The sequence below is a fragment of the Megalopta genalis genome, chromosome 2 (assembly GCF_051020955.1).
Source record: "Megalopta genalis isolate 19385.01 chromosome 2, iyMegGena1_principal, whole genome shotgun sequence".
NCBI lineage: Eukaryota > Metazoa > Arthropoda > Insecta > Hymenoptera > Halictidae > Megalopta > Megalopta genalis.
This window is the reverse complement of record NC_135014.1, coordinates 31,527,225-31,649,826: the sequence shown is the minus strand read 5'-3', so window position 1 is coordinate 31,649,826 and position 122,602 is coordinate 31,527,225. Positions and strand designations below refer to the sequence as shown.

Here is a 122,602-nt window from a genome sequence, read left to right as displayed (position 1 = left end):
CGTTTTTCTCTTATTTCGCTAATTGTGTGTCCTCGTTATTTGTTCCGTGCCATGCGTCTTCCCGGCAAATAAAAATCTGCCGTCCAATTTCTCAGCCTGACGTCCCACATTTTCGACTCGCTGAAATATATTTTTTGTTCTGCTTCCGCCGGCACGTTAATTCATTGTTCGAACATATTTAAAAATGTCCCATTTGCTGCGACGTGTATTCCAACGGGAAAATTAGCGAACATTCGCAGTTTTGAGGTTACGTAGGCCTGTCCCGTGGTAAACGGCACAGTGACTAACGCGTCGGGTGAAAAATTGGTTTAGTTACTGTGCACAGCAGGTAAACCACCGAAATGAAAAATGAAAACCAAAAATATGAATAAATTATCGCTGCTTTGTTTTTCCATAATCTTGACACGTTTTATCAATGAAATTAATATTGTGATATCTTACCTATAACGATTCATTTTACTGAATATTGACCTTGAATTCAAATTGACCTTGAATTCAATACCGAAAAATTCAAATAATTTTTCTAGTATTTTAAGAACTTCTACCTCTTACATATTTAATTTTAACAAACAAATAATAGACTTTATTGTAATAAAAAAAATGTAATGTCTTATTCGATAAATATGAATTCAATTATGCTTGAAAATAAACAAATTGGCTAGCCCACAGTAACTGGCTCCACTACCCTACCCAAACAATTTCAACCGGCTTGAAATCGTAGCTTCGCAGAATAAAATTCGCGAAGTTTATGCCACCGCAGTATTCGGTCCTGCGATTGTGTCATAGTTTCGCCACCCCTGCTGCAGTTCTATGGCAGAAATAAATACCATGGTATCCGACGGGGGTTTCCAGGACCGTCTGAATTTTTAGCCCGCTCCCGACTGCCTTTCAGCGCCTCGTCAATTCGAGGAATGATCAAAGAAAATTCGTTTTTCGCGCGCGCAAGTAATAAGGGGAACCGCGTTACCCCGAATTCGATATTTCTGGCACGCGACCGTTCCGGATGCGTGACGAATACGTAAAAAGCACCCACCGGCCACCCGCCGCCCAAACCTCGATAGGATCGACCCTCGCGAGTCCTCTATTTTTTTTCCCCGTCAGTTTTCGTTTTATTTACCTTCGGCCGATTTTGCCGCCGTCGAGTTCCCGTTCGCTATGAAATTTCATTTTCCCGCCGCGCCGGTTTCGCCGCGCGAACACAGGCCGGCCGAGCGGCGCGAATAAAAATGTACACAGAATTTTGTCACGGGCTCGCCGGATTAACGGGCGAACAAAGCAAACGATTCGGAACGTAAATGAGGGGCCACGGAGCCCGACGCTGCCCGTCGATATTCTTTATCGAGCGCGTTTTTTTCGGAATGCTCGACAAATTACAGCGTTTCCCGAAACAAAACCGCGGACGTACCGGACGAACCGCGCGGTCCCCGTGTGTACACTGCGTTTCGAAAGTGTGTGCCACCCTCTTAGTGATAACAATTGAACGATAAAATGAAAATGTTTACCGGAACATTCATAAATTTCCATGAATTTTTGGATCATCGTTTCGCGCTGCTTTCGCGAACGCATTTCGTTAGCGTCGCGTTTATGTTTGGTAATCGACGATCAGGTGACACTTCGGTCGACAAACTAAAAGAGTTTAATCGCTACTGTCGAGATCATCGAGGTTGGTAATGGAAGAATAAAATTGCCGTCTGCTTTCTTGCAACTGATGCAGCCTGTGATAAGATCGAGATTAAAAGAGCTTAATGCTTAATTTAGCCAATCGCTTAATGCTGCATTCAAGATTATCGAGGTTAATGAAGGGGCAATTAAATTGTCGCTTGTTTCTACATTACGAAATAAGTATGTTATTTTCCATTTACACGGACACAGTTCCGGCTAATAATTTAAGCGCGAAGATCAACAGTGCAACATTAATCATAAATCACTGACCGCGGATTCAATTGTCGCGTCCGATACTATGAAATTACAATGAATTTATCAATAAACGTCGCTCGACGACGACAATTCCTGTCGGTCACCATCGGCCGTGTTAAAAATCGGCGCAACAATGCGTGCACCGTTTGAACGACAGTGTAGAATTCGCGCCGAATATTTGTTCGCGCGTCAAACCGGATCGGCGAAGATAAGCCGCGGCGGAGAAACGCTAGAAATCCGTCGAAAGGAGTTTATAATTCGGCAAAAAAATGCTTCGAGAGATTTTTAATTCGACGACAGTACGATCGATCCGAGCCACCGCTGCGTGCTTTTCATGGACGAGCTGCGACCGGTGCATCGAGCCTCCTCTCCTTGGATCAGGATTGTTTGCGTTGCTCTGGAATCGTTGAACGTAACCGGAAGCTCGTCGTTTTACCAGTTCAGAGTCATCGAGCGCGTAACGTCATTTTCGATCCTCGAATAGAATATAAAATTTTCAATTACCAGTCGTATTCTCGGCGACTTAGCCCCGATTCTTCCGTAAAAGGGCGCAGAAGAAGAATTAATTCATCTTTCCGCGCGGTCTCGGCGAATGGAACGATCGATACCACGAATCTCCGGAACGCGAAAAAAACGAATTTCCCGTCGCGCCTAAGGCGCCACGAAAAATTGTTGCGTCGCAATTCGAAGTGATTTCCAGGTTGTCGGATTTGTTTCTGTTCTGAGAATTTGTTGAATGTTTCATCGATGCTTGCGTGCACCGTAGGTAAGAAAAAAGTTAAAAATCTTACCTGTGACAATTCAGAAACTGGAAATCCTGTTTTGAACTGGTTAGAGAAAATTCGATCCTTAATACGCTGTAAAAACGTGTATATTTCAAGGAGTAATCAAATCGAAACTCTAAGCTGAAAATATTTAAAATATTTAGCAAATAATTCGCGCACTTTATAGCCTGCGTTGACTTTCATACCTGAAATTGTTCAGACGAATGTGACGCCAAATGAGAAAATAGTAAAATTCACGATTTTACGAATCACGAATGCTTTCGAATCACGGTTTTTATTTTCGAAGCAGTAAATTCCCTTGAGAACTGCGATCTAATCAGATCTTTCGTGATCACCGTTCGCAGAAAATTTATGAAGCTCCTCTCGAATATAACGTGACCATTGAAATTCCTGTTAATAGACCTCCGGTAGTTGAAACGTTAATGATAATTTCATATTATATTTTCGCAACGGATCACACGGCGCTGCTTGCAGCGAGATCGTGTAAATCGACGAGATAAATAGAGCCGAAATAAATAAAAGCAACGGGGCGAGACGTTGTACACGCGTAAACGAAATAAACAGAAATAAATTGAGTATATCCGGTGCAATAAATGATATAGTTGATATTAACAAACCCGACTGTATTTATCATAAATAACCGGAGGCAAACGATAAACGAGAAATCGCATGAAATACTTAAAGAGCCGCTTTTCCGAACGTTTCATATCGTCCTCCAATAATCACTGCGCTGATTTCGCGAATGATATAATCGAAACACACCGGACAGAAACGATCTGACTGAAATCGAGAACACCGAGCAAATAAAATAGACGGTCGTAAAACCGAGTGTGTTTAGTGTAAACGAAAGAAGGGAACGGATGAAATGCGTGAAACCAGCAAAGAACGCTTTCACGGTGATTTCATTGCACTGAATCTGCCATAAAGCGATGTCGCGAACGACTATGCTATCGCGAAAACGCTATCGCATTATACTGACGGAATCCTGAATATCGAACGTAGAAATTTAATTAAAAGTGCACGATTACGTAAGCGACATCGTGGACCATCGTTTCCAACAATATTTCTGTCAATAAAATTCATCGAGAATCGAATAAGATTTATCACGGTGTTTTCGTAAACGAAGTCAACGATGAACAAAATTTCTTCTATATTTTCGACTCGTTTTTTGGACGTCGAAACGTGTTCCACCAGTTACATGACACCCAAAATTATTTTACAAACGGGAAATGAGAGATTCCTGAGGTTATTTGAAGTAACTTTTTCCTTAGTGAAAATGCAATCCGCGGCTTCGTTTACGAGTTATTAATGAAAAACACTGACCAATGAGAGATCGCGTTCGACTGACGCCCCGCCCTCGCGGTCACTGCCGCCGCGTCAGACGGCCGGCACGACGCGCCATTGGCCGCGAAGGCGGAGCCACGGCCGTGCTCGCTTTCCAATTGGTAACTGTTTTTCGTTAATAACTCGTAAACGAAGCCTCGGATTGCATTTTCGCTGAGGAAAAAGTTACTTCAAATGACCTCAGGAACCCCTGATTTTTCGCTTGTGCAATAATTTTGGAACATCCTGTATACCTGGATGCGACGATTTCCGCGAGTGAAAAATTGAAGCCGGTCCGAGCGTCACGGAGTGGATATCGCGGGGCGTGAAATCATGATTTGCGCGGCCGCATTTTTATGCTAATAATATTCCCGGTGCGACGGCATGCAGTCCGCGCCGATGCAATAAAGATTTCGGGACGACGCGGCGGAGGCCCGAGCCGCGAAATTCCTGACAATCGCATTACAGATGATAATAAAGATAGACGACAGTCGAAAAATAGGGAATCCTGGTTGCATGGGGGGTGGGTGGGGCCCGGGCTGTTCGTCGGTGTTCGATTCGATGTACCGCAGTCACGTAAATCGAACTTTAACCCCCATCCGCCGTACGATTTATGGAGATTCGAGTCGTCCCTGCTTATCGATTTCCATGAATTTTTAGCCGGAGATATTTTACGGCGGACCATGCTCTCCTCTCTCTACTCAAGGCGGTTTCTCCTTGCCAGAAAAATTATTTTCCCTCCTGCGGAATAGAATTTGGAACGAGGGGAGCTAATAATGCCGATGCGATCGTAGATCATCGGGAACGACGAATTTTCAAAGGATACGCGCAGTTTCTAGATTCGGATACACCTATATCGCGATCCCCCTAGCGTTCACCATGGAATTTACCAGATCGTTGTTTACTTTTAGGCGGTACGTTCTCAGATTTTGTCAATTTGTTGCGGTCATTTTTGCTGTATCTTGCTGGTCGAGGTTAAATTATCGCTTGGATCTTTCAAGGAACAATTAATCGTTCGAGTTGATGTGACCTTAAATGCTAAATTAATGAAACAAACAATTATTCATTTGTATGATTCTCAGCTTGATAAAAGTACAAGCTGTAAATTTAGACTGGACGGTGTGATATTAAGATTTAGGTGACACGTGTGCAACCCGCTAAGAAGAATTTCCTTACCATTCACGTGTTTAAGTCGCATATTTCGAAGTAATTTTACATAATACGCGTATGACTAAATCAAAGTTAAGGAAAATTTCCTTTACTGAGCATTATGTACTTCATAGACAATATCTATAAAGATAATATAAAATATACAAAAATCTGTAGGAGCTCAAATAATAAAAAGAAAACTGTTTAAATAAATGAATCGAATATTGAGTTTACCTCCAAGAGGTCGCATCAACAATTTTCTCAATTTTACATTAGTTCATACAATGAATATTTATCAGTTATTGAATAATATATTGTCACGATTAGACTGCGGATTTTTATGCAAAATACAAATAATCACCATTAATTTCGAGAAATAGAAGCGAAATAAAACGTTCCTTCCTTCTACGATAATTTTAATGGGATAAAAATAGTACATTAACATTTCTAAATTCTTTCAATCTTTCTACTATTTTGAATCGCAACTCATTTTGCGGTAAATCCATAAAATCCGCAATCCCCAGTTATGATAGCTTAAAAAATCCTTAAATACCCACGCGTCTGCAGCGAATAACTGGAAATGATATAAAGGTTACAATAAAATTGTCACCCGTCCAAAAACCGGTGTCTAAAAGGATATATTTTTTTTTTTTGGCGACGAGTAAAAGAGAATAGGTCCGCGGCTCGAATGAAAACGGAGTTCCACCTGTCCTAAAAATACTTGCGACCTCCGGGACGGTGGAAATGTGGGTAGCAATTAGCATTCGCGCATTAAACAGCATAAAGAAACGGTCTCACGCGATCTAGCCTAAAGATCCGCGGCGGCACAATGGCGGAGGGGCCTTCCATCGTCCGGGAACCTCCCAAACGACTAATCTCGCACCTGGCCGCCGGCCTTGACCTCCGGATACGGAAAGGTTGCCAGAGTCAAGGATGCACATGCAACCGAGTCGCGGGTGCTGCTAGTTGGAAATCGATGCCTGTGAACAAGGTTAGACCGCGACTTTCCATTTTGCGTGACCGACAAGGGGTGAAAACGGTCTGCCGTGGCTCGACTTAACGAGCACGGCGGCCGGATGTGCCCGGCAACGTGTACACCGTGATTCGATCCGTGTGCCCGGGAACGTGTCCTCGGCATGATTGAAGTCCTGGCCAACAAGATTCACGGTCCTCGTTTTGCGGCCACCTCGGCGCGTGACGGGAAACGCGGCCGAGGAGTCCTAAATGTCAACAAAACGGTGACGGACGAGGTCGTTGTAACGGGAAAGCATCCCGAGCTTTCCGAGCTTCCCGTTTTCTAGGTATCTTTCGAACGGGGTAGAATCTAAACAGCGTGATTTAACTGGTTCGTCATACTTCACGAAGTGTAGAGTAAATTCTCCGTAATTGACCCTCGGCTTGGAAACGAAATTGGACAATCTGGGAAGAGAAGGTACGATTGTTCGAGCCTTGGAGGTCGTTTTTATAGTTGTTCACAATCGATTTCCAAATCGTTCACTTTTTTGCACAAGCTGAGGGTCAATTAGGGAGAATTTACTGTACTCGTCAACATACCGCGGATTTTCTTATTTCTTTTTATGCGATTTTATTGATGAATTAATTTCGACTTGTTACAATTATTTATAAAAGAAAAAAATCTCTGAATTGGCTCTTATTATAAAGTATACTTTCTATTTTAATTCACACAATCGCAGATCCTAAAAAAAGGTGAGAATTGATCGCCGGATCGATCAGCGATGTTTTTCTGATCGTCGAGCGTTAATTTTACTTAGCATAGAAATCTCAGAATGGAGATTTTAACGTTAAAATATAATTAATCAAATATAATTACTGAAAATTTATGTTCCCCATAACTCGATATTTTAATCACGAATAAGGATAAAGTAGAGGTTGGTGTTCGGCTCGAGAGGGCTCGCGCGAAGAGATCCGCGCTCACGTGCTTGATAAATAAAGAGGACGGAATGGCGAACGGCCAGCAAACGCTCGCATAAGCGTCCCCGTTTAATGCTTCTTCGTAGTCCGATGCCAGCTGGATCGCCGGAATATTCAATTACCTTTAATCTCTGTCCACAGCAGTGGCGTTCCGTTTCGCGAAACCGGTGCGCCGCGGGCCCACGAAGAGGCGTTTCAGTATACCGCGCGGAGCACCACGGTTTTTCCGTCGACGGAAATCGAACGACGTGACGGACGAGGGCGTCGTGTTTCCGTGATGACGATCGGCGAACATCGACGGGATTTAGTTTCAATCGGGGGGGTTGAAAACAGTTCTAATATCGGTTTCGGCGTTTGGTACAGTTATGAGAACCGAAAATATGTTAGGATTGTTGTGGTTGCATGTATCCGTTTATTCGAACCAGATTCGAGCATTATTCGAATTGATTCGAATTCATATTTATCCAATATAATTGTCCGAATGTATTCCTTTTAGTCGAATATTTTATTCGAATAATTCTTTATTCGTCGCAAATTATTTTAGCCGTTTAGTCGAATAAGTCTTTATTCGAACAATTCTTGATACCTATAATTCTTTATTCGAACAATTCTTGAACCCTATAATTCTTTATTCGAATAATTCGAAAAATTCTTTCTACGAATAATTCGAAAATTCAGCATTCGATTATCTCGAATAATTCGAAAATTCAGCATTCGAATATTTCGAATAATTCGAAAAATTCTTTATTCGAATAATTCGAATAATTCGAAAAATTCTTTATTTGAATAATTCGGAAAAGTAAATCGATGAACTACGATAGAACACTTCATATCCTATAATTTTTATTCAAATTATTTTCCATACGTATTCCTGCACGAATAAATTCGCATTCGAATAAAATCATAAACTGACAACTGTTTCCATTTAGGACCGATATACATGTAACCGTTTGAAACAGTTATCTTCGGAATCGTTTCAACGGGGAATCGCGTCATTTGGAAGCACGGTCGGTTAACGGAAACGGACACCATCCCTGGAATTTTATCTTCCGTTTGATTCTTGAGAACCTTTGTCCCATAGTGTGACGCCATGGACGTTTTCAACGAAATAACTGGCCAACATTATTACTCGTCTCCATTATCGATGAATTCGTCGGGCAAATTAACGCGCGAATAATGGTCAAGAGATTTCGGCGAGCAATTTTTATTGGCGCGCCGAATTCACTGTGAAACTAAATGGAGAATTTATGGATCGCGCAGTGATCGACGATGAAATATAGCGACTGGCAAAATGCGACTGACCAAAATGTAATTTTATTGTGGTAGTCAAAGGAAAAGTGGCTGACTGTGAAACCGCGTCACAAAATTGCAGCGTATTTTCTGGCTGAAAAAATACAACATGCCGAACGAACGGATTCGCGATCGAAGAATCCAAAATTTCGGCGAACAGTTTCTCCGTTTCACTGAATTCGAAATTGAATAAGTACCTGAAACAGTTTGTTAGACTTATGATTGAAGAAGTCCGCGGAGGTTTATGAATTATGCATTTGGATTTGCAAAACCAAATTCTGCTGAAGTTGTAACTAATTTCGAAACCGGCTTCGAAATTGATCTCGACGAATCTGCGCCGTGTTTTATTAAAATTTCTGTTTCAAGAATTCCTGGAGACTTCTAATATACTGAAATCCACAATCAGAACTAGAATTTAACTTGTCTAAGTCTATTACGGGAAACAGGAATTAAATGAAACTGTATTTCCACTTCAAATAAATCCAATAAGTCGAAAATAACGCAACGAAATCATTGAACCCTTCTGTCTCTACGGTTTTACGTTCGATCTCTTCAATTTTATCATAAACGCGTTTAAATGGTTATTATATTCCACTCGTTAAAATAATTCAGGAAAGAGGATCAGTCATTTCGTCTCACTTTTGTACAATCGACGATTTTTATTCCACGGTCCAACTGCGTCCGATTATTCGCGAACCTTTTACGCGGAATCTAATCATCATGTCGCGAGCCAAAGTTCTCGCCGATATAAGCTGATCAGGAGTTCGAGCCGGGTTTGTAGCAAATCTGGATTACCGTGGAATAATTCAGGGCCGTTCAGAATTTCGGAAGAGTGTTGAAAAGCGTGCGTCACCTGTCGAAGGGTTTGAGAGCCCCTGGCGGGGAGGCGATGCAGAAGGTCCGCAGGATATAAAATGTAAATTATTCTACGCAGCGTAGAACGCGCAGTGATATTTGAATATACGTCCTCCGGGGACGGGAGAGAAAATCGAAAATCTTTAGCGAGTCAATTTTTGCGACGGGGAGAAGAAAAGTCATTCGGGGAAAGTCACTGTCTGCCGGGGACGGGATCGGCGCGGAACTACGTAAAAGTAACTAGGAGAAGTAAAACGAGGAATTCCGTAAGAAGGTGGAACGATCATTACTCTTCGCCCGGTAACAGGTATCGTTTCTTCCCATCGGATCATCCATCCCGGCCATTTCTCATACTTAAAAGTGTTGGCCAACGACAAAACACTTACTCCGCTGTCCCTCCGTCGCGGTTGCTGATGAAGAATCGCTAGCCGCGCCGGAGAAAGACGAAAAAAGACGGTCCGCGGAACGGAAACTTGCCTACGAAGAAACGGGAAGAGCCGTCGTCGGCAAGGAAACCCCGTGAAATAAACTTGAAAATTCTTCTCCCCTCCCCCCCGGCGAATTAAATGAAACGAGACGCTGCTGGGAGAATGATTCTTCTCGCTAATGCTTCCTCGATTTCGAAACGATAAAAACCGACGCACGTTCCGAAATAAAACGCGAACCGTTCTGGAAGATTCAACCGTCTCGAACTTCTCCAAGATTCCCACGTCGTTCTACCGTCGCGATGTAATTCCGTTACACGGTGTTGCCATCTCGATGCGCCCGCGAATTCGCAGAATGCCGGGGAGTAACGTTTGCGAAACGTTAATGAGCTCCGCACTTTGTTTTCGCCGAAAGGAAAGTTTCGGAGTTGGCGAAATAAATTTGTCCTCGTTCCGGTTCTGCGAAAGTAATCTGCGGGAACGGGTAATGCAGACGCATTCGCGGTACATATCTCGTGCAAAGAACATTGAAGAGAGCCGAATTAAAGTTGCGTTTCCCTGTCCTTGTGTTACTCCGCGCGGAAAATTCGAGCTTTCAACGTGCACGCGTCTCGCAAAGTGAAACCTTTTCGCGTGTCCGGCATTCGTAGCAATTAAAGATCGCAGTATTTCGATAAATATCTGCAATTCGCTCGTCGGGCACAAATTAATTAAACATTGTTCCGCGAAGCAATACAGCTGTAATCCATCGTGATCCATTGTTCAGGTAATCTTTAATTGTAATGATGATAATAATAATAATAATAATAATAATAATAATAATAATAATAATAATCAGCATTTCATTATTCGGTCGAATTCTCGGAAACTCGACAAAGAGAAACAATAACAAATTAATTGCAACTGCAGCCTCGCGCCGTGCCGTTCACGGTAATCTTTCGCAGAAAAATCTGCAGAATCGCCGATAGAAAAAAGAAAAGGCGTGCCGCGAAAAATTCACGAGATCTACCGATCGCGAAATCACGTCATCAACACAGTCCTGCGAGATATATATGCAGGGTGTCCCAAAAATGTCTCGCAATACGGAACTGTGGGGTAGTTGAGGTAATTCTAAGTAACCTTTTCCTTCGCAAAAATGCAATCTGCCGCTTTGTTTACGAGTTATTAACGAAAAACACTGACCAATGAGAGGCGAGCTCGTTTAGCGCTTGGCGGCTCGGCCGCCTTGCGCCAGCATATCTCACCTCTCATTGGTCACTCTTTTTCGTTAATAACTCGTAAACAAAGCCGCGGATTGCATTTTCGCCAAGGACAAACTTACTTCGAATTACCTCGGAAACCTCCCATTCTCGGATTGCGAGACATTTTTCGGACACCCTGTATATATATTCGCAGTCGGCCGGTGTATCGACGCCGGCGATTTTTCAATTAATCTATCGGCCGTTGTCGCGCTGCCTTTTCCCACTGTTCGTTAAACGCTCCTCGTTAATTCCCGGGGAAAAACTTTTCGCCGGTAACTCACGCTTCCTCACGGAAACCCGGCGAAGCTCTGTACCGGAACGTTTCAGAGCGTTCCCGAATCAATTCCGTTGTTGCTCGTTCACGAAACTCGGCCTGTCGCGATTCCGAAACGATAGAGCCGATTTATCACGCGGCAATCCACTGTCCGTCCCATCCTCCATTTTGTTTAAACGGGGCCTGGTTATTCACCGTCCACTTAGCGCGCCACTTTCGCCTCGATCTCTTTTCGCGCGTCGTTCCCGCAGAGTTTCAGCGACGTTCCTGCAATAATTCGCTGTTTTTCATTAACATTGTTATCGCAATCGATTCGTTTGAGATGGAAATTGATTTCTAATCATTCCAGATGATATCATGTTTTTTGATTATTCTGAAAAATTATAATAATATATTCCGGAAATTATGTTATTCTTGATTAACATTACACTTCGATGTATATTCCAGCAATTTCTACGTGTTCGAAGTTCATACGAACGGCTCAGTTTGATAATTACAGTAAGTTCTCCCTAATTGACGCTCGGATTGTGCATAAAAAAGGGACAATTTGGGAAGAGGAGATTCGATTATTCGAGCCTTGCGGCTCGTTTTTATAGTTGTTGACAATCGGTAACCATAAAAACGAGCCCCAAGGCTCGAACAATCGTATCTCCTCTTCCCAAATTTTCCATTTTCCTGTAGAAGCAGAGCGTCAATTAGGGAGAATTTACCGTACTCCAAAATGATATGTGATTATTTTCTCAAATCGTCCTTTTTTATGGAAAATCCGAGCGTAGATTAGAAAGAATTTACTGTACTACGAACCTGGACATCGCGATCGTCGCTTCATCGAGCAACCTCGATCTCGTAGATCGTCTCATTTTGGACGATACTTTATAAGTCACTCCGATCCGGAGCTCCCTTTTCTCCTACAAAGGCGTCTGATCCGTGACTACAGGTTCCAATAAAACTGCTGCAAGAATAAGATCGTCTTCTTCGCGTAGGGTATTCAAAAATCGAATAATCCTCTTGCGATGCAATCGAGAACAGTTTGATTCCATCCACCGCGCCGTGTGTTGCGCGGATCCCGATCGTCGATTCCATAGCATTTCCCGGTCTACGGGGGAAAAAAAGAAGAAGAAATCCTTTCGTCCGTGATCGAGCGAACGCGATGGGAGAAGAGAACGCGAGAGAGAGAGAGTGAGAGAGAGAGGAAGGGAGAGAAAGAGGGAAAGAGAGAGAGAGAATGGTGTTCGATTCCTTTTCTTCGGCGATCGGGTCCGTCCAAGCGCATTTGCATCGGGAAACATACTGAGCGCGGCCTCTCGAGATAAAATGTTTCCATTTTACCAGGGAATTGTAGCGGCTCTTGGAAAAACTCGGGTCCTGCGGCCAGATCGATCCACGGCCAGACAAATTCGTCCGGGAAACGTGGAGGTCAACGTCGAGGACCTACTTCGCCGAACTTATCTGCGGTGCTTCGTCTTCGAAGTTCGATCCGGCACCGGGAAAGGTTCAAAATCGTGAAATATTTTATTCGGAACGAATGACTCCTACGCCGGGGAATTGAATTAAACGGGGAATTCCTCCGGGCTGGAACACCGCCGGATCCTTGGCCGGGAAATGTCGGGAATCGTCTCCGGGCGTAACATAATTCTCGCGAACTTGTGTTTCTCGATTTAGGAGCGGCCCGAGGACTTTTATGCTGATGTTCCTCCGGACGACTCTATTAACCAGACGTGGAAAATGTTTATTATGTCGCCGTGTGTTTGCGTGCTCCTCTCTTTCGATATCTTCTTAAGCGTTCGTTTGCGTATCGAGATCGTAAGTGATCCCAACATCGTGTTACTATAATTCAGTTTTACAGTAAACATTCCGAAATAAAGTGTCACGTTTTAGCTACAATCGGATCGGTCGATTTTATCGCATATCTTTGTAAAAATCATTATACCAGTTTAAAACGATTTTTGTGAAATCGTGTCTGCTCTTCTGATACGTCCATAACACTGTAGCTAAAATGAAAACTGTCCGATTTCCTCTTAAATAGTTACTATAAGGTGAAATTAATATGTCAACATTTCGCTATTTTATCGTTTCAGCTATTCATTTCTGCAACGAAGCCAGAAAATCCGCAGTCTAACGATCGCATAACTTGGGTACGTTAATCACTATTAGACTGCAGAGTTGATGCATTTATGACAAAACTGAGTAGATCAAATACAGCACGTCGAATGCAAGACATAAATTTAATAATACCGTTCGATTATTTTCAACCAAAAATGTTACGAATGAGAATCAATTTCGATTCAACTGCTATTATTTTGCCTAAAGACCCGTGATCCGGTCGTTATACTAACGCAACATTTCGAGAAGTTGGTCGAAAGCGGCGAGAAATCGCGACCGAAAAGTTAGCGATAAGAGAGCGAACGCGCAGGAGAGGGGGTCGAAGGCGAATCAATTCGCGGGCTGATCTGATAAGTCATCAAGGAGGCCGGGCCGGGTGCCGGTAGTCGAAATATCGGTTGCCCTCGCCGGATTATACTACCAAATCTCCAAATATCCATTTTATTTCCGTTCCGTGGGCGATAAAAAAATTCGTGGTACCCTCGGGGCGGGCTCTTGAACCGCGGGACCGGCGCGAAAAAGACCGAGGAAAGGTATTCAAATGAGATCCATTAAAAAGCCAGCGGGTTAAACGAACCCGAGTTAGCAAACTGAATTATTCCCCGACCTAATCCGTCCATAGGAGCCACTTGAACCCTACCGGCAGGGCTGCGGGAGGGTCGCGAGAGAGAGAGAGAGAGAGAGAGAAAGACGAAGGGCGGCATTTATTCAGACGCGACAGATAGAAGCGCTTCTGCCGTGCAAACAGCAGCGCGGATCGTCCGTCAGGAAAATCCCCGACGACGTGGGCCGCGATGCCAAGCTGGCGAGAAAGTCGATCGTTCGACCGATAAGTCATAAGAGCTCTTCGCGGCGTCGTTGAATGGCCACGGTCCACGGGAAACGATCGTTTCCGGGCGAAATATCGGCGAACGCGACCGATCGGCGACGAATACGTTCCGATCCACTGATATTGTCTGTCCAAGGTCGCTCGATAGCTTCTACCACGATTCCACGGTGTTCTTTCGCTTTACAGATATCATTGATACTCATTTTATAATGTGTGTGTGTGTACAATATAATATATATATTATTATAATATATTATGTTATATTATATTATATTATTATATTGTATATTATATTATATTATTATATTATATATTATATATAATTATAAATATTGTTATTAAATATTATATATAAATAATGTATATTGTATATTATATATATACAATATATATATACAATACGTCTGAACTCGTCGGTCGAAGAATGAGAACTTTGATCCCCGTCGGTTTTTACGTTGAAATTCGTCTTTCAGAAATCGACACCTTATATTTTTTTTTTAATTTATTTACTTACTTGTTATCGAATAGTATGGTTGCAACATCATCGTCTAAAATCCACGTTATCGTTCTTTAAGGTACTATACGATTTCGCTTAGCAATCTCGTTTCTTCTAAATCGAGCATAACTTTCGCTGTATGTTTATAATTGTCCAAATATCTTTTTATAGTATTTTGGGTATTTCTACTTGTTTTCTGGTGCTATTAAGTGTTTAACGAAAGCTGCAAGTTGCGATGTAAAAGAGAAACGTAAATACGAAATTTGATTAAAGCAGTCATCTCTAATGGAATATATTATTATTATATTTTATTTATATTATATATATATTTTTTTATTTATTATATTATATATATTTTTTATGGAATATAAAATTTATGAAAGTACGTTAAATACTAAATTTTTATTGTACATACAGTTGTCAACGTTCAGTAATCAGGACGAGAGCACAGTAACCGAGGCACAGTAACTGATTTGCGTAGATCATAGGCACACTGTAACTGGCTCCAGAACATTTCTGCTTCTTATATTCAGAGGAGATTTGATCCTTCTGTCATGGAAAAATATATATCGACGAAAGAAACTTTAAAATTGACCTTCAGTCCTTAAAAAAAATATCATTTCTATTGCTATAGTGTTTCGTAGCGAAGACTCCTGCTAACAGGGCACAGTAATCGGCTCCTCTGCTCTATCGTGCAACGTTTAGATCTGATAAAAGATAATGCCACAGTAAATAAATATTATACCTTGGAGAACGCGTTCCAAACGAGATTAGGCTTCGCGGAGATCATTCTCGCTGGAAAGACCACGTTGGCGAGTGGAACACTGGGCCGCTCATCGAGCCGTCCGGCCCGTGCTTTCGCGAATATCAAGAGAAAGGATCGTCGGGAAATAGAAAAGAAAGTGCACGCGTTTTCGGCCGTCCGCACGGAAGTCCCCGGCACCGTGGTTTATAGTTCAAGGCTGGCTATCTCTATTTTCAGGACGGCGGAGACGTGGTAATTGATGGGTTCGCGTCACGCCAGCCGTGATAATGTGCGTCACGTGAACAAGTTGCATTCTCCTTGGCACCTAGCTTCCTTCTGCTGCCTGCCTGGCTGGAAGACGGATTTCCGGTTCGTCACGCGACCAACCGGCCTGTACACGCTGGCAACCCGGTTCAGCCAGATTTCGATCGGTGCTGATTGTCGGATCTGTATTTGCGAGGCAACGGGAGAACATGCCGGACGACCGCTTCATTTAATCCCGGCGTTATGCTCGTTTTAATAGCGTTGTCCCCGCTTCCCGAGAATTTAAAGCGAATCGAAGGGAAACGATCGTCGAACCGTGAACCTTTATACGTGTTTTTACAGTTCGTAGGATGTTAGAACGAATTCGAAGAAATGACAACAAAGAAATTCGAAAAATAACGAGATAGGAATTTTTTCAGGTCCGCGTTGCTTTTTCAATTGAGCGAATTAGAATCGTTGGTTTCAAGCGACGTTTTCGAACATTCTGACGACTCGTGACTTAAAATGTAATCTGTGCACGGCAATGCGTTTAAAAAAAAGACGAGTGAAATATATGATAAACATGCTACGATACGACTATGAAATAACTCTAAATTATCTATCTATAAATGTCATCTAAATTTTCTGATTTTTCACCGAAACTTCTGACACGATCATTCGATCAAAGAGAGTTTGACGCTTTTATATCCGGCGGAGAGCTTCGAAAAGTTTTAACACTGTGCTTTCGAAGAGTGTATTTTTTCGCACCTCCTACTTTCAGCGGGCCGAAACTACGGATGGCAGGAAAACAGATTTGCATCGTCTCGACTCGGCGATTTTTTACTGGAATGTTTAGCACGCTTTCTCGATTAGCTCGAACATTCTCTCACGCATCTATAGCTAACGAAGACCATAAACAGAGCAAGATAAAAGCTTGACTTCGACGACTTGAATTCGATGTTGCAGTTATCGGCGCGCGCGCGCGCAAGAAAACACTCCGTAAGTCGTTTACAACTTCGATCGCGGAACGCGAACGAGTACCCTAATCGAGGAACGACGCAGCTTTATCTCTGACAATTCGACGCCGAAATAACATAGATCGACGACCGAGGGATTTCACGATCCAATAACGGTTAATAGAGATTCCCCGGGGGATAACGTCTTTAATTCCGTCGATGGCATCTAAAAAAAAAATCCTTTCACGATCGACGTTATCACGGCCAGTCGATTTGATGGGATAACGGGGGAAACATTTTAGGGATCGGTCGGTGTTAAACGCCCCGGCTCGTCTTCAGGAACTAGTAATCGAACGGCGTCTGTTCCCGAACTGATGAAACAGCTTCGGAACCCGACTTGCAAAAGAGCAAGAAACTTCCGCGGCACCAAAAGTTCCGCGGGATCTGCAAACTGCGCGGCCGGAGCCAATTTCGAGTAGAGCCAAGCCAAGCCGAGCCAAAGCAAACCAAAGCGAGCCAAGCCGAGCGGAGCCAAGCCAAGCCAAGCCAAGCCAAGCCAAGCCAAAGCAAGCCGAGCCAAGCCAAAGCAAGCCGAGCGAGCGGAGCCGAGCCAACCGAAACCAAGTCAAGCCGAACGAGCGAAACTAAGCCAAGGCGATCCGAGCGGAGCCGAGCCAAGCCGAGTCAAGCAGAGCCGAGCCAAGCCAAGCCACGCAGAGCCGAGCCAAGTCAAGCCAAGCCAATTTCGCCTTCACAAAGCAAACCCAATATCCAGGGAAAATTGAGATCGCGATTGAGTGTCGCAATCCGACACTTTTCTTTTCAATTTCAATGGCAATCGATTCGAAAAAAGCTACGGTTTTCTAACATCGCGTCGATCTCATCGCAAAATCGAAACTCTCCACGTGTCATTGTTGTCGATAACGATATCTTATTAACGATATGAAATGCGAAATTAAAGTGTTAACAGAAACGTTCGCTAAAGCCGCGAAATTCGACGCTTTCCAGTCATGGATTCGGTCAAAGTGAATGGAAAAGCAGCGTCCGAAAGTTTCGCGGCGCGATTACAATTAAAGTTCGCCGGTGATCGTTATTTGCACGGAAAATATTTTCGGTCCCATTACTTTCTAGAGTAAATTCGGCCGAAGGTGGAATAATATCGTTGCACTGGTAAAATGTTGTTTCTGCGGCAGCCGCGTCGAACTCGAATTCGCCCAAAGATATTTTCGACCGCGTCCGTTTCGCGCGCAACAAAAACCGCTGAAAAAATATTGGCTTCCTCATTTCGGCGTGGAACAACAACAAGTGACCGGTCTCGTCTCTCGCTTCTCCCTGTTGATCGTTACATTTCGCGTTTGAAGTAGAAAGGAGCTTTTATTCCGGCCGAATCGCGTTTCGGTCGAATCGCGCACTGTTTCCCGCTGTTAATTCTGCCTGCGGAATACTCGAACGAATCGAACACCCACTGAAAGAGAAAGAGAAAGAGAAAAAGAGAAAGAGTGAAAGAGAGAAAGAGAGAAAGAGAGAGAGAAATACGAGCGCGGCTATAAAAGGCCGAGCATTCTCCTTTCAATTTTCGTACGCGGGAAAGGCTCCGGGCCGTTTCCCAGTGTAACCGGATAGTCGGGAATTATGGCAGTTTCACGGTAATTATTTCCGGATGAAACGGCCGGCGACCCTGTTATTGCTAACACAGCGACGGTCCAGCGGCCGCTGCGGCTTTAATTTATTTTCCCTTCGTCGATAATTAACGCTATTCGCGATTCGACGGGTTCGCTGGGCTTTCCACACGCCCGAAACCCATTCCCCTCCTTCCCCCTTGCCAATCGTACTTGCCACCCTGCAGCCACCAATTCCGCGAAAATTCGCGCACCGTTTCGATCCTCATCTACACTTTCAACACTAATGACTGGTTGCCGGGTTCGTTCTTTTCCATTAAGCGAAAGCTGTCCAGCGGGGGTGATTTCGAAGGGTGCCGGCAATTCAAATCGACGATTTGCAGTTTCTTATTATTTATTGTATTATTATTAATTATTATTCTCTTTTATTATTCTTCTTCTTTCCTAAACGTCGATGTATATATATACTAGAAATGTATATTTTTCGTATCCGTTCATCATTTATCGAGCAATATATTTCATCTGAACAAAAGAAAATTATGAGAACAAAATGTAAATAATTTACTTTGTTCGTCAACAGACTGCTTCATTGATGTACCAAAAGTGTGGCGGTTTTATATTCTTTTATAAAACGTATCGTTTTCATATTATATTCACAAAATATATTTTTTTATGCAATTACAGAATAGGTCACTTTTGTATTTTATATTTCACTTTTATATTATATGCATCATTTTTCTACTTACTTATAGAACGTATCACTTTAATATTCGCTTATAAATTTATTACTTTTCTATTCACTTAGAAAATGTCTAATTTTTATATTCCCATAAAACCTGAACATAAATGCATTCGAGCATCTATAATCGATTGAAATGTAAATGTTGCACGATATTGTTTGCAAACACAGGACGATTTCTGATGAAAGAATAGAGATCGAGTTTCTTTGTGATCCAAATACTTGCGTACAAAACTATGCACAATGCGCCTCTGCGACGAGATGACGTTCCAGAGAAATCTTTTAATTATCCGAACAGATTTCGAAGCGGCATTCGATATTCATGTGGTACCAGATCTCGTCGGACTGCGTAACAGCGAGACAGATAAGATCGCAGAAGTTCCGGGGTTCTCTTGAGAAGCTTTCAGGTGTCATCAAATATTCATCGTGGTCCCTACTAATATTCTTCAATACCTATCAGTCTGTGCTCTGACTCGGTGAATATTTCATCGATGCATGTACCGTTGTTAAGGACGAATCGCTGCCGTGCACACCGGGTGTGCCAATAAAATTTACCGTTTCGAAATAATTCATTGTATATTTCTTGCTAAAGAAAGAATATTCTGTACATATTATTTAACGGATCAAGATGAATTTTGACACTGATGGCACCGCTTAGTTTGATGATCTGCGAGGCTACCGTGACTTTGATATTGGAAAAAGTTCCATCTTTCACCTACATAATTTTCTCGTTTCAGTTACGCTGTCTCTAATTCCTGCGAAGATTCAGGGATGAATGACTTCTCTTCGAAAAGTTATCCGATAAATCAATTTCTCGATAAATCAATTTTCTAATTTCGTCAAGACGTCATCGACAGCTTCGAGATGGAAAAATAAATGACTGTTCATGACTGTTCAACTGTATTCGGTTCCCAAAACTGCTAATAAATATTCCCGATCGGCTGCAATCAATTCGACGAAAGGCCTCGTCCCTCGAAAATCCGCCCTCCGGTTTCTTAAATCGATCAACACATCGGTTCCCGGCAAACCGCGGACAAAGGATGCTCGCCGCGTCCGAGTGTCAAGTTCCGAGGAACGCAGCCGAGTGTTAGCAATCGATAACGAGGAAAGATGACGGCTAACAAGGCGGAACGACGGAGCAGCGGCCGAGACAGCGCGGAAAACGGCCAGTCGATAAAAAGGAAGAGGAAGCATAAATTGCAGCGGACGTTAGTTAAGGGTGGGCCGGGGGTTGGCGGGGGTCGGCGTGGGTGGGACAGGACGAAATGAAAAGCTACGAGCCGGGGAAGGCTGGCAGGACTAGACAAAAGCGACGGAGTCTATTTCCCGCGTTGAAAGTCTTCCTGTTAGAGCCGGGGTAGCTACGTCGCCGCTCGGGGTGCATCTCCATTGTCAAACCCACGGCCGAGGGCTGCAACAATGGCTCCCTCTCTCTCTCTCTCTTGCTCTCTCTCTCTCCTCTTCTCGCCGCGCGTCTCTGTCGCCGGCGCTTTTCATTACACGTAAACGCTATCGGTGACGCGGACACCAATCTTCGTGTTCCGCGGGACGAGGCTGAGGGAAAACGGATACCGTCTCCGACTTCCTGCGACGAGGGGTGCCGCGAAGCCAGGGGGATGACAAATCGATGGTTGTTTCGCTGATCGCCGAGATTTGCATACGGCCGACACCTCGGCTAATGCGTCGGACAACGGCGGGAAAAGTGCCGTACACGACGGCCAACTTTTCCGGCAGTCGCGGAGGCCGGCGCCCGAACGGAAAGTTCGCTCGCACCCCCCGCTGTATTTAGCTGTTCCGAGAATTTCACTTGGAGATCGGCACGTCTGGGAACTCTCTCAACGCCGGCTCATTACAGTTTTTATAACGGCGGCGATAATTGACAGCTGCGAATTGGTTCTGCGCGCGAGCGGCGGAGTTCCCATTCTTCGCCCTTCGGGAGGGTGTACTTCGGGAATTTTTTTAGAAGAAACTAGACGATGTAGCTTCGTGAAGTTTGAACTAGATTGTTTGTACAAGTTTCTAGTGTGTTGGTGATTTTTTATGCGTCGCTGTCGTTGAAATTGTAGTAGTTGCGCAATTAAGTCGAGGATGAATAGTTGTTACGATAACGATCTCTATTCTCTTGTAACTTGCAATAGTCATAATGCAATAATCGAGTAACTTGCACAGTTTCGATAGAAAAAATCTACAAAAATTCAAGAGCACACTCTAAACATATCGAAATTAGCTCGCTAAGTTCCCGAGAAACGTCTCATTCACTTCCACGGAAACAAATTGCCGAGGTACACCCTCGAATCGAATTAAAAATTTCACTGCCTTTACCGCAGACATCTCCCTCGAAACAATGCACCGGTCAGCGCTATCAAGGAATGTCTGTCTATCACCTGTCGCCAATTACTTCGGAGCTTCTTTCGTCAGTTTTATCACCGCTACTCCGATTCACCGGACCCGGTCCGCCGTGTCACGGAGAATTGAACCGATCCAACGACCGTCGCATAATTCCTTTTTATGTCTGCCGCGGAACGGTTCCTCTCGTAGTTAACCTCGGATTGGTCCGCGTTGGTGCATTTGGTGCACATTCGTGGTCCAGATCCAAGGAACGATCGGCCGATCACGGCCGGACGATTCGAGGGAGTGTCGTTCGTTCCGTCGTGTTGGATGCCCGACAAACAATTTTTGAGCCGGCCTCGTAATTCAAAGGGAACGGCGAGTGGCTCGCGTGCCAACTCGTCCTTCGCGATGGCCCCTCGTTTGGTCGAACGTTTAAGCCGCCGGGATATGCATACACAGGAGCTAACCGAGGCCTTAGCCCAGTTCGCCGGGCGACGGACATCCTTGCGCGGTCGGCCGATGTTGTTTCCTGATAAAGTCGCGATATCGGCAGAGAATCTCTCCCTTGTAACGCGAGCAGCGAAACACGAGACCTTTCTCGAGACGTTTTACCATTACAATGCCATCGATCTACGGGGCCTCGTGGTAATTGTTCTGCATAATTATTTCGATGTAATCACGGTGACGGCGAACGGCTGTCCTCGACCCTCGGTGCTCGGAAGATTTTTCTCAAGATGAGAGAAAAAGATCGAATCGAATAAAAATTTAGTAAGATTTCGTTCGATTGAAAATTCGAATAAGAATACGTTCGAGTAAATGTTTATTCACAGAGGAATTCACGCGAGAAATGAATTAATTGAATAAATGTTGCAGCGGAATGTTTGTTCGTACTTTTGTATTCGTACGAAATTATTGTCGCGTAAGATATTCTTATAAAATTAGTCGCGTTATTATTCGAACAGTTTCACAATCTCTATTCGAACGATTTTATTTTTAACTATTCGAATAATTTTAGAATCTCCGTTCGAATAGAATTATGCGAATAATTCAATCGAATTATTCATTTGAATCAGAAAGAAATTATTCGAATAGAGAATTTATCCTTCGAATAATAAGAAATTACTCGAGAAAATAGAATAACTTACGACGAATAATGAATAATCCCAATTCAAATAAAACACTCGACTATATATATATATAAACAGAATTCATCCGGATAAATTCGAGAAAATAGAATAACTTACGATGAATAATGAATAATCCCAATTCGAATAAAACACTCGACTATATATATAGTCGACTATATATCCGGATAATTATCTGACATAAATACCTGCTCCAAACAATTCAAATAACGCTTAACTGCGTCTTCAACCCTGATCATCGTATTCTCCGAAGGTCATCGAGCGGCAACGGTCATCGAGATGATTTCGAAAGAGAAAAAAAGCGTCGCAGTGCTCTCAGCAGAACGTGTATCGAAAATCTCTACTTACCGCAAGCCGCAAACGGCCGATATTCATTCGAACCGACCGGAAACCCTTGCGGTGGCTCGTCGACCCCCACCCCGTGACCCCCGTGACCCCCGTGACCCGCTGAAAATCGAGGTAAACTTTTCGGTGGCGTAACACGCGTCCCTCTTTCGAATGTGCCTTCTCTGCGAGCGTCGAATCGGGTATTCCGGGTCGCCCTGGGTGCCCTGTGGAGGGGAGAGGGTCGTTCACCTGCATCGCGCCCATCTCCACCAGGTGGTCCCAGCGATGCGACTCGGAGGAACGATACGTAGAAACTGATTAAATTTCACAAAAGCCCCGTCGGGCGCCGATCTCGACTGTCATGGCAACTGCGAGGACAACAAACTTCGTTTCCGGGATTCTGCATCGGTTTCACGGTCGATCGGACGACAATAGCATGGGACGGGACTGCTTTCGGCATACTTTTTAATTTGTTTTGCCCTGGATAACGTTTCCGGGTATGGAGAATGCTGAAACTCTGCTATTTCTTTTTGCTGTAATTAGATCGCGTCGTTGATAATCGTTCGAATTTACGTCGTCAAGTTAGATCGTACTTTTTCCTCTCCATTCTCTGTCAACCAGTCAGCTGTTGCAAGTTAGTTGCAACTTAGTTGCCAGTTAGGTTTTTGAGAAGTGTGTACCTGAAATATGTATCGTAAAATGTGGCGAATAATGAATGTCGGCGATCAAATCATTCGCGACGTTTCTGAAGCTAATGAAATCTTGTGTACGCCGTTCATTCGACGGCGCATCGTGCATTTCTTTTTACGAGACCGATTTTGCTCGCTGCACGACTGCTGCCACGAATGTTTTTATCCCGGAGAATCTGGTGCAATGGATTGTTAAAATCACTTTTTAGCTCGCTCCGGGCGAATTTTGATGCAGAACGAACGTTATCCACTGCTTTGAAAAAGCGACTGCTCAATGAACGCGTGATCAACGTTCCGACGAATTCGAACATGAATGTTTCATGTCGCGCGTCTCTAAGTGGATCGAATTTTTATTAACGTATTATTAAATTCCTATTGTTCCAACCTTCTGAGTAATGTAAAAATGTAAAAATCGAAGTTCAATATCAAGTACATTAATTTTGGCTCGAGTGCAACTGTTCAATTAATCGACGATTAAAACGAATAAATAATAGAATAGAATAGAATAGAATAAATGGAATAAATAATAGAATAATAATAATAAATAATAGAATAAATCTGTGCATAAAATACCAACACTATCGAGCGACAATCCGTCGACGACGTTCAATTAAACGAATTTCTCTATAATTATGACGTAAAATTGGACCGAACGATGAATTCGAACAACGAACTCGCCGTAACCGTGGATGGAAACGCGGCGAAAAAAAGTTCGAATCGGAAGAGTAACGACTCGCGTCGAGCGTGACGACCGAATTCCCTTGATTCCGCGCGTGTCTCGCAGCGGGCGCGCAAATGAGGCGCAGGATTAGAACGGAGTTTCTTTTTCCCTTATTTTTGGTCGACTAAACACCGTGTCCCGCGTGTCTCCTGACCCGATCACCGGTGCAAACGGAACCGGCCGCCGGGCGCGTCCTATTTATTTTTTTTTACGTCCAATCGGTCGGAGCACCGTGAAAGATAAAGTTCATGATTGGCCGCGCGATTTCCGAATAATCACACGGTCGGGCGAGCCGGCGAAATCGCGTGAAAAATCCGCGAGCAGACAGAATCACAAATGAAGGAACAACGGGTAACAGTCCTCATCGTGCGACAAAGAAAGAAAAACGGGCCGGGAGACATACGGATATCGCGTTCCTTTTGTTATCGAATCGATTGCGCTTCATAGCCGTTCCCGGCGAATTAATCGTCGATTCGCACGAGCGGCCACGCGAGATTTGTTGTTTCCACGTACGAATTTCAGGGACGATATGCCCTCCCTCTCTCTCTCTCTCTCTCTCTCTCTCTCTCTCGCTCTCTCTCTCTCTTCCTCTTTTCTTCTCCCAAATCGCTGACCTAGAACACCCCTCGCAATCTCTCTCTCTCTCTCCTTTTTCTCTGTTCTTCTCCCATTGTTCCGCGTCTTATTTTTCTTCTCGGTTTCTTGGCATCCACCAACGGAGTTCACGATTTCGTGTTTAGCATTTCGATTCTCCTTTTAGGTGTAGACATGAATTCGTCCCGATTTCAGAGTAAAATCAAGATTTTATTACGATGAGGTTTGCTAGAGTTCAATTGCCGAAATGATTACTATTAATAATCTTACTCGATTTATGAGACAATTAATAAATAGACCGAATATATAGACCGCGAATTTGTATGCAAACTAAACATGCGATATAATATAGATATTATACACATATTGTTATTTAGTAACTCGAATAAGTCGAAAATAGTGTAACAATGTTCTTAAATTCGTCTATCGACTCTACAGTATTATTCTGTTATTATACTGTATATACAGTACTGTACTATATATACTGTACTATGATGTACCGTACTGTACAGTATTATACTGTATATACAACTGTTCATATTTGTTATAAACGCACAAAATCTGCGGACTAGCGATAAAAGTACAACGATCTCGAACGAATAAACTCGTCGAAGAATCCACGAACATGGTCGATCAATTTACAACATCCGTCTATTAAATAACATCGTAACGACATTATCAGCAGAATCTTTCTACAACAAAAAAAGCGTTGTTCAACAATTATAAATAATACCTAGAAATTTAATTCGTTCATCATTTTAATGGATCAAAAGTTGTACATCGATGTACGTAGACTGCTTTACGAACAGTTTTTATATATTGTATATAAATTGTTCCTCCAATAATTTCTCTCGCAATAGTCATATATTTATCGTACGAAATTAATCGGAAATAATTCATTTCTACACCTTAGATTTCCCGGTTTTTTCTTCATTCCCGTGCCTCGCGCATTACGCATTCCAATCTTGACTTTAATTAAGTTGCTCCCTCATTTTCCCGTTCTCGCGGCCACTTATGAAAGTCCGCCTGTCCGTTCTACACCTAAACCAACGTCCCCGCGGCGTTACTTTATTTCTCCACGCTTAATTGCGCTCCGGACATACAACTTTTCGCCATTGAAACAGTTTTGCTCTCGAACAGGTCGCGGGCGCTGCGGTTTTTACGACGACGGACAGACAGCCTGTAGAAATTCGGGAACGCGGTTCAAACGCGCCGCAATTTAACCTGTCGACTTCCATTAAAATATATAATTTTCGATTCGGTGAAAAAACAAATCCTCCGAAACGCGTGGGAGAACGAAGAAACGATCGACAAGTCGGCAGCCATGTCGGTCCGAGATCGAAACCGATCGATTTATTTCAAATTCCAGGCGCGAATACACCGAACGCTTTTGCGTTTCGCAGACTTCACAATCCTTTCGCAATCCTCTTTCGCGCGTCGACGGATGATCGCGCCCCTGGCAGAACCCGTCAAGGTGTCGGCCATCAATAAGTAACCCACCGGTGGCAGCTTCTCAAAGATTTACGAGCTCGGCTACGCGGATCCCGAACGTCGCGGAACAAAAATTGCCGGGCGTCTCCGAAGGAATCCACTACTTGCGGGCTCGCCGAGCCTCGTCTGGCAAGGCACAAGCTCTTCGTCGGGGAATTAGCGATTGTCATTTTGTACAGGGCAGCAGCGGGGTGGCACGGCCGACACTGTGTCACGTGGCGTTTCGTGACAGTTTGTCGGCGAGCGAGGAACGAGTCTCTCGCGGGCGACGCGTCGGATTAGCCGGTCGGTGATCGAGCGACGCCCACGGAGTTAGGCGAACGGGCTTGCCGGTTGCTAATCCAGATAGGATTCGGGTCAGTGGGCGCGCGAGTATCCCAGGCAATTGCTCCAAAATCGGTCCATGGTGTGGTAAAAGTGAGGAGAGACCCCGGTCAGACCGTGCGCCTCGTCCGTGTAGGACTGCTGCTGGAACATGATGTCCCTCTTGACCAGAGCCTTGTTCAGGGCCAGGGCCTGCTGGTAGTGGACGTTGTCGTCTCCTGTCCCATGTATCAGCATGAACTTTTTGCCCCGTATACCCTCCACCCTTCTGGTCACGTCCGTGTTGTTGTACCCGCCCAGGTTGTCGTCCGGCGTCGGCAGACCCATGAACCTCTCCGTGTAGATCGAGTCTGCGGAGAGAATCGTTACCAAAAACTGGTCGTTCGGCACCGAACTTCGGTCTACTAGGTACAAGCTACTATTATGCGAAGTCGCACTTTGTGCAAAGGTGCTTCAAGCTAATTGGTTAATTGCGATGTCTCGGACGAAGATTTCAGAGGGCGCGTGGCTGGACTTTGGGAATTTTTTGCGGAGAGACTGATCGACGCAGCTTCGTAAAACTAGAACGGTTATGTTCGCAAAAGTTTGAACTATGTTTGGGATTTTTGGTACGTCGATGTCGTTGAAAGTGCGGTAGCTGTTGAATTTATTCGAGACCCTGTTTAAGGAGCATCGTGTGTACGATCTTAAGGTAACGCTATTAAGATAATGTTTGCTCGATTAATAATTATTGTGGTATGCGTGATAACGATTCAGAAAAATTTAACTCTGTAGTCTAGATGTATTAGTCTGCCATGTTTCAGAGACATGTTCTACTCGGTTTCATGAGAACAAATTCCCAAAGTTCACCCTCGAATCTGGAATTTCGTGCTATCTCGATCCACGTTGGAACAATGTTTGATGTCTGAAAACCAGCGAAACGTGAATTACCATAGTAAATCCAGGAGGAGACGGGTGCCACCGATATGCCACACTTGAACACTGAATCATGGTCAGTAGCCAGGGTCATTGCTGTGGCGAATCCGCCGTAACTCCAACCCCATATCGCGGTTCTGTTCGCGTCGATCCAGGAGTATTTTTCTTGCAAGTATCTGAAAATTATGAAACAAAATGACAAGGCCTTAGAAATTATTCAGTACGACGTTTCGAACTAATTATAAAATTTAAACATCGGACGATATGAAATTTATTTTCATTGTATGTTATTTTGATTTATTCGATTTATTTATTTTATTGTACTGGGGGAAAGCATTCTGACTCAATTAGAATCTGATGATAGAAATAATGAAGATAGTTAGTTCAAGAAATGCAAGGTAATTGTTTCAAGAGATCCAAGATAATTATTTCAAGAGATCCAAGATAATTGTTTCAAGAGATCCGAGATAATTGTTTCAAGAGATCCAAGATAATTGTTTCAAGAGATCCAAGATAATATTGTTTCAAGAAATCCAAGACAATTGTTTCAAGTAATCCAAGATAATTGTTTCAAGAGATCCAAGATAATTATTTCAAGAAATCCAAGATAATTGTTTCAAGAGATCCAAGATAATTGTTTCAAGAGATCCAAGATAATTGTTTCAAGAAATCCAAGGCAATTGTTTCAAGTAATCCAAGATAATTGTTTCAAGACATCCAAGATAATTATTTCAAGAAATCCAAGATAATTGTTTCAATAAATCCAAGATAATTGTTTCAAGAAATCCAAGATAATTAATTCAAGAGATCCAAGATAATTATTTCAAGAAATCCAAGACAATTGTTTCAAGAAATCCAAGATAATTGTTTCAAGAGATCCAAGATAATTATTTCAAGAGATCCAAGACAATTGTTTCAAGAAATCCAAGACAATTAATTCAAGAGATCCAAGATAACTATTTCAAGAGATCCAAGACAATTGTTTCAAGAGATCCAAGACAATTATTTCAAGAAATCCAAGATAATTAATTCAAGAGGTCTCCGTCCAACTTATGGCGTCCTCCATCAATTCGGCACGAAAATCTCAGCAAAATAATAATCCCGAAGCACAGATAACGAATGCAAGAAACGGTCGTAGTTGCAAGTACACCGGACCGAGTGCAAAACGATAAACTGGTCGCCCCGACGCACACGTGTCGCGAGTCGGTCAGCTGTCCGAGACCATGAAACTCGATTCGTGCCCACCTGGGGCCGGTCGGCAAAAAGGGGGTGGTCCCTGGTTCGACCAAAAACGGCGGAACCAGCATGACGGATCAACCTGGCAAGAACCAGCGGCTACCTACCGGGTGACATCGATCTGGTCCTGGATCTCCACGGTGCCTAGGCGTCGATAGATCTCGAACAGTATCTTGCTGCCTTTAAAAGCGGACCCGCGGCCATCGATGTGACCATAAATGACGCTCCTGTTGGTCACCATGTACGACTCGAACCCGAACGTGTTCGCATCGGTCACTCTAACGGTGTTCGGACCCGCGTACCTGCAGGAACGTCCGGAAACGTAAAGAACGGGCTGCAAAAATCCGGATCGTTCGGTTGAATCGTCGATATTCACGGCTTTATCGAACTTCTCGCATCGTTTCAGGATCCACTGAAATCCTTGACTGTAATTCTTCTGCTGGCCCGATCCCTTACGGGGGTCGAACGAGTGCTTCGCGCCGAGATGGCGATAGTTTGCACGGGCAATTTTATTGGCTCTTTTATAATCGACGTTCAACAATTACGAGATTTTAGAAAATCGATAATCTAATCTGTTACAATCTTCCAAATCATTTATATCGATGTAATAAGTTCTTTCGAAATTATTGTTTCGAAGAAACTTATTTTAAAATTGATAAAATTTTATTTTAAAATGAATTAACTGTGTACGTTCGTGATCATTTATAATTTCATTTATCTACTTTGATCAACATATTTTTGAAAATAGTTCTTCTACACACCTGAACGAAACACGTGAAACATCAAGATTAATTGTCAGAGTCCATCTAATCATGTAACAACATTCGTACCCCGGGTCCAAACGGACCCGACGCGTGATAATTGAAAAGACTATCCGGCAACGCTCTTCAAACAAGAAAAGTACGATTTTGTTCGCAGTTGAACTAAACCAATCCAGCAAATAAACCTCCGCAAACTTTCGTCGCTCTAGTTCGACTCTCATTTCACGAAATTAAACAGAAAGCTTTATCATCGCAACTGAGCGCAAGTAATTACAATCGCGTTTTAACGCGAAAGGATCCTTGAAAAGATTATTCGTTTGTCTGTCGCAATCCTGATCCAAGAAGGGGAACGAACTGTCCGCCCGATCCAATTACTTGTTAATCCCGAACCCGTCCCTAAGACGATTTTAATGGTCCCCGTCGAAAGCGTCGGCCCCGGGGCGATCGAGCATGATCGGACGAACGCCGCTAATTAATGGTAACTCACACGTTGATGAGCAGCGGGTAGGACTTGCTGTCGTCGAAGTCGGGCGGCAGATACAGTCTAACCTTGTTGTCGTAGCCGTTCACTCTGACGTCGAAATCCTTGATACGTGGCTGCCGACGACTGGTCAATTTTCGTCGGAGAGGTCGGTTCTCCTCCCACAGATGAAGTGGCCTTTCGTCCGAGTCGAAGATCACGACGAACGTGGGGTCGGGTCCGGTGCAAGCCACCGCGTAATAAGTATTGTCAATGGAGAATGAGGGATAGGCATAGGAGCAGACGTGGCCTGTGGACAATACCGAAACGCAACAGTTCATTCCCGGCTATCAGGATCTTGAATAGGGAGGATTCGAAATGAGCACCCAGGGTGGTCCAGGAACATGCCAGTCATATTATTATTTCAAAACGTGTACTTCCCGACGAATCGTTTCGCGGAGTCTCCATTATTATTTAATTATGTCAGCTATCTGATTATTCAGTAACCACCTAATTATAGCTCACTGTAGCTGTGTTTAGAGAGGAAATATATATACTCTAGAAGTCCCGTTCTTTATTGGCAAAATTAAACATTTTGAACTTAAAAGCGAAATTTTTTTGAATAACGAAACGACTTTCCAAGTCTGGAATCTTTTTTTGAAATAAGAACTGCTCACCCTGAGGCGCGATGACGTTGCAAGAAATACATCTTAATGATTCTTAAAATGTTCTATTTTTATCCGGGCGATTCTAGAACTTTCTATTTTCATCCGGAGGGCTTCTAGAATTTTTTATTTTCAGCACAGTTTCTAAAATTTTCTACTTTCACTAGAACGATTTCTAAAATTTTATATTTTCATTCCTTTCGTTAACAATTTCAGTGAATTGAAAATAGTACATAGAAGTCCTTCAATTCTTTAACCATTTCAATTGTCATCAATTTCACCATTTTTATTATCAATATTAACGCCAATTTTATTATAAATATTAACGCCTACGAGAAATCCACGAAACCTGCGTTCCCAATCGAACAGGGTAATCGAGTCCCAAATAAATCGTCAGATCGCATCTGGGATCTTTCGTTTAAACAAGAACTCACCCTCGGGCGTGATGATGTTGCAAGAAATGCATCTTGGCGCCTCGTTACCGTCCAAGGGCACCGAGTACAGGTTCCTCTCGGACGGTCGGTCGACCCCGGTTGCAACATAGTAAAGGATCCCCCTGGTGTGATCCACGGCCACGATGCTGATCACTTCGGAAGAGTTCGGAGTCAAATCCTTCGGCCAGATCAATCGGCCCTCCATGTACCTGTAGCGGATCGCGTGGACGAACCGGCCGACGTTCGGCGAGCTGCCCGTGTGCTGTAGCTCCAAAAGGACCACGTATCGATCGTGGTAAACCGGGGGATGTACTCGCAGCCAGCCCTCGGTCTCCACTTTGAACAGCAGGTTCTCCGGCACGCCATCAGTTTCGTAGCGCACTAAAATCGACCTGTTCTGGGCCCGGTTCGTCCAGGTCGCCATCACGTGCCGGTTCCACCAATTCACCGTGTACAGGATGTAGTCCCTGTCGAAAATCGTTCGTCAACGTCTTCGAGGATGGCAAAGTCCTTTTCAAAGACGACCAGCATCAAGGTTCTCAACAATCGCGAAGAATTTATGGAAGAAGTACATTTCGATGTAACCTCTACTCGTTAAAAATCATTAAGAAAGCTCTTATTCAGCGTAAAGGTCCGCAATTTAGCCGTAACATTGCAACGCGCGATATTAATTCGCGAGGAATTCATTCTTTTCCGGTTCACACGAGTGCCCTAAATCTATCAGAACATCATGCAATTGCTGTATTATATATTATATATTATTATATATATTGCATGATGATATATATATTATATTACACGGTTTCCCAAAAATGTCTCGCAATCCGGAAATGATGGATTCCTTAGGTTATTCGAAGCAACTTTTTCCTTATCGAAAATGCGAACCGCGGCTTCGTTTACGAGTTATTAACGAAAAACGCCAACCAATAAGAAGCGAGCTCTGCTGACGCGGGGCGGCCGAGCCAACGAGCGCGCGAAGCCCAGCTCCGCTCATTGGCTCGGCCGTCTCGCGCCGGCAGAGCTCTCGCCTCTCATTGGTCGCTGATTTTCGTCGATAACTCGCAAACGAAGCCGCGGTTTGCATTTTCGCTGAGGAGAAAGTTGCTTCAAACGATCTCGGGAATCCCTCCGTTTCCGGATTGCGAGACATTTTTAAGACATCCTGTATTATCTCTTATACAGATAATAATGAAACGAATTAAGAAAAATGAGAAGTCATGGCATTACGAGAGAGCGTCGGTGCTAAACTCCGTCGTTAAGAATATCTTGTCAGCGTCGATCACGGCGATAAGATATCGGGGGGAACGAGGCGGCTAGTGTTGCTCACGAGAGCCGGCCTGTTTGTTCGAAATCATGCTAATCTGGCGCGACGGTGATAATGACGACAGGGAAGGCTTCGAGGATACTTACTCGTCGACGACGGGCGGCTGGAGATTAACCAATTCCGAGGACGGATTATCCAAATCAACGACGGTTAGAGCGACGATTGGGTTTGGAGTGCCCGCCTGAAAAGCGACCGTAAACGATTACGACGTATCGTTGTTACATGTACAAGAAAGTATACGGAGAGACGAGAACTGGATTGGTAATTGTGGCGAGCGGAAGAAAGGAAGAGGGAGAATCGCGGAGGAAGTCTCGGCGAACGAGAGAAAGGAAGTTAATTTTCCTTAACGTTCGTTGAGCATGGGATACAGCCGACGGCGCCGAGCTGCTTGGCGAGAAAAACCAGGGGGTTAAATGCGAGATAACCCTTTCATCCCCTTTTAAAGCTGGCAACGAGACCAGTCGGCCGTGTTGAGCTTCCTAATCTGTTCCAGCCGCGACGAATGTCTTCGTCGACCAACAAATTGAATGAACCGAAGGAACGATTATCTGATCCCGTCGATTTTTCTCCGACAAAAATCCGTTTACGACGGATGCAACAACGTGAACGCGATCTCTTTGCCGCACGTAGGCGAGAATTATCATAAATGGGGCGTTTCCCATACTAGAATTATCATATTATCTTATCTATAATCATCTATTATTATTATTATTATTATTATTATTATTATTATTATTATTATTATTATTATTATTATGTGTAAACTATCAGTTGATGCGTAACCATGTCGGACGATTAATTTTTTGTATGCTTAAAAGTAATGTTTTTCCTCTTTTCTTAGTCCTTATTTATTGCGTTCGATCAGATGTTTCTTCGAGAATGTTGATACATAGCTTCGGATAGCCTCTTTTTATCATGGTAATTAAACAAGTTGGATTTTTAATGCGGTTACATCATGTGACGCATAAAAGGGGCCTTCAACTTCTTTCGCTTATTATGTCATTAATTTTTAAGACGTTATTATTTGGAAGTTTTTGTCAATTTTTTATCAAATTTATTTTCATTGGAATGGTTATTTTTCTCACGAAATACTAAAATGCGGTGTTAAGCTCCTTTCATATTTCTTCACCTTTTTTTGATGTGCTACTTGCGTAACATATTGTCATACTATGGTAATTGTATATGCAGGGACTTTATCCCGTTGCTCAAATAAATATTACTATTATTATTATTAAAATTCGTGGGACGAAATTATAACAATCCATTGCCCGACAATCGTTAATAATATTCGAAGAATGCTCCGGAAATGTATTGAAGCAGAAAGGGCAGATTTTGAGCACTCGATATTTTTCTTTTACGGAGCACGCCTAATTAGAATTTCTGCAAAAATTCTTCTCATGGACGTGACCCGACCCGATGTATTTGCCGGCGTTGAATTTTCGAAGTTTCGGCGTTGCGCGATGCAGCGGCAGGACGTTGAAATTTAAAACCGTGAATATCTCACGGAGCAAGAAATATTGGACATGCACCGCTTTCGTGCAAAACGGATCATATATTACATGCCTCTTGTCCAACGAACCGACGATTATAACCGACAGAATTATTGCGTCTGTTCCGCCAGTCAAGTTCGATCGGACTTTTTCAGTAAATCCGACTCGCAGCGTTAAATCTGCTTGAAATTTTAATGATAGATTTCACGGAAGATTAATTGCAAGGATTATTCAACGGGAGATTCTGCGGCTGTCGATTCTCGCTGCTTTGGAACCGAGGATGAATTTTTCACGCGTCAGTTTCGAACAAAAAGCAAAAGTAATGGAACACAGTGAAAACCGGCGATTCTCTCGGCGCGATTTATATTAAGCTCACCTTCGGATACTTGATCTTTACTTCCTTCGGATATTGATCCGCCAGGACACCTGGTCTCCCATAATAGGGTATCACCATATCTCTCACCTCGGTGTCGTTGTAGGTCGCGAAAGCAAGGTGACTGCCGTCAGGGGAGAACCAGAACGCCGTTGCCGAGGCCAGCACTTCCTCTGCAAACGGACACGCGGATATCGATCATTCCGGCGATCTACAACGCCTCCTCTTTCTCATTAACACGTTAACTGCCGTGTCACGCATGCGAGGTCGACGAAATTATTTGTCCCGATTTTAAACGCGAATTTCCATGCTAATAATTATTCTTCCCGACTTTTCGTCACGTTCGACGAACCGCTCTGTTCTCGTAGAATTGTTCTCGAAACGTTAATTCAGTCGTCGTTGACGATTCGTGCTCGTCGTTCGAATCTCTGCTGAAATTTATTATTAAAACTCGGATATTCGACGTGCACGAGATGACGTCGTTAATGATTCAATGATTCGTGCTACATGAAAAAGCGACGTAGCCACGCGGAACGTAAATTCGCCCGGAAACTGTCCGGTAACGAACAGATTAATCTTTAATCGCCCCTGTGCTGTCGCCAATGGGACCCTGAATTTTATGCATTTGCGCCGTCTTTGATCTTCTGAAAATCAGCAGAAAGTAAAACGTTCGAACAGACTCTTTCTCTTACTTTGTTCACGACTTCGACGTTTCAACATTCAGATATATACTCGCGATTGTTCCCATAATTATGTCCTATATTTATATTAACATCCGGAAAGGGGTGATCCCTGAGGTCATTTGGAGTAACTTTTTCCTTTGCGAAAATGCAATACGAGGCTTCGTTTACGAGTTATTAATGAAAAACAGTGACCAATGAGAGGCGGTAGGCGGTGCTAGGCAGCGAGCCAATCAGCGAACCGGAGCTTCGCCCGCTCGTTGGCTCGGCTGCCTAGCGCCAGCCAAGCTCGTCTCTCATTGGTCAGTGTTTCTCGTTAATAACTCGTAAACAAAGCCGCGGATTGCATTTTCGCTAAGGAAAAAGTTACTTCAAATGACCTCAGGGATCACCTCTTTCCGAGTGTTAACATTTATGAGACATAATATATTATATATTATTATAATATATTATAATATATTATGAATATATTATGAGATATTTACCAGATATCCTGTACATTTTAATAATAGAAATATCAGAATCAAAGTTATCGTAGCATGGGGAAGACCGTTTCAACATTCAAAATAAAATTAATTAGTCTAGTTAATTGTCTCACCTTCGTAGACCCAATCGGGCGCACCGTTGAAAACGACATCCGGCACGCCGGTGTACGTCAATCGTCGAACGGGACTGCCATCTTTATCGAACTGCTGATAGTAAATGTCATTGTCCAGAACATAAACAATCGCGTTTTGCTTAGGCGACCATCTCGCGAGCGCTAAGTGTTTTCCATCGCCGATTTTCGTATACGTCCTGCGGATAAGAACTCGATTGAAACGAGGTCGAAGACCCGTCGACATGGAACCGATTTACAGTGAGTGTAAAATGTATTCGAACGCGATTCAAAACGTGTACAAGGCTGTTGTACCAATTTCCGTGCATTTAAGCCAACGTTTGCTTTGCTGAAACTTTCGTTAAATGCTCTAATCTTCATTTGATGCACTAAAACTGTGTTCGATTGAAAGATAATTATTACACTTTGATGTGTAAACAATGTAATATTCTCCACAATGTAATTCTCAGTGTTGTCAGGTAAACGTAACAAGAAAATATAGATTATCAATTAGTATAAGAAACTTTTCTTTTTCTACACGTGTTTATTCCGGAGACGCAGAAATTGGGACACGGGCACAGAAATTGGGACATCCACCCTATGAGATCGTCCTCGATCCCGTGCACTTTGCGCACGGAATGGTCAACGAGCGGACACGGAAAACAGCTTGGCCAGCGTTAATTTTAACGTCGTTACAACGGAAACGATAGACCGTTTCGTAATTTGGTTTATTAGCGCGTCGTTAAAGTTATCGATAACGTGCGAACCGAAGAATGCTCACCTCCGTTTCGTGTTGTACACGTCGAACCGTTGAAACGCCGAGTGCCTGAAGTTCTGGAAAAAATAGTGAACATCGTCTCTGTAGAGTTATTTTGAGCCGTCGTAGTTTCGCGTTGTTTAATCGGCGTGGATTTGCAAGATTTGAACGAGGTGTAACAAACGAATGTGTAGTTTTTGTGTCGTCGAGTACGTTCGAGAGATTAACCGATGAAATGGCAATATTAAAAATGAATGAGAAACGTAATCGTTCTGTTCACAATTTTCTAAATATCTTCTAAAATTGTTGCTCTGCCATTCGAACGATTATTTCATAAAGAAATTTTTAGATCGAGAAATAAAATAATTCCGAGTTTAACCGATGAAATGGCAATATTGAAAATGAATGAATTCTGTTCACAATTTTCTAAATATCTTCTAAAATTGTTGCTCTGCCATTCGCACGATCATTTCATAAAGAAATTTTTAGATCGAGAAATAAAATAATTCCGAGTTTAACATCGTTTTCTCAGAACTCGCGTTGCATTGATTGTTCGATTGAAGACCGCCATGTTGAACACTTACTGCGATCATATCGTAGCTGATGAGGATGTGCGAATTGTCGGTCGAAAAGCTCATCCTAGGATTGTTGTAAGGGCTCTGGAAATTCAATGTGGAATTATTATTAGTTGAGAATTAGGACGCGTTTCTTATTACGACGCGTTTAAACGAGAGAATCGCGATTGCGATGATTTATAAACATTCCTGCATCCAGATGCTATCGGAGCACCGTAGCATAACGATTAACATTGTTGATGAAATCGATTATGAGTTTGGCACTCATGCAGGCGCAATAAATCATCCGGATCGACAGCGGCGATCGATAACGTAATAACTCGTTGATAACCGCGACCGCGGCTCTATTTTTCTACGTCAGTTTCAAAGGTGTAATCCACTGATATCCAATGAATTCGATTCATTGTAGTAGTGAAAAATCTTCTGCGTGCTTCGAGAGATATTGAATCGAAAAATCGACGATCTATGTACATCGTGCAAATGATATTTTTCGTCATTTTGTGACAACGATATACACATATATCCTTCATAAATATATTAATTAGCAAACTGCGGATCTTCGTGCAGAATAAAAAATATTCCTCATCAATTCTAAGAAACAGGAATCTGATAAAAGCATCCTTTCTTCGACAATTTTACTGAGCTTGCTAAAAATAAGTGAAAACTCCTAACATAATCGGTTCACCCATCGTCAGTGTGATATAAAAATGTGACGTGATAAGTATAGTAAAGTATTGCATAGGCCGATCAATTTCTTTAACAAAATGTTAAAAAAAAAAATTTTAATAAGGCAATTTCATGCATTATTATTATCGTCATTTTGTTTAAAGCAGGCTGATAATTTAAATACTGGTGTGATGAGTCGGCTGATCACACTGACACCGGATTAGCATCAATTTATTGTTACATCGTATTTTTGAATGATCCACAATGCTACCAATCAATCTCTATTATCAAAAATAAAAATTCGAGAAGTTTCAAACGCGAAGTAATAAACGCAGAATTGTCGCGAATAATAAGAACTCTAATTGATGCGATTCCAGACGATGCTCCGCGGGCGATTCGCGGCCTGGCAAAATTAAGCGGCGAGCAGTAACGTGTCCCTTGAATCAATATCGTCTGTTGGTTCGCGCCCGAAACTGGACTGCGAAATTCGTCGTCGAGGAGCCAGACAGAACAGAGAGTCGCTGATTAATTAAACACGCCTTCGCTGTTTGTTTCGGGCCGATTCCGGCGGGAAAAGACAGACCGGCCGGCGAGAACTCGGCCGAATTTCTCTGCTCGTCCAAAAACTGGATCGCACCGAAACAAATTAAAACTCGATGTAAGATACTTTGCGAAGCTTCGTATCGGTTCTCCATTTTTTTTTTATTTCACATTTCATACCGAATTTCTGCCGTTGCTGCGCAAGAATAACTTAGCAGCCACGAGAATTCCCGTATTCACCGGCAAACGAACGCTGAAATCTTGCAATTTACGTTCTTTCGGGTCGAGCTATGGAAGAACAAATTGCCTCGACCCATCCCCGATATCGATACATTCCGCGTTCTTCTTTTACCTTAACATGCTAATAAAAATCGAACAGCGCGAACTTCGTATAACCTGCAGCAAACAGCGCTTCGATCACGCGAAACGCTCCGAATTAAATTCGCAACTCTGCTTCGGATATTCGGACGAGCTTCGGTGCGTCCGCGAACGCTCGACCAGCCAGGGAAATTTGATTTTCGTCCTGAAATCATTTTCTTAACGAGAAAACGCGGATATTAGAATTCCGAATTACTTGTTCGGTTTTTCAGCAGGCTACAAGCAGCGATAAAAATGATTTGACACGCGTGAATTTGTACAGTTTTCTACGACTTTCCATCCTTCTTCTGGACGATTCTGAAATTCTCTACTTTTATCTGGACAATCTCTAAAATTCTCTATTTCCATCTGCATGATTTCTATAAAATTTTATATCTTCATCCGAACAATTTGTAACGTTGTCTATTTTCTAAAATTGTCTACTTTCGTCTGGACGACCTCTAAAATTGTCCATCTTCAACCGAGCGATTCCTAAAAATGTTCTACTCTCATCAGGACGATTCCTAAGCGAGCGTCGCCCCGACGTCAAATCGCCACGAGGTTGAAAGCCGATCCACAATTCACTCGCCGCCGATCTGTCTGTTCCTTTTCCCATTCGATTCGGCGCGGATCGATAGCGCAGCCTTTTTCGGGGGCAGCGGTGGACCGGATCCGTTGCCTTACCAGGATCGACGCGTCCACGAAGACTCTGCTGATGCCCGACTTCACGTCGAACATACGTATGTCGCCGGTATAGTTATCGGTGTAAAGGATGCCGGTGTCCGTTTGCCAGGTGCCGTTGAAGCCGTTCGCGCGGAAACTTTGGTCGTAGGTCTCCTCCAGAGTGAACGGCACGGCCAGGTTGCCATGGCTGTCGTCTTCGTATCGACGCTCGTATTGGGAATAGTCTTTGTCGATCACTTGCGGTACTGCAAAGGAAAACCGCCGATTTCGTAAAATCGAACGAACGAATCGAAGGGGAGAAATTGCCGGACAAGTGGAATTCCACGGCGGGATGACAGTCTTCTGGGGGAGGAAGAAGAGGGTGTACCCTAAGCAGGAACTGCAATGGCGGTGGCCATGCTAGTTTTATCGGAAATTTCTGTCCTTTTATTGAATCTAATTTTCCATAACTGATTATGCATTTTATTCTGAATTATTCCGAGTGAACTCCTTTTAGTCGAATATTTTATTTGAATAATTCTTAATTGGACATAAATTAATCTATGTACTTTTTCGAATAATTCTTCACTCGAATGATTCGTTTTTTGGAATAATTCAGTCTTCCAAAGTATTATGGAAGAAATGAATTGATGAATTACGAGATAATACTTGATGCTCGATCATTCTTATTCGAATAAATTATTTTCCGTATGAATTCTTGTACGAATCGAAGGGAAGAAATTGCTGGACAAGTGGAATTCCACGGCGGGATGACAGTCTTCTGAGGGAGGAAAAAGAGGGTGTACCCTAAGCAGGAACTGCAATGGCGGTGGCCATGCTAGTTTTACCGGAAATTTCTGTCCTTTTATTGAATCTAATTTTCCATAACTGATTATGCATTTTATTCTGAATTATTCCGAGTGAACTCCTTTTAGTCGAATATTTTATTTGAATAATTCTTAATTGCTCATAAATTAATCTACCTACTTATTCGAATAATTCTTCACTCGAATGATTCTTTTTTTGGAATAATTCTCTCTCTCTCTCTCTAAGTCTTCCAAAGTATTATGGAAGAAATGAATTGCTGAATTACGAGATAATACTTGATACTCGATCATTATTATTCGAATCAATTATTTTCCGTATGAATTCTCGTACGAATAAATTCTTACGCGAATAAAATAGTGACAAATTTTTATCTAGATCAATTTCTATTCCATCGGATATTTCGACAGCGTCGAATAAAATTTTATTCGTTACTCTTTATCTCTTATCCGTCATCCGAATGAAATTCCGGCGAACGCTGCTCTCGGCTCGGAAACGATTTCCGTAGCAAGAAAAGTTACGCTCGTCTCGTTCTTTATTTTCACGGAAAACCTCAAGATGTTGCAGGCGTCGCCGCACGACCGAACAAGAGCAAACATGATCAATGAAACGTCTCGTGCTCTCCTTTTTTGCTTCAGAGTGGACTCGCTAGGCACAAAGGAATTGTTCAGCTGTGTTCCTTTTTTTTCTCTTTTTCGAGTTCCCGGGGCTTCGGTTTCGGTAATGACGGTGTTTCGCGCGCGCTCCGATGTTATCCCCCGGTTTCGCGTTTATCGCGAACTCGAGTTAGGAGGAAAAAAAAACCGGAGCCCCGGGATACGTATATTCGGTACGTGACGGTGGTTGGGCGCTTTGAAATCGGGGTTTTATGCAAATTAGCTAGACGGGATGCGCCGTGTAAGATTAATTAAGTGTCGTTCCCGCGTGTCGAGGGTGAAAGCCACGAAAGTGCGCGCAAACCACGAAGAAATTTCATAAATTTCGTTAGGACAGCGATGGGCGACTTTACCGGCCGCAACTCTTATCCGTCTTGTTGCGGTGCTTCGCGGCCACTTGCGGCTTTCGGTGTGCCGGTTCCGATCATTCCCCCGACGCGATTAGATTAATATCTCGTTCGACCGCATTCGATGCTCTTTCGTTCCGCGCTTTATCTTTGACGGCGCTCGAGAGAAGGCTGCGAAAATTTCAACTACTCTCCAGCGAAAATCCAATCTTTTCCGAAATTATTTTTAGTCGCTTAACAACGTTTTAACACTTTTCTGGTAACAGTGAAGATCAAATTCTCGTGCTAGTGATTTTTCTAGCGCGACTCAGCATTCTTTAATCGCTTACAAAAATATTTCTCACAGCTGTAATACATTTGCTAGATTTTTAATTGTTATTGTAACGATCGAACTCATGTGCTAGCGATTTCTCTAACGCGACAGCATTTCTTTGATCGTTTCCAAAATGATTTTCTACAAAATGCACCTTCCTGAAAATGTTTAGCTATTCTTTTATAAAAAAATCATCGAGCTAATTGTATTTTCCGCAGTGCTTCGTCGTCGATTCTCCGGATTTTCTTTCTAACACAAGATCGTGCAATGTCCAAGTCAAATATAAATGCAGAACTAAGTATACAGCACGTTGAATTAATACCTTGTTCATAAAAAAAAAAAAACAATTTTAACGAGCAGCGAAGTAAAAGTGACGTGGGACAGTCCGTTGCTTTCAACGAGACGTTCTGCGTAACAATTTTCATTGACTCGCTATCGATCCAATGAGTTCTAGAAAGTCGCCGAGAACGCTGTTCAGAAAACGGCGAATAAAATCGAAGCTAATTAATCCACGTCCAATCAAACCAATACGCCGGTGAAGAGGTTCTCTCTCCGAACGCGTTCTCCGTGGACCACATTACCGAGACCCATTAGTCCGAAGATCATCCAGCGTTCTCGCGTTTTTCGAACAGTGGAAAGCGCGCGTCCTCGACTATCATCGATCTCGAGGATTGTAAGAAAGCCGGCGCTGGAGCAGGTCCCGAGACAAATAACGTGAATCGTCGAAGAGCATTAGCCTGCCCCGCCTCCTCCCGGATCCGAAGGCATCCGAGTGTACTAGACAATGTCCGGTCCCTAAGCAGCTTACGCGAAGCGCGATTATCCCGTGGGAATGTGTCGCAGAAAGAGAGAGAGAGAGAGAGAGAGAGAGAGAGAGAGAGGGTAAAGAGAGAAACGATGGAACAGATAGACGTTGCAGATATATGCACAAGGTGTCCTAAAAATATTCGAATCAAAAGAAATAAGTAATTTCTTAGGTGATTCGAAGAAATTTCTTTTATCTTAATATACAGAGTGTCCCATAATTATGTTAACATCCGGAAAGGAGAGATAATTATAGGATAATTATAGGGATAGTTATGGGACACCCAGTATACTGGGCGACTCATTTAAAGCGAGCCAGTCGAATATCTTGCAAACCGTTGATAATCCTAAGAAATGTGTCGAATAAAAGTTGAATGATATTAGAGGGGTGCATAATTTGATATTGCGCAAAGATACGAAGGTCGATTTCATGATTTTAAATGGAATCGCATATTTTTTGTTGCAGGAATCGATATAGCTCGTTGTTAGCTCGTTGTTTACTGCTCGTTAATGCGGTATTTCTACGAGTGAATTTATATAGAACAATGTTCAAAAATATGGGTTCGATATATATAGAATTGATGTAGAATATATAGAATTGATATAAAATTGATATAAAATTAATATAGAATTCATTTAGAATTGACATAGAATTGACATAGAATTGATATAGAACATATAGAATATATAGAATTTATATAGAATTGATATAGAATATATAGAAGAGAGAGTATATATATATATATATATATATATATATATATATATATATATAGAGAGAGAGAGAGAGAGAGAGAGAGAGGATCGACTTACTGGTCTTCCCAGCGACGAGGACACCCAAGGATCCCTGCAGCACCAGCAGCATTAGCACCTGGAAAAAGATTTCGTTTGCTGTGAGACGACGCCGTGAAAAAATCCTCCCCGTGTCTGGAATTCCTCGCGAGCCCGTCCCCTCTGTCCGCGGGGGGTGTGAGTGGCCGCCGGAGGGTGGGAAAGACGCGTCGGAGACGGGCCCGGACGCGTCCCTCCGGGCGGAAGGACACGTGCCGGGCATAAAAGTTTCTCAAAGGGGGTGCGAGCGTAATTCCGCGAGGCGCAAGCCAGGCGAAATCCGCGGAATTTCGCGAGGAAAACTGCCGGCGACCCGCGACCAGGCTCGTTAAGCTTGCACCAGGCTTGGGAAATCACCGCGTGCCTACTCAAACTTTCCGGCCTGCCTTAATGGCCGGCAACCGAGGGCCAACAAGGGTCTTGGGCAAGTCGTCACCCGGCGGGGGTGCAACGAGTCACTTGTCGGAAGCTCTTTCGCCCTTAAGTTACGAACTCTTCAGCTTCGCAACGGCCGACCGACAACGGCTGGCTTATGAATCTCAGATCGTGGAACACCTGAGGGCTGAAACCCAGATGGCGTCGCGACGCTGTTCGCCGGCATTCACGCGACGATTATGCGGAATGATCTTAGCCTCCTGCCCCGTAGCGTTTTCTTCACGGTTACGTGATCGCAACTTTTTGGTTTCTTAGTCGTATTTGATGCTCATTTAGCTGTGATCACTCTATTATCTTCTTTAATTTTGTAAAAGTCTTCTTTAATTTTGAAAGTACATCTTTTTAGTTTTAATTTGATCAGTATCACGCGTCGATATCCCACGGGGGTTGTTTTTGTGAAATGTTTTCTTTCGCAGTTTTCAATATATTGTTCTTTTTTTAATAATTATATATTTTTTACTGTCGCTTCACGTAGCTCATTACTCCGAATTGGGAGAACAGAATAAAATTCATACTCAATTGTCTATTGCCTGAAATCTTTATGATGAGTCAGAGAACTGTGTGGAAACTGAATGGTAACGGACCAAATTTGTTTTACCGAGGAAACGCTGGAAGAGTCACTTGTTTACTTGTTCTTAACATTATTTAGTATCTCATCATTAATGAAGATCAAATAAACGGTTCTTTTACCGAGCTATTCTTGCGACAAGTCTGTCATTTTATGCATCGAAGAGAAATGCTAAATTATATTTTTTCCATTGGCGACGAAGAGCGAAGAACGTTTAAGCAAAATGTTGTCCTTCCGCATTAACCATAAATTTGTTTAATACAGTCTCTTCGTACTGAATCAATATCGAATAATCATTTTTTATTCGCGATGGAAAATGAAGAACATTTTTCAGCGGGCATTTTTTAATACGTTCTCTTTGTATTTTATTCGTTCTGAGAAAATATTGAACAACAATTTCGCAGTGGTGATACGAAGACAAAGGACTTCTGTTCTCGTGTACTGGCATTTTTAAAATGAATGACTCTTTAAATCAAAGAGTGTTCTCTTCCAGCGAATGTTTGACGTTTAATCAAACAGGATTTTATTTTAAAAAACTGTGAAAGAGGAACGAAGAATTTCAACAGAGAAATTGACGAAAATGAAGCAACGGAGTTGCAAAGTTCGAACTGGATTTATGTATATCTTTTAAACGACGCTGCGACAAGTTTTGCGAACGACGGATCCGATTTGGAGAAACAAGTTCGTCAGCACGAGTGCCTCGGGAATGATACGCGTTAGCAAAATTCGCGAACGGATCAAATTAATGGACGAACGGTCGAACGGCTCTGCTGACAGTCCGTTCAGAACTGTCGAACATTCGTAGTTAACGATGTTTGTTTCTCCTATTGCATTTGGGAACGCGATGAAAATTCCGCTATTTATACAATTTCGCAGTAAGGTAACGGTGTCGACGACGAAGAAATATTGTGCGACAGAAGTAGCCACTTACAAACGAAATAAATGCTCGGAGCAGGAAAGCGAAAACGCAAACGAGAACATTGTTCAAACGCATAATTACTTCACAAGGATTATCGGTTGCTCGAGAAAGCCGGCCAGTCGTTAAAACAATATTCCTCTATGCGCCGAAATTCAACCATAATTACATAATGCAATGAGAAAGTTGTTAAACTTTCGAGAGAAGTTCGTTCCAATTATATGAACAACAATAATTTCCTCAAACTGAAGGTAAAGGCTCGTCTCTCTCTCTCTCTCTCTCTCTCTCTCTCTCTCTCTCTCTCTCTCTCTGTGGCTCTCTGTCGATGGACAATTTATAAAAGTGGTTATTTCTTTAACGAGCCTCGCCTAATGGGACATGCTCCTCGACCGATAAAATGAAGGCTCCGATGAACTTGCGAGTGATAAATAACTTGAAGGTGTCGTTACGAAAAGCAATTATTCTTTCGCGTGAAACGTGATTACTGGATCGCGGATTTTCATGCGAAATAAATATTATCTCGTTCCCGACAAACGGCAAGCTGAAGCGAAATAAAAGTTTGTTTCCTTTCTTGATAGGCACGATAGGTTGAAAGTAACGTAACAGCGTTCTTAATGTCTTTTAATCTATTCACTGTTTTATGCTCCGCCTACGCACTTTTGTCATGAATGCATAAAATCCTAGGATTCCAGGCAGTAACGCATGGTTTATACGACGGCTAATTCTGTCACGAAAGGAACTACATTTTAGTTTTTATTCTACAACGAAGGAGAGAATGCTGGAACGCGCGTCGATCAACAGGAGGTTCGTGAAGAACAAGATTCATTATTTCAGAGATGGAAGACAAAATAATATGAGAGATATTTAAGAGATAAGAGGAAGACAAAAAAATGTATGCATCTTGAAATATTCAAAAATGTGTATAAAAATAGACAAAAAATTTCGTCAATGTTTCACGTTATAAAAATAGTGCCGGAAATCATTCTTATGTCAATGGCTACCCCTTAAATACCATAATGTCTCCCTAACTGACGCTAAGATTGTCCACAAAAATGGACAATTTGGGAAGAGGAGAAGTGCGTCAATCAGAGAGACATTACTGTAGTTTCATTTCACGAAATTTTTCAGATAGTTGGCGCGACAGTCGAAGTGTTAAAAAGCTTCCACTGCGAAATATAGAATCGGAGAATAAAATTGACAAAAAGTAGATTGCAAAATAAACGTATCGCGCCGGAGAAGAAAATCGAAGCGATGAAGGCATTTAATCGCAGAAGCGATGAAATTTTCCAATTTCTGACTACAACATATTTCCAATTCGCTGCTTCGTGAGCTACCCGTAGGTTAGAAACCGGATCGCAGCCATTTCGCAGCAAGCCAGAAAACGCTGCAGTTCAGCCGAGCGTTCTCGACCGGCAGTTTTCGTCGCGCGCCGAGTCCGAAATTTCCGAAAACGTGCCGAAACTTGGCCGGCTCCATTAGAGGGGCCGCGGGAGGGCACGGGAAACTATTTCGGAGGAGCGCGAGCAATTACAACCCACCGTTCTCGATTTACCGGGGCTTTTTCTCTCCGCCGCGTCGTATTTCCGCGCTTCTTCCGGCGGCGGCCGGGGGTTGCATCGTCGACGATAAATCGAGACGGCTCGAGCCTTCGAAAACTTTTCCATTGACGAAACGAAAAGGGCTCGGGGAAAGTTATCGAATCGATACGTCAGAGCACCCCTCGCTTTCCGTGCCCCCCCTAGCCGGCCCCGGGACGGAACGGAACTGCGGCGCGAGAGCCGCAGTCGATCTCTCGAGAGACAAAAACCAAAAGAAAGCCGGCGAGTTTTCAAGCCCGTTCGACGATTATCGTCGCCGTATTTCACGTTTTAACGACACCCGTTCATTTTTGTTGCTGTATCACGCGTGACCGTAAACTCCGCCGTTTACGTGACGGACCTACGTCGCGGCGAGATAAATTATCGGCCGCGTCCCGTTCGCGCGCACCTGCCGGAAAAGTCGCGGCCATTTCTTCGGCCCGGGCGACGCCATTTCTTTCGCGATAATTGAACCACGAAACGGACGATCGGCTTTCGCGAAGTATATTTTCCTGCGGCTATCGCCTTCTTTGCTTCATTCCGTTGCGCTTCCTGCGAAATGTTCGAGCTATGTTGTTGTTAATCGTTTCTTATCGGTAAAAGCAATTTGATGTTGAAATGTTCCACATTGTCAGTACTTCGTGGGCAGGAAAAATGGCTACGATTTTTCCGAAAGCTATTAAACGTTTTAAGATAGACAATTTTCTTTGTGAACGCGTTATTTTTCAAAAGATTTTTAACCGATTTTCGAAACTGCGGTTTTGCCGAGTTGATCGACGTATCAATAATTCCTTATCGGAGGAAGCAATTACGCACGCAGATGTATAAATACTTCGCAAGGTTAATGTTCGTAGGAACAACATTAATTTTCGTTGCGGTCGGCGTGCGGCAAAGAACGTTCGCGTCGCGGAACAATGGAAATGGCTCGTTGCTAAAATCGTCGAACTAATTTCGCGAGAAATTATCCGATTCGACCATTGACACTCGAATCACCACAAAAATAATCTAAATTTCCCGATGTGCAATTACTGAAATCGCGAGAATGATTTATTAGAGAATTATTGAGCGCGTAACGGCAGAAAAACTTCGCCAGACTAATTTCCATAAAGATAACACAGTGTGAACTAAAAACACAATTGCGCAGTAACTAGAGAACTGTAAACATTTCCGTGAAGTTTCAGCAAATAAATTCGCACCGTGCTACGAAAAATAATAATTGCAATGGATCCACAAAATCAATCTAATTCCTCTGAAATCAATCAAAAAAAATGTTTGAAAAGAATGTTCCAACACGATAATAATTTCGTAGAAAAACCATTAAGCAAATTCACACTGTAAGACGTAATAACATAGTCGAATCCCTTCTGCAACCAGTTGACTCGGCCGACGAAATTCGATATAATCGATTATTCGATTGTCCGAAGCACGTGTCCGGAGCCGGTGCGCCAAGACAAAGGGTTAACGTATTAGGCGGCGCCGCACACGCGGCAGAGGGTTACCTACCCCGATCGACTGCATGACGAGCACGTGACAGTTTCCAACGGAGAACGATTACTATGGGCGGATTGTCGCGGCTCAATGGCGATCGAGAGATCGCCGCGGCTCGATGGATCTCACGAGTGCGTCGGACACTGACTGATCCATCGCGTACTTTCCCGACGTGCTGGAAGTGGCAGGTGCTCCCACCTCCTTCGATAAACACCGGGGGATACCCGGTGTCACTGTCTCTTCCTCCTTTTCGGATTCGATAATTCGCGCGCTCGTTGAACGCCGACGAAGACGCTCTCGCTGGAATCTGTCCGTGAAATTCGACGTTCTCGCGTTCGAACTGTTTCACTGAACCGGTTCGCTCGCGACGCGACTGATGAAACACCGTCAGGCCTCGGTTTTCCTTTGCCGGGACTTCGACGTTTCCTCGATCGATAAGCTCGTCCACAACCACGATTACCGGTTCGTTATCCGCTGGTTTTCGACGCTTGTGGGAAAATCGGTACATGAAAATGATAAAACCACAAACTCCGTTCGAAACGGAGTTGTGAATTATTATGGCGAAGCTTCTGGATTTTTCAAGGGGAACCAGTGGAAGAATTTAAAGAGATTTCATTGTGTTCGAGCTTTGGAAATTAGCATAAATTTTAAAATGCTATTAATTAAATTTCTAAATGCTAAAATATTTAGCGTAAATAGAAACAGATTTTAGCAAATGAGGATCTGTAATATTCGAAGATATTGCACGCTGTTCGAACTTCTGAAATTTATAAAGAGAAGCAATGAATTTCAGCGAATAGAAATCTGCAATATTCAAAGCTGTTGTATTATGTTCGATTTTCTGAAATTATCAAGACGAACAATAAATTTCTGCTAAGAAAAATCTGCAACATTCGAAGATCCTGTACGATGTTCGACCTTTTAGAATTATAAGGAGGGACAATACATTTCAGCAAATAAAAATCCGCAATATTTGAAGATATTCTATGATATTAGACCATTTAAAATTACTTGAAAAAATAATAAATTTCAGCAAATAAAAATCCGCATATTTAAAGATATTCTATGATGTTGAACCATTTAAAATTGCTCGAGAAAACAATAAATTTCATCAAATCAAAGTCCGCGATCTTGTTGTCAGACGTAGATCATTTACTCTGAATGAATTTCAAACAGCTCTCAACGTTCTAAGTTGCTTGAAAGCAACGACAACAACAGATAAGAATCTACAGACTAATTATCGTCCTTATTTGTTCCATCGAGAAACCAATTTCCGCAGATAATAATCTGCAGAGTAATTATCAGAAGTGGTATGTCATCGTAAATATGTTCATCTGGCGATCATCTGTGCTTATCGCGAACGTTCGTTACCGATACCAAGAAGATCGAATCTTATCGAGTCTCGCGGAAAGATCGAAAGATATCTGTATTCATTCACGACGCTTCGATCTCAGCTCTCCGAGCGTCATTCTTGCTAAATTCTCGTTACGATAACACGAATCATTTCGCGAAGATTGAAATTCGAGTAAATTTTCCCTTTGTCTGCTGAGCCAGCACTCGTTGTAAAAAAAAAAAGAAAACGATAAAAATGCCATTAGACCTCGTTGATTAACACGTTTTCATGCAGTTTAAAGATCAGCGCGTGCTGCGAATGCATAAAGATACGCAGCCCATTGAGGATAAATATGAAAGCGATGCCGATTAAAAACATTCATGTGATCGGTGTCGTTGTTTTCTTATCCGTTATCGCGCGGCGCGTCTCGTGATTCCCCCCCTTTTTTCATAACAAAACTCTAACCCATCGGGGGCCGAACTCTGACGCGCACTGCCGCCGATCGGATTAAATAATCGGGAAGCTCCCCGTTAGGGGGTCCCCCGGGCAACGTGATCGGCGAAAAGTGATACGAAACGAGACGAGGCGAGGCGAGGCGACAGTTTTCGCGCGGCAGATTTCAAACGCGGAATGACGTCGACGGAGGTTGCGACGCCGAAATTTTCCCGGGGAAAACTGAAACGGATTAACATCGGCCCGAATCCGTTCTATAGCCACGATACCCGTCCAGCCCGACACATTCACATTCTTTTCCCGTCGCCGGCTGTCACTAATAATCCTGATTCACGGGGGCGCGCGCTGTCAATAACTTCGTAAGCCGTCGAAATTCGTCGCTGTAAATCGCGGTTACCGGCCGACAGCGCTTCATCGTTGCAATCGGTGCAGCGCCGCTCGCATCGAGGACGTCCCTCGTGAACATCCTCTGCAGCAGCTTCTACTCGAGAACACTGCCAAATCCGTACGATCGTGCGCTGTCAATTAAATCGGCGTTATTTGCCGTGCGCAACGACAACCGAAGGTAAAAACAGCTGTTGTCTCCGCGCGACTGTCGTCACACAGCAATGTTGTTTGCGGTGATTTTTAGATCGAGCGAGAAAGATCGGGAGCGTCGATGCGATTTCTTATCGGTTGCGCGAGAAGCGGCAATTTTTAGAACATTTAGACACATTTTAGATACATTTTTTTGCACGTTTATCGATGCGCGTTATATTTTTATTTTACTGGCGCGTTGTTTGCAAAGTATGTTATGTTTTCTACCGTTCGTTGCCAAATTTTGCGGTTCCAGGGATATTTAGGACCTCGGAGACGTATCAGAATGATTTGTAATTTTGGTTCGCGAAATTTACTCTTCGGACAGCTTTTTAAATTTAGTGTAATGCAACGGACTTCGTAGTATAATATATGGACTTCGTAATATAACATATGGATCTGTATGAAAAAACTTGCATATTAACAACCACAAATGGTATTTTCACTTCATTTTTCTCACAGAAGATCCTCCGGTTAGAAGCAGAAATTTGTCTGCTGCTTTCACTCTTGTAAAATAATCCTTGAAGACTGAAAGGGTCTGCACGAAGGCTAATAACGTGTAAATAAATTATTGCTTGCGAAACGAAATTCTACCGATTTTGTGGAAAAAATCATACTGCTTTCCCCTACAACAAATCTCCGAAACCTTTTCGTCGGCCTGTGTCGGCGGGTTCGATTTTATCTGCGGAACATAGTACTGTAAATGTTTTAATAAAGTTTAGTATGCTATTATCGGCACGCTAAAGCTGTTAGTTCGGGAAATAAAATTTTACTTTATCTGCTGTATAACGGCGTGTAAAAATGCGAATTTCCATGAACGATCGCTGTCCGCTTATCGTGCATCGTCGACTCGTTACGCAACAGGCGCGAGGCGTCTTAGAACAATTTCTGTGTTACGTTTTATAGGCTATTGCAACCGAGCGAGCTTGATCTGCGTTAATTGTGCTTTATGCGTGCGATATGCCAACGAGGGAAACCCGCGTGACACGTAGACAGCGAATCTTTGTACGGATTTATGTTATTATGCAATCCCATTTTTCTCAATGCTGGTTCAAACGAACTTAAAAACTGAAGAATTCTGTTTCGAGGCGGTGAAAAGTGCATTGTGCAAGACTTCGATGGACTTTTATTCGATGTACGTCATTCGGATTCATATTATGAGGAAAATTTAGTGATATTAGACGTTGACGATCGTCTTCCGATGCTACAAGCAGCAAGCTTGAAATACACAACGTGAAAGCACAAGGAATCTAAACGAGCATAATCTGTTAATAACTTTTCGACCTGGAGATTAATTGAATATAAATTGTACCAGTTAGAAAAATAACACAAAAATGAGGAAGAGATGAAATAAAAGATGTACGTCGACAACGATCCTTGCAAAGTGTATGAATAATTCAATATAAAAACAGAGTATAAAAATAAAGAATGATAATTGGCGATAAGTTTTTCGAAGTGAAAAATTAATTTAATATAAAGTGCGTGTAAAAGAAAGAAAATAAAATAGGTGAAAAAGAAGAAGAAGAAGAAGAAGAAGAGAGAGAGAGAGAGAGAGAGAGAGAGAGTATAAAAATAAGAAATACTAACTAAAAAAATATGAATTAATTCAAATCAAAAGTACACCGAACCAAGAACAGAAAACAGGTAAAAAGGGAAAAGCATAAAAATAAGAAATATCAATTAAAACGATACAACCGTGTCGCATACAACGGAGAAGCGCGGCTCAAACAGAACAGAAAATACGTGGAAAAGGGACGAAAAAAATAAAGGACTAGTGACTGACGGGTTTCTTGAAGAATGTAATCACGACAGGGACAGACGGTCTCGCGACTCGGATTTAAAAACAATTAATCTAAGAAGTTAGCGATGTCACGCCGCGACCGGGCCGGCAGTTTAAGTCTAATTTCGCTACTATTTGCGTGCATCAATTCACGTTAATGAATCCCGCCGATGGGGGGGAGGGGCAGGGGTACTAATCTCCGTGGGCACCGCAAGCTCCGTATTACCTTAATCCGCGTGTACGCCGGTGTCGGGCACGCAGACATGCCTCTCTATCCGCGTCTATGCAGGCCGGTTCGTGTATTTCGGCTGATCTTGACCCGTGAACGGCTGGATGGGATACGCCGGAAAAAATGGGGCGAGCATGAACGAGCTAATCAAGCGGCATTAAGCAAGTTCGAGTAACGCGCGAGGCACGTTTCGCCGGGTGCGATAAACACGGTCTCTCGGCTGGCTTGGCTTGCCTCGAGCCTCTCGCTGCTCGGCCCTTGTCCAATCTTCCAATTGATACGAAAATTATTACGAAAAGGTAATTCGCGCAAAACGGCCGGATTTTACGGCGGCGTAAAACGTGTTACATCGAAGGGTCCGTGGATCGATGGCGTATTTTCTTTCCTTTTTTCGACCACCGCCGCCGAAAGAAGGTTACGGCGGAGATTAACGACGGGGTGCTGCAGATGTTCCGCGTTTATGTAACACGGCGCGACACACGTAGACGCGTAAATGCCGTCTTAAAAAATCGTGTAATATTCCAGGACGGTTGTATTAATCGCGGGTATATCGGAAAGAATACAACGCAAACTCTGTCGGCAGATTTTACGACGAACTTTTTATATTCGTCCCCGAGAAGGATGCGTCCCTTGGAAACTCTGTTTCATGGGCGTACCGAGAAAATAGAGATTCCGTTCGTTCTACAGGTACTTTTCCTATCAGAAGTCGTTGATATTTGCGACCGCTTTTTCTGTCGATCTATTAACTCGATACGCGAAGACAGCTACTCGCAGTCTTTACTCGGAAGCTTATCAGCAGATAGTTGCTGGATAATATAAAAAACTAGCGCGGGAATGTCTTCGTTCTTATCGAAAGCAAACGTTTTCAGTGAATCTACTGAGCCACTTATGTATCGAAATCTGCGATGGTAAAAGTCTCGGCCAAGACAAATATTTATTCGGCCTGTGAAAATGTGTTTATTAGGAACAAGTCGTCGTTATCGATTATCATTATCGAATCAGAACCGGTCGAAGCGACGAGTCACTATTTTGTTTAATTTACGATTATGCAGACTGTGAGGATATATTTATTGCAAACAAGTCGTCGTTATCGATTATCATTATCGAATCAGAACCCGTCGAAACGACGGATCACTATTTCGTTTAATTTACGATTATTCAAATTGTGAGGATATATTTATTGCAAACAAGTCGTCGTTAGCAATTATCACTATCGACGGGTCACTATTTTTTCTTAATTTACGATTATTCAGACGGTGAGGATATATTTATTAGAAACAAGTCATCGTTAGCAATTATCATTGTCGAATCAGAACTCGTCGAAACGACGGGTATCTTTTTTAATTTGCGATTATCCAGACTACGAAAATGCATTTATTAGAAACAAGTCGTCGTTATCAATTATCATTATCGAATCAGAACCCGTCGAAACGACGGGTCACTATTTTTTCTTACTTTACGATTATTCAGACTGTGATGATATATTTATTGTAAATAAATCGTCGTTATCAACTATCATTATCGAATCAGATTAAATGCCCCGTTGTTGCTTTCATAAACTGATACGAAGCAGCTGCTTTTAGCGGTCCGGAAATTTAATGTGAAGCGACAGTTCTAGCGCGCGAACATCGGTGTCACACCGCACAGTCCGGATAATCGAGGTTCTGCTCTATTCGCAAAGAGCGTGCACACACCTGACAGTGGCCCGTCGAATATTCACAGCCGGCTTTCGTGCGCGATCGAACAAAGGAGCCCGGGAACGGTTCCGCATTGTTGCCACCAATTATCAAGGCACTATTTGTGTAACGGATACGCGGAGATAGGAGGAACCGCGCGCGGAGATAGCGTTTAGCCGCGCGCGCGGTCTGCACGGAGGACGCATCCGCGTGACAAGAGTGATAAGTTGCCGGGTCAATGCCGAGCGAATGCGGACCTTTGTCGAGCGAAGCTGAGAGGCGTGAATTGTTTTGCAGTTGCACAACGCGCGCCGCGGAGGCCTCGGTGCACCGCGCGTCGTCTTCCGTGCGACAGCGAGCGCAACGAGTGACGCGACCCGGAAGAGGGCCCGAAACGAGTCGTTTATGCGGTCAGCCTCGACCACGCTGATCCCAATCAGCCAATCGCCATTGAATCCCCAATGTTCTAGCATCCCGAGCATCAACGAGCAGCTGCAGCGCAACGAAGTGTGCTACTGGCACGTACATTCGCTGCCAAAGCGAGCAATTTTTCAGAGTCGATTTAGCTGAATTTTTTAAGTTTTCAAATTAACGCGCGCGACGACCACGATTTCGTATTTCACGCGAACAACGTTACATTCATTTCGTTGCAAAAAGATATAAACGATCCTAAGCTAACATTTTTGTCAAATTCGAGTAAAGTTCGAAACGAATTCGCGTCGCCTCCTAAAATTCTGGAGAACGAATTCGATTCTCGACGAAGTCGACGTTACAAAGCGGCGGATATACTAATGGCAGAAATCGTAAGCCGGCGATTTAGGGCCTGAAAGACGGCGGACGTTTGATGCCAGAGAGACGGAAGCTTAAGCCGCCGGATGACGAAGGTCGAATGTTTGAACTTTGAAAGGTGGAGGCCGAATGAGTGTATTAGTTCGAGAAGTGGAAGATGAGACCCGTAACATTCGAACCCGGGACGCCGTAGTTTGGATGTTGGGAAAGCGAGCACCCGGAAAGTGGATGTACAAGCTCGCGAAACATGAATCCCGAAAGTTCCGCGTTTAAACGTTCTGGGACTTACGCATTCGGCGCGCGGTCGTAATTAGCGGAACTTCGGAATTGGACGTTGGCCGAGCCAGCCATTCGGCCGCGTATTTTTGCAATTGCTTTCGGAATCGATGTTAATGTTTCGGTCGGCTTTACGGCGAGGCCGGACGGGAATTTTAAACGGCTAAATGCCGAGTGCTCAGGATGTGGAGGACGTTCGAACGGGCATGATAACGTTGCCAGATATGCTCGCTGCGGCCGGCGCATACTGAACAGGACGGGCGACAATTCATTTTTGTAATTGGTACCGTCACCTGCCGCTGATAACGCAGGATATAACATTGTCATTGAACGCAATGCTGGAAGGTGCTCGCTCTACGAAACGGTGGTTCCTGGCATCGTTTTATGCGCGGCCTGTGCGACCGTAGGCTCCGTCAATATCACGAGGGGAATTCGGCCTCCAAATTAGGATTGGATAAGCTGTAATTATGGGACGATAATAGATAACGATGATTAGAATCAATAGTGGCTTTCAATGATAGAGCACACTGTTAGCCCCGCATTGTTTGCTATGCGAGGATTACGCCCTAGGGAAACGATAGTTCATGAACTTAAGCGTGTTAGCGAGAACAGAGTATCTTGTATACCACATTAATATTAAATTAACGGTGGAATATTGATTTTTCGATTTGACTTGCAATCGGTCCGTGAGTGTAAATAGACCCATCGTAAAGTGCATTCTTCTAGTTTTCATTCGAGTAAAGTTGTAATTTAATTTAATTTGAGCCTATGAAAGTTGAAAATTCTTAAGGGAACGCATTTTTTAATAATTCAGAAACTTGGTCTTGCGTTTGAAACGGACTCCCAAAGTGATGTCATTGGACCTAAGAGTTTAATTAAATTAGTCAGTCAACAATTATATGATAAGATCGCCGAGCAATACTCATCAACGTCATTAACACACGAGATTATTATAAATGTTGTTAAATGTTTGGAGAATGACCGGAAATCTGTTAATGTACTGGTTAAAAAAATATTCTGAGAGTTTAGAAATGTTCAGCAGATTCTCCTGCATTTAGATCATGCAGAAAAGTTTATTTGTTATTCTAAATACAGGGAGCAAATGATTATTGACGCTTTCGCCATAAGATACAATTTAAAATTCGGCAAGAATCATTTGCTGCATGAAACATCGAAATAACGCCACTGGATTTAGTGACAAAACGTTCAAACTGGTAGACAAATCTGCTAATAATCGAAAGTTAAATAAATAAATTAATTTCATTATGTTATATATGTTCACACTTTTAACTCAATTTAATTTTAATACTTTTCACTCAACTATCTTTAATTTATCTATATTTTATCAAAATTGTTATATCAATAAAATCCCTAAATTCATTAATATTATTTGTAATAAATCAACATTAACGTTCTCGATAAAATAGGAATAAAAATTGACGTTCTCTACATCCACTATAACAATAGCCTGACAGCGACATCTACTTGCGAACCAATATTTATCAGCTGTCGATGTTTTAATATAAACTACGAATCCTAAGTCTGTGCATTGGGTGTCAAGACTGTCAAGTGTCAAGTCCACTTCCATACCTCGTTCGTGGTACCTCCACGTGTTAACGCAAACGAAGTATACAGTATACCCGATTCCCACTAATTCTCTGAAACATCGGTAACGAAGAGTCGTGTCCAGAGTCGCCGGCCACCATTTTATTTACACAGTTCGACAGAATTCCTCGAGCTGTCCCCACGTTTACAAAAACCGGGCACACGAATTCGTCGATAAAATATTCAAAATATTTCTGCTCGTCTCTCTCCCTCTCTCTCTCTCAAATACGCTATTCGTTTCAACCACTCAAGTCAGAAGACTTCTATTTCATTCTCTTCAACGTTATCCAACGATCGTCAAGCACGTCATTCAAAAATGAAAATCCACCATTACGATCCTAATTCCCTCCGCCCGGAATCATCAATTCCTTACATCCGCCAACTCCGCATTCCCTCGGCCAACTGAAAACGATATACCGGGAACTAAAACGAAACGAAGTACCCTAGTAAATCGGACTCCCCGGCGGCGCCACCCCCCGAGGCCACGAATCAGCGGATCGACAAAACAAATATTTTGATATCCTCGAGACGTTCCAGTTCCGCGGCGGCAATCAAGAATGCTTCAGCCCTTCCGTGAGCGCGCTTGCTATCGATCGATCAGGACGCACTCGTTGCCACGAGTCGCGAAATCGCTAGGCAGTCAGCCTAGGAGGGACAGAGAGCGAGACCGTGGCAGCGACTGGGACGCAGAGAGGGTGCAAAAACCCACCCCCGCGCTGCCACAAGCTATAAGTACCGGACACGAACCGAGCACGGGCTTATAGGTCCCGTTGCGGTCTTCCTCGTTCGTTCTTCCCGTTGCCTGGCCGCTCTAGCCCACCTCCGGCGATCTATGAATAGATCCGAAGATCTCCGACTGCCATTTTGACTCGGCCGCGTCAGCCGGAGATCGATCGACCCGACAGCACGTGGAACCTTCGAGAGGCGGGATGACAGGTTCGCCGATCGATCGTGGATTCGGACCGGCTGCGGCTGGATCGCACGCGTCCAAAAGCCGGGGCTGGGATCCATGCTGATCGCGATGCCGGTTGGGATCACCTGATCATCGCCTCCGGATCACGCCCGCGTCGCAGCCGACGAGATGAAGAACAGCAGGTCGATGCTGGATATCGAGGACATCTGCGGATGCTCGATCATCCCCAAGAAAGAGTTGCCTCATCTGAACTCGACTTCCGGTGAGTCTCGACTTTTCCCACTGACTGACACTGCTGTTTGTTTGGCTTCCGCTGCCGATGGCCGCGATCCTCCCATGTCCGTTGCTTCTTTTTTTCCCACCCATTCGCAATTCGTCTCTGATCTCCCCGGACGTTTATTTGGGCTACGGTTCGAAAGACCCTCGCACTTTGTGACTGATCCGGACTGACGTGGACTATACCGTTGAACCGGTGGACAGATCCCGACGACGGTGTCTTTGTCTTTTCGTCGACGGGAATTGACGTTGCAAAGTGGATCATTGAGAACTCGATCGACGTGCTCCGCTGCTCTAGCACGTTATGCAATAACAAACGTATCGCGAGAGTCGGAGTAACTTCGACATCGTGTCGTTACCGTAATAAAGCAACGTAGATCACGATCAGCTGGAAAGTTCAGTCACTCCGCGATCGCGAGGATCGAGACTGCGTTCCTCGGGATCGACATCCGCACACGGTTTCTCTTCTCGGAAACGTTCTTGAACGAAATGTGCGGACACCGGATCCTTGAGAAGCGATCGATAAACTTCTTTACGATGGCACGTTATGTAATAACAATCGTATCGTGCCCGAGTTAAATTCAACATTGCCGTCGTCGTCGTGAAGCGACGCACTCTTCGGCCCTCGGAGCAACCCCTATGCGTTCTTCAGGGTAGATACGTTCTCGTTCTTGTTTATGTTTTATCGATCGCGCAGTTTCTTTTGACAAGTTTTTAGAATTTCGTCCTGAAATGTTTGCAATTTGCGACTACGTTTTGCAACGATCTGATTGAAGCAACGCTTGACGCAAGATGCTTGTAATTTTTGCTTAATTCGCGCTGAGATTGCGCGCTAAAGTGGATGATTTGGGGAGAGGAGATACGATTATTCGAGCCTTTCGGCTCTTTTTTATAGTTACCGATTGTCAACAACCATAAAAACGAGCCGCGAGGCTCGAATAATTGCGTCTCCTCTTCCCACAATCTCAGCGCGAATTAGAGAGAAATTACTGTAAAAATCTATTGAAATTACTGAAATTACTCGTAAAATATTTAAACATTTTGCTTCGAATCATTCTCTAATTGGCCCTTAATTTCCTTCCGCCTATATTATTTCAAGGTTCACTTTTTTAAAGCTCGAATGTGCTCTAGACGAACCACAATTTATTGATTTATACCGTGCAGCAAAGGTGAATCATTGCCCAAGGATCATTCTTGCGACCATTATCGAAGAGCACACAAACTCCCGAGTCTCTCGTTCGTCATTATCGAAGTTATCGACATTTCGAAACCAGAGATCGACTGAATACCGTCTAGACTCGCGCGATTGATGTCTAGCGTTTCGTTTACTCGATCCCGTATATCCAATGATCGATCCGTCAGCTGTTCACGGAGAGGCTCGCAATAGATTCTGCAATTCGTCGCTCGGCTGAATTGTCGATCCTGTCTTCGATTCGAGCGGTTCCGATGCAGTTTATCGAGGATAAACTCCCGACGTTCCGAACGGTTTCACTTCGGCGACGTTCCGCGCTGAGACTTTTGTTTATCGGGATCGAGAGGAACGGGTCGCGCTGCGCCGAGAGGCGGCTCTGATCCTGTTAAAAATTAACGTGATTTCCGCGGAAGCACCTAAGATGCCGGATTACGGCCCGCTTTTCACGTCGCGGCCGGGACACACGTGTCATAACAGGCCTAATGCAATGTGATTATGGCGACACCGTGGCACTGGATGTTCTGCTGGATCGCGAGACCGTGGATCTCTTGCTTTAGAGATCAACCCTGCATCATCCGTCGTTGGAATATTTTTAATAGTTTGCTAGATTGTTGTAAAATTCTGTGATCGAAGCAGTTTTCGGTTGCAAAAATCCGCACAACTGTTGCATTTCGCCTCGTTAAAATGGTCAATCAAAGGTTTTCTGCGCTACATCGATCCTTCGTGCCGTCGATTTTCATCATCCCGACATTTTACATAGTTCGTTGGATTATTGCAAATCTCTCTGTTCATTGCAAAGCTATATTCAACCTCAAAAATTTGCACATAGCTCGCTCCTGGATTTCAGCTCGTGGCAACGGTGCATCAAACGCGATCCACGTTATTTCAATCCTTTTTACCACAAACTCTACGGTCAGAACTGTTTTAACAATTTGTTCGATTATCGCAAAAATTCCGCGTCCATGGGATATTCAATCGCGAAAGCCTACACACGGCTGCCTTTTACGTTCCAGTTCGTACGCACGTTGACAGAAGCGTATATTGTTCTACATCGATCCCTTTCATCGCGATTTCTATACCAACTGATGTTGTCGGAGCTTTTTTTAATAGTTCGTTAGATCAATGCAGAAACAGCGGAGCTCTGCACAATACCCGTTTCCATTCCCGCTGATAAAAATGACGGATCAAGCTCTTCCTGTTTCACATCGGTCCTATCTATCGCGATTTCAATTTCGATTTCAATCGTCCGAACTTTTTTAATAGTTTGTCAAACGAGTGGGTTTAGGGTCATAGCGGCGTAAGTCGCGTTTTCCTGTTTGTGAGAAACGAGAAACGTTATTGTTTACTGACCAGATTTATTGTCAAGATAATTTGTGGTCGATTTAATTCGCAGCGACTTTATATTTTCTTCCACTTGTTCTTTAACAGTTTGATATCTTCGACATTTTGCTATTTTCGACATTTTAACATTTTTAACGTTTCTTATGGATCACATTTTAAGGCATAGATCAACATTTACGTGAATATGACTCAGGTCACTTCGATTCTAAACCATTGTAATGAAAAACTAGCGTTGTGTCTCCGGCAAAACTAGATTCGGCCGCACGTGTTGCCTAAAGAAAAGCCGGAGCGCGGTCGATAAAGCTCATAATGCGCCGGCTATAGCGTTCGCAGCCTTGAGTAAAACTTAATGCCGGTGACAGTTGTAATGTCCCTCGTGTTTATGACCGCAAGTGCTCCACTTGATATCAGTTCCCCGGACTTTTGATCGAACATCGCGACACTTTGTACGGAACTTCTCGAGGAAAAAAGCCCGAGCTCTTTTCTTCCCTTAACTTGGTCGGCGTCGTCCACCCGTTCCCCCTCATCCCTAAATATTCATTCCGCGAACTTCCCCTATTTTTCGCCGAGTTCTGAAATCTTTTAAGTCGACTTCCACGCTCCGGGACCGGGAAGATAGATCAGTAGCGGCGTTCCCCTGATGGATAGCTGAAAGTTCTCGTAGAACTTCTGCTCTGCTCGTGCTCCACTTCGCGTTCTTTTTCCACGCAGCGGCCAGCTACTGTCTGACTTTTACGACCTTTCGGATAAGAAGCAGTTCCGAAAAGGCGAAGGCGGCAAGAGCGATTTTACGGCGTCGTCGCAGCGTTCGCATAATGTTAAACATTAAACAGATTATCCGCTATTAACGCTCGAGAAATATTGACTACGTCCAGGAATTGATTGCCCCGGTCGTTTGTTGATAGGACTGCCCGAAAAATACTTCGCCGAACTATATCGTACAGTCAGATTTTTCCAGATTTTTCCAGATTTTTCGTAAGAACCGTTCCCAGAATTCTCGTCGAATATTCTTTCGCTTTGTTTTCACGGATACATTAAAGCTCACGGGTCTAAGTGCAAAATAGAAAATGTTTTGACTCGATTGTAAACAACAGAAACTGAACAACAACGTATTTCTTTTTTTAACAATTCTAATAAGCTGAGAGAGAGCTAGCGATTCTCTCGAAATTGTTCGACGGCTTCGCGCTTTGTCATTTTATCCAGTCATTTTTGCAATAAATTCATGAAATCCGCAGTCTAATTATGATCGACAGATACAAGAGGATAGTTCGCAACGTGGATCATCGATCATGGACGTCGATCATATGTTCTAGCTTCACACTAATCGCGATTCGAGTCGAACTCTCTGGCTTCTTCAGCTAGAAAGTTCTGTGGTTCTATTATATTGTGCAATTCGAATTAAAGTATTATCCTGGACATTTTATCTCGCGCGAAAGCTTCAAGGTGCCAAGGGCACAGCGACCTAACTCCGTGATCGCATGATGGCATGATGGTGCAGGAAAGACTGGACCTCCAACGCGGAGGAATAGCCTCCGCAGAAAAAGGATTGCAGCATCGGAGGACAAGTCTGACGTCGGCGAAGCGTCACGTCGACGTCGAATCTCGGCGACTGTACTTTTCTTTTCTTCTTCATGGTTCCCCCTCCCCCCCCCCTCCCTCGAACACCAGCTGGTGTTCGTTTCTGGACCCACAGTCGTTAGTCACGTAGACTCTTGCGGCCAGTTTTCAGTCGGTGGTGCTTACGTTTCCTCGTGCGTGTCCTCTTCTCTTTCTCTCTTTCTCTTTCGCTCTCTCTTCTCGCTCTCCCACTCTCCTACGCCCGTACTGTCTCGCCTGGAAAAATAAGAATAGCTCTCCTCCGCCCCTTGATCCCTCGTTCACAGACGAAATCTGTTCGACCGCCAGTTTCGAGCGTTCTTCTGCGACGACGGCACCGCGGTTCGCTCTCGATCCTCAGAGGATCGCTTCGTCTTCTTCCTCGATCGTGGATCAAATCGAGTGGGCCAGACCACGATCGTTAAGTCGGTGCCAGGAGTGATCAGCTGGAAATTATTGTACACGATCGGTCTGACTGCGAAACGATTTTCAATATAAATCGTGTCAGAAAGAGGCTCGACGAGCATCGAGAATGATCGAACGATCTGACTCCAAAAACTGTTTCGAGCAGAGATCGTTCTAAGAAGAAAGAGGCTAGACGAGCATTCGTAATTATTGTAGACGAGTTTGAAGATGATCGAAGTGGTGAAAGTACGTCGGTGATCGATCCCGCTCCAAAATGATTTTCAAAGTACACACATCGGTGATCGATCTCGCTCGAAATTGATTTTTAAAGCACGGACGACGATTGATCTCGCTGCGAGATGATTTTTCAAGCGGAGATCGTCTTGGAAAGAAGCGAAACGAGCGTTAGAAACGATTGTAGATGTGTTTGAACAATGATTGAAGTGGTGAGACAACGTCGGTGATTAATCTCGCTGGAAAATGATGTTTACAGTAGATCGGTGATCGATCTCGTTTCCAAAATGATTATTAAAGCGATGATCGCCTTGGAAAGAAACAAGAAACGAAACGAGCGTTAGAAATGATCGTTTAGTTTGAACGTGACCGAAGCGCTGAAAGTACATCGGTGATTAATCTGACTCCGAAATAATTTTGAACGTATACATCGTTCACGAAGAACATTGGTGGATACTGAGAAATGTTGTACACAAGCCTGAGCATGATTTAGAGGCTGCAGATGCTAGATGCCGTCAGTGACATCGCGAGAAAACGGTCTGATAGATTAAAAATAGCAAACTTTTAACAGTAACGTATCGGGCAGTTGATCTTGAAGGATGCCATAAGGGACACGCAACTGTGACAAAATAGTTCTAATAAGTAATTAGAACTCTACCTGCTGATGATGCGAAAGATTTTAATCCAATTCCAATGTATTTTGAAGGAAAAAGCCGTCTAAGAGATTCGAAAGGCGACGAACGTGAAATCAGCGAACACTGAAACTATTAGACATTGATAATTCGTTGCATGATACGTTTAATTTAATTAAAACCGACACGTTTACAGGCTGAACATAATCGACGCCATCACTGACACTGTCTAACAGGCAAAATACACATTTTTGTAACAGTAAAACGCCGAACAATGGATCCCGAGGAATTCAGTAACGAAGAACGAAAAATTATGAACAATCCGTTCTGAAGGAAACGTTAAAACAATTAACCGTTTACTTGAAAGCTGATTTCGTAGCTGATTTGATAGCAAGCCAGTGATTCGATCAAGAACGCTACAAGATCAACAAACTGCCGACGCTAAAGCAATACAACAAGAAATGAAACACAACAAATAAGACGAAACACTGCGAACGACTGATTTTATGAAGGACGCCGTTAACAAACGCAACAACGTGATTCAAAAGCTGCGACAGCGAACGACTGATTCGACCAGGGACACCGTTAAATCAACATGCTCCGCACAATGAAAAACGCGACGTTCCAGCAACACCGTGTCGAATAAGCACTGCCGGAAGACGACGAAAACTTGCAGGCCGAAACTCGACTTCTGACGAAACTCGAGATTTCTCGAGTTTCGAGTCGAAACCGTTCTTGCTCCATCCGAAGGGTCTTTCGCCACGACGCTCGTGAAACTCGAGCGACGAAGGGTATAAAAAACGCGTTGATTGCCGCGATCGATGATAAACGGTGGCAAATAGAACGTTGCGCTGGCGAGTCAACGCGCGGCGAGTGTGTCCAGTGACGGAAAGTTGTTCGCGACGCGACGTCGTCGACGCAGCCTGACGGAACGAAGACGAACACTTTCGCTGTCCTTCCTTCCGCGATGCCCTTAAAAAGCGGCGCGGATTTCCTCGTGGCCGAGGGTACCGGAGAGATCGTGGCCGCTTGCCTAGCTCCGCAGCACGGCGTAGCTCTCCGCAGCACTCCGTAGTCCCGTCACCTCCACGGGGTGTCGCTTTCAGTCCCCCGAGCGCGTAGGGGCCCGGCAGGTGTAAGACAGCGTTCCCATTCACCGCGACGTAGTGTCGCGAGCCAGTCACGCCGCCACCGTTCTCGAAAGAAAATCGCGCTGGCTCGTGTTTCCATCATCGTAGTTTCTCGTCGCCGGTTCGTCCATCCCGATCGTCCTCGTTCGACGAAACGTGCTCGGATATCGGCGCGCAGCTGGTGAACGCGCATCGAAGAACAGGCGAGAAACACGCCACGAAAATGTTCGACGCGCGCTAACGGTGACCCAGAACGGCGAGAAACTGGTCTGTCGATGGTTCTGCGGAAGAACGAGGGGGCCCGACAGCGGACAGAGTGGACATCTTCGGAGTTCGTGGATTTTTCGACGCGGTCCTCGGCCGGAATCGTTCGGTAACGACGAGAGATGTCGTCGGTTCGGTGACGATGTGAACGTTGATCGCGCATTAGCCGAGCAGACAGGCCGAGATCGTTCGTGAGATAGTTCGTAGTCGAGCCTGGGAGGAATAAAAAATGGTTTTCTTCGGGAGGAAGGAGAAGATCGAGGACCGCCGGCTGTTGGCCAGCATCGACGACGTGAACGGGACCAAATTGTACCAGATCGAAAATGGTAAACACCGAAGTGCTGAACACAGAAGAGAGGGACCCCGCGGGGGTTCGCTATTTTTAATCGGCGTCGCGCGCCGGGAAAAACAGAGAGGAATGCGGGGCGGTTGGCCAGAGCTCCGGCAAACATTTCCGATCCCGGAATCTGGTTTCGCGAAATTAAAGAAAAAATAGTCGGTTGTCTGGGAACGAGCTCCGAATTCCTCGGACGATCCTTTGCGCGGCCTTCGCTCGTATAAACATCATTCCGGAGCGTTTATGCCGGATTCGATCGGCTCGATTTTCAAATTGTTCGCCTGATCGCGGTCAATTAATGATAGCTTATCGCTCGGGGTTGGTGGGCGACGAGGAGACGAGGATTCAGGAGACGGGGGAACGCAATAATTTCTACGAAATATCTGGCTACTTCGCAGATTCGTTTGTTTAACGCTCCGACTTTGGTTCGCGATGTTTATTGCAGCTTCTTATAAAAATGGCGATGATTCTGCTGCTGAAATTTGGTTAACTAAATCGCGAATTTTTGCGCGTTTATGACAGGAATGAAGGCGTCAAATATGGAACAGATAGAACTATTAAACACTATAAAGATACCGTTATATCGTCCGCAGGTAATTAAAATTAATAGGAGATTTAATCACAACTTTTACCTCGATCTATCAACGACAGAATTTATTTCACTCCTCTGCAACTATGTCCTCTGTACTAAGAATTAAATCTAGTACGACAAAGATTTACAAAAACCAGCCAAAGTATATTTGCTAATGTTCAGAACAATCTCTATTTTTGGACGATGCAGGCGAAAGCACTTTTTTACATCATCGATAACAGTAAACTAAAGGATCTGAAGTGGGTCATTAGGATGACTCGCTGACTAAGGGCAGACGATGCAACGGTGATCCTAGCGCGTTTAAAAAAAGCGACGAACTATAATACACCGCGTGGTGAGGAAATAGGTCGAGGTACACGTGACAGATGATACCGTCGTTCGCTATAGTTGGTCCCTGTCTGTTCCACGCGACGATGTTTACCTTCGTGAACGCATTTATCATGCAACCGGTGCGTCGACGACGTCGGTTATCGTCGGTTATGTACAAGTAGCCCCGGCCTGTTATCGAGATCACTCGAGCTGCAAGTGCAGGCTGTCTCTCGAAAATTAAACATCGTAAAGCTTTTCCGAGAGCCCGCACACATCGGCGACGCCAGTCCACACGGACGAGACACGCGCGCGCGCGTTTCTTCGCGGAAGCTTTTTGGAAAATAGATCGCTGGTGAATCGCTGGTGGCAGCAGCCGAAAGATCAATGTCGAAACGGGGGCGAACGAAAGGGAAAGGTCGACGCAAAGTCAGTGGCGCACTCTAATTAACTCTAATTAGACGTTGCGAACGTCGTTAGAGAGAAGGTGCGCTCATTATCTCCGCGATAATTTCTTCATCCTTGAGCTTGCGCTGTACGATGCCCGTTGTTTATCGAGTTCTGATTTAATCCGCTAAGAAATTTTGATACTATGATATTATTTACGGGGATTTGTAGCTTCAGAGTTAATTGCGGCACGAATTTAATCACGAATGCGATCGATATAATCAATGGAATGTACATAATCTATTCAATCTATATAATCTAGTCAATTTGTACAATCTATACGATCTATACGATCATTACTTGTCATCCAGCGGTTATAATTCGTTCATTTTCTAACTTCTCGCAGCAACAAAATTTTTTTAAATTGCATAATATACGTACTTTCGAATAAGTGATCGATTGAAATGAAACGTTGATCAGTGTTTCGAGAAAGAATTCCTAACGATCACGTTTGCCCAGCTGGTAAACTAGTGAAATCTTAAGTGAATACCATTTTTAATTTTTTATACGTTCGGGAGACGTTAATTAAATAAATACAACCGACGAACAAGGGTTACATTTCTTCCAGAAAAAAGTATGCACGAATCGAGGATATAAAATTATTATTCGGATAAAATAGAAATTCGTCAAACTAAACAAAATTTTGAGGACGAAGGTGGCGATGAATATTTGTAAAAAATTGTTAAGGTTGAAGAAAATAGTAAACGTTCGAAAAAAGATTCGGGGATGAAGGAAACAACGAATATTGTAAGGAAATTTGGGGATCACGAAAATGCTGAATCTATGACGATAAAAATTGTATACGTGAACTATGTCCGGGGAACGTTAATTAAATAAATACAACCGACGAACAAGGGTTACATTTCTTCCAGAAAAAAATATACACGGATCGAGGATGTAAAACTATTAGAAATGCGTGCAACTAAACAAAATTTTGATGACGAAGGCAACGACGAATATTTGTAAAAAAATTTGAAGCTTCAAGAAAACAGCGATCGTTCGAACGAAATTTCGGGGATGAAGAAAACGACGAATCTATGGCGAAAAAAAATATCGCGTGGGGGGAAAGGGTTTGGCAGACGTGCGTAGGGCTCGCGGGACCGTCACCTTCGATTTTTGCCGGCGCGAAGAACCGCGTGCCGTGGCTCTCGGCCACCTGTAGCTAGCCGAATATTGATCCAGCCGGAAGATGGCCACACCCGGCCACCCCTCGGCCGATCGTTCCCTCTTTCGCACCCTCGTCTCGACGCTAGCACCGGTAGTGTCGTTGCCCCTCGCCGACGCGTAAGTCGCCGCAGTGTTATGGAAAAGTGCGTGGTCACTGTTCCAGCCGCCTTCATGCACGTCCGCGACAACCTGGAGGAGCTGGGCAAGGTGGCGGACGACACGGACCTGCTCTTCCTCAAGGGTCTCCTGGACAGTCCGGTCGTGAACTCTCTGGTGAAGGTGAGTGAACGTTTCCACTGTGCCCTTTGTCTTACGCCTTCTCGCTGTTACGTCACTGCTCGCCACCGTCATTGAACTCGGGGGAGCTGTACGGGATCGATAAAGACCGTTTCGATTTTAGAGAACGATAGCAGCGTGAACGCTTCTCCTCGATTTAGATTGACAATTCTGCGGCTGCGACGAACAACGCCGCGTGTCTCGCATGTTGTTTTCACTTACGAGATTGTGTCGCTGAACGCGTTCGCTATCGTCGACACACATGTGCGACGACCATGATTTTCTGTTTCACGTAATGAACGTCGAACGAATTTCGTGGATACGGTGATTTTTCTCCCTAATTCGCGCTTAAAAGTGGACAATTTGGGAAGAGGAGACACGATTGTTCGAGCCTCGCGTCTACGAAAACGAGCCTCGGGGCTCGAATCATCGTATCTTCTCTTCCGAAATTGTCCATTTCTGTGCAAAATCAGAGTGCGAATTCGCTGTATAATTATTCGAGATTACTATTCTTAACACATAGCATGATATTTAGAGAATTTATTCTCGTTGGCGACGTTTCGAAAAGATTCATTTACAAAAGATCGTATTCAGCGGACGTGTTAAATGATCACTTAGTGCTTCGTGTTAGCAGTGTTTCAAATTGCATCATTTTTTCCAGTCCATAGAATTTGCTTTCGCGATGTTCTTTACCGATAAATACGTAAATCTTAGATGCCTCGGTTCAATCAGCGCAACGACTAAAATTTTTACAAATTCTGTGACGCGCAGCGTTTCTTCTTATCGTCACGGAATCGATTAATAATTCTGATAATCGAATCGATTATGACTGAAGGCTGATAATGAACGTTCGTCGAAGGGTGGTAAGATGCGTGGGATGGTAATTATCAGCTTGAACAGCATTCTTCATCGAAACGCTTTAATTTTCATTGAAACGCTTGATCGCTGTTCGATGGAGGATAATTTAACTGTTTTGCAGAGAGGATAGCTAATTCAAATCGAACATTGTATCGAAAAGTGACAAGCATAAATACGGTGGAAATTGTAGAACAATTAATTTAAAAGATCATTTTCGATCGGGCGGACGTGTAATCGAATAATTCTGTTCTCGATGGTAGTTTTATCATTTTGCAATATGTTGTACCGACAAGATACACGTTGTGCCGATTAATTAGTTCGAAGTATCGCAATAATAGTTAACTCACGCTTGTTCAACAACAATAATTGGATCCCCCACCGTGATCGATGCAATTAATCGCGAACAAGGGACTCGGCGTGTTGTTTTTGGCACAAACGAATAAACAAATAGTCGCACACTGTCCCGATCATGCGCACGTTGCACGTAGAAGCTGAGACACATGCACGTGCCCACGTGTTTACTACGATCGCTCGGTTTTACGAGAACGAGGAAGAGAAGGAGAGAGAGAGAGAGAGAGAGAGAGAGAGAGAGAGAAACAGGGAGAATTCGTATGAGAGAGATAAGGAAAGAGGAAACGCTCATTTACGGTGAGCTCTGCTTCGGTTCAGTGAAATTTCCGCCATCGTGGAGCGACTACGTCACCGTGAAATCAAAAAGGGACTCGACTCAGTGGTCACAAATTTCTCGTATAGTTCGACCCTTTGTTTCATCCGCTACGACGCACCAGCGTTTATTCCTTTGTTCAGGGAATTAACACTCCGAGAGATAATTGACTCGGTCCATTTAGATCCGCAATCATCGATTCTCTCTTATATTTAATTGTAACTACATAATCATGTTTATAATAATTTATATTTAATCATGACAAATGTGCAAAGTCTAAATATAATTTAATTGGTCGAACGGAAACTGAGCCTCTAATATTTGTTAATCTTGTTGCAATTTCTTGTTGGTTTTAATTAAATTTCGGAGACTCAGTAGCTCTGTGTAAAAATTAATTTTCAGATTGAAACGTTACATAGCGACAGAAGAAAATTAGAAATTAATTTCTGAACGTATTCTGTCAACAATAATTTTGCAATACTACCATAGTTAAACAAGCTTTTATTAAAATCATGATCTAAGAGATGGACGAAACTGACAAGATACCAAAAAATATCCAGAATTGACTTTTTGACATCATTAAAAATTGTTGCACTTTGTGTCACCGCCAAAAATCGTTATATCACGTACCAAAGTAATTTTTGCATTTCGAAATCTGTTTATATTTCTTTTAAAAACTGTTATATGCGTCACAAGACTGACTTTCCTATGCACAAAATGCACTAACAATAGAGTTAAAATAGCTTCGAATGCAAAGAAATAATACTACGTGATCATTTTTCTTCAGTCATCAAAAAGATATTGCTAATTTTCTTCCCATTGTTATTTGAAAATCCAACAAGATCTTCCTTGAAAATCATCTAACTTCTGATATTTTCTGGCAACTTTCGATCTTCAAGCTCCGTCATTGAGTCTCCCGCGGTTTCCAGAGAATTCGGGACCGTTTTCAAAGAAAACTCGATCTCGCGGAGATGCCGAATGCGTGAGATCGATCGAGAAAACAATGCAGATCGCGCGAAGAAACGCAAAACATTCGGACCGCTGGGCGCTCGGCATAGCCGTTTCGGCGCGCGTTATTTTCTTTTCACGCGGGTGCTCGCATCACGGCCGCACTTCGACGCCCACGCCCACGCATTATTTCGGTCACGACACACATTTCTCGGTGTGGAAACCCGAACATCACCGACGCCGATGCCGGCCTTCGGTGAAAATATTAGCGTCGATTGTGTCTGGACACCCGCGGTTCCTCTGTGACGCGACGCTCGCGTCACGTCTCCTTTCGTCATCGTTACATAACGCTGTTTTCACGAACCGAAGAAAAATAACGACGTTGTCTAAACACACGATCGTCTCCGATCGAGGTATTTAACGAGCAGCATCCTCCCGCCGACCCCCCCTTCGAATTGTGTTTGCGATTCTTTCTCCGGCGACGACTCGTTCTTCTTCGACTTCGATTCCGTTGCTTCAGAATTCGTTCCAAGCTTAGTACTGTACGTGAAAGAATTGGTAAAGCGATGCAAGCATTGTTTAAATACAATATGCTATCATTACTTTTTATTTGACATATGTGACTAATACAATTAATACGATTTAATTGCAAACAATTAAATTGACAGCATATTCGCACGTTTCTATATTTTCTTTTATTTTATAGTAAGTTTGTCCTGTTTTGTGCGAAATTATTGTAATCCAGTAACGACTGTGCTGTAAATTATAATTGTGACACCTTCGAGAGAGTCAGTCGAGGATCGATGCTCATTCCGGTCAAATATTTCCGGTTAATTTAAAAGAATTCGATGAGAAAAGTCTTGCAAAAAAATGTACCAGAAATGTGCTCCCAAAATTGTCAAGCCTATAGTACATTCTCCCTAATTGACGCTGAGATCGTGCACAAAAATAGACAATTTGGGAAAAGGAAATGCAATTATAGTTACCGATTGCCAACAACTATGAAAACGAGCCGCGAGGCTCGAACAATCGTGTCTCCTCTTCGGAAATTCTCCACTTTTGTGCACAATCTGAGCGTCGATTAAGGAGTATTCGCTGTTCATTCGCTCGCAGAATCATCAATATTCAACGACGCGCCGAAAGAGAAGCTTCAGAATTCAAAGAAGAAACGTGACTCTGCCGAGATTTTCGAGCGTCCAACCGATGGAAGTCGTCTGCCGATTATCTGAAAGGATGGGCCCCGAGATCTCGGCGTTTTCGAGGTTCGTGGAAGATCGGGGCCTCGAATTATCTTGTCCCGATCGGTTGCACGCGGCCGGACGCTTCCTTCGAGACGTTAGGGACCGTTCGCACGGCGCCCCTCTCACCTGTCCGGCCCACATTCCATCCCGGTATTCGGGGCCTGGCAGGTAGGAGGGCCCGTCTGGTGTCGGAAAGTCGTTAAGAGCCACGGTGTCCGTTTCCGGCCCGATGTTTGGGTAAACCCGACAATGGGGATCGATGACAGAGCCGACGGGGCGCTGCTGGTTTTCACGGGGAAGCCGGTGAAAATCGACCGACGGCCCCGGAAAATTGGCCTGTTGACTCAGGACCCAGAATCTGGTAGTCGTTTTCGTGGCAAAGTGTGAACCTTCACTCGTTCCCGTTCCCGTCTACAAACAAACACTGCGGTGCTCCCTTTGGGAACTTTAATGGGAGCCATCGATCATCCGCTGTGTGGGGAGGGGGTTGAAATTAGCTAAGAAGATGTTCTGCTGCTTGGTCTTTATTTCGAGATACCTGGCAAGGTACTACGCTGCTAAGAATCGAGCTTTATGACAGATTCATTTTTCTCTTCGATCGTTGAATTCGTTGCAATGAATCAGTATTTCGTGGGTTAATTTTTATCTGTGCTCGTTGAACTTATTGCAATGAATCGAGAGTTGGTAGGTTGAATTTTGGTCGTTGTTCATTTTTCATTTGTCGCAATGAATCGGGATTTAACCAGAAGAATAAGGATTTAAGGATTTAAAGATTTCAGGATTTAAGGATTTAATCAAATTAATATTAATTTTTTATAGGTTATCTTTTAGCGTAAAAAGACCGTAAATTCATCGAAATGGTACATGTTCGATGGTTATCTTAAATTCATTGAGCAGATTTACGTTCGACGTACGCCTGAAATTTATTGAGAAGGTACTCGTCCTCCGTTAATCGAATATTAATTAAAGGGGTGCGAGTTGTGTTTTCGATTGTCCGTCAGTGTAGTCGCAGCTGAAGATGTAGATGTTACGCGTCGAGGTTGTTTGAGTAGCGCTTAATAGCTGCGCAGAACGTCGCTGATTGTGATTAATTAGGCGGAGAGGTCGCCGGAGTAATACGAAAATTTAGATTAATAGGGCGTTAGTGAATTACGGGGCGGAATGTGAGGAGAAACGGACTGTGATACATCGGCTGCTTAATTTCGATGGAAGATTCAATTAAAACGGTGTTGAAGACTGGCGTACGAAAATCAAATCAAAATCGATACAAAATGCAATGAACAAAATATACGTGCAGCAACGCAATAAGATAAATATATTTAACACATGCGTCCAAGTACAATAGAACATAATAAGTTAAAAAATGCATATTGCATACGAATGCGAATACAATATTGAACGTAACAAGCTAATTACATTTTACATATACATGTGTGTGCAAGTACAATAGAAAATAATAAGCTGAATACATTTTACATATATGTGTGCAAGTACAATAGAACATAATAAGCCAAATGCATATTGCATACGAATGCGAATACGATATAGAACATAATAAGCTAAATTTTACATATATGCGTGCAAGTACGATAGAACATAATAAGCTAAATGCATATTGCATACGAAAATATATTCTATATTGCAATTACAATATAGAACCTAACAAGCTAAATACATTTTCAATATATGCCTGCAAGTACGATAGAGCATAATTAGCCAACTGCATATTGCATACGCGTGCAACTACGTCTACTTAAAAAACGTGGCGTTGGAGTTGCAAAAATACATCGAATTCTCACAGAACTGTTTCGAAAAAACGGCAGCCAATAATTTTGAAGAAAATACCGAATCAACGAGTGTACGATGCAACTTGAAGATTTCTGGGATCGATAAAAAAAGTCGTCCAAAAAGAACTGCAAAGGTGAAAACCGGTGCCTCGAGGTAAACACCTGCACGAAATATTAAGAAGCCCGTACGTTTCGTATCCGGCGGAAGAGAACAAGGATCGATGGCGTTCTCCAGGATCCTCGCCGGCAAGCTTTCGGTCACGATACCTCGAGCGGAATCCTGATTCTTCAGGAATCTCTTCTCTCTCTTCGGAGAGACGCTTTCTGCGCGACGAGGAATCGTCCGCGCTGAATCACGCGGGTCGACCGGAAGTCGAGGTTAGGTCTGGGTTAGGCTCGTGAATAATCCGGCGCTCTTGATTGGCAAATCGTTGCCGGGACTCCTCTGATATCCTCGGCAATTGGTTCTGACCTCGGAGAACTCCGGCAATTGTCCAGGGGCCGGAGGCGGCGCGGCGCGGCGGCGGCGGAGTCGTCGGCGTCTCCTCGAGCGGAGTCATCGTTCGTCGCGCTCGCCTCGCCTCGCCTCGCCTCGCTCGCTCGCTGAAATCGCGAGGCGTGTTGCGTGTACTCGCGTGTACACCGCGCCGATGTAATTCCAACCGGCTTTGTAATCGCGAGAGGGAACGGGGAAACAGCGCGTGTACGACATCCACGCGCGTGTAAGTGACAGTGACGTATCGAGGCGCCGAGTTCGCCACGTGCTGTCTGAGGGCTGCATTTTCGTGCGGAGGAAACGTTAAGCCGACCCGGACGAGGTCCGAGCTCTTCAAAGGTGGCAACCTGGCGCTCGATCGTTCAGGTGAAAATTGTTTTTTCTTCTGATCAGAACTTTTGAAATTTTTGTTTCGACGAGTTCGCTGCTGGTAGATTTTATTTTTTGGAGAAGATCGTATATTTTATCGTATATTTTACTTTGGAAATATTTCTTAGTCTGGAATTTGGAATTGGTTGGAATTGTTGCACTTAGGGGTGGATTTGAAAAAGATCTGAAAAATGCGATTAGAATTCTTTAGATTTTTTATTCGGCCATTCTGCGGCGATATGGATTAATAATAATGGTAAATTTGCTGCTGAAATATTTTTCAACGTTTGGAGCATTGGTTGAAACTAGATTTATTGCTTTTAGGGGGTGAGTCTGATACGCATCTGCTGGAGGATATATAATTAATTATTTTCATTTAATAGTTAATTTTATCAATTTATTGTTATTATCATTATGATATTCTTAATTCATTTTTATTATTATTTTACTCTTATTAATTCATTTCTATTACTATTTTAATCTTATCAATCCATTATTATTATTTTAATCTTATTAATTCGTTTTTATTATTATTTTAATCTTATTAATTCGTTTTTATTATTATTTTAATCTTATTCATTCATTTTTATTATTATTTTAATCTTATTAATTCGTTTTTATTATTATTTTAATCTTATTAATTCGTTTTTATTATTATTTTAATCTTATTAATTCGTTTTTATTATTATTTTAATCTTATCAATTCATTTTTATTGCTATTTTAATTATTTCGAACGTTCATCTCAATCTACACTTTATCACGACCATCGTTCGGACGATTTCAATTAACGCAACGTCTTCCGAGTCAAGAATGACTTACAGCCTCTAGAAATTTTCATTGAACCAAGGTTCACGAGCCGGCCGACACCGATAGTCGTCTTGAACGTTAGAGCCATACGATCCCGTTGTATCATGTAACGGATTATCGAGTGTCTCGAGAAGGGTCTACTCGTGTCACAAGATCGATAAACGGATCGGTGTCGATGACTGGAGACCACGTTTTTCCTCCTCGCTATTATATCCGTCATCTTTCACCCGGTGGCAAAACTTCGCTGCATCATCGGCGAACGACCGACGTGAGACGTGAACACGCTCGCGAGAATCAGTTTCGTAGGAACAGAGCCGCGGGAAATACCTTCTGGAACACGGCGAAAAGAAAGTCGCCTGGTTGGCAATCGGCGTGCACAACATTTTCATCCAGGAATGACGAACCTGATCGGAATGTTTAAGTACTAGGCCAGCCCCTCCCCGCCGCCCTTCGGATTGATACACAGGATATTTAACATTCCTTGCAACGAAGGCACGCTCCTCGTGCTTGCACGTTTCACAACGTCTGCGAACTATGCGAACTTCTTTGTTACACGAGGTGCGACGAAACAGTCGCGACAACGTCTATTAAACACTTCAAATGTTAGGGTTATTAATCGCGTGGCCTGTTTGGAGCATTTCCAAATTTATGATAGTCGCGGCGGCGCTGAATTTTTCGCAGTACAGCACGTCCCGGAAACGGGGTTCGATATTTTCGGTTTTCATGGTGTTAACCTCGAGTGTGCAGGATGTCAGGACAAGGGGAGAACATTAAACATCTGCTGTACTTAAGCGTCGGGTTGTTCGACTTTGTACAGGTTGCTAGAAACTGGAAAATACTAATCGTCTACAGCCATGAATTAATATGAAGGGAATTCTCACACGTAGTGTGAGAAATTGGTAATATAAATCTTGAGAAATTGGTAATTTGATCCACGGTCACGACGATCTGCGGAAATCCAGAGCAAACCAGATTATCTGATACTACAGGTCGCTCCAGATAGATTAGTATTCAGAAAGAACTATCATTTTTGGAATGATAACATTTTAACTAATTCAGTACACAATTATAGTCACTAGACAATGGATTTCATACATTTTCGAGAAAATGGGTAATTTAAATAGGAAACAGTGAGAAAATATTTCAAGAATTTAGGAATATCATCGCATCATTTTCGACTCACTAAAATAATTAAAGAAAGGAATATCTGATCACGAGCCTAAAACGCAGAGGCAGATTTAGTTATAGGTCAGATAAGCTAAATAAGCTAAATAAGCTAAATAAGACTAGGCGATTTTTGAGAAAAATTCCGCCTTAGGTTTCTCTATACACAGTAAAAAATCTTACGACCTTTTAAGTCAACTAATTATTACTAATTGAAAAAAAAGTATTAATTATTCCCTATAGAAATATTATATTACATTTCAACGGGACTAATTATTCGGTGGAGATCGTTACTTTATTAGAACGCAACAAAATTCAAATAATATTTTCATAAAAATAATATTATTATATAATAATCTAAGGAAATTATGTATAATAATATTATTATATAATATTATTATATAAGGGCAAAATCTAGTATTTTAAATAGTATAAAACCTAGTATAGTATTATAAATGCTTATATATATATCACACACCACCTTTCTCTTTATGTTTCCTTTTCATTGCGGCAAAAATACGTTAGCCTACGGCGACGAAAACCTAAATCCGTCTCTGCTGAAAGCAAAACGTCTGACCTCGTACAGATTTCTATAAAAACCAAGTCCATCTTCTCCAAAAATTACAAACCAATTTCCAAAGACTAAAAATAATCTGCTACATTCCAGAACCAACAAACATCCTTATAAAATAAATTCGCTTTCCCAAAAAAAACCAACAATCGAATTCCGAAGAGATCTTTAGAGAACGAATTTCAAAGGTTCTCCATCAGAAATCTCCTTATCCATCGCAGGCCAAAATTCCCTATACAGACTCAACGAAACGGTAAATTCCCAGCCAACGAAACCATTCTAATTTCTCTACGACAGCGTTACAATCTGCAACCAAGAACCCCAACCCGAGAAAACCAACGTCTCGTCTCGCATCAGGACCTTAGATTCGCATCGAGAAAAATCAGAAAAAAAATCCAGAGTCCCGCTGATCAAACCCCGCACCCACCGCCACGAACTCTCCACGTGTCCCGAAATCGGGCCACGTTTGCACACGAGGTCGCCGGGTTCCGCGGGTGCTGGTCGAGAGAGCAGCGTGTAGACGGCCCTGCGCGCAACGTAGCGGAGTTGTTGCATACCATCCGAAGAAGGGCCCCCACCTGTTTCACATCGGCAAGCTGAACGAACGAACGGGCTGGCTGGCGGCGGTAGGTGGGGGTGAAAGAAACGTCAGTAGGCGCGGCAGTTTTCTGACGCCGCTTACCTAAGCAGCAACAGAGAGCCTGGGTTCCGCGTCCAACGGCGATAGAGAGCCAGCCCTTCGTGCGTTTACCCCGTGAACCCCGTGTGTGTGCACGCCGACGGCCCTGGCCTGATCGATAATACTAAACCGAACCCGGCCCGTGGCGTACGCTCCGCCGAACCGCAGTCGTTCCAGCACGTTCTCCAAACGGGAGCGTCCTACCTGAGAGAGGCGGGCGACCTCTGGCTTCTCCAGCAAAGTGAGTCTCGAGACCCATGATCCCGCGACCCCGCGATCCGGGGAATCAATCTCGATCCCTGGGCCGAGTCACGGATCGTTCGCGTTCCTGGCTCCGCGCGTCGCATACCTACACGAGAGCCAGGGAAAGTCGGCGATCCTAGAAGCCGATTAGCAGCAACCTGGTGCCTTGATCTCCTGGTCCCGGGTCGACGAAACTCGTCCGGCCAGTTTCTTAGATCTCCTAGCCCGGGGTCGCTCTTCTTCCAGAAGAGAAAGCGCTCGGATCTTCGATCCGCAAGGTCTGCTGAACTGTGAGAACGTCGCAGTGGTTTCGTCCTCGAGTCGCCGCGGTTTCTAGAGCCGCCGGGAAAAGGCCGCCGTAGATGGTTAGGGTACAGTGTCTGTCGTCTCTATGCGCGTCCGGAGTCGGCGTGGTACCGAGGTGTGTCTGTAAACAACCTGTGCTGCATCGTGTTTTCACGTTCAGTGAAAACTCTCTTTCAAGAAAAGTCTCTTTCGCGTGCGAATTCTTTCACGCGTCGGCCATCGATTCACTTCGCAGCGATTTTAAGCAGAAGTCGTTTTCATCGTGTCGATTGTCGGAGACTGCATTGCAGGGTCGAATTGCACAACGACGTTGTCCCTTTGGAGTACATGGTTTCTTCGGGAAGCCTTGCGCGAGCGGATACCGTCGCGACTTCCTGCAAAAGTGCTGAAAGTGTTGCCAGCCGATTCAGATTCCATTGATTCCGTTTACGGTTCTCGTTCCAACTTGTTCTTGTATCTTTATACGATATATACAGTTATGTCTTTCCAATTGACGCTCAGATTGTCCACAAAAATGGACAATTTGGAAATAGGAGATACGATTATTCGATGCGTTGACGCGGTGTTCACGACGACGTTGTCCCTTTGGAGACTTCCTATAAAAGCGCCAAAAGTGTTGCCAGCCGCCTTCCGATTCGGATTCCACTGGTTCCATTTACGATTCTCGTTCCAACTTGTTCTTGTATCTTTATACGCTATATACAGTAATGTCTCTCCAATTGACGCTCAGATTGTCCACAAAAATGTACAATTTGGAAATAGGAGATACGATCATTCGAGCTTCGCAGTTCACTTTCATAGTTACGATTTATCAACAACTATAACAACGAGCTCTGCAAGACTCGATCAATCGTGTCTCCACTTCCCAAATTGTCCATATCTATGCAGAATCCGAGCGTCAGTTAGGGAGACATTACTGTACATATATATTAGTCTCTAAATAGACATTAGACGCTTTCGTCGAACGCGAAAGTCCGATCGTGCAACGGTTCTCTGGAACGCGCCGCCGCCAGCGAAGTTCGCCGCCGAACGAACCCGACTTGGTACCTCGTCTTATTCGGCAGAGGCTACTTTCTAAACGCACCTCGACCCATCCGCGCTCCTCGCAACGTGTAATCCATAGAGTCGGTTTCTGCAGAAAGGAAAACCGCTCTCCTCGGCTTCGTCAAGATCTAACCGGACCGCGGCATGCAAAAGAGATGAGCATCGAGCGAGCGGTCGGTTTCCGCGAGCACGGTTTTCGTAATTGGAAGTCGGAGGGTGCCTCGAGAGAGATGGTCGTCGTGTTTCCAGCTGTCCTTGAGGCCCCTCGGAGAAAGGTTTAACCGTACTCGACGTCGCTTTAACCGTACTCGCGGCGCGAAACGCGGTCGCCGCGTCGGCTCTTCTCGGATCGTCGAGGCTCGCGGACGGGAAAATCGCGATAGGCCCATCGATCGGATTATTTTCTTGTTCCGTCTGCTCGTGAATCCAGGAGGCTGACTGTTTTTCCCGCGGGCTCGCCGCGCATCACGGATTTATTGATCTCGGCGCGCCGGCCACCGTCGGACAAACCGTGCGGTGGCCTCCGGATGACAGCGCTGACGAAACGGTACTCGTTATTGACACAGGCGACGAGCAAGCCGGCTCGCACCGCACTTTTGTTCGATTGTTGCTGTCTCTTCGCCGGAGGTCCGCGCGGTCTTTTATTTTTTCAGGGACGTCACAGAACAACGGCGGAGTTCATTATATAGGCTTGCTGGGTCCGCTGAGCACCGGCCCGCCCCGGCCCGCCCCGCCGTCGTTGTTCCCGCCGCGACAAATGTGGCGTAATTAATGGCCGGAATGATAACCGTCTTGCGACATATGGAGAAATACCTGCGACCGAGCGTTCCACCGTTCTCACAATATCGTGCCGGGCTGTGTTTGCTCGATGGAATGACCGACGGTTGTTCGCCGTTCCGTTTGTACGACGATGACGGCCCTCCGGAAAAATTCGTGCTAGAGAAAGCCGCGCTTCCGATCGGCTCGACGAGGATGTCGCTAACGAGAGGCTCGTTCTGTTATTAGCACTTCGATCTCTGGTATTTATAGTGCCTCGATGCGAGCATTTTTCGACGACGCGCGCGGATACTCGTTCCGCGGCGATTGCGGCATTAAATCTCGCGGCACGTTTGCATTTGCATTTGCATCGTGTACGCCGCAATATCGCACGATCGCTGTTTCGCGTTAGAGAGAATTTCGAATTTTAACGTAGGAGCAGCTCGAATTTAATAACAATCGATACGCGCGATATTTGTCACCGGCGAACGCCGCGTTGTTTCGCCGTTGAAAAAAGCAGCTCGAAACGAACGGCGGACAAATTTCGCGTCGACGATAACGCGCCGCGTCGTCCGATTTGATTCGACACCGAAAGCGATATCGGCATTCTTTAAAGCGATCGTAAATCAATCGCCGCGTGTTTGCGCATTTATGCGACCTGCATCCGCATAAATCAACGTTCCCTCGCGGTCTGTTCTAACAAACTTCGCCGTCGCTTCCAGCTCATTCTTCCAAACAAAGAATCCTCCGTTACAGCGAAACAAATTTCGTTCGCCGGCCCGTCCAGCGAAAATAGCGCGGCCGGATCCAACTAGCCGGTGTTATAAAAATCGGGCCGGAAACAAGTGGCGAACGTAAACGCCGCGAAAAATAATCGCTCGATGCTCATCGCGCGCGCGCGCATACTTAATCCCTATAAATCAACATCTGTTTTCCTCCGCGTTCAAGGAAAACATACCGCGATACGAGTTCTTTGATGCCGCCTGTCCGCCGCTGATTTACGAGGATCCGCGGAGGATCCGCGCGCGTTTGATCGTTGCCTCAGGAGGGCCGCCGATTCTCCGCGGCGGTCTGTCCGCACGCGACCACCGCCGCATCCCCGTCAACCGTAATCGCAATGAGCCACGGGCTCGTGAAAATAGCTCGTCCATCTGCGGTGCACATGCATCGGAGTCGGAATAATTCGATGATGATTCATCGCGGTCGCCGCGGGCGATCGTTCGACGCGGCTTCTTCGGCCGATCTCCGTGCCGCGATAGGCTTTTCGTCGACTATACGGGAAATTTCACGGTGTTTCGCAAGCGGCGCGTCTTCCCGCAGAGTGATTCAATCGGTTCGGAGATATGTATTGGGTTGGGGAATAAGTTCGTAGCGTTTTTATTATCAAGCAATTTAAGTGCAATTTTCTTTGTTGTTTCCGAATTTTTCGGCAAATCCCATTGAACGAAGATGATTGAGAATCGTTTTACGATCGCAGTTCATTTTTTCGGCCAATTCACGACTCGTTCGGTGATCGTCCTCCTTCGAAAGTGCTTTGAGACGCTCTTCGTCGAATAAAAAGTCTTCCGCTGCGGGGCGTGTCGTCGATGTCGAAATCGCCATTTTTGAACTTCGCAAACCATTTTTGTGCTGTAGACTCGCCTATGAAACCTTCTCCGTATACGTTGCGAATGTCCCGGGCTGCTTCAGCAGCTTTTTGGCCTCGATGAAAAGCGAAGAAGAGAAGCTGTCGAAAATGTTGCTTTTTACCTTCTGGATATTCCATTTCTAAGCCTCGATAGTAATAAAAAGTTAAATCACTCGAAAAGACGATTAGCACAGTTTTGTAGAGCAGAAAGAGCTCTGTCGAACGAATATTATACACTTTGTCAAACAGCAAAAAATCGTTGTGAAATAGAAGAAAATATAAGAACGCTACGAACTTATTCCCCAACCAAATAATTCGTTCGGTGAACGAATTACACGCAGAAGACCTTCGGATTCCGTGAAATTTATTGCTCCGTTATTCTCGCGGTGATCAGTCATGCAGCTATTTCGCTGCAGACGAATGCGAGTCATTCATCAGCCGAGGGATAAATTTGCGAAGTATTTGTTTCCTTGGACGAATCCTTCGGGTTTTAAGATCCTCGAAATCGGCGCGAACCGTTCTATAGGTTTCTTTGCTCGGATTTAGAATCGTGTAAGAAATTGGACGATCTTCTTGGACGATTCGAGTGCTCGGAATATTTTTAACGAAGTCGGATTATGAAATTTAATGCTCCGTTGTTATCGTGTCTATTGAACAGTGACGCAGGTATTTGCTGCAGGAGATTCTCCCATTCATCATCGAGAGAATATTCGGATTTATTTTCTCAGCGAATTTCGGCTCGTGGGATCCTCGAATTAGCTCGTGCTCGGTTTCAAATTGTTTTCAGAAAGGGGCCCAAATTAGTGGTACTAGTATATTCTAAATATTTCGCTTTTTAGGTTCGATCAAAAATTCTGAAGCGTTGCAGCCGCGTCGTGAATTTCAATCTAACCCGGAAAACCGGGAAATTTGTTTTCCGAACGATCGGCCTATCGGTTCGTTGATTGGGTAATAAATTTCGCCGAGACAGTTTTTCGCAGCAAGACTGCTCGAGCCGCGTTCACCATCGGCTGGCTCAGGTAATAAGCGTTCTCGAAGGTGGCTCTGAAACGCTGAGAACCGACCCACTTTCGTAATTACTCGTTCATTGTTGCGGCGATGTATTGGCTGGTTCAGCGTGGCGTACACCAGGCCTTACGTGACCGACGCTAATCGAATCAAACCTCGTTGACGCCGGGTCATCGTTGCACAATGACGGATCGACAACGGTGGGTGGCGGATCGAAAGAAATCCTTGCTTCGGATTCGCCAAAACGCGTCTTCATTAACATACTCGTGTTCTTCGGGCTTCAGAGCAGAAGACTCGCAACAATCGCAAACACGAAAAGCGCGAAACTGTTCGGGATTTCGGGACGATCGCGTCGTTAGCGTATAGGTGCGCTTGATTTACTTGGTTATCATCGTTTGAGTGCACTTTGTTCGCTTTTGGGTCCACGTTTCGACGTAAATTTTGGAATGAGGACACAGTATTCGCACTTCCAGACACAAAAATGACGGAGGTCGTGCTACAAGTTTTCAGTTTAGGCTTTTGACTATAGTTGATTACAGAATTTTCAATGCTGAAACTTTTTGAAACATTGCTGTTCATTGTTTTAACAAATGCAGCAGGCAAAACTGCTGCTTGTTTAATTTTTATAGCTGCCTCGGCATTTAAAAATTGATGAATAAACGTTAAAATCATCATTGAAGCATTTTTGGTGACTGTTTCAAAAACTTTCAGAAAAAGAATTATTTCTTGTTCGATGTCCACGATTGTCCTGTTATTAAAAAATTGACGAATCAAAGTTTCGATGAGAATCATCTTAAATCATTCATTGGCGAGTGTTTTTAAAGCTTCGACAGATCAAATTTCTTTCCGTCTAATTTTTCACTGCCCTTTCGTTCAGAGGAGGAACGAAAATGTTGCGAACGAAATCGTTCTCAATGATTTTTCCGTCACTCCCATGGACCGGAGTTTGAGCGCGACAACATGGCGGTCGATCGAAGGAATCGTCGATCCGCCAGCACGCGGTTCGTTCAGTTTCTCCGTAGCCGCGCGGGGAGGACAAAGAGCAGCCATGGCTCCTCGTACGGTGAATTTAATGCGGAAACCCGTTTCGACTTTCACAACTGGCAGCAGCTCAAAGCCGCTCACTGTTTGTGGGTTCGACGAACACCGTAGAACGGGCCGCAGAGAACTCCGTGCAGAGCGTTGCACAAACCTAGGAATTTCTCTCCCTGTTTGATCTGGTCACTGACACGAAATTTTCAGTTCCCTTCCGCGCCGTTGACTCTCGCTCTTTCTTAGAAGGCTCGAACGAAACGTCGAGCAAGAGCTGGACACGTCGGAGAATTTTTTTATCGAAAATTATCACTGAGATTACGATGTTACTATTACATCACTGCAACATTTAATTGTTACACTGTTATATTATTATTCTATTACACTGTTACATTGTTACATTGTTACACTGTTGCACTGTTACATTATTAAACTGTTATACTGTTACACATACAAGCTGTTATGTTAACAAATGGAACTCGAGGAAATCGTGTTACTTGATACTAATTAATTATATGTATATTACATATATATAATTAATAACTATATTGATACTAAGGCACGTTCTGGAAGCTCATAAAATTTTTTACGCTTCGGGTCCCACGAAATCGTTTCAAAGGAAAGTCACGTGCTCCAGGCAGGCCAATCAAAATTATACAAGATAATTGCACTGAAAACTCCAAATATAGTTCGATATAAAGTTGCATCATTTTCACAATGTCAATATCAAAGTAGATTTTCGCATCACATCAACTTTAGAACGCTTAAATTAGCACAATTTAAGTCTCTCATAAAGTTCCAAATTAGAATCACATACTTTCGGTCAGTATAAAAATGATCAATAAAATCTGCTTCGTCTTACATCATACTGAAAATTTACAAACACGATTTTGAAGAATTCTTTTGCAAAGAAAATCGACAAGAAGCATGACGACGAAAGCACAAGTCCAAAACTTTGATTTTACCGAACGAATTACAAACTATCGAGAAATTATCGCTCTGGTAATTTATCATTTAACATCATTATCGAGTATTTAACACCAGAGTCCAGCGAAAAAATATCGGAGTCGTGGTCCCAGCGTCTATAGAGTCGATGAGATTTTTTCGAAGCGATTAACATCGGGGACTCTAGAAAGCTGGCCGACGGAGGCCTAGGCATTTCTCGGAGGAAGCCCCGAGCGAAAACCAGTTTTCGGAGGATCACCTCGTATCACCAGGGCGCCGTGACTGTTTCAGGTCCAGGAGCGATTGGAGGATCCTCCTCTCCACGTGAAACCGGTATGCTCGTCCGTCTGTGACATCGTCGACGAGGTCTGCCACGCGCTCCGCGCCTCCAGGGACGAGAACGCGCGGGAACTTACGCGGCTGCTGCGAAGCTCCCACCTGAAAGCTCTTCTGGAGACGCACGACGCGGTCGTCGAGAGCAAACGAGCACCTGCGAAGCCGCAACCATTGCCGCCGACGATGCCCACCAACGAGAGGACAGAGGCTGTGAGGATGGTTGGCCTTAGACGGCAGCCCGACGAACCTCTGGTAAGCTCTCTTCGAGTTCGTCTGCTCTGTTTAGTATTTTAGATCGCGACCTTGCGATTTGAATTGACTGCAGGCGTGTCTGTTGCTTTAGCGACAGGTGAAAATTAACAACGACAGGTGTTTAAGCAGCTAGAGATCAAGTTAGAATCGAGCGACGACGAGTATACTCGTCAAACACAGAGTAAGCGTCGATGTTGAAGTATTGGATGAGAAAGACGATTTTATTTTATAAAATTAACAATTTTATTAGTGATATTTAATTATTCTCTTAATATTAATATGTAATATATACATAATGAACAGTCTAATCTGATTTTTATAATAATGTATTCTATATCTATATTTATATTTTTATAACTTTTTATTCTATTTTTATTCACTATATTTTATTTTGTTATATATTTTATTATTGACTATATTTTATTTTATTTTAGTCATATTTACTATAACTATTTATATTTTTATATCTATATCTATATTTTTATAACAAAATATCCTAAACATCTTGAAATTTCAGAATATGTTTTTATTTTCACTAAAATTACGATTTAAATAAACACAGAATACAGCAAATTCTCCCTAATTGACGCTCAGCTTCGAAACGAAAGTAGACAGTTTGAGAAGAGGAGACACGATTATCCGAGGCTCGCGGCTCGATTTTATAGTTACCGATTGTCAACAACTACGAAAACGAATCGCGAGACTCGAACGATCGTATCTCCTTTTCCCAAATTGTCCATTTTTGTGGACAATCTAAGCGTCAATTAGAGAGACATTACCACTTCTCCATGACGAGTATACACGTCGACACACGGCTAACTGGTTAACGAATGACGACACCATTGTTCATACGATTTTAAATTGTAGTTAAAACATGCTTTCATTTTAATTACTCGTTCTAGAGCTCAAAGCTTGCACTTCTTCGCGGATCGTTGAAATTTAAACGGAAGCGAAAAGAAGGTCCGAGTTCCCGTAATTTTACTTTCCCTACAATGCAAACTGCTTTTCATGCGACGCTTCAATTAGATCCTTCAACTGCCGCTAAACATACGTACACTCCGGTAGAAATCATTTGTTCCGACACAAGCGTGGCAATTTGTTAGCAAGATTGCGCCCATAGCGGTGGCACCCACAGTCCGATCTCCGAGCCGTAGAACCGCGAGCAAGGATTGGAAAATCGTTTCTTCGAACGTTTTTGCCACGCGAAATCCTCCCACGTGTTCGCGCAGCCCCGCCATTTGTTTCCCGGCCGGTGGCAAATGAAGAAAGTGGAGGACGCGTTCGGCAATTAACAAAGAAGCCGTTGTTCGCGCGGACTTTCTCAGCCGCGCGCGGCCACTTCTGGGGCTGTTTACCATTCCGTCACGTGAGAGAATTCCCATTCAGAATCGTACTCGATCGCGCGAAGAAAAGACGGAAATGACAGTACTGCGGCATACTACTTGCCTCAGCACGTAAATACGTTCGTTTATTATCGTCGCTGTGCGGTGCCACGTGCTCGACACGGACGACTTCCATGCGTTCCAGACCCTCGGCCGACTCTGACAGCTTCGTTTGATGGCGGAAAAGAGACGGTAGAATCGTAGATGGAGATCGTAAAAAGATATTAGAAGACCCGGATGACCTCTATGTGCAGCTTCCACTCGTCGGAAACGATGCACCTCTCAAATATTGCACCGATCTCGCAATCTTCGGGGGATTTCGAAATTCTTCAACTTGAAACGTTAACGCAAAAGCTGCCATTTTTCATAGAAAATTACTGAATACACTCCTTAATCACAGCATACATTTGATTAAAACTGTCGGAATGTGCAAAGAAACATTCGATAGATTGAATGTCAAAAGTTGAGAATTTCTTCAGTAAACACATTAGCATCAAATGCTATTATCTGCTTTTTAGAGAGACAAATGTTGACTGTTTCATCTTCAAGGGGGAGTTCCTCACTTTTACCAAAACTGGAGATTGTGTGAAGAAGAGTATAGACGCGTTTAGCACAGGCAATCTTCGTCAGGACGCGTTTGTTGACTCGTGTCTGCGTTTTCGTAGGGTCTGACGGTGCAGGTCGACGAGTCCGGCAACCTGATAATTGCCAGGATCCTGGGCGGCAGCACGGCAGCCAGGCAAGGACTCCTCAGGACCGGCGAAGTGATCCTCGAGGTGAACGGAAAGGATGTCCGCAACCCTGAGGAGCTTCAAGAAGCCATTCACGAGGCGAAGGAGAACCTCACGCTGAAGCTGGCGCCCGGAATAGCGAGCGATGGCAACCGGCCTGTCAAATCGACGGTGAGTGAATTTATTTTATTTCATATTCATTATTTATTTGTATTTTATTTCAGTCATTTTCGAATTGCTAGGCCGACTAGAAGCCGATCGGTGCAAGTCCATTAACCTTAAAATTCAGGAAAATAAGGATTTCGCGAATCGGCTGAGAAGAAAAGACAACAATGCCACTAATAACGCAAAGCACAATTTTTATTACAAGATGCCATATAAATAATTGTAACCAGAAGAGAAACGAAAGAAAACTGTCGGCGCTTTTTTTAGAAAAGGCAGCTCCCTGCGAACAATATCGTTCATTCATTTCGTGGTCGATGTAAGTGCTGCTGTCCAACGTTTATTTATAAAGACGTCGGCTATATTGATTTATCGATCGAATGATCGCACGATAGAGATGTGTTCGCAGCGATCGTAACTCATTTTCAAAGAAAAGTGGTCTCGCACTGATTGGCTTTCGAATCGTCCGTGTAAACTATAACACGAGCTGGAACTTCTATTTTCCGCCGACATTTTCTTCTCAATTTCATGGAATCAGCGGTGCATTCAATCTTGCTGAACGCGCCATTGTGTCCAGAAGTCTGTTGCAGCGGAAAGCTAGAGTTTCGTTTTGTCGGGGAACGTTTTATGATTCTGTTCTGGCAATAATATTTCGCGCCGCATACTTGGAACGACCGGATAAATCGCGCAAAGATCGAATCTAATCGGCTCGCGCCGACTTTCCCGCGGTCGATATTTTAAGTGACCGCCGCTGGCTGATGGAGGTCCATGATAAACGATGATCGTAGGCGGTTTATGACGGCGTAAACGTCCGCTAGAAAAACTGTGTACGGTTTCGCACGTTTACATCGCAGTCGCGAAAGTGCCGATTTAACGGAACCGCGCGACGCCTTTGCCACCGATTTTTCACCGTCGGCCACGTTCGCGACGACGATCGGACGAAGTTTCATAAACATGTACCGCGATCTCGAGCTTTTACTGCTTTAAGTTCATGTTCATCGTCGCGAGATTTGTTTCCGTTGAAAACAGGAATTAAAGCGTCAGTTTTGGTTGATAGAAACCTCTAAAACTAATATACGTATATGGTTTTCTTCTATGTGTGGGTCGTCATACTGTGCGGCGACCCGGGCCCTTAAATCGTTTCACTGAATACGATTGCTTTCTTTACAGATCGAAGTAAAATTCTGTTCTTCCGTAAATATAATGTTCGAACGTTAAAATGTAAGACGCAGACAAATGAGTTGAAATAAATACAAATCTTTCCTTAAACAAACGATTATAAGCAAAAAAGTTTGTGTCATTGTGACCACGAAGAAAATAGTACAAGAGATACAGCTATCAATAATTTTCTCAAAATCGAATATCCATAATTCGTATACTTTTTGGATCGCAAAAATTGTCTAAATTAATTCCGAGGATCGCAAATTAGATGAAATGATTTCCTCTCTTTTAATGATTCTAGAAAGATGATAATATTTTACCTATCCATTTTAACCAGTTAGTTGTTTTTTACGAGCATATACTTTGATATTCTTGATTAAATTATATATTTCTTAAAATACTGTTCTATTTAAACGAAATATAAAGAAAATAATACATGCACAGTATAATTGCAATAATTTACAGTTCTCAAAGAGATTGCAATAAATAATTAATAATTCTAATAAATAATTCTAATTAATAATTCTAACAATTCTAACATTCTAAAGTGAAATTTCCGAATGGTTTCAGTGTTACATGCGAGCACTCTTCGACTACGACCCTGCCGAGGACACGCTGTTGCCTTGCAGAGAGATCGGGCTGCCCTTCCAGAAGGGCGACGTGTTGCAGATCGTCGACCAAGCGGATCCAAACTGGTGGCAAGCTAGACGAGTCGAGGGAGAGGGTCTCGGTCCGCCGGGTCTCGTCCCGTCCCTGGAGCTCGAAGAACGCCGGAAAGCGTTCGTTCCGCCGGAAGCCGATTTCGTCCACAAGATCAGCATCTGCGGCACCAGGATCTCCAAGAAGAAGAAGAGGAAGATGTACCAGTCGAAGTCCAACGGCGAGTTCGACGGCGCGGAGCTGCTTTTGTACGAGGAGGTCGCGAGAATGCCGCCTTTCAGGCGCAAAACGCTGGCCTTGGTCGGTCCCAGGGGCGTGGGACGCAGGACCCTGAAGAACAGGCTGATCAACAGCGATCCTGAGAAGTTCGGCACCATCGTCCCATGTAATTTTCATTCTTCGCACTAGATCCACGCTTTCGCTGCTATGCTAGGAAAGATCTTCGCGTGGCGGCTTCAATTTTCTCCTTTGCATTCCTAGTTCTGAAAAACGCCAGCATCCGCATGGAGCACGTAATGCTCAAGGTTATATTGCAGCGGTATCATGTAGAAAGTCAGATTGATTTTATTCGTCCTTCGCCGTATCTGTGTGAAAGTAAAACGAGGAGTCCGCCTCGTTCAACTGGTTATCCAGGCTTCTATGTTATTTAATAATCGTTCCGGCGATTCCACGCGTCTCCTTTTTAACTTTTACACTGCCGAGGCTCTTCCAGACTCGGCTCGACACCGCTGCGACGTTACAACCACGTAATTTTAGTTAATTTGGCTAAATCTTTTTCTTGCTTCTCCGATGTCTTCATCTTCCGAGCTACATGATACCAGCGCGAAAAACAGAGAAATCTGGAGATCGAGTTCAAGCTTAATGTAAAATTGATTTTTCAATGATTTTACCTGTATCGAGTTCCTAGTCAGCAGAAGAACGTTGTTAACACTGTGTTTTTACTGGGATTATAATTAATTGGATTTTATAGAGGAATTTTCATAATGTTGTTCCACATGATATCCTCGGACGAAATCATTAGATCATTATTAATAGAGATGGCTTGTGGAACATAATTGAAACTGCTGTTGATATTTATCAAGTAGTAAAATAAAAAATAACTTTTACTATAAATTGTAGTTTTTAAAATGTTATGAAACAGGTAGATAATGTAATAAATAGATAGTATATAATAATGTAGTAGATAATAGAGTAGATAGTAGATAATATATAATAAACAGATGTTAAGAAAGATAAAATTCAATTGATAAAGCTGCATACTTGTGTATGAATATTTTTGCCAATTGTTCTGCAAGTATAAGTAGTGCAAAATATTTGATTAAATGAAATCATTAGATCATATAATTAGAAACGGCTTATTGGAACGTAATTCAAATTGCTATTGCCAATGAAGAATTTATTAAGTATTTCCTTACTATAAATTGCAGACTCACAAAAATTATGAATAATAAACACACGTGTTAATAATGTTAAATTGATGAAGCTACATACTTTTGTACGAATATTTTTTCCAACAGTTCTGCAATTATGAGTAGAGAAAAATATTTAATTAAACAAAATCATTAGATCGTACAACTAAAAATTGCTATTGCCAATGAGGAATTTATTAAGTACTTCCTTACTATAAATTGCAGACTCTCAAAAATTAAGAACAAAAAATATACACGTGTTAATAAAATTAAATTGATAAAGCTGCACACTTTTGTACGAATATTTGTACCAATATTTCTGCCGGTATTAGAAATTAAAAGCGTTTAACATATTATTAATGTTGTTCAGACACCTCGAGGCCTCCGAGAGTCCTCGAAGAGGACGGGAAGAGCTACTGGTTCACGGATCGCGACTCGATGGAGACGGACATCAAGGAGCACCGGTACCTCGAGTACGGCGAGCACGGCGGCCATCTTTACGGGACGAAGTTGGACTCGGTGCGAGAGCTAATTAGAGCCGGAAGGATGTGCGTGTTGGATTGCAGTCCGGCCGCGTTGAAGATTCTTCATAACAGCACCGAGTTCATGCCTTACGTGATCTTCATAGCCGCGCCCGGAATGGAACAATTGAAGTGCTTGTACGACCTTGGCCGGTCGACCGGCGCGAGCAGTCGAAACTTGATGGTAACTACGATGCTTAAACCGCCTTCTTCCTCCCTTTGTATTCTCCCGTGCGGCTCCAAACGATCTCGAGAATGCGTTCACTTTACGAGAAGCGAACTTCGAGCCGATGAAGACTCGCATCGGCGAACGGTTGCGTCGAGTCGCCGCGAAAATTCGGAATTTAAGGTTTAGGAATTCACTATAGCAACGCCGAATGGTCGAAAGTCAAAACACTGTTCGCAGTGTGTTCTGGTATGTGTCAGTATCGCGTGCAAATTTTTGATGCATACTGCAGTTGGCGGTTTTTACGATGAACGGTGTCCATCGAACGATTTCACAACGAATAGACTGCGGCTCGTTTCCATACGTGAATTTATAACAATTATAATTAGAGGAACATTTCCGTCGTCGACTAAAAGATTGCTCGTTGTAAAAAGTATATAAAAATGCTGCGAAAGCTTGTCAATTTATACGTTTTCTTGGTACGTTTCAAATGTCCGTACGTGACATGAACGCAGAAAGATCCGCAGTTCGGTAATAGCGATAAACTTTATTTAACGAATAAGTCAGTGAACGCTATTTCTGACGAGCAACATTCAATAGAGTATGCACTAAAAATTTGTCTACAATACACAGCATCGTTCGTAAACATATTCCCGAAGGCGTTTCAGTTCTGCGCCACTCCGATCGCCGGTAACAAAATCCAAAAGCCGGCTTTGCCTTTCGACGATTCGACGTTACTATTTTCGGTCATCGCAAATGGAAACATCGTCTCGATGATCTGCGGTGGCCGTTTTATTTCGTGCAAGTAATCGTAGATCTCTATACATAGATTTGTGCTCGTCGTAAACGGTCGGGACCGGAGGAGGAGCGGTTTGAAAAATGGCCGCGGTGAGAACGTCGAAACGCCGGAGTGCCGAGAAATTAAAAAATAAATACCGGAGCCGCGATTAACAATAATAACCCGGCGATTCGATAAATGGAGTGCGAGGAATCGTTCGGGCCGCGCGTGAACGCTCGCTAAATATTATCGCGCCGGTCGTAATAATATTTTTGCGCCCGCGATGCAAATCGATTTCCGCGAAGGTTATATTCGCGCGGAACGATCCGGGTCCGCAAACAAATTCCTGGTAACGACGTTTTAGTGGTTCCCGGGTTCCTCGAGCCACGGCGACGGGAAAGAAACCGGGAAGAACGAAGTTCGCGAGTATCGCCCGCGCCTAAAACAAACAGGGCCATCAAAAACGTTTTACGACGCAACCACTCTCGAAACCTCTGCCTGCCGCCAGTCTGTTTGCCGTCGTTGTGTAAATGTCATTTAGTTACTGTAATCCGTATATCGCATGCACTTCCCGTTGATTGATGCGTTCGAACATCCTGCCACGGAAATCGTTGCGGACTGTTTTTCGCGAGGGTGCAGCATGCGTTTCGCTGGCACCAAAATGGCGTCCGGATTTAGACCTCGTTTCCGCTGCTGCTCGAAAATATTTCATTTCGTTCGTCGAGATCCTGAAATAGCATCAAACTAAAGGAAATTATCCTTAGGCAAATATTTTTTAATAATTATCCTTAATAATAATATTCTTATATATATATATATATATATATATATATATATATATATATTTATATATATTCCTTTAATTATTATTAAGGATAATTATTATAAATATATATATTATTATATATATTATTATATATACATATATAAGATAATATTCACTATAATAATATCCTTAACAATAATTATCCTTAATAATTATCCTTAGATGCAAATTCGTTTACGAGACAAATTTAATTTGTCGGTGGAAGATATTTTTATAGTAAAATACGATTTCGGCAGAAATTAATGAAATGCTGATCTGAAAATGTTCTTTTATTTTACACATTTTTAAACATCGTAACCGCAAACATTTATTCGGATATTATTTTTATAAATTCTACAGAGATATGGAAGTTAATTTAGTTAACTATAAAATTGTTTACCGTGAAATATCTTTGGTACAAAATTAATATTTACTAGTCTGAAAACGTTCTTTTATTTTACACATTTTTAAACATCGTAAACGCAAACATTTCTTCGGACATCATTTTTATAAATTCTACAGAGAGATGGAAATTAATTTAGTTAACCATAAAATTATTTACTGTGAAGTATCTTTGCTACAAAATTAATATTTGCTGGTTCGAACGTGTTCTTGCATTTTGAACATTTTAAAATACCGTAAATGCACAAAAGTGCATCTTTTTAGCTGCAACAGTACGGAAAAAGCTAGACGTACGAATCTTTGAATTTCTGAAATTCTTAAAAATGATGAAGCACTTTCGAGAAGCAGCGAACCGTTTCTAGCACGCTACGAACGTATCAATTATTATTATTAAACAACGATCGTTTCATTTCGAGAGACGATCCCGTGCATTGCATTCCCATAGACTTTGATCTCTGTTTTCATCTGCATTATATGACCACGTTCTTCTATTCGTTCTTTTGGCCCATTCGACCCCAGACCCCCCCACGCCCACGCCCAGTTTACGTAGCGTTCTTTATTTAATCTTTTGTATGTATTTGATGTTCGCTTCGCTAGTTTGACCGCGCGAGTTCCATCAGGTTCAGCTCGAGGAGAGCCAGGACGCTGGAGTCCCTTGCATCGTTGTACGAGGTTTGTATCAGCATGCAATCTTTTCTTCACGTAGCATCATACATGCATCGTAGTAATTCTATAGTGCATTGGTTGGTTTATCGTTTGCTAGTTTAATGCACTCTTATCGAAGAGAAAAACGGAGAGAAAAAGAGAGGGAGAGAAAAAGAGAGAGAGAGAGAAAGCTGTGGTGAGAATAGACGATTCACTTACAGCAACATTTACCTCGCGATCACAAATAATATTAGACAGAACACGCAAGAAATCGCTTTCAACACATCTCCGACATTTACATCTATTTCTCATTCAGTTCGCACAAAGTCGAGCGCAATCGATTCGATAGACACGTCGATGTTCATTTTACGATTCACGGACACTGACTCGTCACCCGGGACACGACGACAGGTAACAAAAACACGGGGTCAAAGGTACACCGGTCGCAAACCACACTCAAATCCACTGTTCATGCACTGCCATTCCGCAGAAAATAAGCACCGCTTGGAACGCTCGATTAAGTCACGAATTAAGTCACCAAATTAGAGTCACAGAGACACACTGGAGGATTTACACAAAGACCCCGTGTTCGAATCGCGAAACAAGGTCGCAAACAGAGAAAAACAGTTCACCGCGGCACCATTAAACAAAGCAGATCCACGATAACCGATAGAAAGCGCACCAAGTTCCGCAGAATTCTAGATCACCCTAAATACTAACCTTTGTCGCGTCTCTGATCGACAGGAGGACGATCTGAAGTCCACGTTGGAGGAGTCCGCAGCGCTGCAACGCGCCTACGAGAAGTACATCGACCTGGTGATAGTGAACGAGGACTTCGACAACACGTTCCAACAGGTGATCGCCGCGTTGGACTGCCTAGCCACCGAGCACCAATGGGTGCCCGTGAACTGGATCTACTAGGGTCCTCTGGGCCCGGTGTCCCAAGGCCTTTGCACCCCGAAGCGCCGCGACTAACGAGGGAATGGACAGACGGACAGGACTAATTTTTGTTCTTTCGATCATTCCCGAGAACGTTCGAAACTCATCGATGCCTGTGGAACACGGGATGGTGACCTTCGTAGTCCAGAAGCCGGACTTCGACCTTCGGGCCGGCGATCTCGTGCCGACGATCGAGTGTATCGTTCTCTCTCGTGCAACGCTATCAGTTCTGTTTCTTTTTTCTTCTTTTTTAATCGTCGTACTATGTGTATAGGAAGCCTAGCGTGTTGTATGTATGTACATTGTGTCCCGGAATCTCCCTAATTTAATGGTACACTCGGCCGAGAGAACGCTGTCTCTCCGTGCGCAAGGGAAGCGGCCGGGGCTACGAAGGTTCGCGACCGTCAGAGAGGCAACAACCCCTTCATTGCCGTTTCTAGCAAGTACAATCATAGCATTTACGTTACGTTACGTTGTTTTAGGTTTACGAGCACGACCCGTTCCGCGAGATCCGACGAAGCGTTCGAGGCAACCGGTTGCCAAAATCCGCCTTCCGGCGTAGGCTCCGTTTCGTTGAAGGTCCATCGAGAGCCTAATTGAGAATCGACGAAGCGCGCGAAACGATCGTTTTCATCGTTCGCCCGGTTCGTCCCGATTGTTACGCGACGTTTCTGCTGTGTCGCAATGCCGCGGAGAAAGAAGCAATCGCTCAAGAGTCGTGTCCGGCGCGGACGCGATCAATGGAAAATTGCTTTCTTTTCGTTACATTCCCTCCGGTGACGAAGCGCGACGGGAACGGGTCGGTAAGAGTAAGCATTAGACCGCCGTCCAATTAATTTTAGGATAACGCCTAGTTTTTAATTTGCCCACGGAGCACGCGTACGTACACAAAGGTACGCGAGTTAGTTTTGCGATTTCAAGTGCAAGTGAAGTGACTCGTTTCTGTTCTTTTCTTTTCCTTCTGTTTTTTATATTTAAGTATATACAGGGTGAATCGCGTGAAAACACGGTCGGAGTCGCGAAATAAAAGGATCATCTTCTATGACAGAAACTATACTGCTGGATACACGATATATGATTTATTTAGTATATAAGAGGGTTTTAATCATTTTCTTTCGAATAATAATCTCTCGAAGTATTATAAATTCTCGCGGTATTTTACCGAGGGCAGTTTATCGTTTGAATAATTCGTAAAAATTGAACAATTTATGAAAGAAAAAGCTCGTCTATCTCTAAGCTTTAAAGCTGTTAATCAAACGAAAGAAATTGCCTTTTAGAATAAGAGTTTCCAATTTTATACGAAGATTAAGGCTTCAGTTGACTTTTGTATCTTTGATCATTTATTCAGTGATCACATAAAATGAAGAATTTAATGCGGATCATTTCGACGACGATTCAGTTCGACGTTATAAATGACGGAATGGAGATTGGAGAATTTTATTTCGCGATTTCGTCGCACATCTTTTATAAAAAAAGTAGCTTAGCACCGTGCACCCTGTGTATACAGGGGTTATCGTGAGAGATTATTGTGCATTGTGTACTCGATGGATCCTCTTTGTACCGCTCGTGCACGCTGAACGTATTCCTGGCATAGAGTGCCTTAATAGCGCAGCCCTTTAAGGGCCGCGGCGAAGACCTACTATGTCGATCGAGGCGAAGAAGATTCTCCTCGGCCCAAGAGTTTCACGTTAAGAACGCGTTAAGACCATCGACACCGCGTTCTCTTTTCTAATTTTTCATGGCTCCGGCCTCGTATGCACGCGGACACACACACACACAAGCGGCTCTGTACGCGAATGTACACGCAGCGCGACACACACACACACGGAAGAAATAAAGTTTTATCGAGCGTTTACAATGAATTTCAATCTGTCGTCCCTGACCATTCCATCGATATCCTTGAATTGTTAGACGTTTAAAAATATTTTTAAATACTGATCGATATTTCTTGACGATTCGATACATTTCCTGTCGATGTATTTATATATTATAAACATTCTGCACGTTTTCTGATTAATTCTGACTACCTTGAATCATTTTATTTTCATTTTATTCCATTTTATTCCATTTTATTCCATTTTATTCCATTTTATTCCATTTTATTCCATTTTATTCCATTTTATTCCATTTTATTCCATTTTATTCCATTTTATTCCATTTTATTCCATTTTATTCCATTTTATTCCAGCTTCTCATTTGATCTTACGAGATCGTGCCAGAATTTTTTTCTGAAAAATTTGATGGAACTGCTTTTTAAACAATTACCTCAGTTGAAAGCACGTATATTGGACGACTTGTAGCAATTTTTTTTATTGCAGAATTTTCAAGAATGTCCGAGTAGCAGCTTCTCCAAGCGATGCCTTAGGAAATCAACTTTTAGGCGGGGGTGTCACTTTTGAAACGCAATTGCAGGCATTTTTTAAGATCTTGCAACTGGAAAATTACTACAAATTGTATAATAATATACTCGTTTACAAGAAATGTCCATTCGTTAAAGTGATGTTTCCGAAGTACGAAAGTCATCGACCCTTTCTGTATCAATTGATAGTGATCGAAGACTAGGAGGTCTCTGCTGGACTGAAATAGATGATGATAGGTCGGTGATTTTAAGGATGATAAAAAAAAGCTACAGGCTTGCATTGTGAAGCATAAGCCTGGAACAATACTGCACTATCGAGACGGTCTCAATGTTGCCTTGAGTTTGAATTAAGGACCAGTCTATATTTGCGCCAGGAGGAAGTAGAACGCTGTCAGACCACGATCTAGTAGATCGTCTCGAATAATTTAGAATTTTAGCTACTGGGTGATTCTTAATAAATCGAGATTTCGTAGACAGGCGATAACTTTAATTAGTGACAAATTAATGCAGTTTCGAAAACAAAGCATATATCAAGGATTTTGTAAGGTCTCTAGATTCTTCGAGGGTTTTTCAAGGACTTCTAAAATCCTCCAAGAGTTTTGAACAATTTTAAAGATCAAAAATCCTATATTTATAGTTCATAAAGAAAAGAATAGGGGTGCAGAACAATTTTCCAGCATATTTGATTATTCTGCTGTGTTTTAGGTTCATTTATTAGGGCAATTTTATGAACGGGGAATATGCTGTGGACTGAGAATTATTCGGCATACTCTCCTGTGTCTATATCATGTCAAATAAATTTATTTATTCTCGCTAATATACACGACAGATGATTCCATCCACCTTCTTCTATAAGGTACAATGTACAATCCGGCACGAATCATCTGCTGCTACTAATATGAAAATAGCGCCACTACATGTAGCGGAGAAACGCTCAAACTGTTCGTCAAAATTATCCATCGATAATAACTATACTGCATCAAACATAACTGCAGTATTTTACTCAACGTACTTCATTTGTGTTGCTTGATCTGCTCCTATACCTCGTTTGCGTTAGTAGACAATCATTTGGATGAAGAAGTGTAGCAATTTGCTGTTAGATGGCGGCACTACGTCAGTTCCTATATTTTGTAATAAAACAGATAATTCGCGCCATAGTTTTCACAGTGTCTTCGCGAATACGCGGTAGAAATTAGTTGTGTTTATAACCTAACATCGCGTGTTTCTAGTGCAAGTTAAGCTTTCGTTGGGTGACAGGCAGTTTTCGGTGTTTGTAAGCTGATAGTTCGATTGCAATTGACGATTTAAAGGATACAACCGATCAGAATGGAGTGTTTAATCGGAATCAAGTTCAAAGATTTTGTATTAATCGGAGCTGATATGACCACAGCCCATTCAATCATGGTAATGAAAAGCGGTAAGAAATTTTTTAACGTTATTTTGGAGTAACGAGTTTTACTATCAAAATTATATTGAACTACATTTGCATTGTTTCCTTGTTTCAGACGAACACAAAATTCATAAAATCGCTGAGAAGCTTGTTATGGCTGTATCCGGAGAGAGCGGTGACACGATACAGTTTTCAGAGTACATAGGAAAGAATATACAGCTTTATAAAATGAGAAACGGTTACGAATTGTCCCCAAGAGCTGCTGCATCTTTCACCAGGAGAAACCTGGCCGATTATCTCAGAAGCAGAACGCCATACTTCGTGAATTTATTAATGGCTGGCTACGACGATCACACGGGACCAGAATTATTCTTCATTGATTATTTAGCATCGTGTGTCAGCGTCCCTTATGCAGCGCATGGCTACGGAGGCTTCTTCTCTTTGGCTATAATGGATAGGTATCACAAATTAGGTAATTATATTATTTCTAAAATGCTATAGAAATTGTCGATTGTACGAAACAGATTACATTTATCATTTTTTATTACAGATTCTACAGAGGAAGAAGCATATTCATTAATGAAAATGTGCGTGAGAGAAATTCAGAAACGTTTGATAGTCAATCTCCCTAACTTCAAGGTACAAATTGTATCCAAAGACGGCGTGAGAGAGTTGAAACCAATCACCGCGCAGAGTTTAGCAATGGAGGATGCTGGTAAAGCATAAATATGTTTTATATTTACTTTTGTAATATTGCTCTTAATCTGGGGAATAAATGCTTGCTGCTTCAAAATGGAAGTGGTGAATTATTGAAAAATGAGATTTTATTATTCGAAGGTCATATAATCTGTCTTATGTATAAGTATCGATGATTCATTTTGTTTTGGCAAACAAAAATGCCAATCATAGCAGAAAGTTGTTTTCAAACTGAAAACAACAATTAGATTTAGAATGAAGATCTTATCCAGCGCCAATTTTTGAACTTGAGAGGGTTCAAGTCAAAATTAGGAATTTGTTATAAGAAGGAAATACATTGCGGACAGGTAAATTCTATATTCTCCAATAGCTACTTCCTTTTGTCTTTCATTTTCTTCCTTTTTCCACTCACTCGCCGTTAGCTTCCTCCGGGCTTTCATGGATTATTTATTCTCGGTGAAACCTGTGCATTCCTATCGCCAAGACAATTACTTTAATTAGTGTCGATCGTTATCGGTGACGTTGAAAGCCAAAGGGGTAGGAGTCACGTCAACGAGACGCTTTTAAATTTTAATATGTCGACACCGCCACTGTGTACTACCATCCCCTTTTCCCGTTGATGGAAAATGTTCCCGACGCTGTTTCCTGTCAATTCTCATAACGTATTCTGTATTTTCATCTTTCGCCTTTTAATGTACCCGATCAGAAGTTTTATTTCAATATTTTCTCGCGATTGTGAAATTATAATTGCAACGCATTTAAATGTTTACAATTTCTCCTTTTAAAATACCGTTATCTCGTGTCTGAATAATTTTAAAGAGACGTTGAAAATTATGACGTGTTCTCAATAATTATCAGTTTTGTACGACGTAGTTCTGCAATATGCAGGGGACTTTGAATTAATGAGGAGTTAATTTTACTCCTGCTTGAAACAATTAGTAATTGAAAAACCATTTTGGTCTAGCATGGAATGGAAGAGACATTCGGCTGGCACATATATAAATTATAAATGCAATTACTTGTCTCTATTCTTGATATAATCCTCTTAATATTTTGCATCTTCGTGGAAATCATTTTGCTCATCCCCTTAACTGGCGTTAAGGCCGTTAATGACACTTACGTGTCAGACTGGCCATGTATTTTTAAACTTTGACACCGTGAAAGCAGTAAAGAATAATAATATAATTTATATAATAATATTATATTTATATTATAATAATTATATTTGTTATTATAATTATTTATAATTATAATAATTATATTATAATAATATAATAATAATAATATAAATAATAATAGTAGTAATAATAGTATGAATAATAATAGTAGTAATAATAGTATATATAATAATAGCAGTAATAATAATAATATAAATAATAATAGTAGTAATAATAATAATAGTCTTTTTATATTCATTGACATTCTTTGCTGATTTTTGTTGCTTTTAGTATAGTAGATTTCGACGTTGTAATATCAAATAGAGGTACAAAACGTTTCTACGGTCCAGAGGGTTGAACGAATCGCCTGAGATGACGCCACCGTACACTATTCTGAGTTTCAGATCGTCATATACTGCGTTCTAGATTACTGATCCACAAAATACAAATTTTTGCATCACTGGCAACGGACAAAATTTCGACAACAAATTCTCGCCTTAATTATTTGTATACTTTAAGATATTAATTTTAACACTTTTCATACTTTAAGGTCCATTTTCACAGTAAATATATAAAATCTTCGAAAAAATGGCTAAACTTATATCGAGTGAAGAAAATCGTTGAATTTTCTCGAAGATAATTTTTCTGTAATAAGTATCGTACAGGAAATATAATACTACGATATTCTTGTTCGCGTATCGTAGGACAGGTTCAATATATTATTAGAAATATTTTCTAGCAAGCCAGGAAAAGAAAGGGTGCACCACGGCGTGCCCTTTTCAAGCATCCCCGAACGAGGATCCTTTCACTTTGTATCGTTCGCCTAAGAGCATTACAACAGCTTCTGGCCCTCCAATCGGCAATGATTTCCAAATGGCATTCACGGTCCTCCGTTCGCAGTAAGTCGTAATACCGCAAATGTAGTCGATTGTAAGCGCAGATTTTCTGTGGCATCTGCCTGCAGACAGCTGTATACGAAATCGCAAAGATACGCCGCGCGTGTACCGTCTGTCTTCATTAAATTAAAAGATCGGTCAACTTCTCGCCGGCGAACGTTCCGGATCTATCCGATCCAGTTTCTTGCAATTTGGTCAGATATTTTCGATATTTTCGTTCCGAAGACGTTCCGACGATGCGTCGATCGAAAGATGTCCACAAAATTGCGGCAATTTATCGAGAAAATTATTCTATTATTTCGTGAAATATTTCGTGAACGCGTGGAGGTCGTCACAGTGACCACTGCATCGAATATTGCATTTTTTTCAAATTTCTTAGAAATTAGACTGCGGATCTTTATGCAAAATACGAACTGCGTTAACCCTTGCCGTCATAATCTTGCCACTTTCTTCATCGTTGCAGTGGTCAGACAATCGTCGTTCGTAACAATTCCTGAAAATATGAAGAAAATTTATATTTACTGCCCACGTTTACTTAAATGCTTAAATAAATAAATAATAATAAATCTTCTCAAAATTCGACTAACACATAAACGAGAGGATTAGTATCACAGTGGTGTGCGTCTCATTTTCCTCATTGCGAGAAACAAGGGATATTATCGTTTATCGACGCGTGCATTGTTTATTGACAATTACAATATTCTACAATTACAATAGTCTTCTTTTGACAATTTCAATATCTTTAAAATATGAAGAAAATTTATATTTACTGCCCGCGTTTACTTAAATGCTTAAATAAATAAATAATAATAAATCTTCTCAAAATTCGACTAACACATAAACGAGAGGGTTAGTATCACAGTGGCGTGCGTCGCATTTTCCTCATTGCGAGAAACAAGGGATATTATCGTTTATCGACGCGTGTATTGTTTATCGACAATTACAGTATTCTACAATTACAATAGTCTTCTTTTGACAATTTCAATATCCTTAAAATATGAAGAAAATTTATATTTACTTCCCACGTTTACTTAAATGCTTAAATAAATAAATAATAATAAATCTTCTCAAAATTCGACTAACACATAAACGAGAGGATTAGTATCACAGTGGTGTGCGTCTCATTTTCCTCATTGCGAGAAACAAGGGATATTATCGTTAACTAACACCTGTATTGTTTATTGACAATTACAATATTGTTAACATAATTTAGAGCAAAGTTAAAATTTCAAGTAACTTTATAATTCACTTCGCTCGCCTCTGCAACACATTTGTATACACAGACTACATTTTCAGGCATATGTCAAAATTTTCGAGAACGTGTCCTACGCCACTGCGATTCCAGCCCCGCCAAATGTTCAGACACTCGTAGATGTAGATCACACGCTAACAAGGTCCGGCGTGGCCCGGGCACACAGGGTTCGTACAGTTTCGTTGCCAGTTGGTATCGCTTCATTAGCGCCGGGCAGAGGTAGAGTCGCGAAGGTGACAGCCCCAGACGGCGTTGGTAATGGCCTGTACAAGTTTAAAGGACCATCTTCTAATCTATTCGAGGTTTAAGAGAGGCGCGGCCGAGTACTTACAATCAAGCTCGAGTATTCTCGAGCACAATGCTGCACTCAAAGGGGTCTCCCGCGGACGCCTTGTAGCGACATCGCTTGCCGCGATCATCTTCCACGGTAGCTTAAGTATTATTCAGAGTTACGATAAAAAGATGACGAGGCTGAGCAGAGAGCCGGGCGGCGAGGTGGCTGCCGCACCGGGCCCGGAGGTAAAAGCGTTTCCATTTAATTACAATCGATCGTTGCGCGGGAATCGCCTTCGGTGGCATCGGCGTAGGAAAGCCGGCGGTTTTATAGACGGTCAGCCGTGGCTGGTTCTTAGACCAGCGTTAAAACCACCACTCAAATTTACGGAACTTTTTTATTCCCCTCTCTCCCTCTTGATCACTTTATCTCTCTCTCTCTCTTTTTCTCCGGCTCTCTATCTAGCTCTCTCTGGCTCTCTTTCGCTCTCTTTCGCTCTGTTTCGCTCTGTTCCGCCGCCTCCGTTTCGGAGAGCTTTAAAATTTCCTTTCCGCTCCTTCGTTTTTTTCTTTCCTCGTATCATTTGGTTGAAAGATTCTTTTTTACTGGCTTCCCCGTTCCCTACCTTTGCCGGAAACCGACACAAATGTTTGATTTACTTGATGCACCGCCGCTTCATCGTTCCCGGCTCCCCGAATGTGCTTCCTCGCCCATTCCCCCGCTGCATCGCCCAGAAATCCCGTTGCTTTTTGCGACTCCTTCTTTCTTGCTTCATAAGTCAGTTGCGACTAAGACGCCAAAGCACCGCCAGATATTCCTCGAAATCTCCGACGACGACGATGTCGACGACGTCGACGACGACGATGTCGACGACGATACGCTCTCGTCCTTTGAGCCAGCGATCGTGTCCCCTGGCACGGTTTGTCCATTTTAATCACGATCGCCTATGGATCTTCGAGGATCTGCTGACAAATTCCGGGCGGTTTGATGGTGCTCTCGATCTCGTTACTCTGCTTTCGGAGAATGTGTGTACTAAGGTTCTGTCGAACGAACTGGTCGCGCTTGGTATTTATTTTTATTCGTAATATTCGTTGCGGAAAATAGTTTCGCGTAACTCGTTGTATTAACCAATGAGAGGTAAGAAGCGTTTCGAGTTTACACGCCGCCACGTCCAAGTTGTTTTTCGTAAGAAATGTTGGACACGCGAATAAATAACTTTGTAAAATTGTGTATTAAAGACAGTGTCGGTTTGATAAAACTGCAACGCTTTAAAACTGTACATACATGTTCATATAATTTTTATAATAATTCATATAATTATATAATATATCCATATAATTCTCATATAATATAATATAATCACATAATTTTCATATAATATTATCATAATACAATCATATAATTCTCATGTAATATAATATAATCATATAATTCTTATATAATATAATATAATCATATAATTCTCTCACATAATATAATATAATTATATAATTCTCACATAATATAATATAATTATATAATATATAATATTATCATAATACAATCATATAATTCTCATGTAATATAATATAATCATATAATTCCCATATAATATAATATAATCATATAATTCTCATATAATATAATATAATCATATAATTCTCATATAATATAATATAGTCATATAATTCTCATATAATATAATATAATCACATAATTCTCACATAATATAATATATAATATTATCATAATACAATCATATAATTCTCACATAATATAACCGAAAAATACAGAGAAAAAACAACCCGTCTGTTAAGTGTTAAGCGCAGTGTGCGCTATGCGGCAAAAAAATCGCGACGCTAATAGCTTCGTTCTCGAAGTAGACCCCGGCCTGTTCCTCCCGCGGGAAGATCGAGTGAAAAGGGTTCGGGATCGCGGCTTCCATCGGGAAGCAGGGAACGGTCTTCCCATTCTCTTGCGGGTTCGATCGTCCGAGCCGGAGGGAAAGGGCGCGCCGGAAGCCGTGCACGCGTCCCTTTGAATTCCACCGTCGGCCGAGCATCGTCTGACTTTACTACTTAGCCTTTTTTGCACGTGACTCGCGTCACGAACGAGCGCCGGCCAATTTTGCCGGGCAAAAAGTAAAGAAGAAATAAGAGGACCTTTAGAGGCGCCGCGGGAGGCAGGAAAAAATCGCGGAGCCCTTTTGGGGAGGGGGGCGGATAGGAGGGGGTCGGAGGCGCGAGCGTAACCGGTTGCAGTCGTAGCTGCGAACTTTATTGAGCTTTCGAGTTTATGTACTTCCAGCGTGCACGGTTCCTGCGATTTTACGCCTTTCACTCGCCAGCCTTTTCGCTACTTTACTTTTGTGCCTTTTTTTCCTTTGCACTCTCTCTCTCTCTCTCTCTCTCTCTCTCTCTCTCTCTCTCTTCCTTTCTTTCTTTTTTTCTTCGTTCTTCTATGCCGAACCTCTCGGCATCCGTTCGCAGCCTTCCCGTTCGTCCTATTATTCCCCTTCTCGAAACCCGTTGAGACGAACGTTCGACGCTGTTCCGTCGCGACGCCGAAACGCCCGCCGGCGAGGCAACATATTTCGCGATAACTTTATGACTACCCGAGAAAAGAATCCGACGCGTGGATTCGGGCGCAATCGCCCGCTGTCCTCCTCCCGAATTGCCCAAACTTTGGATTAGCCGGCTGTTTTTGAAGTCTGATTTCTTTTGCGAAATTCCTGACGCGATCCGCTTGAACGTAGCGCAGTTTACACACATTACTCTCGAGTGACCAATTACTGTGTCCCTGGGTTGTTTCCGGGCGTAACTGACTTTTTATTTAGCTTTTTGTGCTTTCATTTTGTTTACTTCCGAGGATGATTTACTTTCGATAAATATTCCCCTGCCGTCAATGTTTAAGCATCGAACAAAATCTAGGCAATAAATAATATTTCTTCTTCTTCTTCTTCTCTCGCTTCCTCTCTCTCTCTCTCTCTCTCTCTCTCTTATTTATTACAGGTTGTAATAAATTACAATAATTATTACAGGTTGAATCTGTTTGCATTTAAAAGGTTATAGCCATCTTCCATAGGTTATGTTCGGAAGTTATGCACGATGCTATAGTGCAAGGGGTTAAAAACACCATAATGTTTACGGTAAGACGATTACGCTATTTCTGTATTCTCATAATGCTCGATAGCTTTCGTTAACCCCTTGCCGAACTTCGACGAGCCCGACTCGTCGTGAAAATTTCTGGTAATAACTTATATATGTTATTCTGTTTTTTAATACGTTCAGTGCCGCGTGAGTCACGTATGGTGACACTAATTTTTAACTAGCTATTTGAAATTCATTCTTATCGTAATATATTGAACAAACTGAATGTTACTAGGATTCGTAGAATGCAAAATAGCTGAACTAATATTTTCTATGGAAAATCTTCGCTTTCTAGTTTCAGTATCTTTAATTAACTGACTTATTAATAATATTATACTGACATTAAGCAAATAACTTTGATAATTGTGCGAATTTTTCGAGTCGATATTCGGCACTTAACGTGTTCAAATTGGAATCAAATTCTAACCTCTTGTCATCAATATTTCAGCATTCGACTAAAAATCTAGGCCTCAATTTTCTTTCCCTTCTAAGAAATAATTGCAATCGAAAAATTTCTGATCGCAGTGACTGCGAGGAAAATGATATATCAAGGGGTTAAAATAAGTTCGACTTTATTTTTTCTCTCGAATCAATTCAAAGCGTACGAAGACTTCCCACAGTGAAATAAATTTATAGCACAAAAGAATAAACTAAGAGACAAATCTAAAAACTAAGACAGAACAGAATATTCCCAAAATCCGGCTAATAAAAACCGTCGTAAAGGAAAACGCACATTTTTCATCCCTGTTCCCGGCAACCGGCCCGGGAAATGCTATCTCCGCTGCGGAAAAGTCCGCAGCCCTGTAACAGCATCGAGCGAAAATAGCTCTCGCGACACCGAAACACCTCACGTCCCGATCGCCTCGAATTATCACAACAATCGCGTCGTTTGCTCGCCGATCGCGATAGGATCCGGTGGGTCCTGGCCGGACACGAGCACGAGGACGAGGAATTTCTGTTTCGACACGGGGGTGCGGGCGGCCGGTGTGTTTCTTATCGCCAGATGCGAACGAGGAAGGACGGGCACGAACAAAAGCCGTCGATATAGCCTCGTAAACCGTAAAAAAGTAGGAACTATCGCGAATAAATAACCGATGGAGAGTGGCCGGGAGAGGTCTGGCTGTGCTAGGGGTGGTTCGAGATAGGGTGGCAAGCATGGGGTGTGTAGAGCGAGCGAGCGAAAGAGAGAGAGAGAAAGAGAGAGAGAAAGCGAGAGAGAAAGAAAGAGAGCGAGAAAGAAAGAGAGAGAGAGAGAGAGCGAGAGGGGCCAGCGGGGCGAAATGAATGCGTGCTACGTAGAGGGGCGGCGGAGGGTTGCTGCCGGTCGTCCGTTGAATGGAAGTGTCAGAACGGAAGGAGGGACAGAAAGAGAAAGGAAGAAAGTAGGACGTAGGAGTGGGGTTCGGCGGGGGTGCGAAGGAGCCGGGGAAAAAAGGAGGAGGGCGGCGGTTTCGTTCGAGAGCGTGAAAATGCGGGGGTTGCACCTCTTGTAAAAGGGAAATATATAAACTCGAAAGGCCGATAAAGTCAGTACCCGCTGTTACGACAAACTCGCTTCCTTTTACCCGGATTCACCTTCCCTCTTTGTTTCGCCCGCGCGGTGCCCCCCGCCGCCGCCGCTACCGCCGCCGCCGCCGGGGCACAGAATTCGAAGGCGGGGGAGAATAATGCTCGTGTCGTGACCTCTGTCACGCGCAGGACTCTGTTACTGGGTCGCTCTTGGATGCACGATCAACTTTTCCCTCTCTCGAGGATTTCTCCCGACGTACGCGCGGCGCTTCACGGAAACATCGTTCCACCCCTTCTTTTCCGCGTGGTCTTTTCGCACCCTGCTGTTGATGGACACACCGGGCACGGTGTCTCGGCGCCGGCCAACTTTCTCGCGGACCCCTTCTGCCTCTCTTAATTGCGAAAGTTAGACGTCGGGGATACGATGTTTAATTGATACACGGTCACCTTGATGGCCAAATGGAAATCGGGGGATCTTCGGACGGCCGGGGTGCTCGAAGCGCGACCAATGTATAGTACTGTAGGTGTAACAATGGTAATACTAAGTGTACAGTAAATTATCAAAAATTTCCCTTCAGCTTGTAAACAAAAATGGACAATTCGGGAAGGGGTGATACGATTATTCGTGCATCGCGGCTTATTTTTATAGTTCCTGATTGTCAACAATTATTAAAACGAGGTGCAGGGCTCACAAATTGTCTACTTTTGTTTACAAGCTCAAGGAAAATTTGCGAGAATTTACTGTACATTTAATATTTACATTGTTATACGTACAGTAATGTACAAGCTGGAGGAAAATTAGGGTGAATTTACTGTACTCAGACTTTTGTTCGATTTTTATTAGAACCGTATGCTTCAGTTATTTTCATTTACATTTACATTATATTATTTCTTTATATTATTTAATTTAATTATATTATTTCTTTATATTATTTCATTTAAATAAAAATTTCTCGCAGAAGCGTTTCTATAATTTCAGTAACCGAGAAAGAAAAAACCTGGAACCAGTCATTTCGATCGGTTCGTTAGTTCTAGCATTAAACAATATTTTAGTCGACGTGTTCCGAAAAAAACGTACTATAATTAACTGGCCAGCAGATCAGGCGAGAAAATATTATAACTTAATCCTGAATCGTCATTCGTTCTTCCAATTTAATTGGGAGAGTATTAGAACATCAACGCATAGCTTCGAAAGTCCCGTTTGAAAAAATGAGCGACGGGATGACATAAATTTGAACGAGAACTGTTCGCAATTTCGCAAATAATAAAACAACGGGCTGCATGGAACGAACGGGCGTTGGAAGCCATAAAAATCCATCCACCCGCAGAACGATTGGTAGTTTAATAAAAATTCATTCCGCGTTCGACGTTCCTTGCTTAATTAGACGTCGGTTAAAAAAATTTTTATTATATTCGGAAATCGATGATGCATCGGGCACGAAGATTATAAAAATATTTGGTATCCCGCGGGATGATTGAACACGCAGCCCGATGGAAATTTGAGTATTTTCCGCGGCCGAATACAAACCGATCGATTATTTGACGATTTACCCATGCATTCGCCGCGGCCACTCAATACTTTGGATATATTTCAATTACAGGCTCATTCGTACGCGTCCATTTCTGTTTTGCGCGTACAACAACTTGTTAATTCCCCCGCCGCGGCGGTGAATTTTTATACGGCGCCGAGCGAGGAAAAATGACCAAGTTTCCGCCGAACTCGTGGAACTTTTTGTCAGAAATGAGATAGAGGGATGTGACCTGTTTCTTCTTTTTTTAATTAAACTAAAATATTCTAGAATAAGGGACGATCAGAGTGAACGTCGTACGAACGATTTTCGACATTGAAAATTTATATTAAATCCGACGCGTTCCCATCAAATTTCGATTTATCCGTTACGACGTGCGATCGTTTTTCAGCGATTTTAAAACGCGGATTATTCGTATCATGTAACCAAAGGGGCCACTTTGAAATCATCGACGATCACTTCACCGACTATATTTTATAGTCGACGCGAGTTCATATGACGAATAAATGCAGTGCAAGCAATCGAAACAAATAAACCATTTGAAAGAGAAAAATTAATGAAATTGTTCCTTTTCTCCAATTCCGAAGTGTTGTGCAAATTTTGCTGCGAGTTTTAAATTCGGGGTGACAAAATGCACAGGAAAAATGATGTATAATAAGGCTAGCAAAAAAATGCAATTCGTAGTGGCAACGGAGAAACCAAAATTTGATCGAGAAATATTGTATAATATATAAATATAATATTACAACGTAAATATATCGTCCGTGCGAGATTCTATATAATTTTCCCTTATTCTGGTACACTTTAAGTTTAATATAAAAAAAAGTCATCTGTCTATCCCATTTCTGTCAAAAGTTCTACGATTTTAACACGAACCCGCTCATTTTTCCCCGCTGTGCGCCGGTCCTCTCTTTTCTCACTCTCTCTCTCTCTCTCTCTCTCTCCCTCTCTCTCTGTAAATGATTCCGCGGTACAAACGCCAGGGCCGGCCCCTTCGTCCCCGTTCCCCCCGGTCCCCTGTCTCTATCTTTTTTCCACCGGCTAGTAACCCGGCCTGTTAATTATGATTAATCATGTCTCGGAAATTAAAGCGATTAATCTTCTCGTTGTGACGACCGTGAGCGTGTTTGCCGAGGCTGGCGCACAGCCGCGCGCTCGTCCGTGTGCCCGATGCCTCTGTTTTCCACGGAGAGGGGCGGTTTTCTCAATTAGTTCAGCCGCTAATCGTTTTTCGTGACTTATGCGCGTTTTCGGGGGGCCTCCGCGCGGAAGTGGCCGCGCCGCGCCTCGCCACGCCGAGTGACAATTAGGGAATTTGCGAGTTCCACCGTTGGCCGGCGGCCGTTCCGAGGAAATTTTCAAATTAAATGGAAGTCCTCTCGCCGGAAATCAAATGCCCCCGACGCCCAGTAACAGTTTCTTAACGAGCCGTTTAAGTGATAAATAGACCGGCGGACAACCCCCACGGCGACAAATTTCTGCAACATTTATTTTTCGAACGTTCTTCCCGGCCGGTCGAACTTTGATCAGCTCTCGCCGCTGAAATGTACACTGCATGGAAAACGGAATTTCTGTTTTCGATGCTCGATTCGCAGCTCGGTAAAAGTGAAACTCGTTGGAAACGGTTCACGGTTTAGTAAGCGACAATCGATGGATGCGATGCAATATGTTGTTCAGTGGTTCGTGGGATTATTTATTTGTTCAGTGTCGCTTTATGTAACGGAATTAACAATCGTATTAAAAATGAATGTTTCAGCTTTCTGTTGACTCTTTCAAACGTCGCGTTAAGTATCGAGAAAATGAAAAATTCCATAAGTGCACAAAATCTATATAATTTTTTTGTCATCAAATATATATAATAATATATATTATATTTATCTCGGATGTGTAATTTACATTATAATTTATCATCGAATATATATATAATAATATATATTATATTTATCCCGGCTGTGTAATTTACATTATAATTTATCATCGAATATATATAATAATATATATTATATTTATTCTAGGTGTCTAATTTACATTATAATTTATCATCGAATATATATAATAATATATATTATATTTATTCTAGGTGTCTAATTTACATTATAATTTATTATCAAATGTATATAATAATATATATATTATATTTAATCTAACTTACGCATTTTTCGACTTCAAATCAATTAGAACATAAGCTCGAAGTATGACTGTATCACGTGGCACAGTATAATTATAATTGTTATTGGCATAATTGGACGTATTAATTAATGAAAGATGGTAATTTCGTTCTTTGTCCAAAAGTTCTAATGAGTTAATAATACATTGATAATCTTAAATTCTTTTAATCTCTCTGCTCGAATTTGATCAACCTATTTTTATCACAAATGCAAAAATCCGCACTCTACTAATGACTAATTTATTCTGATGGATGGTCAATCACGATTTTAGCGATTATTATTATTACTTTAGTGGTGATTAATTGAGTCGAAAAATGGCCAACTCCGCGCGAAAGAAACGGGGACAGAGGCGATCCAAGATGGCGGCGGTTGCGGCGTTGCAAGCGCTCAAAGTAACCAGCCAGCGATTTTGAACGGTTAAGGTAATAATATAAGGCGCGGGCGGAGGGGTGCGGGAAAAAGGGTGTCAACGAGCTTCCCCAGTCGAAATGAATAATACCCCAACAGGTGCAGGAACACAATCTCGCCACCTCGTCGGCGTTTAACGGGCCTCTGCGGAGAGAACGGCGCTCCTTCCGGCGCCGGCCCCTTGAGGGAACACTGTTTTTCGCAAATTAAGAGATTCGCAATAATGGCCTTAATGGTCCTGTAAGGGTAGAAACTGAAATTACGTTACCACTTAAACGCGGTTATTTATCGTCTACTTTATTATTACCGCCTACGAGATTTTCGTGGCTCTCGAGGGAGCTCCGGACACTCGGAGGCTCGCTGTTAAACGACGTTGCACCTCGTTGCCCGTGTTTTCAATTAATTCCACGGCTCCTTTAATTTTTCTACCCTATCTCGCCCTCCCCCCTCCTCCCTCCTCGCGCCTCTATCCGTCCGTTTTTCACTCTCAGCCACGTTGCTTCTCGTTTGCCGGCCGTTTATCGCGCGGCGGACATAACGATCAGATTTTCGGCGGTACAAACAGCCAACGGGCCGGTATTTATTCCTCGAGGAACGTAATTATTTTTCGTCGTACTGGCAGCAGTTTAGTGAAATGCGAGCCGAACCATCCGTTCCACTCGTCCATGCACTTTACAATTTTACCCGTCGTTTAGCTCCGTTCACCGCAGCTTCTGAGTATCAAAATGAGTTGGAATGGAAGCTAGCTAATATCGTGTTACATTATCGCTGAAACGAGATGGTGAAGAATTCTAAAATACCGATTGTTGTCGTCTTACGAAAATCGCTGAAACTAATTTAAAAAAATGAACTGAAAATACATCGAGATTTCTACTTAATGCTAAACGTACCGAGCAATAGAATTGTCTGTGTGCATTGAAACATGCATAAAACTGACGGGATCGAATTTATTCAGTGAAGTCATTGCAGCGGGTTGTTGCAATCATGTAATTTTTTATTCTATCAGTAGCCGTGGAAGTGTTCGCACAATTTTTATAATTGTAAAATGAGAGACGAATTTAACAAAAGAGACTTTAGAAATGCTTCCACCGCCAAGTGAAACCATAAATGATACAAACGATGAATATATATGTTTATATAGATGTTGTATGTATGTATTGTATATATTGTACATACTAGTTACATATGTTTCTTGTTATATTTAATTGTTTAAATACATAGGTGTTCTCCGTACTTCGCGTCACATTCATTTTTAGTTCCACAGACGATTGTTGTATTGAAAATGATCGAACCCTTAAGGAAACACAATTGGAATGACTTTTCGTCGTTAAATGTGAATTTGTTAAGTTTTTTCAAGTGTAAATTTTGCCGTAAGTAGTTATAAAACCGTGCTTTTAACACTAGATTTACGGAACCCGTCAAAATGGCGGGTCGCTAATTATTTAATTTGCGATTATTCGTATCGTAAAGCTACATTTACGAGTTATTTATTCAATTAATACGTTACTTACGGCAAATATTACGATAGCACTTGTTAAAAACCAGAATAAATGTCTCTAACATAAAACAGCTGTTTTCTGTGCTCCGTAGATCTAAAAATCTTCTTAATAAAACGAACAATGAAAAAATAATTTCGACGGTCGAAATCGACGAAATACTTAACTGCGGGTCGTTCGCTGAAAATCAATGGCCTCGAAAGAAACGACGGAAAAATGGACGCCACGGGGACGTTAAAGGAGAGATCATTCCGTCGGGATTAATTTCGCGTCGTCATTTGAAAGACATCGCGATTCGAGTAATTACGAAAGTTGGCGCGCGGGGGTGCGCGGCCGCGCGGTGGGTGGGGCGAGTCAGGCCGGGGATAAAAATCGGGGGAACCAACACGAGCAAGCCGGGCACACGTAGTTACATAATAAAAGCGTCGAAATCTCGACGCGAGTCTAAGATCTCACGGCTCAGAGGCGTTATATGAAGTCCTTTAAGCCTCGCAGCCCGAGTCTTCGGGGCCGCTGCCCGATCGGAAAGTATTTCTCATTTGGCCTTTGAGGCTGCTCTCAGGATTACCCCCGCTCACCCTTCGACCGACCCCTGTCTACCGTTACTCCCGAGCAAGCCCCCACCCCCGGCACACATCTCCACCGAAGACATCAATAACGCCAACTCGAAACTTTCGCTCTGCTTCGAAGTGTTTCTCCTCTGTCCTCTTCTCTCCCTCTTTCACCCTCTCTCTCTCTCTCCCTCTCTCTCTTTCCATCGCTCTCCCGCGCTCTCCGCGTCTCCGCCCTCTGCAGGTTTTTTTAAATTTTTTATGGAGCACGTCCAATGGCCCGAAAAGCAATGAACTTTGCTCGAGAAGTGACAAATGGCCATCGCGAACCGGCCACGAAATATGAGGGACAGCGAGCCCGGCTGTAATCTACGCTCCGGAGGACAGAATGGAATCCGGAGACGATTCGTAACGCTGTTTTATTTCTGCGTCGACGTTCCAACCCGCTTGCACCGTTTTAGCGACTTTCCGAATCTGTTGCCGGGACGCTGGCAATGGCTCTGCCGTTTTTATTTCCGTTAGGCCGCGGTGAATCGAGCCTCTTAGTTCACGAATCCCGTATGCTCTTCGTATATAGTAAATTCTCCTAAATTGTTTTATAGTTTCTACATATGAATGGACAATTTTGGAAGACAATTTGCGGCTCGGTTTATGAAAACCTACGGTTTATTCGGATATGAAAACGCGAGCCGCGAGGCTCGAATAATCGCATCTTCTCTTCCCAAATTTTTGTTCCATTTTTGTTTACAAGCTGAGGAACAATTGCAGAGAATTTACTATATTTTGGACGTACGCCATTTGTCAATTATGAGGCTCGATTCACCGTGGCCTGACAGAATTAAAAATGGCAGAGCTATTCTTTATAATTCTTTTTTAGGAAGAGGAGCCTTGTGGCTCGCATTTTTATAGTTCCCGATTGTCAATAATTATAAAAACACGAGCCACGAGGCTCGAATAATTGCATCGCCTCTTCCAAAATTCTCCATTTTTGTGTACAAACTAAGGAACGATTGCAGAGAATTTACTGCATTAGTATTGTAAAAACTAGGCGCTTCTATAATCCTTCATAAAAACCTAATCTTCATAACAATTTATTTAATGCAGAACTAAATAATTATAAATTAAAATAACATGTTATTTGAAATGATGTTATTTTAGAAAGAATCACAAGCATGGAAATAGCTATGAAATAAAATATCATGTCATTTGAAATGCTATTTCAAATAATGTCGACCATGTTGATGTATGTTTTCAATTTTCTCTTCGCCAAAGAGAATTCTTCGTTCTCAGGATTTTATCGTTTCGACAGTCGGAGGGTTGATAACATTCTTCTTTTGTTTTTTAATCATAAAATACTTTACAATTTGTCCATTGGACATTTGGTAAATTCTTATATTAGTGTTGAATTTTTGTGTGAAATTTCTCCACCGAGAAAGTATCTGTATTTTGGTCTCCAAGGGTTTGATAACGTAGTTAAGGTGTTGTCATAGTTTCGTTCGTTTTACCATTGTAGATCACGTGGTAAGTTTTGTCTAAGAACGCATCTCGTTGCATCCCTCTTGATACGATATCGATGTCTTCTTTGCTGTTGCTCTAAAGATACGTTTCCAGGGATACTTTTTTTTCGAGAGGTTGTCAATGTTCGTTCGTCTGCGGAAAGCAAAGTAAATACCAACGAGAATGATTCCTTTGACTCGACTTAGAAAATGTTGCAGTGATCTCTCTAAAGAGGACGAAACCACCATACAGATCTGCCGCGTGTTGCTTTTAGCGAAGATTCTTGTGAGATCTTCTCTGTAATACCTAAATGTTTTTTGGTCGCTACAGAAATAATTCTTGTGTCGTTTATAAACGATGACTTAATATACAAAATAAATGAACTTGGATTTTATAATCAATGTAACTTTTCTTTTAGACTTTTATCTCAAAATTAATGACAACATAAATGTTTATATGTCGATATTAACTCTCCCAGAGTGCATAATTATGATTCTATATTTACACAGATATTTATATTATTTTGTATTTCATACGGACAGCAATGTTCGAATCGGATTCAGGTCGTTCGGCAATTTCTTAAGCGTAGTTTCGCAAGTGTTATCTAGACGTCGATCTTCTTGCAGCTCAAAATAATTAGCTCGATTTAAATCAACCTCCGCGAGTCAAGCAGCTAATTGGCTTGCATAAAATTCTGAACTGGGTCAGGTCGGAGTCGGCGTTACTCAAAGGTCGAAACTAGAATCTTACGTGGATAACCTTCTTCTCGATTGTGAAATCGAATAAAAAATGTATTGCGAACAGTTTCTAAAATTCCCGCGAACCGAAGGAGCACGTTGAAAAGCGGCTTTTTAGCTCTGTCTAGGTGTACGAACGTAAATAATAGGAGCACCCCGTACGTCGACCAGTCATGCATGTGAAATATATGTAAGTAGTGGGCGCACGGCCTCGAATTTGATCGGGGCCATAACTCTCACTATTAAATATTCATTCAGTATTGACTAATAGATGCACTATCTGTCGGGCTGGTAGTGGCCCAACACGTGCAACGAAATATATGTGTACATGCACGTGTATAGGCTCGCGCTGGATGAACCGATATCGTTCGAAAATGTCGGATCGATCGCGAAGAGAAACTTCGGTCGGCGAAAATAATTCTGGGCGCGACTAACAATCGTTATTTGCAAGAATTTCCGCAGCGATACAAAATAAACCGTTGCTCAAATGAAAAATCTTGTAGTGTCTGTCGAATAAAAAAATATGCTCTTTATGTACGTATTAAAATTTATTTAACATCGCAAAGTATTAAGGTAGTCCGATGCACGTTCATCAAGAATTTGGAGGATGCTTTGCTTTTTATATTTGACTAATTATGCAGATTGATTCAGCGGGTTTCGCAACAGTTGTCAAATCTCTTCAGACTTTTCTGTTTACGGTAATTCTGGCCACCCTAATTGAATACGCAGCTAATTAAATCGTCCAAGTACGCGAGATCGAAGCGGGTGCATTAGTCAAACAGCGGTTAGAGTGTGTGCCGTCCGACCATTGTACTCAATGCGTTAAATTAAACTGGAGTTGGGCAAAATTTCATTCGGATGATGGATAGAAGATAAAGATGAATAAAATTTTATTCGACGTAAGTTAGTTCGAACAAAGATTCATCTGGATACAGATTTATTCGAATAAAATTGTATTCGACGCTATCGAATAGAACATTCGGTCGAATACAAATTTGTCCGAATAAAATTGTGCACGAATGAGAATTCATTCGAATAAGATTTTATTCGTTAATTATTTATTTTATAAATGCATTTTTTATAAATCTTTGTGCGTGAATTTAATAATAACAAAGGAGCATCGAAATTCTGTACGCGTCGCAGTGGCGAATATTCGCAAATTCAAAGGTCTATGGAAACCACAAAAAATTTTCTTTTTCATTAAAATTTCCACAGATTCGAAGATCGAAACTTCCTCTTTACAACGATCACCGAAAACTCAAAGTACGATTTTTTTTAGCTACTTTACAAAACGGAAACGAGGAACAAGCTTAAACGCTTTGAGACGTAAAGATGGCGACACGCCTTCCAATCAAAACTTGATGAAACAGTAAAGAAAAAATCGTGCAGTAAATTTTCGGACGTCGTTGAAAAAAGGAAGCTTCAATCTTCAAATCCATGGTATCTTCAGACGCGAGAAAAATTTTTTAGATGATTTTACAGACGTTTCAAAATGTACCATTTTCGAGCAGAAAGGTACATCCAGATTCGCACTCGTTGTGTATCACAAAGGAATCTTTAAAAATAAATAAATAATATACGACGAAAGCAGAGATTTCAAGCTTCAAAACGAGCCTAAGTTTAAGATCGTACGATTTATTTTCACGAAATTATAACAGTTCGAATACCGACTACTTTTCCCAAATTTCGAGTTGAAATAGCATCGCTGCGTTTCTACTTATTTCGACGCGAAATGGCGTCGACCGCAACAATGTTACGCGACTGGAGGATCGAGTACGCGTTACGCAAACCGAAATGCAACCATTTACATTTGTCATGCAAATGGAGAATCGAATCGTCCGGCGGCGGCCCCGGACAAATTTTCCGCCGGAGATATTACATCACGACAGATGTCGAATGGTAGCAAACAAAAACGGCCCGGAGAAAGGGTGAGGGAGAAGGTGGCAGGGGGTGGGGTGGGGTCGAGTTACCCTTTATTTCTTTATTGACGCCATGGGAATACGACACGCGCATTCGACCAACGTTAATACCGAATATCCGAAAGTAATTATTCAAATTGATTATCCGACCGGCATTTGCATGTTCATTCGGGGAACGACGATACGATCTTTTTTTGCGAGTGAATTCCTTTTTCCTCTCTCTCTCTCTCTCTCTCTCTCTCGCTCTCTCTCTCTCTCTCTCTCGCTCTCTTTTTTTCACGCGTTGTAAACGATGCCCCGCGTATAGAATATTCAAATTCGATCGATCGGCCGGCGACCCTCGCAAATGAAATAATTGATTTTTTAAAACCCCTCCGCGCGACCGTTAATTGATGCCGCGATAAACTTGATTTCAATGCCGAGACCCGTAATCACCGAATTTATTCCGCGAGCGAATGAAGATTTGCGAGCCACCTCTGCACGCATCTGTGCAACAATTAGATTCGTAAAAGCGGGAACAACGAAATTGCCGACAGAAACACGCTGCGATTCCCTTAAACATTTACGAATTTTATCGCCGCTATTTGTTGCATAATCTGTCGCGCCGATTTTCGTTTGCATCCGATCCTAGCCAACGAAATTACATTTCATATCTCGCTCTCCATTTTGCTCAGCTAAAAAGTAACAACAGCTTCGTTATTTTTAATAAGAGTCTCGCCGCACGCGGTTCAGAAACGCTACCTTCTGTCGCAATTATCGTAAATATTAACTTCTAGTCGACGTCTAGAATCGTAATTTTTATATGAATAATATTTATTAATCTTTATTGTATAATATAATTTACGAATTTATTAATAACACTAATATTTTTGATTCCTTCGTTCCTCCGAAACGTGGCTTAATATTTTTAATTAAATTACGCCGTTAGCGCGTTGCGATTGTTAGTGTATTCGAGAGACGAATTTCGAAGAGAATCTTATTTTCAATGATCATGATTTTGGTAAGATTGATTTTTAAATTTACTTACTTGGTGAATAAAGCAACGGTGATTACAAATCGATTTACGGGGTTCGAGGTTTTTCGAGAGTTTCGACGCACAAATCCGCGATCGAACCGTCTTCGTGTACGGTATTTGTGATCGGCGAAGATGCAATTAATATTTGCAAACGGTATACATAAGGACTTGCAGAGTCGAGACATCCGGGACAGATTCTGTTGAGTTAGCTAGCCCGCGAAAGATTATTGACCCGGACGGTTTTCATTGGTAATTTCCAAGAGGATATTCGGAGGATTCCCCGAGGACCAAGCCGGTTGTGTTTCTTGTTTTATCAATCATGAATTTCCTCGATAATCGTTTCGTTATCGGTTCCCTCGACGTAACTGGCCCCTAGAAGACCGTGTATATACGACCGTCGCGTCTCTTCCCTCTTTTGATACCCTTTTTATCTTCGATACATCCTTATGAACTTTGCTTCCAGTTTCCCCGTCAATCGATACCGCAGAACTTCGTCTCTTCTTCGTCTTCGTCTTCCTCCCCCGCGTCATTAATTTGCTTGCGAAACGTGCGAGATAATAAAAAATAGACTGCACATATTATACATTTATTTCTGAAGAATCTGAGGACACTGTTACGTTATTGTCGACTTGTTAAAATCATTTGTCTTCATTTAACTGAAATGAATTATTTGGTGTCTGTCCGGCACTCGCGAAAATATATTTATAAAATGAACATATTGATTTTTATATGGAAATTAAATATGTACTGCAGCATGTGTCGCATATTTTTATTGCAAAGTATTTCATCGCTGCGCGTAGGAAAGTTAAATTTACGAAGAAAAGAGGACGAATTAATAAGCAATTAATACGAATTAATCCGCAGTTGACGTTTAAAAGGAAATGAAAAAGTTTTATTTCGCGTTACGATTTACAGTCTAGTTGTTAGCCAACAATGAAGTACATTTATTATTTAAAGTTGGCTTGCTTTAAGGGACAATTTGTGTACGAAAAAATGCATCAAATTCCAGCGATTCGCGGGGAAATAAGATCGCGAGGGGACCGCGAAATAGTGTTAAAAAGTTTTTTCTCCTCTAGTTCCCGTGCGGGCAAAAATAAGGTTGAACAAAACGAACATTTCGAACTGCGGTAACAACCGAAAAAGCTCGGGAATGCGCGTGCATGAAAAGGAATTCGAACCTTTATTCCATTGTTACATTAAGCAACATTTTTTTAGAAAACTGAACGGAACCGGGGAAACATTGCGGCGGTATCCTGAGATCTCTCGCGACCCCCGGCGTAATTTTCGCTGCTCCGTTGTACAATTCCGAAAACGAGGTTCGGAATTATGCACGCGAAAGTACTGTAATAGATTTTCATGGAATTTTTACGAAGATTCCTGTGTTTACAATTTTCAGATGTGAAATCGTCGACAATGTTATAGAGAATTTCGAACAATAATTTGTACGATAATGTATCGTAAACAATGTACTGTCATCAAGTAATTTCATGAGAAAAATTATTAAAAAGCGTATTATTAAAATTATTAACAAAATAGCAAACTGCAAAGGCGTTATAAAAATCGAAGAATATTCTTGCACTATTTCCAGTTCATGAAAATTATTATTAAAAGAAATAGCAAACTGCAAAGGCGTTATAAAAATTGAAGAATATCTTTGCACTATTTTCAGTTCATGAAAAAATTATTAACAAAAGAAATACAGTACTATTCAACTTGTGTTTCGTGCGATCTATTTCAAAAATGTTTACATTGAGATCCGGATTGCTTAAAAATGACTTAAAAAGGTCTTCGAATCTTTGTGAAAAATAACAATTTTCTTTATTCCATAATTTTAAAAAGTTGCGAACAGTAGACAAACATCCCCGAAATTATCTTAACGTATCAATTACGTTAACATATCCCGCTCGAAGCTATTTTACGACGGAAAAAAATGCGAAACATACATTCTCAACGATATTTCGAATACAGAATTTCGCGGCGCACAAATTATTATAGTTCATTCTTGCACAGTCGACATCCGAGTGCAAATGATTACGCTTGCACCTGCTTATTTTTCCGCGGAAATTCATAATGTTATCAGCGCGAAATCGCCGGTAGCGTCGCGCGGGAAATAGGAAACGGTGAAATACGCGCGAAATCGTGGTTCGTGTATCATTTCAGCTAACGAATAACTTATTCCCGGTAATTCCGGATCGAGGATGCATCGGCACCAGGTGAAAATATCGCGGCCGACGAAAAAAAAGAAGGAAAAAAAAAAGAGTTCGGCCCGGTTCGGATTAAAAAAGGTCAGCGCTCGGAATGGTCGGCGGCGAATAGGAGGGATCTCTCGCTAAAAGCGCGGCGTGAAACAGAATTTCGAGTTTTATTTCGCGCGATAACGCTAAACAACTTTTCCCGCGATTCCCTATGAACCGTCAACAATTTATTGAACGCGGCACGAGCGTATCGGTGACGTTTATTCGGGTCGGAACGTTTTGCCCCGCAGCTGGCTGGCTCGTCCCTTTTCGTCAGTCGTCGATGTAACTCTCCTTCTTCCACCGGCGCGTGTAATCCTTTTTTCCCTTTTCCGCCACCTCCTTCCGCTTCTCCTCTTCTCGCTCTCTCGCTCTCCCTCCCTCTCTCTTTTTCTCTCTGTCTTCGCCCTTTTTTTTTTAATTTTCCGTAACCAGTCCGGTCGGTGCGGTCTGTCGTCGGTGAAATTGTCGAAATCGATCGACCGTTTTCGATGACCAGTCCCACGAGTGTGTCCGCGGGAAATCCACTTAAATACACTGGCCCATTTTTACTCACACAGTACACGCGAATTGAAACACGATTCTTTTCGGCCACCGTCGACGAACAAAAAAAAAAACGCGAGCCGAGGATCGCGCCGAATGAAAACCATTCACCGACGCGACGCCGAGAAATATTAATACAGTTATACGCGAGCTTTCGACGACGGCTCCCCGACAGCTTTCACGCTGATTTCCACTCGTGTCCGTCCGCGTTAAGTGGCCGGTCCGTCGTCGATTGTTTTTACGAGCTACGGACGATTCGTTGAACAATTATGCTGGATTATTAACAACAGCTTTCAGCGCCGTTAAGCGACGATTTTGAGACAATGGGGGAAATTAGAAACGTTCTTGAAATGTGCACGAAGATATCCTAATGTGTCCACGCTAATTGCGTTTTTCGGTCAATGAAGAAAATTAAAAACGTTTTTTTGTCGACGCGAGATCACAATCAACGATGCCACGGCATGATATTAATATTTTGTGTAATACAATTTAATAATTTCCGGATGATCCTCGATTAAAGTGACTTCGATCATTGACGCGAACAAGAATGCACTTCCTGAATCTTAATTTACTTAATACCTACCGTTACAATACGAATCGCAGCTTATAGAAGTCTCGTTCGTGTCGAGCACGGTATTTCGACAACGATCATTGAATGCATAATAAATTTCCGCGGAATTAAATCGCGATACATTCGAGGTATATTCCGTTGGAAAACTTTCAACGGAGGACATAAAATTGTGTTTCATTATCATGATTTCAGTCTATATCATTCATTTTTATATTTAAAATAAACTGTTTACCATACCTATAAGAATTTCCTGGAATTTCATGTTATTCAATAAACGTTTACCCGCGAGCGAAGATATTATTATGAGTTGTGAACGTATACAATTTCATATTAAAAATATTTCATATTAAAACTTTTTACCTGTAAGGATTTTGTTAGAATTTCGTATTATTTGATAAACGTTTACTGCGAGTAAAGATATTATGATTTGAGTCTGTCCAAGCAGTTAGAAATTGTGAAAAATCCACTCGTCGGTCTCGAGGCTGAACATTAACAATAACCGATAAACAATAACATTTTCGTCTCGGTAGCCGCGAACGAAGATATTATTATGATTTGTGAACGTACAATTTCATATTAAAAATATTTCATATTAAAACTTTTTACCTGTAAGAATTTTGTTAGAATTTCGTATTATTTGATAAACGTTTACTGCGAGTAAAGATATTATGATTTGAGTCTGTCCAAGCAGTTAGAAATTGTGAAAAATCCACTCGTCGGCCTCGAGGCTGGAAATTGACAATAACCGATAAACAATAA

The 122,602-nt window shown here is 42.7% G+C and overlaps 3 protein-coding genes across 11 annotated transcripts; 2 read left to right on the top strand and 1 right to left on the bottom strand.

Annotated features, from left to right (window-relative positions):
• Positions 1 to 25,468: 25,468 nt before the first annotated feature.
• LOC117225257 (venom dipeptidyl peptidase 4) lies at positions 25,469 to 59,136 on the bottom strand. 5 transcript variants are annotated; one of them, XM_076519161.1, is made up of 13 exons: positions 58,858 to 59,136; positions 42,793 to 42,850; positions 39,056 to 39,300; positions 36,818 to 36,892; positions 36,258 to 36,310; positions 35,480 to 35,676; positions 34,205 to 34,374; positions 32,425 to 32,519; positions 31,015 to 31,481; positions 29,943 to 30,225; positions 28,802 to 28,996; positions 27,474 to 27,634; positions 25,469 to 26,893 (listed from the first exon to the last, which is right to left on the bottom strand). In XM_076519161.1, the coding sequence occupies exons 1-13, from the start codon at positions 58,876 to 58,878 to the stop codon at positions 26,577 to 26,579; spliced, it is 2,337 nt and encodes a 778-aa protein (XP_076375276.1). In that variant the 5' UTR covers positions 58,879 to 59,136; the 3' UTR covers positions 25,469 to 26,576. The 5 variants fall into 5 exon arrangements, with proteins under 5 accessions (XP_076375276.1, XP_076375274.1, XP_076375278.1 ...); XM_076519159.1 differs by lacking the exon at positions 58,858 to 59,136 and adding an exon at positions 57,259 to 57,522; XM_076519163.1 differs by lacking the exon at positions 58,858 to 59,136 and adding an exon at positions 53,860 to 53,991.
• On the top strand, positions 57,545 to 96,372 carry vari (MAGUK p55 subfamily member vari). Of its 5 annotated transcripts, none has more exons than XM_033478641.2 (8): positions 57,545 to 57,686; positions 67,507 to 67,622; positions 84,457 to 84,753; positions 86,801 to 87,037; positions 88,760 to 89,234; positions 90,629 to 90,963; positions 93,528 to 93,602; positions 94,320 to 96,372. In XM_033478641.2, exons 1-8 carry the CDS (start codon positions 57,593 to 57,595, stop codon positions 94,494 to 94,496), a joined length of 1,806 nt encoding a protein of 601 aa, XP_033334532.1. In that variant the 5' UTR covers positions 57,545 to 57,592; the 3' UTR covers positions 94,497 to 96,372. The 5 variants fall into 5 exon arrangements, with proteins under 5 accessions (XP_033334532.1, XP_076375279.1, XP_033334530.1 ...); XM_033478639.2 differs by lacking the exon at positions 57,545 to 57,686 and adding an exon at positions 64,001 to 64,820; XM_076519164.1 differs by lacking the exons at positions 57,545 to 57,686; positions 93,528 to 93,602 and adding an exon at positions 63,984 to 64,820.
• A 1,665-nt stretch (positions 96,373 to 98,037) lies between these two features.
• On the top strand, positions 98,038 to 99,080 carry LOC117225306 (proteasome subunit beta type-2). The gene is made up of 3 exons (XM_033478767.2): positions 98,038 to 98,290; positions 98,379 to 98,735; positions 98,814 to 99,080. Exons 1-3 carry the CDS (start codon positions 98,200 to 98,202, stop codon positions 98,987 to 98,989), a joined length of 624 nt encoding a protein of 207 aa, XP_033334658.1. The 5' UTR covers positions 98,038 to 98,199; the 3' UTR covers positions 98,990 to 99,080.
• The last annotated feature ends 23,522 nt before the right edge of the window (positions 99,081 to 122,602 follow it).

Excerpts from the sequence above, each read along its gene's own strand:
- vari (XM_033478639.2), top strand. The coding sequence starts at position 64,724 with ATGGTTTTCTTCGGGAGGAAGGAGAAGATCGAGGACCGCCGGCTGTTG. Across the intron at positions 84,754-86,800 it reads GGCAGCCCGACGAACCTCTG|GGTCTGACGGTGCAGGTCGA; the intron begins GTAAGCTCTCTT and ends GCGTTTTCGTAG. Across the intron at positions 93,603-94,319 it reads CCCTTGCATCGTTGTACGAG|GAGGACGATCTGAAGTCCAC; the intron begins GTTTGTATCAGC and ends TCTGATCGACAG.
- LOC117225257 (XM_076519159.1), bottom strand. The coding sequence starts at position 57,522 with ATGGATCCCAGCCCCGGCTTTTGGACGCGTGCGATCCAGCCGCAGCCG. Across the intron at positions 35,677-36,257 it reads GTGTACAACACGAAACGGAG|GACGTATACGAAAATCGGCG; the intron begins GTGAGCATTCTT and ends TCTTATCCGCAG. Across the intron at positions 32,520-34,204 it reads TAAAGATCAAGTATCCGAAG|GCGGGCACTCCAAACCCAAT; the intron begins GTGAGCTTAATA and ends GTCGCTTTTCAG.
- LOC117225306 (XM_033478767.2), top strand. The coding sequence starts at position 98,200 with ATGGAGTGTTTAATCGGAATCAAGTTCAAAGATTTTGTATTAATCGGA. Across the intron at positions 98,291-98,378 it reads AATCATGGTAATGAAAAGCG|ACGAACACAAAATTCATAAA; the intron begins GTAAGAAATTTT and ends TCCTTGTTTCAG. Across the intron at positions 98,736-98,813 it reads GGATAGGTATCACAAATTAG|ATTCTACAGAGGAAGAAGCA; the intron begins GTAATTATATTA and ends TTTTTATTACAG.